At 35.9% G+C, this 123060-nt stretch overlaps 1 long non-coding RNA gene across 1 annotated transcript; it reads left to right on the top strand.

Annotated features, from left to right (window-relative positions):
* The first annotated feature begins 13594 nt into the window (after window positions 1-13594).
* On the top strand, window positions 13595-55135 carry LOC129420296 (uncharacterized). Its single transcript, XR_008636796.2, has 5 exons — window positions 13595-14144; window positions 14432-14554; window positions 38509-38721; window positions 52812-52997; window positions 54329-55135. It is a non-coding gene; the product is annotated as an uncharacterized lncRNA (long non-coding RNA).
* The last annotated feature ends 67925 nt before the right edge of the window (window positions 55136-123060 follow it).

The following is a 123060-nucleotide window of genomic DNA, read 5'->3' as shown; positions in this document are numbered from 1 at the left end:
CATTAATTTAAAAACTTCTACTTATAATTTAACACTTTTTGTAACATAATTAAAAAAAATTGTCCTAAAAAATCTCATTACTGCAACAGTCAGAAAACATCAACACTGACATATTTTCAAAATGACATGACACACCTGAAAGAACATAATTTGGAGATTCTGCACATGCATTTTAAATCAAAGTATTATGCTTCTATTAATTAAATTAACATTTAATAAGCATCTGTTGCGGTAATGATAATCAAAATGTCGTGTAAGCATTCTGACAAGACAATATTTCAAATTAACTGTAAAAAAAATGATCTTACCTGGTAGCCATCTTGAAGTAACTGGTCCATGTGCTTGGTCACTCAAAATCAAACTTTATTAAAATTCTGTATGTGTGCTTAAACTGTTCTCAAAAAGTGTTGCGGAGGATGAGAACATCAGGCATGGACACATCATTTTCCTAATTTTTCTTCATTATTATTATACATGAATATTCAGTAAATATTTTTTCTGTCATCTAAAGTAGTCTAGCAAAACATCCATTTATTTTTTTCCTTATTATTTTTGTGTTAATTTGATTAAATTACAACATAACGCATGTTCAAACACAGCCGGACACATTGCGGTAATGAGAATTTCAGCAGAAAAGAGATAAAATTTACAATTACAAATTCTTATGTTGAAATCACACATTGTGCAAGGTAGAACACAGTATTGTGTTAATTCTGATGCTTTTTAATGTTACTATATTACACATTTTAAAGCTAAAATCATTAGTGCCGTGGTGTTTCAATGGTTTCGTGAGAATCACCCATATAATGTAAATGACACGAACATGTAGTGAATCATAAGTTATCCAGAGATAGTGGGATAATGTTTTGTGTATGTTGCTTGCTCGTGAATGCCTCCTGCAGCTCAGGTTTACTTTGAAAGAATAGGTACACCTGATCTGTCTTTTATAAATCTGATAAACCTGAAGACTCTATGGATATATGAGGGATGTAATACTACCCTATAGGTACTTTTGAAGCATGTTAAAATTGCCACTTTGTAGGTGTGAGCAAAAATGTGCTGTTGGATGTGTCCTTTTTGAATGCAAATAAGCTGATCTATGCACTAAAGTACAGATTAAGGGGCGGTATTATCCCCTTCTGACATCACAAGGGGAGCTGGCAGAGAGTGGTTTACCAAAGCTAGGTTGCTGGGTTGATCTTTTTCACATTTTCTGGGTGGATACAGGGACTGGGGACCCAATTATAGCACTTAAACATGGAAAAAGATTTTAATGATATGTCCACTTTAATATATATACATTTTGTAGGATTGTTTTATATATATACAGTATAAAGCACAAAAACATGAGTTAAGATAGGTTTTCACAGGCAGGGTCATGATGAAATGAGTGGCAGGATTAATTTCAGAACCAAGTATAGAATAACTACAAGTAGAAACGTTCCCTCTCAATGTTTACAAAGTGTGAAAGCTGAGATAAACAGCTACTCAAGTGGAAACACGTTCCAATAAAAACCTCAAGATTTTATCTCAGCTTTCATGCGTTTCTCATCCAATTCAGTAAGCTATCGGTGTGAGATCTAAATACAAACCCACTAATAATCTGACAGGTGAATCGAAACGTTTGCAGTGTTTTCTGGCACACTCAGTGTTTTATATCGACTCTGTAGTTTTTCTTTCTCTCTCTGAAAGTTCACCTCTCTACTTGTGCTTTCAGAAAGTTGCAAGCCGCAGAGTCGAGAGTCCAGGCCGGAGTTTGAGTCTCAGGAGACGCGCGGTCCACACACTGTAACTGACGAACCAGCTTCAGTCTGTTGCGCTGGCTTCTTCTGAATCATTTTGACAGTCTTCAAAAGTGACTGAGGTGGGCTTTGGTAATGTGGGGTGAGACCGCTGGCTGTCAGATGTTGATTGAAGGGCGATTTTTTTTCTCCCTCGTTTCATCTTTAATTAGAGTCAGAATCTGTAATGGCCCCATCGCTCTACGCTTCACACTGATACTGTATGTGATTATTATGAGTTGACAGTTAACGGACTTGGACCAGTCTTATAAATAAGTAAAAATCTGTAATCATATTTCAATGTGGACATGAAATTCTTAGTCATGTTCTTCAAGTCTGAAAAACTGCATATCAAATTGCTTTTAAAATGGTTTTGTCTTCCATTGTTCAGCCAAACAGATATTGCAAAATGTTTTTCCAGAAAAAAAGGAAATTACAGAGGCTCTAAGGTGACATTGGAGTAAAAAAATCAAAAGTTTAGTTTCATGTGCTCACGCGAAACCTTCATGTGCAGATTTTTTATTTTTTTTTAAGTTTAGTATCGCGTGCTCACGTGAAACTATCGCACGCGAAACTAAATGCGATAGTTTCACGTGTGTATGCGAAACTAAACTTTATAAAATTTTTGCTCCATGTCCCCTTAGGGGCTCCGTAGGAAATAAAGTAACAAAGTAAATTTGTTGTTTTGTTTTGCGTATACTGAATAAAATTAGCATATACATGTTGCTAAAGATTTTTTGTTCACTAGACAAGTTTTATATTAAGCAATGGTTTTAAAAATTCCCATCCTGCAATGTGGTATGCTTATTTCGGTGGTTAATATATTATAAAATATTACACTTTTTGCGTTTGTTGGGTTTATTTGTTCTGTTGTTATACTCTGTTGTATATTACGGAGCCCCTAAAGGGACATGGAGCAAAAATTAAATAAAGTTTAGTTTCGCGTGCGCAGGGACTCGTTAGTATTTAGAGTTTTGGGATTCGGTTCAGGGACTCGGTAGTATTTAGTTTTTTTTTTTTTTTTAATAATATTTGACAATTGTCACCATGTGTAATTTGTCAACAGTTATTTGACCAATGTTTTGGTCTCTCTTAGTTTGAGGATATACACTGTAAAAGTGAAATGTTGGATCAACTTAAGAAAAATAGTTTAAATTAGTAAGTTTATTCGATTTAAAAATTTCACTTGGTGAATAAACTTAATTTTTTAGGTGTTACCAATCGAAGTAACTTTTTTAAGTTGACCCAACTTTTCACTTTTTACAGTGTATATTATCCAGTAACATAAAGTTTAGAAAAACATTAAAAACATTAAACCTTTTCTTATTTATTTTGTGTGTGTGTGTGCGTTGTCAATTTGATTGTCAGAATAAAGAAAACATCGTTGCATGAATGAACAAATTTAAGTCAACTAAATTAATAATAATACAGTAATAATAATAATACTTATTGACACAACTCAAAAATCTTACATTAAAAATATTTTACACTTAAATTTTTTACTTAAATCAACTACGATTTACAAGTCATTTCAACGATCTGGACAAGTGATGAGTTGCTGTAACTTATTAAAACAAGTTAAATTTGCTTTAGTTATGTCAACTTTATTTAAGGGGCAGTTTCCCAGACAGGGTTTAGATTAATCCAGGACTAGGTCTTTTTACAAGCAAACCAAATAAGCAATACTGGTGTGCATCTAAAGACAAAACATTGGCATTAATATATTTAAAAGATATGTCATTGCAACTTTTAAAATTAAGGCAGCTCAAACATACATTATTAGTCTCGGACTAGAATAAGCACACTCTAAAAATACTCCGCTGCCTTAAATGTTTGTTGAATCAACTCGGATTTACAAGTTATTTCAACTTACTATTATTTATCTTGACTAAAGATGAGTTGTTATAACTACAGGTGAGTTGTTATAACTTATAAAATTAAGTTGACTTTTCTCAACTATATTTTATAAGTTGTGACAACTCATCTCTGTTGACATGACTTGTAAATCATGAGTTGATTTAACAAAAAAAATTAAGTATTTTTTACAGGGCACTCTCTGGGAAACCACCCCTACAAGTTACAGCAACTCATCATTGGTCAATACAGTTTAAATGACTTGTAAATCCAAGTTGATAAAAACTAAAAAATGTAATTGCAAAAATATATTTTTTACAATTTTTTTTACGTTTTCTGTTCTACAAGTATTTATTTTTTTACAGTGTGCCCCCAATTTGCGTAATTTGTTGAGCCACTTTTGATGATAACACACAAATATTTTAATATCATTGCAAAGCCACATTGTAACACTTCAAGGAAATTACCCTAGTAATGTGTCTTTGCATTTTAATCTAGGATAGGAGAAAGTATTTTAACACCAAAACCTGACACACATCACCTTTACCTTTAACTTAAGCAGAAAAACCGTGATAGGTCAGAGTTAAAGTCTGCCCGGGTCTTTTCAACCTCTGGATCAACAATCGATGATCTCTGGCCACCGAGCGACGATCATGCATACAGTATGTGAGGTTGTGATTAGATCTCTGTGTTTGTATGTGAAGGTGAATAACAAAGTGTCCAGGGATCGGAGAGGGCGAGAACGCAGGTGATGAAGATGTATTTATATTTATATCTGTCCTCGTGTCATTTGCATCAAGCATTAGCTTAAACATATCAGAGCGGCGAGAACATTGGCGAGGAATCGCATTAGCTCAGTATGAGTGATGGTGCAAGCGGCTCGCTAGCTGGGTCCATGTCAAGCCCTTAAATGGCTTGCTGTTTCGACCTTCTTAAGTAGCCAAATCTTTATTGAGTGTTGTACCTCAGGGACATTTTAGCCTTTGAGAAGGTTGTTCTTGTTACTATAGCTTTAGTGGATAAAACCCACAAGGACGTTCTTTTAACTTGTTTGGACTCCAACTGTTGTGTTTCATTTGATTTGAGGTCGCCGGGGGAAAGGCTAATTTAAACAGCTCTGTGTTGCTTTTATTTTGGACTTTTTAACTTAAGAAAGGCAGGCAGGTGATCTTTACACGCTTCTGCCGCGGCTCGTACACGCAGACACTTTAGATTCGATCCAAACAAGCTTTTGCTCCAGCAAACACGTGACTTCAGACGCCGGTCTTCTCCAAGCCGTCCTCCCGAGGGCCGCACGGAGGAGAAAAACACAAACACACATCTGGCGAGAAAACAATTGAAAGTGAGAGAGTCAGAAAATGTTAGCTACAAGACGAGCACAAAGAAACTTTCAAACTGAAAAAAATAGAGAGTTTTTTTGTCCAATTTTCCAAAAGTTTAAAAATCTAAACAGAAATTAAGAGGTATGTGCATGATAAAAATAATGAAACAATAAAACAAATAAAATAATCAATTCGGTCTTAACAAAAGATGTTGTTTTAGTTAAAGATACGCTGTGCTGGTTATGATGTTGTTCATGTAATTGATCTGTTGTTTTATCAGAATCTGATGGATGAATTACTACACACAAAATTCACTTTTGTTCGTAAAAGACTGAAAATTTACTTTGGTTTGTGATTTGTTTATCAGTCTTTGGACAGGACATCGAATAAAGATTTAGTTAAACTTAATGAACTTTCTATATTACCTTATTTCAGCACCAATGCATGCACAATTATAAAAAAATACAGAAACATTAAAAAAATTAAAGCTACGGTTTATCTACGTTTAAAGATTTGTTTTGCATTACGTGAAACTCTTTCATCAGTGCACATCAGAAACTGTCAATAAGTAAAAGCAAACTTGCAATCTACTTTAAACTTAAAAAATCTAAGTTGCAATAACAGATTTGTCCACAGTGTGTCTATATTTAGCTGTGTTTAGTCTCTCTCTCTCTCTCTCTCTCTCTCTCTCTCTCTCTCTCTCTCTCTCTCAGAAAGCCAACACACAGGATTTGTTGAACAGCTTCACAATGATTATTGCCCTGGAAGTGGCCAAGAATAAATCTGGCACATGTTAAAACATAAATTCCATATGTTTATATGAATTTCTGATAGTGCTTTATGCAGTCACAGAGTGACGGGACAGTCGAGGTCCTTTCTGCACTCATTAACATTTCAAGCTCAGAAAAAACAACTTTGAAACTCACAAGTATTTCCTCTGTTGAAATGTGACGCAGCCGGAGTAAAAGTAAACCTGTTGGTGTGTATTAGAGGAGGCAGTAACAGGGTGAACGTGGGTTTCTGGGTTTCGAGTGCTGCTGGACAGGAGGGAAATGGGAGTCAATAACATCTTCCAGATCTTTCAGACAGAAGGTCAAGTACTCACTTAAACACTGACTTCACAGACAAAAACCATAAACCTCGCTCTATTTCACTCTCTCTCTTTCTCCCATCAGTAGCTTAGTTTTTCTCATTTTTCTCATAACATCTTTGACTGTGTTCTGTCACTTCTGTATTTTTGATGTATAGCAGCTTTTGAAAGTCCAAAGAAAGTACTCATGGTATGAACATTCATTTAAAAGTACATTTTGCAGACGCTTTCCAAAGCAGTGCATTACAGGGTAAAAAATACCTATTTTTTTATCAATACGTGTGTACAAACCTGTGACCTTTTTCACTTCCAATGCAATGCTCTATCACTGAGCTATACAGGTACATTGATTGTGCATTTTTGAATTGAAGTTTTATTGTTATAGTCTATATTTTTGTAATGCATCACTCCTGTTTGTTTTTTAATTAAATTGTATTTTTATGTGCATTTACCATACTGTTCATCCTATTTCATAATTTTCTTATGTTTCTACATGTTTGTTCTACAGTGTATTTTTTTGTAAAGCTGCTTTTTTCTGAAAAATGCTGAAGACATTAATCTGAATCTAATTAAATATTTTATACTAATATATAATTAAAACTAGGTTTTATACAAATAATATCTGTCTATGAATTTTTGCGAAGAGATGGGTGCAAAATTATGTAGACTCATTGCATTAAACAACAAAGTATTAAAATAATATAGGCGATTTTCAGCATTGATACATTTTAAATTACAAAACCTTATAATTATGAAAAAATATATAAAAAACGTTAAAATCATGACAAAAAGTAGTTGCCAACTGCTTTCTATGTGTTGTAAATGTGATTAACTCATTCCCCGCCAGCCATTTATTTTTTTTTTATTTGGCCACCAGCATGTTTTGTGATTTTTACAAAAGTTTCACAAAATGCTTTACAGGAAATTTTTCTTCTAAAAATATTTAAACGTACAACTATCAAATGAAAGAACAGATCATCTGCTTTCAAACAAACATGCAAACAAAACATGCAAAAAAAGTTTCATCATATCTATATTTTTTTCTCTGCTTTTAACTCTTTCCCCGCCAGCGTTTTTTAAAAAAAGTTGCCAGCCAGCGGCAGCATTTTTCATGATTTTCACAAAAGTTTAATGCCTTTCAGAAAATGTTCTTCTTTAAATATATAAACAAACATATATCATATATCAGATGAAAGAACTGACCCTCTGCTTTCAAAAAAAAAACGTTTCATCCTACCTTCATTAGTTCTCTTGTAATCACCTCTCAAACATGGGTAGGTTTCTTCAAAAACACCCAATTTTGAGCAAAAAGCTGAGATAATTCAATTTTTGTGAAGGACTTTTGATGGAGATCAGATGCAGAGCGATCTTTAAAACATACACGGAGTTCTTTCTTTTTCACTTGAGGCGCTACTTCCGGGTTGTATAATTTGCGGAAGTGGATAATAGCAGTATTGCGGAAAGACGGAAAATCTCGTCTTTGGCGGGGAAGTGTTTTCTCTTAATTGACGAGATATCTCGTCAATGGCGGCGAAAGAGTTAAACTCTTAAATATGGGTATTTTTCTTTAAAAATATTTTTTAGCAAAAAGCTGAAATAATTGCATTTTTGTGAATGACGTTTGTTATAGATTAGAATTAATTTAGTTTAAAATTAGTAAATAACGTTTTGCCTTCTATTTATTCATAAATTGGGTAAATCTAGTGGATAATCGCGGTATTGCAGGTTAACATAAAAATTCATGAGGAACGCGGTTTTTATGCACATTTTTTCTCTTAATTGACTAAATAACTCGTCAATGGCGGGCAAAGACTTAAGTATATTTGCCCGAACACTTGTTTGAGCTAATTGGACCAAATTTACCCCAATCACCTGAATCACAGTCAATGTCATTTTCTGGAAAGTTTAAATCACTTTGGGTACATTGTACTGTATACTCTAAAAAAATGCTGGGTTATCAACCCAGCATTGTGTCAAAAAGGGACGAGCCCAGTCCGCTGGGTTATAATTTAACCTGTGCTGGTTTCAACCCAAAATACTGGGTGGTTTTAACACAATGTTGGGTCAAATATAAACATTTTCTGGGTTGATTTCAACCCAACTGCTGGGCTCGTCCCCTTTTTGAAAATAACCCAGCATTTTTAAGAGCGTATATAACCATAAAGAAGACTTTTTTTGTATAATCATAGTTTTTTACAAAAAAAAAATGCTAGATTATTTTCAACAGTGTGGATAGACCCAGCTGGTATGTAAAATTAACCCAATTTTTTTTTAAATATTTGACCCAACCCAGCATTTTGGGTTGACACAACCAGATTAAATTGAACAAGTCAGGTTTGTCCCTTTTGATTGAAAATAACCCAGCATTTTCTTTTTGTGTAGTTTCCATCCTCCAGAATGTTATCCTTGTTATAAAACTGTGCTTTAATTTTCAGTTTCTTTTAAGTTTCTCTCTGAGGGTTACCTTACTAACTGCTTGCACAGATAGGATGACTTTTGTCTTTAGTGATCAAAGCGGTGCAGAAAGTGCTTGAAAGTACAAGTAAACGTGAAATATGGATGAAGCCGGCCTGGTTTGATGAGGACGGTGCTAAGTGTGCGAGTCAGGGGCGTTTTGGTAAAAAGGAAATGTGATTTGTTCATGACTGCCGTTCTTATTGGCTACCTAACTGTGTCCTCACCTCATCTACGCCTGAGGGTTTTTGCATATCTGTATCGTTATATGTTATATAACTGTTTGAAGGCCAATTATATAACTTCAGATTCAGAAATGGGTCTTACTAGGGGTGAAGTGCAGTGCAAAGTTCTCGGACGAATGCGTTTGTAGTCGTCACTCTGTAAACGGGGACAAACCAAAGTAAAAACCAGGCCATTGAAAAACAAAACAAAAGGAAGATAAATAAACAGAGAGAACTAAAGAAGAAGAAGTGTTAGAGATGGAGAGCAGCCTGTAGAGTCAATAAACCGGCTGATGTGCTAAAGATGTCCAAATTGTTCATCTCTCAGGTGGTGGCCCGTTGGGTTTCAGTGCTGAACTCTGTGGGGTCGTGTTGGGTTTGTTTCCCTCTCTTCAGTGGGGTGTCTGGGGTGGATGGCTTAAAAATGCGATTAAACTCATTAGATCTTCTGAGGGGAACCCAAAGGCCCTGTACCCGGAGTCTGTAGGGGCCTGAGCAACGTCTCCGGATCGTGACCGTCTCAGAGGAACCATCACTCTGGATCATCCTCCTCATCCTCCCGCTGTGAGCTCACCTCTGGGGGCAATGTTGTAGTCTGTCATGTCTTCAGAAAACATACATTTATGCATTTGGCAGACACTTTTATTCAAAGTATTTCACAGTGCATTACAAGGTAAACTGTACATTTCATCAGTAAATTTGTCACCTGGCGATTGAACCCATGACCTTTTGTGTTGCTAATATTTTATTAATATACTTTCTATTTGAAATAGTTACTTTTAAATACTTTAACTAGTAATTGTAAGTTGTACATTTTTGTCTAATTTGTAGTTTTATTTCTTGTGTATAGTTTCTGCCTCGTCTATAATGTTTTTTAGTAAAAGTTTATTGTACTACAGGTACAGTATGTACTGTGCACTGAGTACTCTGCATTCTTAATTATAATCTGTCTGTCTGTTTGTGTATCCGTCTGTCTACAGTATATGTCTGTCTGTCTCTATATTGTCTGTCTTTCAACAGTGTCTGTCTGTCTGTCTATCATCTGTCTGTCTCTATATTGTCAGTCTGTCTGTCTGTCTACAGTATCTGTCTATCTATCATCTGTCTGTCTCTATATTGTCTGTCTGTCTGTCTGTCTGTCTGTCTGTCTATCTATCATTGGTCTGCCTACAGTATCTGTCTGTCTGTCTGTCTGTCTGTCTGTCTGTCTGTCTGTCTGTCTGTCTGTCTGTCTGTCATTGGTCTGCCTACAGTATCTGTCTGTCTGTCTGTCTGTCTGTCTGTCTGTCTATCGACTAAATTGTCTGTCTGTCTGTCTGTCTGTCTGTCTGTCTGTCTGTCTGTCTGTCTGTCTGTCTGTCATTGGTCTGCCTACAGTGTCTGTCTGTCTGTCTGTCTGTCTGTCTGTCTGTCTGTCTGTCTGTCTGTCTGTCTGTCTGTCTCTATATTGTCTGTCTGTCTGTCTCTATATTGTCTGTCTGTCTGTCTCTATATTGTCTGTCTGTCTGTCTCTATATTGTCTGTCTGTCTGTCTCTATATTGTCTGTCTGTCTCTATACTGTCTGTCTACAGTATCTGTCTGTCTGTCTATCTACCATTGGTCTGTTTGTCTGTCTACAGTATCTATCTATCTATCATCTGTCTGTCTCTATATTGTCTGTCTGTCTGTCTGTCTGTCTACAGTATCTGTCTATTTATCTACAATGTCTGTCTGTATGTCTGTCTACAGTAACTGTCTGTCTGTTTGTCTACAGTATCTGTTTGTTTGTCTATCTATCATCTGTCTGGCTGTCTGTCTCTATTGTCTGTCTGTCTACAATATCTGTTCAATTCAATTTCAATTCAATTTTATTTATATAGCGCTTTTCACAAGTGTTAATTGTTGCAAAGCAGCTTTACATGAGAAGATGTAGAGGAGAACACAGAAAATCAATAGATAATATAAGAAGTAGAGAAAGCGGTTAAACCGTACAAGCGAGCATATTAATAAAGTAACGTATACTGTAAAGTGCTAAATTAAGCCAAAGTTGGCTGACTCTCCCTGGGATTAAAAACCCTCTAGGAAAAAAAACCCAATGGGAAAAAGTCCTAGAAGGACAAAAACCCTTGGGAGGAATTAATATATATTTATATATATATATATATAGAAACGGTAGGGATAGGAGGCGGGTAAGCGAATTAAACTGGTTTAGCCGGTGGTCGTTGGTCGGGCATCGGCTGGTCATCACGTTGAAGGACAGCCAGTAGATCAGTGATGCAATGATCTTCACAGCAACCGGAACTGGGTCTGTTTGTCTCATGGTCCTCGTGGTTGAGGACGAGACAGGGAGAGAAAAACAGAATTCTATTAGCGTAGGGGCCGTTCGCATGCAATGCAAGTGTCAAACATTATAGTGGTTCAAGTCGGCTCGGTTCCAGACAGGCTAACTATTGCGGCATAAGTATATTACCCATATGAGGTATGTGAGTGCTTTGTTCTGGACAAACTAACTACTGCGGGAAATGTACATTTACTGGACATTTTATGTGAATGCTTTGTTAAAGAAGAATGTCTTAAGTTTAGATTTAAATTGATCGACTGTGTCTGATACTCGAACATTGTTTGGTAAATCATTCCAGAGCTTAGGGGCTAAGTAGGAAAAGGATCTACCACCTTTAGACACTTTTGATATTCTAGGGATAATTAAGTGACCAGAATTTTGTGAGCGCAGTTTACGTGATGGATTGTATTCTGATAGTAGTTCTTTAATATACGAAGGCGCTAGGTCATTTAAGGCTTTGTAGGTGATTAGTAATATTTTAAATTGTATACGATATTTAACTGGTAGCCAGTGTAAAGATGCCAGAATTGGACTGATGTGGTCATACTTTTTAGATCGAGTAAGCACTCTTGCGGCGGCTTTTTGAACCAGCTGTAGCTTGTTTACCTGATTTGCATGGCATCCCCCGAGTAACGAGTTACAATAGTCTATTCTAGAGGTCATAAAAGCATGTATAAGCTTTTCTGCGTCTGATGCAGACAGCATATGGCGTATTTTTGAGATATTTCTAAGATGGAAGAATGCTGTGCGGCAGATGTTGGCGATATGACTATCAAAAGATAGATTGCTGTCGAACATTACGCCTAAATTCTTAACCGTGGAAGATGGCACCACCGTGCAGCCATCTATGGGCAACTTGTAATCTGACATATTATGTTTGTAGCGATTCGGTTCAATAATAAGTATCTCTGTTTTATTGGAGTTTAGCATAAGAAAGTTTTGTGCCATCCAGTCCCTAATATCACTAATGCAGTCTGTTAGCTTAGAAAACTGGTGGGTTTCGCTAGGATGCGACGAGATGTAAAGCTGGGTATCATCCGCATAGCAGTGAAAACTTATGTTATGTTTCCTGATAATGTCTCCTAGAGGTAACATATATAACGAGAATAGGATAGGGCCTAAAACTGATCCCTGAGGTATGCCGTATTTAACGGGGGAGTGATATGACTCTTCCTCATTTACATAAACAAAGTGATATCGATTGGTTAGATTTGATCTGAACCAGGCTAACGCCTGACCACTGATGCCAACATAGTTTTCTAGTCTATTGAGTAAGATTGTGTGATCTATCTGTCTATCTATCTACAATGTTTGTCTGGCTGGCTGTCTATCTATCACCAGTCTGTCTGTCTAACTATCTATAATTGGTCTGTCTATCTGTCTACAGTATCTGTCATTCTGTCTACAGTGTCTGTCTGTCTACAGTGTCTGTCTGTCTACAGTATCTGTTTGTTTGTCTATCTATCATCTGTCTGGCTGTCTGTCTTTATGTTGGCTGTCTGTCTGTCTGTCTACAGTATCTGTCTGTCTATCTATCTACAATGTCTGTCTGTGTACAATGTCTGTCTGTCTACAATAACTGTCTGCCTGTCTACAGTATCTGTTTGTCTATCATCTGTCTGTCTCTATCTTGTCTGTCTATCTATCATCGGTCGGTCTGTCTATCCATCTATCTATAATCGGTCTGTCTGTCTGTCTACAGTATCTGTCTATCTACATATCATGTCTGTCTCTATATTGTCTGTCTGTTTGTCTGTGTGTCTACATTATCTGTCCTTCTGTTTACAGTGTCTGTCTATCTACAGTATCTGTCTGTCTACAGTATCTGTATGTCTATCTTTCATCTGTCTGTTTGTCTCTATATTGTCTGTCTGTCTACAGTGTCTGTCTGTCTGTGTATCTATCATCTATCTGTCTGTCTGTCTGTATTGTCTGTCTACCTATACATTATCTATCTATCTATCTGTCCACCCGTCCGTCCGTCTGTCCACAGTATCTGTCTTTCTGTCTGTCTGTCTGTCTGTTTATCTGTCTTTCCACCTGTCAGTATATCTGTCAACCTACCTGTCTGTCTACCTTTCTGTCTATCCATCGTTTTTACAATATGTATGCCTGTCTATTTTCGATCTATTTACCTGTCTGTCTGTCTGTCATTCTATTTACATGTCTATGCTGTCTGTCTTTTTGTTTGTCTGTCTATCTATCTTATGCAGCTCTCAACTATGTCTACAATACAAACTTACTATAAGAGTGTGTAGGAGTGTTTACATCTGTACTTTGTCCACGTAATGAACATGAATTTATATTACAATCATTGTCTGCCAAGTAAAGCATATTTTTTTCTTTTTTCCAAAATGGTGTGAACATTGTGGTGATATCAAAGCTGATTTTGGGTAAGTAAATAATTTTCTTAATTATTCATTAATTTTATGTGAGCTAACCCGTCCTGATATGATGAATAAGAATATGTTATGTTTATGAATATGTTAAGCATGATCCCTGTAGATGTGACATCACTTCCTTTACTGTTACTGTCGGGACATGCAAAGCTCACCATCACAAATACATGTCACTCTTCCCCATGTGTGTCCTCTCTGAGTTTCTTCCTCCTGTCTCATCAGTATAATCACACTGATGCCTCTCTCAGCAGGCTCGTCTCGTTCTTTGATGGCGGCTGCAGATCTAGATCTGAAACCCGTGGTTACGGTCACCCCTACCGACAGCCCTGACTGTGACCATCAGAGACCGACCGCCGTCGAGAACCGCAGGGCGTCACCGCTCTCCCGCCCGGCCTGTTATCCCCCACGCTTGCCCCCTTCCAGGCCGCTCTCCGCCTTTCCAAACACCCTCTCGCCCGCTTTTGATCAACCCCGATCCCGTCTGCTCCCTCAGAACAGCGGGCTCGAGGCTGGGTAACAGCGCCGACCGGTTGCCAAGGCGTGTTGATATGGAGGGGGGTGTGATGGTCCACGTTTGGTCATTCGGACATCAAGGCTGGACGAACCACTGACTCTAAGCTTTAATTAGAGGCTGGCATGATCATCATTTGCTCGAGATGTCAAAAGGGCCCGTTGAGAGGTGGGGCCCGACCGGCCCATGTGAGTCCTGTTTAAAATGCCTTACATATAGATTTAGTAGACATGGAGATCTCTAACTGCTTTATATTTATGAAAATTCAGGATCATCTAAGCAACTAAAGCATAATCTACATTCAGACGGTGATTAAATCAAAATAAAACCCCAGTGCGAACCTGTGCCAAGACCACAAAGTGAAGCTTTAAAAAATAGTTTTTTTTTTTAAATAAATGCCAGGAACTTTTTTGTTCATGTTTTTATAATTTGTGATTATTTTGACAGTGTCTCACTGGTTTTTATGTGTTGACAGGTGATGTTTTCTGTGGTTAGCTGATGAAGAGCAGATGACGTGAGGAAGACTGCACACAAACAGAAAGTGTCCGTGTGCTTCCTGTGTTGTTCTTGCTGATGTGTGCTGTTAAAGAAGTTCAAGGTAAGCTCATTTGATTACTACATAGAATAATTGTCATCCAGTTTGTAAAAACAACCAAAAACCATGTTTATAGTAATGCATTTACATTATGGTCTATAACAAGGCAAGACAGAAAACACGTTAAAGTGCACATTGAAAGTACAGTGCAAAAAAATTATTGTCAAGAAAAAAATTCTTAGTATTTTTGTCTTGTTTTCAGTAAAAATATCTAAAAATTCTTAAATTAAGATGATTTTTCTTGATGAGCAAAACAACCCAAGAAAATAAATCTAGTTTTTAGACCAAAGATATTAAATTTAAGTGATTTTGTGCATAAAACAAGCCAAAAAATGGGGTAAGCTAATTTTTCTTGAATTTAGTGTTTAAGAAATGTTCAAGATTTTTTTTGCTTACCCCATTGGCAGATTTTTTGCTTGTTTTATGCACAAAATCAATTAAATTTGATATTTTTGGTCTAAAAATGTGACTTATTTTCTTGGGTCGTTTTGCTCATCAAGAAAAAACATCTTAATTTTTACTGAAAACAAGACAAAAATACTAAGAAAATGTTTTCTTGAAAATGACTTTCCAACTTAGTATTTTTGTCTTGTTTTCAGTATAAATATCTAAAAAGTCTTAAATTAAGATGCAAAATGACCTAGGAAAATAAGTCTAGTTTTTAGATTGAATGTATTTAAGAAGTGTTTAAGAAAAAAGAAATCTTATTTCAAGATTTTTTTCTCACCCCATTGGCAGATATTTTAGTTTTAAGCACAAATTCATTTAAATTGTATATTTTTGTCTAAAAACTAGACTTATTTTCTTAGGCCATTTTGCTAATCAAGAAAATACATCTTTATTTACGAATTTGTAGATATTTGTACTGAAAACAAAAGACCAAGACAAAAATGTTAAGTTAGAAAGTCATTTCTTTTTTGCAGTGTAACCACTGTGTTTTCTACATTATTTCAATGTTAAAAACACAATTCACTTATTAGGTTTAGATGTTGATGATTTGTTTCATTAAAAGGCACAATGATGGCGATCAGTGTTTGTTTTAGTTGGACTCTTGACCCTTAAGTTTTGCTTGGTAGTTTTTCCATGGTTGCATTACTTTGTGTGTATAAAACACATTTGTTATAGTAATGTGAAGATAAATAATGAACTTTTTACAATTATATTTGTCACCATGGAGATTTATACTCTGATTCTTAATGTTTGTATGTCTCAAATAAGCAGCGGCTAATTTTTGTCCAATGTTACTTAAACTCCTTAATCACAAATTGCTGCGAGAGTGCTGTATCTCATAGAGATTATTGACAGAAAAGAAACTTTTGATGAGTAAATCAATTAATTATATGATTATTTTTACCATTATATATCAAACACCACAGAATTGCACCACTAACTTCATATTACCATTAAAAATGTGTTTTATACACACACAGTTAAAGCAACCAGGGAAAAGCTAGCAAGCAAAAACTCAAGGGTCAAGAGTCCAACTAAAACAAACACTAATCACCATAATGGTGAAACAAAACATCAACAACTAATCCTAATAAGTGAATTGTGTTTTATACAGCAATATTTTTTACTGAATATTCAGAAATAATGTTCTATAACAGTTTGAAAATACTAAAATCATAAAAAAAACCACTTGTTTTAAACATTGTGTGAACATTGAAACATGACATGACGTCATGACGTTTGAAAATGATAGAATATAAAATTCCTCTAACGTTCAGACAACCCAAAAACGTTCTTAGAACATCAAGAAAACTGGACACGTTTTATGTTGGCAGATTGTTCTTAGGACTTCTCTTTGTTAGCTGCGATTATACTGTTGGTTAGTAGCCTTATTTGTCTGAGGTTTAACTTCACAGAATTTATAATAAATTAATGTGTAACACATTTGTGTCCATGAACAAGAATCAAGATTCAAATTTAATGACCATCTCACAAACTGTTGTAAGACTGGGTTGCAATAAAGTGCTTGGTTTTGGACTCAAAATTATTTGTCAACAAAAAATAAAGTCCACAGATATCATCCACAGAGCACAACAAGAACCCTAAATATTCTTAAAGAAATAGTTAAACAGGATTTTTGGTTTGCACAGTTTTCACTTCTTTGTTTGATTTTCTTATTGAATAAAAATGTGAATCACTTTATTGCAAAAAAGCAAGGGGTGTTAGAAAATCGTATTTGTTTCTCTCACTCGCTCTGTCTCTTCCTTTCAGTCTGGTTCAGATGGGGTCAGGGTAATATCTGTGCGCTGTAATGAAATATTGATAATCAATGATGTAGCTGACAAATACAGGACTACCAGGACGACCATGCAATGACACCGGCCGCTTGGCCCGAAAAGACTCTAACACAGCTCGGTTTTATCTGGACGCAGCCAATAAAAACATTGCTCTTAAAAGTGGCCTGCTAATGTAGGATTATCCCATCACAGGAGTGACAGAGATTAGAAATAATTACAGTCGTAATCCTAACAGCTCTGTTTTCAAGAGAGAGAGAAGATTGTATGTTTGTGTATGTGTGTTGTACGAAGAGGCAAGTCGTAGATCTCGAACAAGTCAAGGAACAGAAACTCAAACATGGACCGCTTGACCCTGGATAAAAACGAGAGAGATGATCCAGACTTGATGAAAGCCAGGAGCTAAGCAGCGATGCTCAGAGTTAAACCTTCAGCCAGTGAAGGTGATTGAAGACGAGTGTGACAGAGATAAGGAGCTAAACGCTCTCTCTCACTCTCTGTGTGTCCTCAGTAATAGCCCTGATAAGTGGATGTGCTCTGTGTCGGCTCTCTGGGGAGTAAACACACTCAGATATACATCCATTAAAGACACACAACAGTGTGACCAATGCTAGGACGATTGCTTCAATCTGAGAACATCACGTTTATTTCTTGTTTGAGGATCATCTGTATATTTTCTGAAGAAAGTGGCCAAACTTGTAGCAAAGTGCTAGGGTGCTACAAGGGGTTGCCCAGGTGTCACTATGTGATTTGCTGGATGTTAGGCCTGTTAACGCCATACGTGGTAATGTTAGAGATACTGTAACTTTAAGGATAACTGTGTTAGTGTCCACCACAATGGATGATAACTTTGTCTATTCTAGACTCAAGCACTGCAGTTTCACATTTACAGTTTTTCTCAGTCGCTCTCAAATCATTTTAAAATTTTCAAAATAATGCGTGCATGGCCGTAGCCAGGGTTTGAAAATTACTGAGGTGCAGGGTGGGGTGTTAAGAGTTAACAAATGCTTTCCCTAGTGAAAAAAGTACACATACATAAAATACACTTTTTAAGTACACTTAGTAAATGTGCTATTTTCGTGCACTCGTTTTGTGGCTTATATATAACAATACTTCTTAAAATTAAGTGAAGAACATCTAAGTTTTAAGACATCATTTATTTAAATAAAAATCTAGTTGGTATTCTTACTTTTTCAGGTAAACTGAAGTACTGCTCAAGTTGAACTTTACTTTTAATAAGTATATTTGTACATAGCATTGTACATATTTAAGTGGTTTAAGTAGATTGAAGCATACTTTATTTTTACCTGGGATCTAAAATATTCTCTGTCTTAACCTTTTTACACTTTGGGTATACTCTCTGTTTTGGGGGATGGACTGGGACTGCTAGATTATTTATTACTTTTTCATGCAACAATGTTTATTTTTGTAATCATTTTAATAAGCAATATTATATAACAAAAACGTTACAAGATTTTAAACAAGAACTTGTTTAGTGCTCTTATTGTTTTCCGCATGACTTTGTTAAAGGTTAACTTCTAAATTAAATTAAATAACATCATTCTTAATGCTTATGTTTTGTTGAGATTAGCTTTACCGTTTTACGCTACGCGTTTTAACATATTTGGCATATTTTATTTAAACCCAATTCTTCTACATCTTTGCAGCAGAGTTATTTTATGTTTTTCGATAGTTTTGATGATACGTTGATACTCTTACAGACACAATTATGATGATTACTGCTTTTATCTTACTGAATGTAGTATTAGCAATAACCTGCTCGCGCTGAATGATGCGTCTTATTTGATAACTTTCAGTTTCCATGTTGCCAGATATTAGTACAAAAAATAAGCAAAAATAATTGGCATAAAAACAAAGTTCGTCCCAACCTTGTATTTCAGAAATAAATCAGAGAAATCGCTAATACTAACCTGCACCTAACAATCACTTTATAGATAATGTCAAAGTGTCACATTAATTGCTAAAACACTACATCTAAAGAGGATTTTTAACAATGGGATCTGGCAACACTGCAAATTCTGTACCCGCGCCGGAGCAGCTTGGCCAAACTTCGTCATTTTACACTAAACTATACAGTAAACTGTCCAAACTTAATTATATATGCGGATTCGTTTTCAAAAACGAATTAGTCATTCAGAGAACTTCAAATTTAATTTTTTATATATGTGAACTTACACATTTCTACAGTTTTGATGATGATTGTAAATAAACATGGCTGCACTTTTCAATTTCAACAGTATGAAGTTACTCATACTCATTTGTGTCAAATGTTGATTGCAAGAGATTGGACAGAATTCACCTTTACACCTTTACTTTTTTGTAAGAAAGTTACACACATTGTGATATTAAATAAATCATATTTTACACAAAAAATAAAGTAGAAAAAAAAGAAGGTTGTTCGTTTTGCGTAGCCTTTTATGGAACGGCTGAAATTCCACAAGGGGGTGTATTTGTTCCTCAGACGTTGCACAATAAACGTAGCATCCGAATATATTCATTATAAATCGTGAATGAAAAGTAAGATTCTAACGAATGTCCGTTAGTGAACTAGTTGTATACAGTATTTATATCGTAAATCGATCAGAAACGTCAAGATTGTGAGATGAACAAATCGTTTTGTATTAAAAGGCTTGGATATTCCATTTCCTTGGACTTTTGGGGATTTATGAACAATTTGTTTTGGACAATTTCACCGAAGCGGATAAAGGGAAGATTTTGAAGGTAAGTAAATATCCTAAATCGGCGCCGCCCGGTTCAGGTAACTAACAACTAGATTACAGTTTTATGACTGCTAAAAATCATATTATGCTTTGTGTGTGCGCTTAATGGAATCCCGAAAGTCTAAGCTTTACAACGATGTGCCGCATGACTGTATATTTGGAATATTTAATGCTTCAAAGTTACAATGACGTAATGCAGCCTCACGTGCAATGGAGGGGGTGTACCGTGTACGGCACAGTGTTCCTTATCAGGTTAAAGGTATTGTGGGGGATTTTCTTTTTCTGGGTGGATCATCAAGACTATTGGTCTTCCTAGTTGTCAATCAGGAGTGTTGCGCAATTGCATTTTTTTTAAAAGTGGAGAAGGCGGTTCTTTTTTTAAATTCGAGAAAATCCTCCGCTACACCTTTAAGATATTTGCTTGGTTGCTTAGTTTACTTAAATAAGATGAATTATTTAATTTACTTAATTAATTGGTGTTTAGACAATCAATGATTTTTGTTGACTAACTGAAACTATGCAGAGGAATGAGTTCCCAGAATGCTTTGCTTTCATGACAAATGAAGAAAGTAATGGTAAAGTAACCTAAACTGTGTGTTTTTAAGCAAGATGAAAGTTACGGAGACATGGAAATAGGTGTCATAAGTAAGGAATACCATTTATTTATAAGAAAATTAGAAAATATTTTTGAATAATTCAAAGGACCGAAGTCAATTATACCATCATCCAACACTCACACGTTCATTCCCTTCAGCAATTTATCAATTCAGTTCACATTTACAAAAGTCTACAAAAAAACATGAAATAAAATAGAAAAATAGATTATGACAAAAAGGTCGACCATTCTGCATGCCATGACTTATGCGATAAACTAATTCCTAAATGTTTTGGGGTGTAAGACTATTCAACAGAAACCAGTATAATGTATTTTGATGAATATGACATATGTATGCAAACAGGAGACAATTATAATCAACGGCATGATTGTATTAAAGCATTTGCAATTTGTCCAAAACAATGAGAATTTGCTTTTATGTTTATTATGTTTACTGACTTGATAATGTGGAGGTTGAAAAAAGTGTTTTGAAAAATTCATTTCTGATCTAAGAAAAGCTACAAAGCGACTGAGAAAAACTGTAAATTTGAATGGATTTTAATTGGCTGTTAAAGTTTTATTGTTCTGCACCTTGAAAAAAATCGCAATAATATTGTTCTTCTGCATCGGTATTGCTCTAGCTCAACAATGGTGTCAACAATTTTTAAAACTTTATAATTATAGTTGTTATCGGGATGACCAGGCCTTTAGGATGTTGTTATGTTTTGGTTAAAGTCTTTTTGGTGTTTGTTGGGTAAATGTTGTTGAATTGTGGGCTCTTAATTTGTTGCAGCTAGAATAGTCGATTCACATACACGTGACCAACTTCAATCAAACAAAATATTATTGCATGATGTTGTGAAAAGTAAAGCGCTAAACTCTGCTTTCTGTTATGCTGTTGAATAGTTTAAAGTCTTGGCTCACCAAGCCGTTCCCGCTACTTTTTTTCATCCTTTGTTTTGAGGCATCTCTAATTTAATCAAAGTTTAATATTCACTATCTGACTGCCGCATTTATTTTTAACCGACGGCAATTCCCAAAAGTTTAACCGCAGTACCCGCTCACATTCACACTATTAATCTAATAGTCCCACGTAGACCTGTGTTTATCACAGCTGAAGAAAAGTTGTGCTTTAGACTTTTAACTCCTAAATATCCCACATTTCATAACGTTTCATATCTGCACAGATTTAATGTGACAGTTTTCAGGAAGCATTTTACTTCATGCTCAGTGTCCCAACACTTGTCCAGCAAAACACCAGAATTTGGTTCAGTTAAATTGAATTTACTTCAATTCCAGATCGAAATGTGCGAGGCCTGAGATGTAAATATGGTCAAAGTTCTCGCCAATCCCTTGGCCACCTCCCCAGAGAACAGAAAATTGTTTGAAAACGACTTAAAAAGAATATTAACTCAACAAGGACGTTTACCAGAAAAAGAAAAGGCGGTCCGAAGGTCAGTAAAGTGCTGAATGCTGTTTCGGAGTCTCACCGCATTCCCCGGGCGCCTGTGATGCGGACCGTTCCCATCTCGGCCCCCTCCTGTTCGGACTTGACTACATCTAAGAGTACTTTCAGAGAGAGCCTTCAGAAAATATACACGTCTGGCAAAGTGAGAGCATATTTCCCTGCTTATTCTCCTGGAGAACAGAGATGTCCAATATTTGATCAGGAGACCGGGCAGCGCACCGTCCCGCTCAAACGCTAAATGTTGTCAAATGAGACTGAGCGGAAAATCTGTGTCCCGGCGGTACTCTCCGCTCGCTCTTACATCTTATAGCAAACCAAATCAGAGTCCAGTAAATGCTGAACATGCTTACCTTTAAGTGATGTTTTGCAGCGTTTTTCCATTTTGAGGATTTTATTGGGAATCACCAGGAGAATACTCGCTTTGCTTTTTCATGATGGCTGTATCTCTCTCGTCTCTATTATAATGTTTTATCTTCTTTTTGCTGCTTTTGTGTGCAGAAATGGAAAGTTTATAGCCTTCTTTGGAAACTTTAAATTTTTTAGTTTAGTTAACACAGAAATGGTTTTAACTTTTTTCTTCTTTTATCACCATCTCTGTTTGAAACACAAACTTTTTAGGTTACTTTAGGGAGAGCAGGGCACAACCTAACACTTTTTGATTTTGGCTCAATCATTCAAAAAATATTTGAGTTTGATTAATTATATTTTTACACAAGCAACACACACATCTCTACTGCAAATGACCATTTGAAATTTGTTTCTAGTACTTACCATTCTTGGACAACTACACCAAACGTGACAGAAGTGCAAACGTTACAACTTACCCCACAGGTGGGGTTAATTGTAATGGGCAGGGGGTTAATTTTGTATATATACTTGAAGTGGATATTGTTTATATATCTGTCTATAATAGACTGGTATCTACACTATTCATCCCTCATCTAACCATAGTTCAATTAAAAATGGATACAAATGTCTAAATATGAGAAAACGCAGCACAATTATGACAAAAAATGTTTTTTTTTATATGTGACTCAGTCTGTAAAAACCATACTAAAGTCTCAAAATCAAATTCTGAGATAATAAGAATCAAAGTCTGATTTTAGCCATTCAATTCATTAAAATTTTAATATTTTATATGACCTTATTCAACCAAAATTAAAGATATGAACAAACATACATTTTGACACAATTTTTGATAAGACAGGCACATTTATTTTGTTGGCAGCCAGCAAACATTTGTGTGTAGCCTATTTAAAACAACGGCACGAATTATGTTAACATTAGTGTTTTTTTTTATATCATAAGTGCTGAGGGGTAACACAGCATTACAATTAACCCCATTGTGTGAAAATATTTTTAAGCCCACCAAAAAAAGTTGCTAAGAGCTGCAGACATATTTCAAAACGATGCTATGTTTTAGTCAATAAGACATTGATTAATATGACATAACATTGGTTTTGGTATATCTTACACACCCAACTCAGAAAAAAAAAAAAAACATATGATGAAAAATTTACTTACATGCCACCAAAACACTCGTTCATCAATAACTCTCTGGAAAAACATTATACATTTCCATAAATTTGCAACAATACGAGAAAATCAAATCGCTCAACAATGTAAACAGTCCGTGTTACAACTTACCCTGCGTTAGTTTTTGCCCTGCGCACCCCTATTATTACATGTGTTGAAGTCAAATTTACATTTATATTTTCAGTAATGCATTTGGCAGATGCTTTTATCCAAAGCGACTTACAGCATATTTAAACTATTGTTTTTTCCTTTTTAATAAGTATGTGTGATTTTTGGAAATCAAACCTGTCAACTTTGCGTTGCCAGTACAATGCACACATGGAACCCAGACATAAAACTGACATTTCAAATTAAAAATCATTATCAGAAACTTACAATTGTGAATTGGGTTAAAATTAATAAAAAAAAAAGAAAAAACGCTTTGAGCGCAATTTTATGTATTTGCTCAATAACTGATTTATTCATTATTTATTTTTAACCAAAAAAGGTACATATTGCAGCTTTAAGGTAACGTGCACATCAAAGAGTTTTCAATTGTTTCCAATGGAAGTGCAGCGCTTCTCAAAAAAGCCAGCAGCTGGCGGGTTTTGGGCATTTTTCCGCTCTCAGCTCTTTGTGCAGAGAGTTGAAAAATGTCACTTCTCACTTGGCCATCCAATCACAGTGGAGGAGGGGCGGGACAAATATCACAACAACCAACCGATGCATCGTTCAACGACTGAAAACCAAGCAGAAGTATCATAGCACCCAAAATGCTTAGCTGAAAAAAGCTATAGTTGGCGTCCACCTGCCGTTTTCAGCCCTGTTTAAACACTTTGGTATACACGCCCGTTACGGATTGTGGGGTAATTTATTGAACATATATTTCTGAATCTTATCTCCGGATTCGGTTTGACCACATAAAATCCATTGTAAAATGGCAATAAATGACTGTGTGTGATGTGTATATAATATTCTCGACATAAAAAAATGAAACCCGTTTACCGAGTTTTTAAAGGCACAATTGTTACAACATTGTGCTGGCAATGCAAAGTTCAAGGGTTGGATTCCCAGAGAACACACATACTGATAAAAAAGGAAAAATGTATAGCTTTAGATAATAGCATCTGACAAATGCATTAATGTAAGTATAATGTGGCTTAAACACACTTAACTCATTCCCCCCTCAGCCTTTTTTTTTAAAGTTGCCCCCCAGCATTTTTTTGTGATTTTCACAAAGTTTCACAAAATGTCTTCCAGGAAAATGTTCTTCTAAAAATATATAAACATAAAAATATATCAAATGAAAAAACAGACCCTCTGCTTTCAAACAAACAATAAACAAACAAACAAACAAAAAATGTTTCATCCTATCTAGCTCTTAAATATGGGTATTTGTCTTTAAAATACACTTTTTTGTAGCAGAAAGCTGAAATAATAGCAGTTTTGTGAAGGAATTTTGTTAGAGATCAGATTCAAAACGATTATCAAAACATTTAAAATTAGTAAATAACGTTTTGGCTTCAGTTTTTTCATAAATTGGGTAAGTGGATTTGTCTAGTGGATAACGTTTTTAATGCAAATGTTTTCCCTTAATTGACGCGATAACTCGTCAATGGTGGGGAAAGAGTTAATAAAGTTAATAAAGAGTTAATAATAAGTCTCTTTAAACCAGTATAAATTAAAAAAACTTCGGCATACGTTTTTCATTGCATCCAAACAAACACCATTATTGCTTGTTTACAATATAATTACTTATAATTTAATATTTAATTATAATACATTTTTTGTGGTTTTGCTATTTGTATTTAGATGTAAAGCTGCTTTGAAACAATGTAACATTGTAAAAAAGTGCTATAAATGAATTTTGATTGATTGATTGACTGATTACTGTATTTTTAAACTAAACGTTCAAGTTCATGGTCGCACTGGAAACAGGATTGTCTTCAAACGTACACTTTTATCATGCACCTCAATGGAGCGCTTGATTTGATTTGGAAAAAGTGATTTGTGCTGATTGTGAATTGTGTCAGTGTATGTGACAGTATTTACCTCGTTTCTAGTGTTAGGACTAATCTGACCAGCTCTAATCCGGTTTCCAGTGTGAAGATTTGTGATCACTTTGATGTAGTGAATCCTCTTTCCGATTGCCTTAAGCATTGGCACACACACTTCTCTGTGTGGTCCGTGAGTCTTTGAACTCAATATTTCATTATAAAGATCTCTTGAGACCGGAACCACTGCGCTTAGAAATCTATAGATCTAAATAAAACAATTAAAGTCTGAACGAGACCCACGCGGCTCCTGTTTGATTTCGGTGAATTTCAGAGGGTCTTTCATCAAGCGCCAGTCAAACAGAGGTGATATGATTTCAAAACGCTTTTAATAAGATCTTTAAATGAATTTGCCCTTATGACCCTGGGAAGATAACCTTGGCACTATGCTTATGAGTTTACTTTAGCTTTGATTTTTTATTATTATTTTGTGACATTTTTAACAAATGCAATTCAAATTTTGCAATAAAAAATTTAACCACATGTTCTTAATATTTCATAATTTTTATTTTGTCTCTGTCTGTACTTGTATGTATTTACAGTAAAGATACCTTGAAACAAAATAATAAAAGATGAAAGTGAATTTGTATGTTTATGTTGTAAGATGAACAAATACAGTCAACACTACAATCTTAAATCAAGAATTGAATATTTTTGAACAATACGTCCACATACCTAATGTCTACTACAGCTTTTCATCGAAAGTGCCCTTTCAGTTACCTCCTGACCTCTTCCAGGACAAAAGCAATTATTTCACAGTAACTTTATGAGTTATAGTCATCCGTACAAAGTGAAACTGAAGTTTTCACCCCAGTAATTCCCGAATGTAAGGGGGAAAAAGAAAAAATGTGTAATTTTTCTTCCTTATGAGTTTCAAAGTCATACCCACATGCATCAAATGAAATAGCTTTTCACTGGCACTCAATAATGGACACCGAATCCTTCTTGCAGCTACTGTGAACTCACACAGGGACGGATGTCTTTATGTGGCTTTGGATGAATATATCTACTGTATTGTTTCCCATATACTGTCACACGTCTGCATTCAATTCTCATTTATTTCCAATGTTTTTGTAAGTGTTTATGTCTTTTACTTGTTTTTATTTCATTTTTTTTTTCCAGTGCGGCTCATGTCTCTGGATGCATTTGATTGGTTTGGGACTTTGAGTCTGTGTTGTTGCTTGAACCCAGACCCTTGATTAGTGCTGTTCAGCTTTGCATGGCCCTGTGGTGTTTGTGTAATTTATGGAAAGTGAAATCCTGCCCTGTAATCCACTTTTTCCACTGCATTCACAAGCTACGCTGTTTTTTGGCAAATACCCCCCCGGTTTAAACTGGCCATAAGATGAGTGTAACTAGATACACTTTCTGCATTTGTAAACATGGAGAAGGTTTGAAACTCACTTTTACCTTTGCATAAATTACAGTATTAGTTCAGAGCTGGTGTTTGACTTTAATTGAAATCTTTAAAGGGACAGGCTTGTAAATTGGTTGTGACAGGAGAAACACACATTCAACAGTATATATGTAAAGACAAACAAATGGCACGCATACCGAGAAATGCGATGTACTATGAGTATATATAAAATCAGACAGTGTCTACAGTGTCCACTTCAGTGGCGGCTGGTGACTTCTTTTTTTGAAGCGCACGATGCGAAGTTCGCCACAACATGTATGTAGCTTGTCATGTGTGTGGTTCGTCATTTCAAAATATGTGTTCTGCGCTTTGAGAGATTGTGTGTGCATCACATGTCATGCCAAAATAAGTGCCTGCTGCCTTGAACTTGAACTTGAAAGGAGGCTCTTGCGTGTGCCAGATACTCGCACAATCTCATGCGTAATCAGAGTTTACTGTTAAGGGAGTGTCTTGCGTGTATTTAGGGAACGTGAGCGTTATCATAAACGGTTTTGACGCGTCTCCAGCAGGCACTTATTTTGACAGCACACAGGATCTCTCCACACGCATGACACATATTTTGGAAAAGGGAACCACACACGTGACAATCCGAACACTTATTTTGAATTAGCGCATCCTCGGAAGAGCAGTCACGATCCGCCACTGGTCCACTTAGATCCGAAAACCCGAGGTCCGACCCGCAACCCGAGCAGGTTCTGGTCTAAAAGTTTCAAGTTTGCCGATTGGATAATTTAAAAATGAATGTGTTTTGGGGCAAACAGATCCAAGAAGATTGCACGTGTGCAGCAAGTTTTTGGCAATCTCTCCTCTGTTTGTTAAGAGTTCTTGCAACCTCGTGTGGCTGGCTTTTGTTGAGACAGACCTGTCAATCAATTTGAAATGCACATTTTAGCGGTTACCATGGTGTTGTGGTCAGATAAGAAATGAAAATAAATGGAGCAGCGGACCAAAATGTTGGTCGCGTTTACGTGTGGGTCCAGTCTGGTTAAAAAAAATGACACTGGGCGGTGTTGGACTTGGGTCAAATTTTCTCAGATTTGTTTTGGTTCGGGTCTTCTTAAAAAGAAAAGAGATTTATGCACGTCAGGGTCTTTGGAACCGAGAAGATCTCTAACCTAAATGTCACAAACAGATATCTTTACTATTTAAATTTTTTAAATTTTGACTTTGAAGTTGCAGTGGTGGCCGAGACTTCTTTTTTGAGGGCGCAAGATGTGAAGCGCGTCACAACACGTAGTTTATTATGTGTGTGGTTCGTCATTTCAAAATATGTGTTTGGCGCGTCAAGTCAACTTATGTGTATCACGTGTCTGGTCAAAATAAGTGTCTGCTGTACATGCATTTAAAGGGTTTATGATAAAAGAGACGCTCGAATAAACTCATCCGTAATCATAGTTTACTGTTAAGGGAGTGTCTTGTAAATGTGACTCTTTTATCATAAACGGTTTCGACGCGTGTGCAGCAGGCACTTATTTTGACAAAACATGTGATGCACATGGTTCACATGACGCAACAAACACATATTTTGAAAACACGAGCAACACACATGACACTCATGAACACATCTTTTGAATTCGCGCCCTTCGAAAGAGCAGTCACAAGCCGCTACTGTTGAGTTGCAGTTACCATTGTAGGATTATTTTTTGCACTTTGTTGTCTTTATTTTTGCTGTTTTTGTTGTTACTTGAAGTGTGTGTTAAGGTTAAGTAGTTCAGTTCAACTACTGTATTAAAAGAAATGTAACTAAATTTATTGAAATTATCTGTACACTGCAAAAAAATATGTTCAAGAAAAAAATATTCTTAGTATTTCTGTCTTGTTTTCAGTAAAAATATCTAAAAATTCTTAAATTAAGATGCTTTTTCTTCATGAGCAAAACGACCCAAGAAAATAAGTCTAGTTTTTAGATAAAAAAAATCAAATTTAAGTGATTTTGTGCATAAAACAAGCAAAAAAAAATCTGCCAGTGGGGTAAGCAAAAAATCTTGAACATTTTTCTTAAACACTAAATTCAAGAAAAAAATCAAGAACAATTTGCTTACCCCATTGGCAGATTATTTTTGCTTGTTTTATGCACAAAATCACTTTAATTTGATATTTTTGGTATAAAAACTAGACTAATTTTCTTGGGTCATTTTGCCCATTAATAAAATGCATCTTCATTTGAGAATTGTTAGATATTTTTATTGAAAACAAGACAAGAATACTAAGAATTTTTTTTTCTTGAAAATCATTTTCTGCAGTGTATTGGTTCATGGAGTTATTTGGCATGTAAGGGAACTCAATAATCTAAATGCACTTCATATATTTTTTTAACATACGTTTTACCTTTTTATATTTTCTTTTTATAAAAGTGGCACAGTAATATGATTTTTATCCACGTTTAGAGGCTGTTAGAGTGAAATACGACATCCGCTTAAGATGTGGAAATATTCCCTTTCCACTCGGATGCTAATGTTCCTTTTTCCTGAAACAAAAAAGACAGACATTTAAAAAAAAAAGAAATAACAGGGGCAGAAAGAAAAACGAGGGGTGCAGCATATATTATATATATCCTTGTCTTTTTTTACCCCCTCCACCCCATTTCCACAAACCCCTCTTTTCACATTGCATTCCTGAAACATAACTTGCAGAAACTTTGTGCTTGCGTGGTGGATTTTCATTTCAGATGTTGCCAACTCAAGGGCATTTGGACCAATCGATATCTGTCTGTCTTCTGGCACACACAAAGTTGGCCATTAGAAGTGAGCTTCTTATAGCAGGCTCAGCCAATACCATTAGCTCTAGCCTCGGGGCAGTTCTATCCGAGAGACAGGCAAGGCACCTGCCCCCCTTCCCCGCCCCCACCATTAAGCGTCTCCCGCGGGACGTCATTTGGACATATCGGGCAAAGAGCAGTTCTTTATTCTTCCCCTCTTCAACACCCAGACTCTACCAAAAATCAATAAATCTGTTCTTTGCTTATTTTCAGAACTTTGCTTCAATATAAGCAGGACTTACCTTACAGCAACAAACTCGCACGCCAGCAGGTCATTTTTTCAATCCTCCCTCTTTCTTTTTCTTTCATTTTTGTTTTCGTGATTCCCTCAAAGCGCCAATTTGAAAGCAAATAAATGGAGAAACGCTTTGCTCTGCGTTTTGTTTCGCTGAGATTAAAAGGATGCCCTACTATAACTTGATGCTTTCGTCATTGGTGTCAGTAACGCTTCCCTCTCACATTTTAACTCGCGGGATTGTAACAATTTGACTCTTCTGCCTTGTGGGTCAGCGTGATGGGCTCTCGAAATGTATCCATTATTGATAGTCAATTTGCATGCTTTGACCTGAACAACTGGATTTTACAATGGGATGACTGGGATAAACAAATCTGTCTGTCCGCCCCTCTATCTGGGTTTTATATATTCCAGTAACACAGCTGTGATTTGCCACTCGCGGTCCATAGGGATCACACAACAACAGAGATCTACATCACCATATATTCTTCTGCATATGCGTGCATTGCGACGACACCATCTATCAGCGTTTGTGATCGAATTGCTTACATGTTATTAAAAATGACAAGGGCTTTTATTCACTGCTGTTCCATTATTTACAGGCCAGTATACTTAATATCTAAGTATTAAATCCATCTCATTATGCTTTTAAGAGGAGGAAATATCACTCAGTTTGATTATATTATCCAGAGTGACAAATGGACATTTAAGATTCTGTCCACATCATGCATATCTTTATAATTTCATCTCCCTCCTCCTCTCTCGCTCTCTCTCTAGAGATCCTCTAATGCACGAGGAAAGAGAGAAAGAGAGAGAGAGAATATGTGAATGTATTCAAAGTCAATGAGCTTCCATTCATCTCATTTTACCAATTGTGAATTTTACACTTGCTGCAAAGAAAAGAGTTGAATTGTCTGTCTGTCTCTGTGGGTCTGTCTTGTCATAACAAATACAAACAAATACACATAAAAAAGGTATCGAATTTATTTATGAGTCGGTGGTATTTTGGTTATTTCCCGGTCGTGGTTCTGTCCCACTTGTTGTCCTTTTCTCATGACCTTGCAGCCAGGTTTGAGCTTATTGAAGTCGGTCCTTTTGATGAATCTGGTTAAAGTCGTTGTCGTGGTTTCTCCAGTTTGTGCATGATGTTAAAAAGTGCATTTCTGTTTCTACTTCGTTTAGTGTGCAGTGTGGACACAGTCAGTCTTTTTTGGTAACCAGGTTTGGTCTCTATAGTAAGGTTATGATCACTGAGTCTGTACATGCTCAGGACTTTTTTAGTTTAGGATCTTTTACTGTCATCAGGTATTTTGCTAATTTTACTTAATTCTTTCATGTTGTGTTTACTTAAAAAAAATCTATTTTACAATTTGAACTTAATCTATTAAACAGTGTGTCTTGTCAGCTTTACTTAAAAATTATTTGTTCAGCCCACATAGCATTGTTGCATAAAAGTAACAGATTAATAAAACCAATACAGACTTGCATCTCATTGGCTGAGTATTTTGCAGTATATTATGGGTAATTGTTGTTCTGGCAGAATTGTTGTACCCTATTGGAGAAGTGTAGCACCATTAGATATGTATGTGAGTAATAAATGACCAGGAATAAGTAAATTAACTTGTTCTGATATATTTTAGAACAAAACAAACAAACAAACAAACGGTTTGGAATGTAACATTGCATTTCAAATATAATTGTGATGTGTTTGATAAACTATAATTAATATTGAATTTATATTGAGCAGCTGCACTCCGATTGATTAATTCTGTGTTATGGATTTTTTTTGTCAAACATTTCGTGTTCAATTAACTCAATTGTTGTTTGTTGACTCTACTAAGATTTGTTAAGTTTACTTAAACTTCTTTTGTAAAATGAATTATGTTGACATAATATTTTTAATTAATCCCAATATTTCATTTTTTGGAGTGTATTCTCTGTTTAGAGTCAGATATCATTCTAGTTTAGGCTACTTAGTTTACTCCAATATTTTAAGTCTTTTGTGTTTTTATAATTTGATTAATTTTAATTGCTTAAAATTTTAATGGCTTTTCACTGGGCTCAACTCTTGGTAGCTTTAGGCTTTATAGTGGAGAGTTTGTGTATCGCTGGTGTGAAATGTAATGGGTCTTTTTTGTATTTTAATTAATGGTGAGTACAGTCCTAATTCTGCTCTACATGCATTGTTTGAGGTTTTTCGCTGTACACATAAGACATTTTTATCTCTGGGTATCTGTCTAATATATCTATAACGATCTATATCTTCTCTATGTCTGTCTGTTTATCTCTGTGTGTCTGTATGTCTCTGTATCAGTCTGTCTCTATGTATATATATATCTGTCTCTGGGTATCTGTATAACTACAAATTATTATGTGTTATTAAAATAAATCTGTCTCAGTCTGTCTGTCTATCTTTGTGTATCTGTCTGTCTGTCTCTGTGTGTTCATCTGTCTCTGGGTATTTGTGTATATTACAAACAATGATTCGTTATTAAAATAAATCTGTCTCTGTGTCTGTCTGTCTATCTCTGTGTGTCTGTTTGTCTGTATGTCTATGTCTGTCTGTCTGTCTCTATGTATATATCTGTCTCTGGGTATCTGTCTAAATAACTACAAAATATTAGGTGTTATTAAAATAAATCTGTCTCAGTCTGTCTGTCTATCTCTGAGTATCTGTCTGTATCTGTGTATCTGTCTGTCTGTCTCTGTGTATATGTGTGTCTGTCTCTATGTGTCTGTCTGTCTCTGGGTATCTGTCTGTCTGTCTCTATGTGTCTGTCTGTCTCTGGGTATCTGTCTGTCTGTCTGTCTCTATGTGTCTGTCTGTCTCTGGGTATCTGTCTAAATAACTTTAAAATATTAGGTGTTATTAAAATGAATCTGTCTCAGTCTGTCTGTCTATCTCTGTGTATCTGTCTGTCTATCTCTGTGTATCTGTCTGTCTGTCTCTGTGTATCTGTCTGTCTGTCTGTCTCTATGTGTCTCTCTGTCTCTGGATATCTGTTAAAATAGCTACAAACAATGAGGTGTTATTAATACCAATCTGTCTGTGTGTCCCTATGTGTCTGTCTTTCTCTGGGTATCTGTCTAAATAACAAACAAGGTGTTATTAAAATAAACCTGTCTCAGTCTGTCTGTCTATCTTTTTGTATCTGTCTGTCTGTCTCTATGTGTCTGTCTGTCTCTGGGTATCTGTCTGTCTGTCTCTATGTGTCTGTCTGTCTCTGGGTATCTATCTAAATAACTACAAACAATGATGTGTTATTAAAATAAATCTGTCTCAGTCTGTCTGTCTATCTTTGTGTATCTGTCTGTCTGTCTCTATGTGTCTGTCTGTCTCTGGGTATCTGTCTGTCTGTCTGTCTGTCTCTATGTGTCTGTCTGTCTCTGGGTATCTGTCTGTCTGTCTCTATGTGTCTGTCTGTCTCTGGGTATCTGTCTAAATAACTACAAACAATGATGTGTTATTAAAATAAATCTGTCTCAGTCTGTCTGTCTATCTTTGTGTATCTGTCTGTCTGTCTCTATGTGTCTGTCTGTCTCTGGGTATCTGTCTGTCTGTCTGTCTGTCTCTATGTGTCTGTCTGTCTCTGGGTATCTGTCTGTCTGTCTCTATGTGTCTGTCTGTCTCTGGGTATCTGTCTAAATAACTACAAACAATGATGTGTTATTAAAATAAATCTGTCTCAGTCTGTCTGTCTATCTTTTTGTATCTGTCTGTCTGTCTCCATGTGTCTGTCTTTCTCTGGGTATCTGTCTGTCTGTCTGTCTGTCTGTCTCTATGTGTCTGTCTGTCTCTGAGTATCTGTCTGTCTGTCTGTCTGTCTGTCTGTCTCTATGTGTCTGTCTTTCTCTGGGTATCTGTCTGTCTGTCTGTCTGTCTGTCTCTATGTGTCTGTCTGTCTCTATGTGTCTGTCTGTCTCTGGGTATTTGTCTAAATAACTACAAACAATGATGTGTTATTAAAATAAATCTGTCTCAGTCTGTCTGTCTGTCTTTGTATCTGTCTATCTGTCTCTGTGTATCTATCTGTCTGTATCTGGGTATCTGTCAAAATAACTACAGTACAAACAATGATGTGTTATTAAAATAAATCTGTCTCAGTCGGTCTATCTATCTTTTTGTATCTGTCTTTCTGTCTCTATGTGTCTGTCTGTCTCTGGGTATCTGTCTAAATAACTACAAACAATGATGTGTTATTAAAATAAATCTGTCTCATTCGGTCTGTCTGTCTTTGTATCTATCTGTCTGTATCTGTGTGTCTGTCTGTATCTGGGTATTTGTCAAAATAACTACAAACAATGATGTGTTATTAAAATAAATCTCACTCAGTCTGTCAGTCTATTTCTGTGTCTGTCTGTCTGTCACTGCACTGCAAAAAATGACAAAATACAAATATTTGTGTCTTGTTTTCTTGTTAAGATTATTTTTTACAGTATATAAGCAACATGACCTAAGAAAATAAATCTAGTTTTAAGACAAAAAACAAACAAACAAACAAACAAACATTAAATTTAACTTTCTTCAATACTTAGTTCCAGAAAAAACTTTTTTATTTGCTCGTTTTAAGCACAAATTGCCTGTTTTATAAAGTATCTATATTTTTGGTCTAAAAACTAGACTTATTTTTGCTCATCAAGAAAATACATCTTAATGTAAGAATTATTAGATATTTGTACTGAAAACAAGACAAAAATACTAAGTAAGAAAGTAATTTTGTGCAGTGTGTGAGTCTGGGTACAGTTACTGTCTAAATAACTACAAACAATGAGATGTTATTAAAATAAATCTTTCTCAGTCTGTCTGTCATCTATCTGTGAAATGTGAGTGTGGGTAAATATATAAATTGAGAAAGAAAGAAGAGAAATAAGTGTGAACAAAGAAAATGCTTGTTTAAAGAATTGAGCAAGAACTGGAGAAGAATCTGTCTGACAGAGAGAAAGAGAGCGAGCGAGCGAGCAGAGAAAGACAAATAAAGATGGATAGTGAAGGTGCCATGTTTTGGAAGAAAGAGAGAATTTCTGCTGGCTAGAGGATGGGCAGCAGTGGCCTGTATTGATCAGTTGTAATGAGCTCCAGAGGAGAAGAGGCTAATGGTACAGCAGCTGTTGTGGACGGTGCAGAAGGGAGATTCAAGATCAGCCTCTGGGGTTCAGCTTCGCTCGCCCCGGTCTCAGCCCTTAGGGCACAGATGCACTTGAGACCGTATCACTGCATCAAATGAACTAGACTCGTGCTTCCTTCTGTCTCTCTACCCCCTTCATTTTTTTCTCTTTTGTCCTGTTTTTTATTCTTGAATTCAGAGCAAAAGGGCTTTTCATGTTGCTGCCGAGGTCGTGAGCCACCGTGGTCTGTAATTGCATTGGAGCACAGCAAAAATATATATAACACTGAATTCATCAAGAATTGTAATTCTTGGTAACACATTCACCTCACTTTGCTTCTGTAATGTGGTGTATTTCACAGTGAGCTTAGGATATTCAGTGAGGTTAATGTAGGGGTGGGGCTTGATTGAGTTCTTCAGAAGCTGATTGGATGGTGAAAAGTGGGCGGTCTGTACCAGAAAGGAGTCCGACCTGAACATGAGTTTGCTCAGACAGTGCAATTTAATTGCCTGTGCGACCTTGATTATTTTAGCCAGAAAGTAAAGTCTTTTGGGTAGGATCTTATTTTTGATAAAATGGTTTTAAAGACATTTTTGATCAATTCCTCACAATGCAATTAATGTGTATTTAGAAATTAAAGTGAATCAGGTAAATTTTAATTGTATTTTTATAAAAAAAAAATTGGCACTTTAATATTTGTTAACTTAAAGTTAAAAAAAAAATGCACAATGCATGACCAAATTGTTGTACAAATATGTAGCGTTTAATAGTCAGTGATTTTTATTTAATATAGTTAAAATGGACTACAGTAATGAATTGGGCACAAAAAGACTATACGAAACATTATTATTAAAATAATAGTTTTAGAAAAGATCAAGTCATAGAAATGTAAAAAAAATGTAGTAATGACGCTAAATCCCATAAAATAAAATGATATAAATAAGATAAAATGTATAAATGTATACCTTAAAGGTGCAGAGTGTAAATTTTAGCGGCATCTAGTGGTGAGGTTGCGAATTGCAACCAACGGCTTAGTCCACTGCTCACCCCTCGCTTTCGAAACACAAAAAAGCTATGGTAGCCGGCACCGGATAAACATGTAATTGTCGGAGACAACTTAGTAAAAAAATTTGTCCGTTAAGGGCTTTTGTAGAAAAATGGCGGCACAAAATGGCGACTTCCATGTAAGGGGACCCTCGGTGTATGTAGATAAAAACGTCTCATTCTAAGGTAATAAACACATAACGGTTCATTATGAAAGCTCTTTATACACCACTGATAATATAGTTTTTGCATTTCTGTCAAAAGATCCTTCTAAAAATTACACACTGCACCTTTAAAGTTGCTTTGGTTAAAAGCGTCTGCCAAATGCATACAAATAAATATAAATTATACATTTCCTGAGAAACATTTATTTCTGGCTGTGACATCACAATGCAAGCTCCGCCTCCACATTGCCACAATGTGCTTTCTATCACCTTGCAGTGTGAATGTCAGTCTCTCTGTATTAGAGGTGTATTATCTGTGTCTCTTGTTCCTGAGGACACTGTGTCCTTTATGCGCAGCGGGGGTGATGTGTCCGACGAGACAGCTGGTTCAAGACCTTTGCTCGTCCTCAACAAGTGTCTGGGGACCTGTCAGACCCTGGGAGAGAGATAGGGGTCCCTGCGACGGCCCCTGTGAGAGCTGGCCTTGAGTCCACCTTAATTAATAGATGATTATGCAGGACATACGTGTGAACTGGGAAGTGACCCGTGTCAAACAACACAGATTACTGTGGGAGAATTTAAGACAGAGCTATAATGTCCTGCGGTTAAACGCACTGTATGTAAAGCTTATATCAGAGTCAGTGCAGTGTCCTGTGCTACATCTTTCCCGTGGCGGGACAGATTTGAAAAAAAAGGACATCTATAATTCTCTAAATTTAGACATATTTTGATCTGATCTTTAGGTTTTATCATGTTTTTCCAAAAACGCACAATGTAGGATAAAAGGCACAGTAAGGAAAGCCTGTATTACCATTACAGTGTATTTAGTGTGTTTTTTATTGATCTATCTTACTGTTCATTAAATTATCTAACATATAAATTGTTGAGCAGGACATAACAGTATACATCATAACTTGTCATAAATCTGTCATAAACATGACATAGCAGAATATTTATCCAAACTTAAGAAACTACCAAGCTTTTTGAGTTAACATTACATTAAACTGTCATTTAAATGTCATTAAGCATTAAATATTCTATCCAATAGTTTTTATAACAGCATCATGAATATTTTTCTCGACCTCAACTACAGTCGAACAAGTTGAACAAGTTTCTTGACAGAAATGCAATATACTATACATAACTATAATATCAGGGGTGTATAAAGACATTTCATAATGAACCATTATGTTTTTATTACCTTAGAATGAGGTGTTTTTATACACATACACAAGGGTTCCCTTACGTGGAAGTCACCATTTTGTGCCGCCATGTTTCTACAGAAGCCCTTAATGGACAAACTTTTTTTACTAAGTTGTCTCTGACGATGACATGTTTGAACTTCATTAAGCTTGTCAATTTGTTTCAAAAGCGAGGAGTGAGACATGGACTAAGACGTTGGTTGCAATTCGCAACCTCACCACTAGTTGCCACTAGAATTTACACACTGCACCTTTAACTGTATGTATGTGCACAATTAAACAAAACATATTTAGTTATACAAAGTAGTGCTGTTGCCTTATTTTTTTTAGGTTTAATTACACAGAATTCATGAAAAGTTAATGTATTTTATAAAATGTCATAAAATTGGGGCCCCCTGGCACCAGCTCGCGGCCCCCCTGGGGGCCCCGGACCCCAGTTTGAGAACCCCATTATTGTACACTGAGAAAAAACGATTCATTCAATTTACTCAATTTTTTAAGATAAGTGGTTGTAATCAACTTGTTTAAGCTACATTCAAACAAAAAATATATATATTTTTGTAAACTTTCATGTGGCTTAAATAAATTGATTGCAACCACTTACCTTAAAAATATTTAGTAAATTGAATAAATATCTTTCAGTGTATGGTTTCATTAAATTCTAGGTGATTCAGTCTCCAAATGCATAAAAAATTAATTTTATCAATTTTAATTATTATTATTATTATTATTATTATTATAGGATGATTGATTTTTTTCTCAAACACCTGGAGGAAACTTAAAAAAACATTATGAACTAAAGAATATTCATGACGCTGTTCTAAAACTATTTGACAGATTATTAACACAATGACATTTTAATGACAAATTATATTTGTATCTTGTAAAAAGTAGTTAGTTATGTTGTCTTGGTAATGTCATGACAAGTTATGATGTATTGGTTAAAGTCAAGTTGTCATAACAAAGACATCTCAAACAATGTCATCTTTGCATTGAAAATGACATAATTCAACAAATGAGACTTAATGAAAGTTTATGTTCATGACACCTGTCATGTCATGATTATGAATGTGTCATGTCAGTCTTCAAATAAAGTGTTATCTATTGATGCAACGGAAATGTGAGTAATATAATAACAAACATCTTTTCTTTATGTGGCTGAGAATTGCATGGTTTTACTATATTCACTAGTGTCACGGCGAAGTAAAAAAGGCTGAAAATAGAGTTTATGCTCAGCGGAGAGAAACGGTGAGTGTGAATGGACAGCGGCAGTATTTGTTTCTCGCCGCTGTATCCACGCGTTTCCTCTGCTGTTCCTCTTCACTGGCCTGTATGTTATGTGTGCACGATGTGGTTTAAGGCCTTGCTTGTTACTTCTAATTGATTTCTTTTCATGCGCTCGTCTTTCTCACCAGGCCAGTGAAGTGTTAAACGGTCCCAGCAAGACTCATCCCCCACCCAACGTCCTCACCGCCAGCCAAACCAAATTGTACTTTAACTCCAGGAAAGATGAAATGCCGCCTCTCGTGAGGGTAGCTGTCTATCCTGAATCTCGCCGACATTTATAGAAGAAGAACTCGCCATTGCGTCGGTCTCCACACGACTGACAACTACTAAAAAACACAACGGTGAGTCTGTGTTTGGTTTACCTTGCGTCTGCGTGCCCGGCTGCAGAAAGAGAGATATTTCTCTCCTCGCCTCTGACTGGATGATGTTGACCAGGTAACGTCTCTGGTTGCATCTCATCGGTGAGGTCTGTTTTACATTTGCTGTGTAAATTTGCCAGTTGACCCAAAGGGTGACTTTTTGCTGTGTTCACCTTTGACCGCAGACTACTTTCGGGTTAACTGGGTCCCTCTGGAACCAGTCGGTTCAACACCTCCAGACACATGCCTCCAAACCTTTACCTTTGTTTGTTTTGTTTTTTTTATAAAAATCTTTTTTGTTTGTTAAAAACTAGCATCTGATATTCTGACTCTCTTTCTTTGTCTGTGTTTTCACTCGTATCTTTCTTTGGACAGATTTTACTACCTGACATGAGGTGAAAGTGTCCGTTCTCTTTTCTCAGGCTGTGTAAATGTATAAAGTGTTGAAAACTGTCTTTGTCAAACTGATTTAACTTCTGAAAGCCCAGCGGACACATGGTTTCTGAGTGATGGCTGGATGTTGACAATGTTCTCATCCATTGAATCATTTTTTTTAAGCAAAGTTTACAGGTTGAATAATAATGTTATGTTGTTACAAATCTGTTTGATTTATTTGTTGTTTTGCTAAACACAGGATCATATTTGTAATTAAGCAGGAAACCGAATCACCATTGACTTCCATTGTAGGAAAAATACTAATATGGAACTCAGAGGCGTCATGCCCATTGAAACTGAGGGGGCATGTGCCCCCTCGGTTTTTTGAGCCAAATGGATTTTGCATGCAACCTCAAAATAAAAGATGAGTCCATTAATCTGTTACTTTCTTTTAATCTGTGTAATATGCACAATATTATTAATTCTGTGCTGCATCCTTGCCACTTTTCAGAGATTTTTGCCATTTTGATAGTGTTTTGATCATGCTACATTACTTTATTCTGGCGATAGGCGCTGCAGTCAGTCGTCAGCATCTAAGCACTCACAAGCTCTTAAATGTATGGTTTAAAATGTAACCATCTCAACGTTATATTAGTAGAGATTTCTAGATTCATCTTCTTGGTACAAAGTTCGCCAGAGTTCACGGGGGCGTGGAATCACACATGCTCACATATGAGGTAAAATTGCTTGCAAAAATCCGTTCCTCTAATTTTATCTAAACATATTTTTTTAAATCATTATTGAACATTAAAATCAATCAAGTGGCTATAGCTTATGTAATTTTTGTTGTTTATATACTTAATGGATTTACATTAATTTCATAGAATAATGCAGTTGTTGTGCAAAATGCATTAATGACACAATTAATCAAGTCATTAAACAAAACGTAAATACACAAAACATGCCGTTTCAGATGTAAATATGATGCCAATATGTCTTTATTTCGATCGAATAGTATTTGATATAAAAGTTAGTCAACACTTTTATTTTGGAGGTTTTTGCATGAATGCAGGGGCGCTCAGATTGTTAGAAATGTAAGTGCCACGGAAAAGACTGAAAGCTTTATATATTTCATTTGATGTCTGTGTATGCACAAATTTTTGTGAGCTGTGCACACTGTGCCCCCTTAAAAAAAATTATGCATGACGCCCCTGATGGAAGTCAATGTTGCTCAAAAACAGTTTGGTTACAAAAAGATAATATTTATTTAATTTTTAACCATTGTTTAAATATTTTCTTGATGAGCAAAATGACCCAAGAAAATAAGTCTTGTTTTTAGACCCAAAATATCAAATTTAAGTGATTTTGTGCATGAAACAAGCAAAAAATTCTGCCAATGGAGCAAGCAAAAAATCATTTTTCTTAAACACTAAATTCAAGAAGAATTAAAAAAAAAAAATAGCTTACCCCATTGGAAGATTTTTTTGGCTTGTTTTATGTACAAAATCAATTATTTTTTTTACTGAAAACAAGACAAAAATACAAAGATTTTTTTTTCTTGAAAATCATTTTTTGCAGTGCAAATGTAATTTCCGGTAAATTCCCACAAAGAATCAATAACAACAGAGTCCTTTTAAAGTAATTTATTTCTGATAACAAGCAAAAGTAGATTACCTTAGTTCAAATCATAGCTAAAGCATATCAAAAACTTCACTGAGCTAATGTTACTGTGTAAAATGTGTATAATGTATACAATGTTAACAAACCTCTCTTTACATAGCTGTGATCCATTATCGTTGTCTCTCCTCGTCTTTAGGAAACCAAAACTGTTGATATTTTAATTGAGGTATTTGTTCCAGAGTTTAATTTAGTCACTAGCCAAACCATTAAACAAACACAGACCGGAAGTTAAGTTCCACCCAGACGTGTAACCATGACAACTCATGTGCGTCCGATGAAACCATCTATAGTAATGCAATTTCTGATAACTGGAAAAGGTATTGATTAACTTTATGGATTTAACTAATTAATGAAATCATGAGATTATAAAAAAATGATAGACTTAAGCAAAAGTCTAAATTTGCTCTACATAAACAATCGAGATCTTCATTAGATCTGATTTGTGATTATTCTTATTAAATAATCCATTTTCTCACTTCAGTTACATTTCCAGGCTGTTACATCATCCCATCAGACTCCCTTTTCGACACTCCTGTGTCTAAAAAAACTGAGCAGTGACTCACCCAAACAACAACAACACAATTCCTCACATTCCTTCTTTTTCTGTTTGTTTGCACTATTTAAAAGCTGTTTTATATAGTGTGGCTGGTTGTGGATCAGTTAATGGTTTGAGCAGACAGAAGAGTACAGCACCCTCTGAGCTGGATCCAGATTAACTTATCACTCGACTAAATATGCTGTCAGGGGGAGATGGCAGGGCCTGGCAGTGCAAATTCAAATGCATGTAAATTTCCCTGGTGGCTCACTGCAGACTATGGCTGCGCTGTCAGCAAGTGACAAGTCAAAAATGCATTAACACGGTTAAAAATATATCAGCACTGAAAATCTTGTGTTTTAATAACATTTGAGAGGACAAATTTGAAGTGGCTCCCACAAAAAGGGGCCCTGTTGCTATCTTAAGAAAGCAAAAAAGAACGGCGACAAAACTAGCGACTAGAAAGACGGGAATATCAGAAGGGTCGTATGCGATGCCGTTATTGTGCCAGGTTGTGCCTCCAACAATTAGCAATTATCTGTCAGCGCCACGGCGAAGCCCCCGGGGGCCCGACAGCCTCGCTGCAACTTAGAGAGGCAACGTTCCGATAGCCTGGTCTGCCAAATTCACTTCATTTCAAAAAACAAAGAGATTAAAAAACATCTCGGAGACATGATGCACCCTTCACTGCTGTAACTTTGGAGATCTAGTGGAGACGTTCAGAAAACTAATCTTCTAATGAACCGTCTGTGCTGTTAAAGTCTGTGTCATTATGGTATGTGAACACATCAAGGCTGTCATGTGCGGCCATGGTTACGTAGCTCCTTCAATCAGAACGCTTCTTTCGATGCTTTCGTGTGTTCGAGAGAGACTGTGTCTAATTGCTTTGTCGTTGTCCTCAATTTTTACTTTGCATTACTAATTGGTGTCAAGTTTGTGACATGTTTAAACGAAAAAAAAAAAATCTGGGGTTATGCAATCCCAGCATGCATTTCTTCATAACCTTTAATGTTGGAGACAAATATTTTACCAATACGAACTTGTGCAATGCGTAACTATTTTGCGAGGTGGCTAATTCGTAAAAACGCCATTTTTGTACAATCTGCTTTCACCGCAGTGATGTTGAGTTTAGGGGCGGGGCTTCGTTTCTAATAATTGTAGATTGTTGTATGATTCACACGAAGAGTACTTGTATATTCCCATGAGATCAGGCTAAATTTCACACTTACATACTGTTTGTTGTCCCTAACCTGTATGTTGTTATTTTTTGTGCTTGTGGGTATCAACTCTTCCGTTGATTCTCGATCACACCTCACATGGCATGTTCCTCTGTCAGGACTTTGTATGGTTGGACTGAAGACATGAGAGATGTAGTTTTGAGAAGCAAATGACATTTTCTTTACTGATTTATCTTTAAACTGTCACCCAGAAAAGGCAAAAAAAAAAAAAAAGAGAGAGTGAGGTTGATTCTCCTCCCTGTGGCATCGATGTCAAATGTGACACCGGGAAAGCTCAGCCCATGATGTGTCTCTAAAACAGATCTGTCATCTATTAATCATTCATAAACAGAAGAATGCAGAGGAGTCAGACGGCATCGATGGGGGGAGGGACGACACGGCGTGCCGCGGGCATGCATGTGGGGTACGACTTTGATGCTAAAATGAACACGACGAAGGGTAACGTTTCTTAGGCCTTCGCACCAACTCTGAGAGACCCTCAGTGGGAATTTAAGTCTTAAACTGTAAGGTTGTATTCCAAACCCTTGTACCTTGACCAAATGTCTATTAGTACCTTTGGCCAGGAGTGAGAGCTTATGATTTTTAATGTTTTATACACAACAGTTCCTTGGTTTCTTGTTTGCTTGCTTGTAGGCGTTATAGTTTAATTGACCTAGTTTGTACTTGGAACTAAATAAAACATTTACATTTATGCATTTGGGAGATGCTTTAATCTAAACTCCAGTAAATTCAAGGCAGTGTTGTAGTTGAGGTCAACCAGAGATCAAGTGTCGAGATAAAGCCGAATGTGGACTCGATCTTGACTCAGACTGGAGTTAGACTCGACTACAACACTGATTCAAGGTATACATTTAATCATTATGTGCGTTCACTGGGAATGCATTTTTGCAGTGTTGGGAAGGTAGTTTTGTATTAATATTCCTAAACATTAAGCATTGAACTTTGCAATAACTCAAAAAAGTAAAAACGTTTTACTGTTGATTCTTCTTCTACTAAAGCAAACTTTTAATCGTTGATTCTTCGTCTAAAGCGAACTTTTTATCATTGATTCGTCTTCTAAATATATTTTTTATCGTTGATTCTTCTTGTACTAAAACAAACTTTTAATCTTTGATTCTTTGTCTAAATTGAATTTTTTATTATTGATTTTTTTTTCTAAATCAAACTTTATATAGTTGATTCTTCTTCTAAAGCATTTTTTAAATTGTTGATTCTTCTTGTAAAGCGAACTTTTTCTCATTGATTCGTCTTCTAAATATATTTTTTATCGTTGATTCTTCTTGTACTAAAACAAACTTTTAATCTTTGATTCTTTGTCTAAATTGAATTTTTTATTATTGATTTTTTTTCTAAATCAAACTTTTTTATAGTTGATTCTTCTTCTAAAGCATTTTTTTTATTGTTGATTCTTAAGCTAACGCAAACTTTTTATTGTTGCTTCTTCTTCTAAAACAAACTTTTTATAGTTGATTCTTCTTCTAAACATATTTCTTTTATCATTAATTCTTAATCTAACGCAAACTTTTTATCGTTGATTCTTCTTCTACTAAAGCAAACTTTTAATAGTTGATTCGTCTTCTAACGCAAAATTTTTCATAGCCTCTTCTTCTAAAGCAAACTTTTTATCGTTGATTCTTCTTCTAAACATATTTTTTATCATTGATTCTTAATCTAACGCAAACTTTTTATCGTGGCTTCTTCTTCTAAAGCAAACTTTTTATCGTTGATTCTTCTTCTAAACATATTTTTTTATCATTGATTCTTAATCTAACGCAAACTTTTTATCGTGGCTTCTTCTTCAAAAACAAACTTTTTATTGTTGATTCTTCTTCTAAAACTCACCTTTTATCATTGATTCTTCATCTTCTAACATTTTTTTTTTATCGTTGATTCTTCTAAAGCAAACCTTTTATCGTGATTCTTCTTCTAAACATAGTTTTTGTATCATTGATTCTTATCCTAACTCACATTTTTATACTATAGTTGCTGCTTCTTCTAAAGCGAATATTTTATCGTTAACTCTTTCGCCGCCATTGACGAGTTATCTCGTCAATCAAGAGAAAACGCTTCCCTGCCAATGACGAGTATTTCCGGCTTTCCGCAATACCGCTATTATCCACCAGGTGGCACAACTTTTTTAACCCGGAAGTATAGTGTCCGTGTCTGTTTTAAAGATCGCTCTGAATGGGATCTCTATGAAAAGTCCGTCACAAAAATGGAATTATCTCAGCTTTTTGCTCAAAATGTGGTGTTTTTGCAGAAACCTACCCATATTCAAAAGCTGATTACAAAAGAACTACCGAATGTAGGATGAAACAGATTTTTTTGTTTGAAAGCAGAGGGTCTGTTCTTTAATTTGGTATATTGTATATTTATATATTTAAAGAAGAACATTTTCTGGAAGGCATTAAACTTTTGTGAAAATCATGAAAAACGCTGGCGCTGGCTGGCAACATAAAAAAAAAAAAAACGCTGGCGGCGAATTAATTATTCTTCTAACACATACTTTTTATTGTTGATTCTTCTTCTAAAACAAACTTTTTTATTGTTATTATTATACACAATTTTTTAACGTTGATTTTTCTTCTAAAGCAAAGTTTTTATCGCTGATCCTTCTTCTAAAGTGTTTTTTTTATCATAGATTCTTCTTTTTAATTGCATTTTCTTTACTTTTTACCTTTAACATTTTTACTTACTTTATCGTAATTGTATTTGTATTTGTTTGCTGCCCTGTTACGGCGCATTCACACGGGGCGTCAGCGTTAACGCTTCCCATTCACTTTTAATGGGTGACATCATGCGTTGCCGAACTGAATTGTGGATCCGTCGGCGCCGCGTCAGTGCTGTTGTTCGCGGCAGAAGTTGAACATTTCTCAACTTTTCAAGCGGCAACGCGTGCGTCAGCCAATCAGATCGCCTTATGCAAATAACCTAGGCAGAGCCAGCCAATTACGTTTATTTAAGAACGGAGCATGTGTAGCGGCCACTGTGATTGGCTGTTGGCCACGCTTCAGACAAGCCTTCCGTTAAGCGTTAACGCTTACGCCCAGTGTGAATCTGCTGTTAAAAGCAAAATAAGAATTTCATTGTGCCTAGGTTCACAAATAAACACCTTGAATCTTATAGTTTTATATAATCTAATTGAATGCTATTTATTGTAAATCTAAGTACTGTTTAAGAGTTTACTGATTTGTGATTGAGCTTTTGTGCGTCTGTCCAACTGTCTAAGCAGCTGTACATAGCAAACACATTGCATTATATTTTGAATTTCTCACAGACAACCAACTGGAAATGATAATGAAGTGCATGTCATACAAACCTCAGACCTAAACTTACCTCAAAGAATGCACTTTTCTTTTGCCACCTTTCCTTTAGACCATTTAAATCAAGTTTCTTATTAGACCTTCAAAAAAATGTTGTTGTATGTTTTTAAGCACATCCCTCTGTAGTAATCCAAAAGCCTTTGTACAACACATCTGAGATCTACCTGTCACTCACGACCCAGATCCTCAGTTCACGAGGACTTAAAATAAAGTTGCAATAATATCTTCAACGGCTGACCTCCAGGGTCGCCTCAATCTTCCGGCACACCAACAACGGCCTCCCAAATTACATTATGCATGACAGCGGAAAGTTAATTTCCACTATAATTCCCATCAACCTGTCAGGAGCCTGACAATTAAAAGAGGCTCGGCTTTAAACATTAATGAGACGCGCCATTGACAGCGTGCTGGAGGGGGAACCCAAAAGAACGAAGTCTCAGGACCAGACGCCACGTGAGCGTGGGACACGCTTGTCGTTTGTACCCAAATATCAATGCTAATCATAAGGTGGCGTATTTTTAAATACACAGAAGAATGATGTATAATTTACAGTTTCTTATGCCCTCAGAATGAATATTTGATGTCGGTTTTTCTCTTTTCTCCCCGAGAACGAAGGAGAAAACTGTGAATTCATTGTCTGGGGGTGGAACTCAGGTGTCTTTATGTGTGTTTGTTATTCTTTTGTCAGTCTTCCTTTGATGCGACTTTTGAAAGTTGGAAAAACTTTCCTGACAGAAGTGCAGAACAGAGAACATGATGGTGAATGTGTGGGATTAAGTGGAAGTAAAAAGTTTTTTTTTTGGAGCGAATGTGTTTGCAACAATGTGCATGTATGTGTGATCCTGTGTGTGTGTGACCGTGTGTGTTTGCGTGTGTCTGTGTGTGTGGTGTCTGTTGGTGAGCATGTGTGTTTCTCTGTGATTGTGTGTGTGTGTGTGTGTGTGTGTGTGTGGTCTGTTGATGCTGGATAAATGGCAGCTGTACTGTCAGGCTGTGAGGATGGATGCAGAGCAGAAAACTTGGTCTGGCCTGGTAAATGGAGGTTGATTGAAGAGATGCTTCAGTGGCTGCCTGACTGATAGTCTCTCTCTCTCTCTCTCTCTCTCTCTCTCTCTCTCTCTCTCTCTCTCTCTCTCTCTCTTTCTTTTCATCTTTTTGTCTGTCTGTCTTGTCTGCGGTCTTTGTCATGGCATTGCCACTCAGACTGATAGAGCTCTTGACCTCAGTCCTTCATGACCTCTGCATTCTGTCCGTCACACTGGTCAGATATCCATAAACACATCTGTACCCTGATTATTACATCATTAACCATCAGTTTTAATGAACATGATGGGTTTATGAATGTCTTGTTGATTTGGACTTGAAATAAAAAACTGATTATAATAAACTGTAGAAATTACAGTATTACGGGCAGCTGTTTGCCAATATCTTACTGTAGATTTAAATTGATGTTGGGAACAGTTTGATCAATGTTAAATGAACATTAAACATGAAGTCTTTATCTTTACAGAATAAAACTAAAAATAACAGCTTCATGCAAAGCATTCTGGGAACAAAAACTGGAGGAAAAAACAGAAAAAGGTTGATGAGGATTTCTGGTTCCCAAAATGCTTTGCATGAGGCTGTTATTTTATAGTTTTATTTTGTAAAGACAGAGAGGTAACACTTTACAATAAGGTTCATTAGTTAACATTAGTTAATGTATTAACTAACTTAAACAAACCATGAGCAATACATTTGTTACAGTATTTATTCATCTTTTTTAATGTTAGTTAATAAATTTAAGCTTTAATTGTTTGTTCATGTTAGTTCAGAGTCCATTAACTAATGTTAACAAGATTTTAATAAAGTATTAGTAATTGTTGAAAATAACATTAACAAACATTAATAAATGCTGTATAAGTGCAGTTCATTATTAGTTAATGTTAACTAATGTAGCTAATTAATGTTAACTAATGAACCTTATTGTAAAGTGTTACCGACAGAGACTTGTTAATTTTTAATGTTCATTTAACTTTGAACAAATTTAAACACTGCAAAAATGACTTTCTTACTTGGTATTTTTGTCTTGTTTTCAGTACAAATATCTAAAACTTCTTAAATCAGCATGTATTTTCTTGGTGAGCAAAATGACCTAAGAAAATAAGTCTCATTTTTGGACAAAAAAATAAAAAAATAAAATTTAAGTGAATTTGTGGTTAAAAACTTAATTTATGAAAAAAATTACGAAAAACGTTCTTACCCCGTTGGCAGATTATTTTCTGGATTTAAGCACATATTTATTTAAATTAAATTTTTTTGTCTAAAAACTAAATTTATTGTCTTTTCATTGAGAAAATACATCTTGACTTAAGATTTTTTACTGTACTGAAAACAAGACAAAAATATTGAGTGCGATTTTTTTTACAGTGAATCTACAGTAAGTTACTGGCAAACAGCTGCATAACAACAGCATTTTTTACAGTTTACTGTAATTTGGTTCAGTGTTTCAAATAAACATTTTTGTTTTAGTTGTATTTCACACTATTACAGTACACCCAATATTTAAATAATACTAAACTGTCAAAAGATTAATCGCGATTAATCACATACAAAATAAAAGTTTGTGTTTGCATAATATATTTGTTTGTGTATTGTGTATAATTATTATGTATATATAAATACACACACACGTACATGTATACATGTATAAATTTATATATATATATATTATAAAAAAGATATCAACATCGAAATAAATAAATAAATACACATGTAAATGTTTCTTAAATACATACATGCATGTGTGTGCATTAATACAGTATATACAAAATAATTACACACAGTGCACACACATATATTATGCAAAAACAAACTTTTATTTTGTATGTGATTTATCTTAAATAATAAGCCCTAAATAATAATTTTTTAAAATATTTTTAAACACTCCAGTGAATATTGTAGCTTTTTACAACAGTAAAGACTACTGATAATTGTAAGGCGAAGGGTTAAAACGTGTCATAAAAATATTAATGTATAATATTTTGGGGAAGGTTTACTCCAAAATGTATTTCATATTATTACATACATATCATTGATGTATTATTATATATACATTAGTAATGCTCAGGGCAGATACCGCTGGATAATGTAATGTTTATTGTGCCTAATCTCTCCAACATCTATTGTAGGTTGTACATGAAAGATTTTCTCGGATTGACGTGAAAGATTTTCTCATCAGTTTCTATGCAGTGTAGCAGAGATTCGTCTGAGCTCTCGATGTTACTGAGGTCGTCTAGTAATATCAGAGTGTTGAGAGGTCAATTAAAATAGATGGTGAGAGTGTGACCAGGTTAAAAATTGCTCTGCCCTTATGGAAGTAAAGGCGACAAGGCCATAAAATCCAATAAGATCACCCTGCCTACACACACACGCACACACACACACACACGCACGCACACACACATACAAACGCACACAGAGTGCTGTTCCACATGGTAAAGTCTGATTGTTTACCTCTGTTAGTTTGGCTGACGGCTGGCCTTGCTTATGGCTAAGAGTCAGTGACAGCAGGACCACAGGCCTGTCCGAACCCCCCATACACACAAAACACATACACAATTCACTGCCATTCAAAAGCACAGACCTGTAATTTAGTCACAGTACAAAACGTGGTATAAAAAACACAATACAAAGAATTGAGTGCAGCTGAACTGTGTGCATTAAATTTTTTGTTCACCCCTTTTATATTCACATGACATTTATCCAAAAGACTTCAAAACAGTGCATTCAATTAAACGTTTATTTATCAGTACATGTGTTTTTTGGGATCCGGTCCAATGAGCTTTGTGTTACTAATGCAATGCTGTAACCACTGAGCCCGAGCATTGATGCTGATAGATTTGATGGTGAAGAACTAGTAGCAGTATGGTTTGATTTTCTCTTTCTGGACTGGAGAGACAGTAGGGGCTCACACATTTTGTCTGTGCTGTTTTTAAATCAACCTGATCTCACAAAGTTCCGTGGGACAGCCACGGAATTTTTTGCGCATTTTTCCGTGGCATTCTCACGGATCTCCGCATTTTTCCGTGGCCCTGCTACGGACTGTCTTTTTCCGTGGCATTCTCACGGATTGGTTACTCAACTGCTTTTTCCTATTTTCAAACCATTTTCGCTTCGGTTTAGGGTTAGATTTGGCGTTTGCATTAGTATGTCACTTTAACTATTGGTTTATACTATTTTTTCTGCTTTATTCTTTTATATTTTCTAAACTTTAAACATTTGTTGCCTGGCGTTGGGGTTAGAGTTGGGTTTGGGTAGAGAGATATCATTTCATGTAAATCTAACCCTAAACCAAAGCGAAATGGTAAGAAAATAGGACAAAACAGTTGAGTAACCAATCCGTGAGAATGCCACGGAAAAAGACAGTCCGTAGCAGGGCCACGGAAAAATGCGGAGATCCGTGAGAATGCCACGGAAAAATGCGCAAAAAATTATTTGACTATCCCACGGAAATTCATGAGATCAGTCTGTTTTAAATAGTTGTACATGTTTGTTATAACATATCTGGATTTTAATGGAATATTTAGTGTCTTTAATTGACACAGATGTCATTGTTACAAAAACGTGTATTAAAACACCAGCATTTTTTCTAGATTTTTTCTTAAAGGGACACTCAATTTTTTTCTGTCGGTCTTAGTACATGATGTAACTACAGAAAAGTCAAGTTTTAAATAGGAAAAATATCCAAACTGTTTGGTTATTTTGAGACGCGATGCTAAAGGTCTAATCAAATTCAATGAATTATGCTAAGCTATGCTAAAAGTGGTACCGCCAGACCCGGATATCGGCTGAATGGATTCCAAAACGGTAAAAATCAAGTGTTTATCTCTAGGGAAGTTGGAAAATGAGTATATTTTCGAAAAAGTAGATTATCTCTTTAAGTCTTGCACTTGTATGGCCCTCAGCGTGGTGTTCATGTAGGAGATTCGGGTTGAATCCGGCCCATGTCTGGTTTCAGTCCTATTTCACCTTTTCATTAGCAATGCTAGAAATAGATCCGTAGTGTCCGATAGAAAGTGACACAAGGACCAAAAATAAACCTTAATAGTTGCTGTAGGGAGCATAGTTGACAAAAAGAGCAAAATCTATCCTGGACCTGCAAAATATTTTTTCTTCACCATTAATCAGCAGTTCTCGAAATAAATCAAAAGATCTTTACTTGACAAATGTGACATTTGGGGCGATGGTCTCTGAGCTGAGTTTGTACACAAGCTAATACACCAATCCAGATATGACATCAAGCTCTTCCTTAAGGTGACATGGACGTCAGGATAGACAACAATGTTCAAATAAGCAAACAAAAATGTTTCGAGAGTTTTCTGAGAGAAAGTCCCAGGTTGCTATAGATGGCTTTGGAGTGGAAATCCAGTCCTGAATACAGACTCCCGTTGGACCGAATCATCGTTCAGATTTATCTTCATTCACATACGATCAGAAATGCAGACATGAGCATGTCTGTGTTAGAAAGCGTCATGCGGGGGGAAATTTGCACACCGTCAGTGTCAGAAGGTTTGGCCAGGGACTATGAAAAACTATTTTTCTCTTACTGTTACCAACCTAAGTGTTCCCGAAGATTCCAATAGAGTCTGTCACGGAGGACCTGGCCGTCCCAATGCAAGATAAAACGCCTCATAAAAGCGCCGAGAAGTGAGCCCATTTGTGTCTATTAGAGAGAAAAGTTCCAGCAAGCCAGCCATTCCCGGCAACGTCGCTTGTCACTGCGGAGATTCCCGCGGGATTGCGCTCTCTCCACCTGCGGCTACCGCGTTATTATTTCTCCTCTTTCCTCCTCATCCTTCTCCATGAGCCCAGTCTTTTGAAGAAGAGAAATGTTTGTGTTTGTTGCTGTCTTTACAGATAAATTAATCCGTGGACTGTACAGTAAGTGTGGAAGTTCTTGTAACTACAGACAAATGCAACTATACGACTGATGTCTCTAACCGTTATTTTTATTTATCTTCACACTCTCTGTTACAAGACTTACTAACAGTTCATTGTGGTTCATTGTGTAGTACTGACAATACTGCAGAAAAAAGCATTATATACGGAACTGCTAATAGTTTACTTTGGGATTGGGATGGAGTGTGTTTGCGATTTGGTGACGCTATAGTGTTGCAGAAGTGACACACTTGGGGAAAACGATCTTATTATTTAAGTCTTGCAGATTTGCATTAAAAATTTTTATTGCAGAGTTCATTATTCGCATTTCCTGCACTGCAAAAAAATATTTTCAAGAATTTTTTTTTTTTTGTCTTGTTTTCAGTAAAAATATCTAAAATTCTTAAATTAAGATGCTTTTTCTGGATGAGCAAAGCGACCCAAGAAAATAAGTCTAGTTTTTAGACCAAAAATATCAAATTTAAGTGATTTAGTGCATAAAACAGGCAAAAAAAGCTGCCAATGGGGTAAGCAAAATTTTCTTGAATTTTTCATAAATCCGATTTTTTTGCTTACCCCATTGGCAGATTTTTTTGCTTGTTTTATGCACAAAATCACTTAAATTTGATATATTTGGTCTAAAAACTAGACTTATTTTCTTGGGTTGTTTTGCTGATCAAGAAAAAGCATCTTAATTTAAGAATTTTGATATGCATATTGCCATCTACACCTTTGCAGTATTTCTGTAATTTCAATATATTGTGCTGCCTTGTTAAGATTAAGAACTCCTTTCTAAAACATCTAAATCCTGGATGAATCTGTCAAAGCAGTACTGATGTGGTAAAACATGTATATCAGTTCACTGATTCATCTGATTCACAGTAGAGCATGTGAATCTGACAGCATGACTGTTGTAATATAGCTATCTCATCTGCAGATGAGTGACCCCTAAAACTGCTCATTTCCATGGACAATTTCAAAGATGTCTTTCTCTTCTATCAGGACACTACTCGGAGCAGCAAGCGGAGAGAGAGAAAAACTGAGGAATAGAAATGAAAGACAAACATCATTCACATCTGATGCCAGAGATCCATCAGGTTGCTGCACTTACAGAATCGGAAAAAAGAAGGAAAATCCTTTCAGACTCTGGTTCATATTGATGACAAAAAACATCCAGGCAGGAATGAGGTGTGTTTTCCAACTTTAGTTTCGGCATGTTCCTATTAGTGGGCCACACTCCTGCAGGAGCCGTGAGTCTCCGTGGATAGATGGTCTGTCATTCAGCCATACAATTATTCCTCTTCTGTCCTACAATGAGCAGTAATGGCCTGGAAGGTTGGGCTCAGACGAGAGAGAGAGAGAGAGAGAGAGAGAGAGAGAGAGAGAGAGAGAGAGAGAGAGAGAGAGAGAGACAGACTATAAGTACCATAAATCACTTTCTAATATTTTTCAACAGATTACTGCCATTAAACATGTCTTTTTTGGTCTGTGATGTAATCATGGAGCTCTGGATTGTTATTAATAATGTATTATTATAATTGTATTTATATATTAAAATGTATTAATATTAATTATTGTGTTTTTTTGTAAATTATTGTTTTCAGTTTTCAATTCATGTAAATTAATTAGTCTAACCTGTTCACAAATCAGTCTAAAATCTTTATCAGCTAATATTTTAACAATAATTTTAAAAATAATTTTTAAAAGTCGTTATCCAGCAATTAAAGAAGAAAAAAGTTTAACATTATTATTATTATTATTATTATTATTATTATTATTATTATTATATTGTTATTTTTATTGTGATTATTGTTATAATTTTCATTATTGTTATTATTACTATTATATTTTATTATTATTATTATTATTATTATTATTATTGTTATTATTATTATTATTATTATTATTATTATATTGTTATTGTGATTATTGTTATAATTTTCATTATTGTTATTATTACTATTATTATTTTATTATTATCATCATTATTATTATTATTATTATTATTATTATTATTATTATTATATTGTTATTGTTATTATTGTTATTATTACTATTATTATTTTATTGTTATTGTTATCGTTATTGTTATTATTATTATTATTATTATTATTATTATTATTATTATTATTATTATTATTAAAAAGGAGAAAGTTGCTGTAGTATTACATAATCTTGTAATACTAATGACACCCAAATGAGCGCTGACATCATCACCAGCTAAACTAAAACTGCCTAGATCTCTCCCACTTGCGAATACAAAACAAGTTTACCACTATAGAGATGAAGTCTCACTCATATACATTATTTCTTTCCTTCAGTATATGAACCAGGGCCGTGACCATTGTGGGGGATTGACTTAACATACGATTAACATCCCCTTGTTTATCCTATTTAGTATTTATCTGTAAAATAGCACGCATTCAGATGTCACATTAAGAAAGAAAATAACTTGGTGTCTGTTGTGAACACATGCATGTCTGTGATGGAAATAAAAAGCCCTCTCATTTATAATGCAGGTCCAGAAGCGGTGAAGAATATCATAGAGAGAGTGACATTGAGCGGCCAGGGTCTTCTTGGGCACGCTTGACTGATTCTTTAGGCCCTGTCCTTCGTCCACTTCACTTTCTGTCCCCTCCGCTGCAGGCCCCTGGGATCCCCGAGATCTCGAGGGACGGGGAGGGTGTCGGCCGCCCGTACCAAAGCTGATGGGGGGAGACAAGGAAAGGATGGCCAGTGTGTGTGCGTGCGAAGGGGACAAGTGTGAAAGTCTGCTTCTGAATCCGGAGCGGCTGGCACGCCGTGCAGTCTGCGTCGCATTCTGACAGAACAAGTGTTGCATGAGATGCCCAGAGGTGTCTCAGAGAGCCAGGAGCAGGTGTTGCTCATTGGCGACTGCACTGGAGCGAAGACCCTTGTGCATAAGAGCACCGCAGCCAAACGGCCGGGCCAGGACAGCTCACATACACACACGCATACACTAATGATAATGGATATGGGGTGAACAGGCAGCCAGATTCTAATAGATCAGAACACGCATGCACACAGGGACGCTTTCAGCTGTTGGTTGGGATAGAGGATGTTAAACTCTCATTAACATGTTGACATGCAAAGGCATTCGGGTAATGTGCATGATTATTTGCAGGTGGCCATTGAATATTACTTGTACAGTACGTTTGCACATTTAACCATCACATTTCCTGAAAATTTGATTATGTATTTCTGTCTATTTGGATTTGTAATATGCAATTCTGTCACAAATACGTTTCATATAATGACATGGATGAGAAAAAGCTTTACTTTGTAAACATTAAATAAAACTCTTTGAAAGGTTCTGGTCCAACTGTATGTTGGATGGTTCAGGGCTGCTCTGCCAATAGGACAACAGAGAAGCAATCCCAGCCAAAATAGGACACCGGACCAGAGCTAAGATCCAAAGCATCGCTCTTGACCCCTCTGTTGAGCTCCACACCGCAAAAAAATATTTTCAAGAAAAAAATGTCTTATTTTTGTCTTGTTTTCTGTAAAAATATAAAAAAAATCTTAAATTAAGATGCTTTTTCTTGATGAGCAAAACGACCCAACAAAATAAGTTTTAGACCAAAAATATGAAATTTAAGTGATTTTTTGCATAAAACAAGCAAAAAAAAAAAAAAAAAACAGCCAATGGGGTAAGCAAATTTTTCTTGAATTTAGTGTTTAAGAAAAATTTTCACGATTTAAATTTGATATTTTTGGTATAAAAACTAGACTTATTTTCTTAATCTTAATTTAAGAATTTTTAAGATATTTTTACTGAAAACAATACCGAGCCCCTAAGGTGACATTGGAGTAAAAAATCTAAAGTTTGGTTTCATGTGCTTTTTTTTAAAAAAGTTTAGTTTTGCGTGCTCATGCGAAACTTTCACCCGTGCGCGTAAAAGTTTTTAGCGCCATAGTTGCAAGTGTGCATGCAAAACTATCACGTGCGCACGCGAAACCACCGCATGCGGACGCGAAACTAAACTTTATTTAATTTTTGCTCCATGTCCCCCTAGGGGCTCCGTAAAACAAGACAAACATATTAAATTTTTTTTTTCTTGAAAATATCCCCTTGCAGTGCAGCTAAAAAAAATGTCTGCAGGTATTTATTGTTTTATTACTGTTTCTTTGTCTAGCTTTTTTCATAGCTGACTTTTTAATATAATTTAACATGTTTAATGATTCATTGAAACCCTCTCACTGCGGTGGTACCCTTAATGGGTCATTTTTGTACCTTTCCGAGTATTAGGGGAACAACACATTTAACTGTACCTTTAAATGCACACACAAGGTTATTTAAGGTACAGTAATGTACCCAAAAAAGTACAACATTGTATTATGTTTAGCTTACCTGAATTAGGTGCAAAACAGCCCCATTCCATGGTACCACCCCAGCGACAGAAAAGGCACAGTTTTGTACTTTTTTTTAAGTGTAAGAACAAATGAATAATGAATACTGATCTCGCTTTTCCATTGTTGTGTAACCGTTCTAAAAGTGGTAAGGAATGGATCCGTTTCCAGTTGAGCCTGATTCGGGATGGGACGATTACAAAACGTGCTTGGCATAACTGTAATTATTCCTTACCATTTTAATAGAATGGTAAACGATGAAAAAGCACTACGAGATCTTTTAAAAGTATTTTCGTATTTATAAAAATTTTACTGTGTGTACTTAATTTTGAGAAATGAACACACGTTAACTTCCCAATTCGACAGTGTCTCTTATTATTTACTTTCTGTTCTTTTCCTAATTATTTTGGCCTACAAAAGAACATATTTTTAGACCCATCATCATTTTCTACATGCTTTTAATGCTTTTGCAAATAATTACACTACTTGAAAAATAAGTTGAAGTGCCTAAAGGTTTTGCGACTAATACTGAATCAGCCAATTATAATAACTGCAATGAAAGTCTTAAAAGATTTTTCACTGACCTTTATCGAATTTATTGGCTCGGTTCTGCCGAGAGGTAAATTGGGGAGAGGCTTTGCCACCTCCATAAAAAACGTTGACTCATTAAAACAAGGAGAAGAGTTTCTCATCTACCTTTTTTCCGTTAGCCAATAATTGAAGTTAAAATAAAGTACGGTGCTGAAAATATGCCTGTTTATCTTCTTAGAACAATAGCAGGGCCCGATCTGGCCGTCGTACAGTGGCAAATTTCCTAATTAGGTTATATCGCCCGCGGTCACATTTTTCGTGAGTCCTTTCTATGTTCAGCGGAAGACCAATTAGCGCTCGTAGCCTCTAAGCACATACCTCGACTGTGCAATAAGGAGCTTATTTCTCCTCTTCTTTCTGCTCAAGCCAGCTGGCTCTGACACGCCATAAAACTGGAGGACGAGGAGGAGCGGAGCAAGACAAAACAGGCTTTAACAGGACAAGCTGTTCATGTACCAGCATATCTGCGTGTGCCATAAGATGCCCGTTTGCAAAACAACAACTGCTGACGCTGGAAGTGGTAAGAGGAAGAGAGGGGGTGAAACAAAAACGGGCCTTGAGCTTTTCTTGTCCAGATTTAACATGAATAGGCTTGAATTTAGGGGATTACTGAGGATGGCGACTTGATTTGTTTATTTATTTCTTTGGGTGCTAACAGAGTTTGGCATGCGGCGACTGAAGGCGACTGCCAGCAGCGCGTACAGGGGGCGACGACTGAAACGCACAAACGTTCGGTTCTTCTTATCACATGCTCAATGTTCTGCCCATTAGTTATGCGGTTTTAGTAACGATTTCACCCAATCGCTGTCCATGTCCTCATCGCGTTCTGGTCTTCAGCAGCTGTCTGTCCGCCAAAGCTGGAAAGAGACTTACAATTTGGATTTGAAGTGCAAGATTATAGAAAACTGCTCTGGATTTCTGACCTTTTGAGTGTGCTGTAAATGAATGATGAAAGAGTTTTCAAGTGTTAGCATAAAGAAAGAAGAGTTTTTGACAACTTTTTCTGAGGTTAGTAATGTGAGAATAGTACTTTTTTTTAGATTTCCATCTTCCTTTGTGTGTGTTTTATTTATTTATTTAAAGGGACAGTGGGCATTAATAAACATGAATAAAATTTTGTTCAAAATTGGCCACCAGGCTGTTTTTCATCTTTACTAAACAGAATGTTAAGAAGCCATCATAAAAAACAAATCATCATATATTAAAGTAAATAACATTTATTTATAATTTAAACATCCCAGATGAAAAGTGCACTTACTTGCACACTTTATACACTTTAGTACACTTAAATGTACTTTTTTTCATGAACTTATTTTGTACTTAATATACAAAAGATGAGTATTTAGTACTTATAGGAACATCTTAACTGTGCTATATTAATTAATTATATTAATTTACTTCAATAAACTTAAAATAAATTTTTAACTATTACTCATATTTCATAAACTTCTTTTTTTTCAAGTGCACTTAATAACTTTTAATTAGTATGTGTGTAACTAAAAATGTAATACAAATGTACTTTCTGGTATTTAAGTATATTTATTACACGTCTTTTGGAATGCTTGATTCTGATTGGCCAGTCGCGACATTTGCAGGTTTGTTATACCCAGATAACAACCGTTCAAAACGAACACCACGCGGTAACACGGATACTGCAAATAATTTTGACACGTACAGTTTAATATTACACAAAAAATAAATATAAATATGTCTTTTAACTCTTTCCCCGCCATTGACGAGTTATCTCTTAATTGACGAGTTATCTCATAATTACGCTTCACTGGCGAGTTTTTACAGTAATCTATAATTCCACTATTATCCACCAGGTTGCGCTCTTACCCAATTTATAAAAAAACTAAAGCATCAGCTAATTCAAAAACATTGTAAACTCTGTGTATGTTTTGATCTTCATTCTGAATCTGATCTCTAACAGAAGTCCTTTAAAATAATACAATTATTTTAGTTATTTTGCTCAAAATTTCATATTTTTGAAAAAATACTACTTATATTTTTTTCTGTTTTGTTTGATTGTTTAAATGCAGAGGGTCTGTTCTTTAATTTTAAATATATTGTATGTTTATATATTTATAGAAGAAATATACATTTTGTGAAACTTTTGTGAAAATCACAAAAAAATGGTGGTGGGCAACTTTAAAAAAAAGCTGGTGGGGAAAAAGTTAATAATATATATGACATTATACTTAGGATTTATTAAACCAAAACTTGTAATACATTTAAGTATACTTTATTATTACCTTAAAGAGAATATAAATAGAGAGTCGTTGATTAAATTAAAAGGTCCTTAACGTGTCTACAGTATTATGAAATGTATCATGTTTGTTAACAGGTTGAACGAAACAGTGACATTTTCCAGATATGTACATTTTACCCTTCCTGTTATAATATCTAGGTATTTATATAATTTCCAGTGGCAGTTTTGGCGTGAGCAATGTTTCATTTCAGATCCTGGTGGTTTTTAGATGGATACAAAACCTCAAGTCCAACCTCAAGTCTCTGTGATATTGTGATCCCTAAATTTGACTGAGGTGGTCTCTCCTTGATTTCAAAGCCATGGGATTTTCTCTGGCAAAATCCGCGAGTCTGCTGACTTAGAAAAGTAACAGCACACCTCTCTTAACAGAGCCACATTTGGGAAAGAATTCACAGACACTGACTTACGTACAAGTTTAATATTAATGAACAATATTAATAGTAATGATTATAATAAATTGAATATGTTTAGTGTTCCTATAGCTCAATTGGTAGATTTTGCATTGGGAGTGCAAAGGTCATGGGTTTGATCCCCCAGGGAACACATGAAGAGTTCAGATGCAAAAGCCGCTAAACGTCAAAAATGAGATGATGATATTAACCAAATGCTCTCGACACGTACTATATGCTTATCAAATATTTTGCGTCAAATAAGCTTAATCCCACCCTCAGGCCATTCAGAAATACAGTTTTTTAGGCACAATCCATCAAGATCCTGATTAAAAATTCGAATGAACAAGAAATATGCTAGACGGACTTAGCGGGTTTTGTATCTAAACTCTTCACATACTGACCTTGAATGCACTGTAAATCATTTTGGATTAAAGCATGTGTAAAATGCATATGTTAATAAATATACAGCAGTCACACAATTTTACGTTACCAATTTATAATCGATTTTTAAACGGTGTAGTAGAGCATGCTATATTCTCTATGGACCAATGGTTGGGCTAATGTCCTCTTGATCTGTTTCCTTTGCTGATCAGAGATATGATGGCTCCTCCGTCCCTTTAGACCCACATTAAAGAGAAGGTGGCCTGAGGTTCTCGCTCTTTTTTCTCTCTTCATCTGTCTATCAGCCTGTAAGCCAGACGTAGAGATGAAACGCAGAACACACTCGTCTTTATGGGCCTCTATAAGCAGCCAGTAAGATCTGCAGAAAAAACGACCCCAACCACCACAACAACAACAGTGGCAACGCTTCACCCTCAGGATATCAAGACTTTATAACCTCATGAAGGGACTCTGATCATCCGGCAAGATCTTTATGATTCAGACACAGAGAGAGAGAAACCAAAGAATAGAAGAAGGTTCCTATGAGAGATGCTGAGGTTATAAATGTTTGTCTCGTATCTCCTACACACGCCGGCTGCTTGTGTCCCCACATGTGCTGTCGATGATGAAGATGAAGAAGATGATGTGCAGAGATGTACTGGAAACTGATTATAAAGGATTTGATTGGACGATTGCTTTGTTGTACACTGCTGTTTTTTAATTATTTGTAATTTCTCAACACAGTCTTGTGGCAATTCATATGTATTTTACGAGGTGCCTAATTCATATTACTTCATACGACCACATTGGTACGTTTTTGTACAATTTGCTTTCGCCCCTGTGGCATTGGAACAGGGTTGGGGGGAGTTTAATATTGTTTTATTTCTTGTAATCGTATGTTTTGCACGATTCCATTCAAATTAGCCAACTCATAAAACATGTAAGAATACCAGTGAGACCAGGCTGAATTTTATTGTTCTGACTATAAGAAATTTAAGACGTATTAAATGTCTTATATACGTTGACATATACAGTAACTATCTGAAGTTCATATATTATGTACATAGACTAACATTCAAGAGTTCAGTATTACTTGACCAGTGTTCGAATTATGTCAAAGATTATGGGGGGGGGGTTTCTCTAGCTACTGTAACCCCCTCGTCATGAAATCACAAAGTAAGATGTGATCCTAGATCAACATTTTAATCAAAGAAACCTCAAATTACCCTTTACTCAAACCCTAACCTAATCCTAAATCTAACAATCTGTCAATTCCTCCAGAAAACAATGTAAGGCGCACTTGAGAGTTATTTATTTTAGACAGAAATTTTGGATTGGTTTATTGCAAAATTGGGACAAATAATGGACAGTATCACTTTGTGGCAGCTCAGCACGAGAATTTCAAATTCATGTAGTATTTTAATTTTAATAAAAACCAGGGGATCCCCCTAATTTATATTTTTGTGCTTTATAGGGGATCAATGCTTATACCTGTAGGACAGGGGTCTCCAACGTGGTGCCCAGTTATCTCGTCTATTAAGAGAAAAAGTTTGCATGAAAAAACGTGTTCCTGGTGAGTTTTTATGTCAATCTTTAATACTGCGATTCTCCACTAGATGGCACAATTACACAATTTATTAAAAAACTGAAGCAAACAATTATGTACTAATTTTAAACTTTGTGTATTTTTTGATAATCGTTCACAATTTTGTAAATTCCTTTACAATAATGCAACTATTTCAGCTTTTGCTAAATTTTTTTTACGATTTTGTAATCTATATTATAAAATATTATATTATATTATATTTAGAGTTTATAAACAGGGAAAAAATATAGATAGGATGAAACGTTTTTTTTTCCCCCCATTTTGTTTGCTTGTTTGTTTTTGTTTGTTTGAAAGCAGATGGTCTGTTCTTTTATTTGGTATATTTGTATGTTTATATATTTTTAGAAGATAATTTTCCTGGAAGGCATTTAACGAAACTTTTGTGAAACTTTTGTTACTTTTTTGAAACTTTTTTGAAACATTTGTGCAACTTTTGTGAAACTTTTGTGTTGCTGGCGGGCAACTTTTCAACAACAACAAAATAAAAAGGCTGGAGTGTAATGACTTAATAGTCTCAATTGTAATATTTATTTATTACATATTTTTTATATTAGCTTGGCTTGGTTTACATAATGTTAACTTTTAAAACAAGTAAAACTAGAATAAAATCAACAAGTAAAACAAAAAAAGTTTGAGTAGACTATATGAAAAAGTAGCCCTCCAGTTTTATCCATTGTGGTAGCCCTTGCTCACAAAAAGGTTGGAGACCCCTGTTATAGGAGGTCCGGGACCACCCCAACAACCCCCCCCCCCTTAATTTGAACACTGCACTTGACTGAAAATGTTTTTTAAAACACTTGATCTAAAGGCATATGTACCGAGCCACTAAGGTGACAAAAAAATCTAAAGTTTAGTTTGATGTGCTCACATGAAACTTTCATGTGCTCACGCGAAACCTTCATGTGCAGATTTTTTTTTAAGTTTAGTTTCGCATGCTCGCGAAACTAAACTTTATTTAATTTTTGCTCTATGTCCCCTTAGGGGCTCCGTATATATATGTCACTCAAAGCTTCATATTATTTATTTGGATAAAAATATAATTGTTGCAACATATACGTTTCTTACATTGCTAAACAAAAAAATATTTAAAAAATGTGAGTCGAGTCCATAATTCAAATTTTCAAGTTATTCCATAGTATTGATTAGTTTGATATTATTCAGAAATGTGGGAAATATTAAAATGAATCAGCAAGTAACCCTAAACTTATTTATTCAAAAATCTTAATATACGATGGTTAAGTTAATACATTGATACTTTCCATAATGAACAAAGCTTGTTCTGCTTTGTAAATTTGCCTGGTTAAATGGTCAGGTGATTATGTTAAAGCATGTATGTAATGAAGTGGTTTAGGCATCTGTCTGGTGATATATATCTGCTTCCTGTATTTCCACATCACTGATTACAACAGTCAAGAGCGCTGGGAATTTCCCATCGGCCTGTCAGACTTCTGTCAGTGGACTTTTCTCCTTATTACCTGTAATATCAACCCCCCTTTAACCCTTTTAACATGAGCACCTCGATCTGCTTTTTAAGGACGCTTGTGCCTTCTACAGGAAATCCCATAATTCTCTCCAGACCGCTTGCCGGAGCTCGTTGGTTTTGGCGGTGCGATCGTACTGAGTCTTTTTCAGTTCACATCATGAAGCGATCAGGCCATTGAGCTTGAAGAGAGATGACAGGTTCACATACAGTACGGCCAAACTCGAACCGTTCATGCTTCAGCGTCTTTCGACATCTGCTCATTACAGGCGGCCTTCAAACTCAAACGACACATTTTCAAACTTCGTACCAACTAAACATCCTTCACACCTTAATTGGCTCTTGAGTGCGCTCGTCTTTTTCGTCTGCTTGTAACGATGTTAGCGTGAGACGGCTGAGAGATATAAAAATCAATCTTTGTGATATTTTTCCTGCCATGTAAGTCCGTCGAAACGGTCATGGCGTCGCGGTCTTACTCTTCAAAACCGCATCGGTCAGAATTGGCTAAATTGAAGAGCTGGTAGAAAAAAAGCTATTTCTTAGCCTGAGGGAAACCCACGGGAGCCGCTCGCTTTAAACCTTAAGAAACAACATCCATATCAACATCTGGGGCATCTTCTCTTCCCTGTGCGGACAACAATCTCGTATCCATAAAACACTCACACGTACCCCAATGATATAAACTTCCAGTGAGCGAATCGCTTCGGATAAAAAATTCATGAGCTGGACGTATCAAAACATTCCTGTAGAAATACCTCTCTGTCTTTTTATTATTTATTATTCCCTTTTTTCATTCAGACGTCTATCAGCACAATATTTGCCACACATTGGAAACTGGCTGTTAATATGCAACCTAAAACCGGAAAATGACTTTGCACATTTGAGGTCTAAAATGTAGACGAGGCCTCTGTGGAATATTGAGTATCCACCAAACTTGAGTCTGAGGTATAAGTGTCAACTCTTACCCACACCCTCGAACCTTTTTCTCTCTGTACCCTTGTCAACACCCTCACATCAAAACCTCAAAACGGTTTTCCCAGGAAAAGCCGTCTGGTTCTTGGAGGTGACCTTTCTAGACTGGCGTTAACCTCTTACGGGTACTAGATCCTCCCCTTCCTGCTCCTGACCTGGGGCAATGAGTGCCAATGACTTCTGAACCCCAAATCTGAGAGGTAAAGAGATGCCAATGGACCCAGAACCTCGGTCCAAAGCAGACAGTTTTGTGGACGGCAGGCTGGTGTGAACAGATCGTGTTTCTCTGTCTGGCTCGGCGGAAGAGCTTTTGATAAACTCGTACATTCGTGCTTGACAATATAAATCTTGAAGAAGAGAGACATTTTAATGCACAATTAAAGGAAGTGACTTTATATACAGGAATTCAGTAAGAATAAAGATCCGTGGCATGAAAAAACCACGAGACTTTGAGTCACAGACTGGCGAGGTATATGGGTGGTTAATTTTCTTATTTATATGGAAAGCTTTGGTTGACAATCTTTTGTTTGTAAGTCCAGTCACTGAACGCAGAGCTCATCGCCTCATGTTTCTCTGGACAACTTAAGTGATGTGTTGCTTTGATCATTCTTTGTATCTATGGTTGCATCAGACTCAAAAAACATTTAATAAATATAACTGTGATTGCAGGATTTACAGAATATCAAACGAGACCCTTTTATTTTAAAGAAAGATACACTCTTAGAAAGGATGTGTTCATGTAGTATAATATGGCATTAAAGTCGATACATGTACTGTATACACACACACACACACACACACACACACACACACACACACACACACACACACTTTCTGGTTTCCATGTTTTGTGGGGACATTCCATAGGCGTAATGCATTTTATTCTTTACAAACTGTATATTCTATTCCCCTAACCTACCCCATTCCCTAACCCCAACCATCACAGAAACCCTTCTGATACTTTACATTTTCAAAAAACATCATTCCGTTTGATTTATAAGCTTGTTTCCTCATGGGGACATCAAAATGTCCCCACAAGGTCACTAAAACACTGGTATTCCTATCTTTGTGGGGACAATTGGTCCCCACAACGTGATAATTACCAGTTACACACACACACACACACACACACACACACACACACACACACACACACACACACACACACACACACACACACACACACACACACACACACACACACACACACACACACACACACACACAAAAAAATACAGCTAAATAGCACAATAAAACACAACAAAAACATGATAACATAATGATAATTTTTTGGCAATATCTCATTTTGGAACCAAACTCTTCATATATATTTATATATGGTAACACTTTAAGGGATGTTACCCCTTATAAGACTGGCATGGCACGTGCTATGAAAATGAAGAAGATTTTATGCACGTTTATGAAATTTGTCATTAAGTGTCATTTGTTCAATTATGTCATTTTTAATGCAAATATGACATTATTTGAGATCTTTGAGAGTCTTTATTAATGGCAACTTGACCACTTTTTACCAGTGATACAAATTGAATTTGTCATTAAAATGTCATTAAGCTTTAATACTCTGTCAAATCGTTTTATAACAGCATCATGAATATCTATCTTGACCTCATCTATAGTTTTATAACAACATAAATAACTGAATATTCAGTTCATAATGTTTTTTTTAAGTATTCTCCATGTGTTTACCAAATAAAATCAATCATTAATAATAATAATTAAAATTGATAAAATTTTATTTTATTGCATTTGGAGACCGATTCACCTAAAATTCACTGAAAAAAATGATTCATTGAATTTAATCAATTTTTTAAGGTAAGTGGTTGCAATCAATTTATTTAATCTACATTTAAACAAAAGTTTTATATTTTATTTTACTTTACTAATCTTTTTTGTTTAAATGTAGCTTAAATAAATTGATTGCAACCACTTACCTTAAAAAAATTGATTAAATTCAATGAATCTTTTTTTTCAGTGTACAGTAGTGGGTTAAGTCATGCAGCATTGGGTCCATATTGCTGCAAAAACAGTTAATTAAAATAAATTGATTTAATATTTTGTTAATTTTTTTGTTCAACAAGTTCTGTTAGTTCTCTTTTATGCATTGTGCGCCTAAATAAAGTTAAGAATAATATTTGTACGTGTCTGTTGCATTTTGTAAAGGTATTTAAAATTATTTGACATAGTATTAACACTTAATGACCTTTTAATGACAGTTTAATGATATGTTAACCCATAAAGTTGGGTAGTTTCTTAATTTTGATAATTATTCTGCTATGTCATGTTTATGACATATTTATGACAAGTTATGATATATTGGCTTATTTCAAGTTGTCAAAACAAAGACATCTCAAACAATGTCATCTTTGCATTAAAAATGACATAACTGAAGAAATGACACTTAATGATGCATAAAATTTCCTTCATGTTCATGACCGCCTGTCATGATTATGAACACCCCTTTTAGTAAAGTGTTACCGAATAAATGAAAGATAAGAATTTAAAATAGCAATATAAAGGAAATATAAACAAAATAAATGTTCTGTGCAATACAGTAATTTATTGTACTGTAATGCAATGCTGTAAAAATATTAAATATATAACAGGCTTCATTTATATTGTATGTACAGATATTGTTGTTTTCTTTTCTTTTTAGGAGTGACCTGTGTGACCTGAACATGCCTCATATGGTACATAAAAATATCCTACACAGTATGTCCATTACTGCTGATTTACTCCATCGTTATTTAAATTTTTTTTTTGCAAAACATAACACACACAACACAACACTGCAGATGAATGATTGTGAAAACAACAAGGTCATAGAGTGTACTGTACAAACAGACGTCCCCCCCTCCGATCACCGTGGCTCTGTGTGTAAGGTGCACCTGGACAGCTTCATCACCCCCCGGTGACCATATGGATGGGCCAAAGGACGCATACATAAACACAAACATGCACCTGGACACTCTCTCTCTCTCTCTCTCTCTCTCTCTCTCTCTCTCTCTCTCTCTCTTTCTTACACACACACACACACACACACACACACACACACACACACACACACACACACACAAACAAACACACACACCTGACATGTTCTCACTCATAAACACACACACACACACACACACACACACACACACACACACACACACACACACACACAGTGGAGAGAGTGAGCACCTGTGCTTTAACCCCAATCCCATGAGTTACCTGAACATGATGGAGATTAAAATGAACAGAGAGACAGTTTGTAGCATTTTCAGCAAATTGTCTGCACAACTAAATATTTACACTGGGAAGTTTTTTTTAAGAAGTGAGTTTATAAGAAGTTTTTTCTAAAGTATATAGGGCCGCTTGCTTTAAATTGCACTGTTTTGTTATACGAAAGCATGTGTCTTATTATCTATGGTTAGCTTTTGTCAAATCAATATTAATATGCATTGCTGTTTAGCAGGCAACACTAGAATTCACATCTCCATACACTTTAAAAACAAACGGTGCTATATAGCACCAAAAGTGGTTCTTTGCTCGTAATCATAGAAGAACCATTTTTAGTGCTATATAGCACCGGTGAAGCACCTGTGTAGAACCATTTAGGGGCCATATAGCACCACATATGGTTCTACATAGCACAATATGGTTCTACACGGGTGCTTCACTGGTGCTATATGGCACTAAAAATGGTTCTTCTATGATTACGAGCAAAGAGACACTTTTGGTGCTATATAGCACCGTTTGTTTTTAGAGTGATCTTCCCGATATTCATATATTCAATATTTGATTATGCTTCTAGCTACCGATAAGACCATTTAACACTTTTGATGTTGTTTAAATACATTCTGGAGATTTAATCGTGATGTTTTCTTTATACATTTTAATGCCTTTTTTGTTGGGTTTGAAAACTGACATCTTAAACCTTTAACCCCACAGGAGCAACACAACTCCTACAATACGTGTCACTTACACATATATAGTAGTTTCGTGGCTCAAATTAACCAAGACACTTATTTAACCTGTTTTTGTTTAAATTGTATTATATTTTTTTTGCATTCAGTGCCGTGTCCGGTCTCTCCTCTGGATGGTACTTGCGATGTTCATAACAATCTCATTAAGAACTTAATAAGAGTCCCCGTCATTATCTCTTCATCTGCAGGTGGGTCTGATGGTTTTCCGAGCTTTTAATGGTGTCATATCTCTCTTTTGTTTGACGGCCCGTGCCTCTTAAGAGGAAGCGTGTAGGACTGCGGTGTGCCATTGAGCGTGCTCAAATATCTGTCGTGAGTTTTGTTTGATGAGTTTCATCTTTAATATTTTTACGCTGTGGTCTTTATCGCACGGGCACGCAGACGGATGCCTTCCTGCAAGGCGATTATTGCGAAGGGCTCATTCCTACACCAACACCTGTTCCTGTTCCAATTTACCTGTTTACTGACAAGTTACCAATGTGATAATTTAGTCGAGACCGCACGGCGTTCCCTGTCTGTACACCTACTGTTCTGAGATGCTGCACAGCAGATGTGTGTAAAAGAGAGAGAGAGAGAGTAAAAAGACAAACAAGTTTGGGAGAGATGCATTTGTTACCATGTTTCTCTAATTCACTATTTCTGTGATCTGTTTACATGTAGTTACATATATTTGTGCATTTATCAGTGCATTTGTGGCATGCACAATGGCCTTAGAAAATATTTGCACACTTACTCTAAAAAAATAAGTTTGAAATAAGAAAATAGGACCAATAGCCTCATAAACTATTCACTTTTAAGAAAAAAAAATATTCTGACTTTTGTGAAAATTTTGAGAGTGCATATCAGTATCTCATACCTAATGTATACCTTTGTGTACCTAAATGGTACATATCAGGACCTTTTAAACGGTACAGCCTAACAGAAAGCTTGGCACATTTTTTGGCCATTACTGACAGAGTAATGATAACAAATGCAACCTCATTGTAAAGCGTTTCAGAAAATATATATGCAATTTGATGCAATCAGTCCTCCAGAAATAATTCGCTTTATCCTAACATAAATTACACTTGACTAAATATTTTTATTTAGTCTGGCTTATGTATCCAAATATTTTGGGCTATTATGTCATCAGTACTTCACAGACTCTTCCTGCAACTGCTCTGCTAACTAATGTATGATTTACAGCCATTAACTTTTGCTGATTAAAGTGATTATTTCGAGTGGGGCACACTCGGGCCCAAATGATGTTTTCTTCCAGTGTGACGGACCATCATGCCAGCAGCTTTGGAGTTCCATCAGGGGTCCCCGCTGAACCTCCGCCAGTCCGGCTAATCTGTAATCATTCATGGCTGACTTATACAAACTGTTCGGCCTGGTGCTCATTTCTGGCACTTGATAGCAACCGGCGACCGCATTCTCCGTGTCCCTGCAGTAAACAAACGGCGCGTTGAAAGGTTACCCGCTCGTGTGAACATCCACAGCTTCGAAGGAAACGGGATATTAAGCATTCCAGAGCTTTTCGTGTCCAAAAAGGTGATTTGGGTTTTCAAAGTGGATGACTTTTGTTTCACTTGTTTGCATTTTCGAAGCTCCGACTGCTCCACAGGAGACACATCGGCTTTCTGCCGACCTCTTTATATGCTCGGTAATACGGTCCCCTGAAGTGAAGCCCCTGATGTTTCATCTAGAGGTGTTTATCGGTGGTTAATGTGTCTTCTGTTCTGTTTAGGACATTAGCGAGGAGGGAGTTATTCGGAGCAGACCGCAGAAGTGAAGCGAGAGTTGTAATGTTGTGAGAGTTTCTTCAACCAACTCATTCAAATGACTCGACTTTCATTAGGTGTGTATAATGATCTTCAAGCACATAAGTATGAAGACAACACATTAAAAATGAAAGTTAATGAGGATGCACGGTGTTGAGGATGACAAACATGTTCTTTTAGAGGAAAAGATCCAAAAGTCTGTAAATGTTGCTATTTTGCTATTTATATTCACTAAAATTATATATTACGATATATATTACTATTATATATTAATAGTGGGTTTGCATAATAAACTAACATTCATTAGAGTGTAAATATAAATACAAAACAGGGATTCCAAAAGTAAGCCGCGGCAGATAAAAAATAAAAGTACATTTACAAAGTACAAAGTTTATCCCAGACTTAATCTACTTATAAACTAATTATGATTGAAATATAATTATACTGCTTGCAAAAATGCCGAGGGTTAAATCAAACCGGCAAAGTGAGACTTTGTCAGCATTCAGGTGAAACCGTGCAGCCGTTCTTCTGAGTTCCCAAAGGTTCGGGGTTATCGTCACTTCTGGTATTAATCTAATAAGTGAAGTTTAGGTGCTAATGGAGGGCCAGGTGCATGCCTGTGTGGCGGTCCGGCCTTTGGGACTCTGATCTGAGAGTGTGTGTATGTGTGCATCAGGTGGGCCTTGAACTGGCTCATTTGACTCAGACAGCATGCGCTCTGGACGTGTCCTAACCTGAGCGGCAGGCGGCATCTGCCTAATGATGAAAAACTAGATCCTGCCACACACACACATCCCATCATCCTCTGAAGACATAGCCAGACGTCCTTTAATCATAAACATTGCTGCTTTTACTGTGATATGAACAGTTTGCATCATATAACTTTTATTTTAATGCTAAGTATGTCATGCAGAAAAGTAATGTGACTTAGCATGGGCCGGTTACCGGTTTCAATGTATACTGAAGTTTTAAACAGTCAAGGTTTTAAAACCACTAAAATGTTGGTACCGTCTCCAAGGTATGAGCTGTGTTTATACAACATTAATTAAATCATTAAGTCATGTGATTGAATTGATGTTTACATTTAATATACATTATAAAAATATTATATATATTTTTAAAAGCATTTTATAATTCAAAGGCTATATTTTTACCTGGCATTTGAAAATAACACATTTTAGTTTTGCAATGGCAATACCGCAACACCGTGAAACTGTGGTATTTTTGCTAAAGGTTATCATACCGCCAAAATCTTATACCGGCCCATGCCTAATTGTGACACAGTTTGGATGTAAAAGTAAACCAAACCGAAACAATAAAAACATGGTAATGCACAGGTAACGCAACAAGTAACAAGTAATACTTCAAAATTTTAAGGAAAATTAAAAAGTTTTTATTTTATTGCCCCCTCTGGTTAGGATAAACCATAAGTTGCATTATACAAAATGAATAAAACACTAAAGTTTTAAGGTATTTATTGAACAGAATAAATTGGCAAAAAGGCAACCCAAAGTATAATATTAGGAAATATGAGATTTTTAATAGATACAAAAATGCATTTAATAACAAAAGTAAGAAAAAAAACTTTGCATGTGTGTTGTGTGTATTTTTGCCAAAATAGATAAAACACTAAGATATTTATTGAACAGAATAAATTGGCAAATAGGCAACCCACAATATAATATTAGGAAATATGAGTTTTTTATAGATACAAAAATGCATTTAATAACAATAAACTTGTGTTGTGTGTATTTTTTGCCAAGACTTTTTAAAAGCTGAGCTTTAGATTAAACTAGATAGACAGACATTATAATACATTGAATTTGACTCAAATCATTATAATTGCATTATATTATCATATTATATTATATACAGTGTCATATTTTTTTCAGCAATACCAAAATAAAGGTGTATTTAATCATATGCATTTTAATGTACTGCATGTACTGAATAACTTGATTAAAACATTGTTAGAACTAAAATCATACAAAAATGTACTACTTTTTGCATACTCTATATCTATTTTGCATATATATCTTATTAGTTTTTTCTTTGATATTGGGGTGAAATGTTAAGATGTTTCTGTGCAGTTTTATTAGCAGTTAAAGAAATTGTTAACATGCAGGTTACAAGGTTAGTTTGACCCTTCTGTATAATCTGACACCCCAAAATATATATAAAAGAGGTTGAAACATTGACACAAAACCCTTAGTAGTAGACATGCCGCACAGAGAGGACCTGGCCGCTAGCTGGCACGCTGGGCCGAAATTTTTGGCAAGGGCCAGATCCCTCACCCACCCGGAGAAATAATAAATAATGACTCCATTTTGTTCTCGACTGTGGCCCACAGCCCACACCATTAGACATTAGAGGCAATTTGTAGTCAACTCTCAGACCTGCTTTATCTAAAATATTATCAATGAGCCTGTCAGCTTTGGCTCTAACCTTCTTTTGTTATTTTCGGCTGTTCTCTCAGTAGGACGTGTGACTCGTAGCCTGGTTCCCCCTGCAGACTAGCAACAGGATGTCATACACCTGTTTTGCTTAAGGCGGGGACTCCGTGCCCCCACCCTCCCGCTCTCGCTCTCTCCCGGCCCGGCTCTGGCGAGCGGACCCGCCCCGCTGGACGTATATGTCAGGATGTGAGATGAAGGCTGCTGAAGGTGCAGCTGTTGCATAAGAAAAGTGCCAGGGGCGCGAGCTTCCCACAGTGAGCTTTAATTTGCTCTTGCTTTGCGTCGCCCCGCTCTCACCTTCATCGGGCGGCTACAGATGCGGAGGGCCCAACACCCTCACCCAGATGGGTCCTCGCCCACGGCACTGTGTGTGTGTGTGTGTTTGTTATTGTGTGCGTAAGCGATTGTTTGTGCATACGTGTGCTACAGGGGGCAGCATCACCGGTTCCCATGGAAATGCATCATCTCTAATGTCAATCAGTTTTGGATAGAAATTAACAATTACAGGAGGTGATCATGTGATTGGTTCAATTATAATATTTTACATGGATACACAGTACACAAGTATATAGAAAGTTAGTTTTTAAGGGGTAATAAATGTTTAATATGTTAGTGAGAAAGAATGAATTTTGATCACTGCATTCGTATCAAGTTTTCCTTCATTCATAAAGACATTCTTCACATCGATAGACAGATGCTGGTGTTTGCCCTGTTACTGGGGAGCATTTAATAAAGCAAGAAAGGTGGTATATTTTGTGCTGTATTTCTATGGAAGGTCTCAACAGGAGGCTCTTTTGTGGAGATGTCTTCCTTTTAGCCGATCAATAGCTTTTGTTGTGATCCCAGCGTGCGGCGGGAATGCCTGTGTGTGCTGATGCTTAACAGTGGGAAATGTTTTGGATGCAGACACACACACTCCAATTATGCCAAGCATACAGTATATTCATCTGGACAGAAGCAACGAGTTTCAACTACCATATTCTGTGGGGGTTCCTATAGCTCAATTGGTTATTGCATTGCAGAAACCTACAGATTAAAAAGAGGTTAACACTTTATTTTACAGTGACTTTGTTACAAATGTTACATCTAATTACTATAGTAATAACAAAAATGTATGCATAATTACATGTAACTAAACCAAACCCTGACCCTGTAGTATCTTGTTATTTATAAGACCTCATTGTGTATATTCAGCCTGGTCTCACTGTTAATACATAGTATAACTTTCAAAAACACACAACATGCTTTTTGTATGTTTAAATAGATGCTGAAGCTAACATGTAGACGTATTTGCAACATTTAATTGTAGCATAATAAAGTTTTTATTAACAAAAGTAAAACATTTACAAATCTTTCATATTACATTACAAGATTGCTGTATAATTTTCCTTTAACCATTTTATCGATAATCTTACCACTCTAACCGTACACCAAACCTTACCCTAAACCCAAACCCGTTTTATACAAAAAATGTAAAACACATAATGTATTTTTTTTACATTATGCAATGTAACAGACAGAAAATTTTAGTAACAATAGCATTTAAAAGATATTTTAAGACACTAATGCAGTCCTACTACTAAATCTACCCAAAACAGTTTATTAAAATCATGTACTGTTAGAAACAAAAAGCATAACAGACAACAAGTGTCATCTTGTAATCAAAAGAATTTTTTTATTGCAACATTTCAAAAGCAGTACCAAAAGTATTTAAAATGACGATGAGCTGCAGCTGTGGTCCTCAGAGAAATATTAAAGTTATTAATCCACAAAAACATTAATCCAGCTTCTCTCTGTCAAGGAATTTCACATTTTAAAAGTACATTGACTGAAAGACGGCAATGTCGCAAATCTGTGACAGCAAAAGCCAATGAGGTTTGCTATCACTGCCGTAAAGCAATGGTTCAATATTTGAATTTATAACAAACGCGAGATTTGACGTTTATGGTCACGGATGAGAACTGGAATCAAGATTGCAGAATAAAGAGCTGAATCTGTTCCTCCAAATCATATAAATAGTAAAGATTTAGATTACAGCGAATGAATAAAATTAGCATCTTTTGTTAATTTATGCTGTTGTGTTTTGGTGTTATTATTATTGCATGGGAGAAGACTGCATAGGAGAAAATGCATTTTTGTCTCTCATGGCTTCCACACTTTATGTAAAAAACCTACCCAGTCTCACAAAGTGTCTTGATATAGTCACATATTTTTTATTATTTTTTCGTGCTACTATCACGAAAGTTTGCGTTCTTTCGTGATCGCATAACGAACTCCTGCCCTCGTGTGACTACCACGTATTGGCCACTCAACTGCCCTTTCCCACTTTTAAACCATTGTCGCTTCGGTTATTTTTTTATATGTCGCCTGGCGTTAGGGTTAGAGTTGGGATTGGTTAGGGATGTCATTTTATGTAAATCTAACCCTAAACCGAAGCGACAATGGTAAGAAAATAGGACAAAACAGTTGAGTAACCACTACGTGATAATCACACGAAAACAGGAATTCGTTTATGATCACGAAAAAACACGAAATTTTGTGATAATAGCACAAAAAATAATGAAAAAATATGTGACTATATAACGAAATTTCGTGAGACACGTGCATATTCTCATAAAATAGCGTCGGTATATTAACATTTTAGCAATAACAATAAAAAGTAACCAAAAAGAGTATACATTGCACTATTCTGTAAGTTTTATAAAAGTGTCTGCCAAATGCATAATTGTTGAAGGGATACGGGATAGTGGAATATTGCCAAAATATTTCAGATTATTATGTCAACACTTGGATGGAAACAAGTGGTACATAATTCTGAATCTGACAGGGAATTGCCAAATGATTTGCATCTGAATTAGAAATATCCAGACATCGATTAAGAACACTATTAATAAATAAACTTTTTCAGAAATCTTTTTAGAAGCTATTTTTGAGTGCATTTAAAAAAATAATATTTGGATATTTAGGTTTGATAAAACATGTTATTAAAGAAAGTTTGCCATATGGTTACACATGTACACATTGTTGCCCTGTTACAATATATATAACTTGTTTAAAATCTTCAAACTTTTTTTCTTGTTTTAAATATTGACCCATTTGTTACTTTTTATCCCCAGGTAAATATTTGCCTTCATCCAAGGAGCTGAAAATCTTCTCCAGGTTTGCTGTCAGTATTGGTCGCTGTGAGATGATCTGTATTCACATCATTATCGAGCTTCTTTTACAAACACGTTTTACTGTATAACTTCAATTCTCTTCTGGATTTGACGTCTGCTTGGGAAGTGTTTGCAAGGCGGCGTTGTTTATGAAGAAAAACCCTCGTCTCAGATTCTCACTATCACACGCAACTGTCACATTACGGCCTTCTTTTCATGCTGCTATTTACCCAAGAGCAGGCGAGTCAAATGAAGTCTATTCTCACGGCGCGTTGACACGCCACGCAAGCAAAGAGATTCAATTGTCACCTTTCAGGATGTCTGGTTCTCCGGCGCCCGTGTCGCTCTCCACGGCCCTTACACGGGTACCTTTGATGTTAGCGACTAATACACGTGGTATGAAAATGCATTACTGAGATATGCTGACAGATAAAACACTGAGCGCTGCCATTTTGCTCTCTCTCTGTATAATGAGGGGTCCAGAAAGCAGAAAAGACATCAGCCCAGTCAAATTACCTCTGTGCTCCTGAGTTGTGTGTGTTTCCTGACAGCTTTCCAGGCAGCAAAACACATTTCCATACGAGTCTCACTGTGAAGTGCTGACACCAAATAAAAAAGAGGGAACAGAAAAGCCTTTGATGAACATGTTAGTGGGAACCCCTCTTCTCTCTCTCTCTCTCTGTCTTTAGGTCTCTTTCAATGTCTCTCACCCCTGCCGCTCGGTTACCGGCAGCAACAGTCCTAAAGCAGTGGGGAATGATGTTGAATCAGACTAAAGCTCAAAGCACGCAAATCTCTCTGTGTTTACAGGACGTCATCTTGGAAATGGATCGCCTGACAGTAGGATTGACATGCTTTACATATCGTTGTTGTAACATTCAGGTATGCTACAGTATCTATGCATGGCTATTTTTTTATCTACAAACTGTAGCTTCCCCACCTATAAGCTACTTAGAATTAAAAAAAATGCTCATCATTGTATCTTATAAACTCTAAAAAAAAATAGTCACAAAAATAGCAAATTGCATTGAAATGTAATTTTTCGTGTTATAGTCACAAAATATTTTGCTCATTTATCCATGCCACTTTTACGGATTTCCAAATTTTTTCGTGTCCGTACCACAGACTTTCTTTTCCGTGTCAGTTTCACGTATTGGTTGCTCAAAAGTTTTTCCTATTTTCTTACCATTGTCGCTTGGGTTTGGGGTTAGAACAACATTCTGTTACATAAAATTACAACTCTTACCCTTACGTCAGGCGACAATTGTTTAAAAAAATAAATAAAAATAGTATAAACCAATAGTTAAAGTGACATCCTAACCCAAACCCCAAATCTAACCCCAAACCAAAGCAAAAATGATTTAAAAATTGGAAAAACAATTGAGTAACCAATACGTGAAACTGACACGGAAAAGAAAGTCAGTGGTACAGACACTGAAAATGTGGAGATCCGTGACAATGACACGGATAAATGAGCAAAATATTCCGTGACTACAACCACAAAAATTTGTGAGATCAGGTTGTTTTTTTATATTTTATATCATGGAAATTTTGTGGCTAATTCATATTCATTCGTACAACCACACTTGTATGTTTTGTACGATTTGCTTTCGCCCCTGTGACATTTGGGGTTAGAGGTGGGGTAACACTGTTTTTTTTTTTGTATGATGCAATTCATACGAATTAGCCAACTTTCAAAAAACATACAAATTCCCATGAGATCATACTGGAAATGCTGTTTAAGTTCATAGATTGATTTTCTCAAAGTTGAAATTGCTTTATTTCAGCATCAAGACCAGCCCCACATCCCAACAATTGCTCAGCCAATAGCATGAGTTTGGGGCGGGGTTAAATGTTGGTCTGACCAGGTGGATGGACTGGACCCACTGGTGTAAGTTTGGGGTGGAGCAGGGTGTGGCTTTGGAGTCCTGTATGAAAACAGTAATTGTTTCGGTAACACTTTACTTTAAGGGGTCTTCATAAGACTGACATGACACATTCATAATCTTGACATGAAGGAGACTTTATGCACGTTTATGATGACACCTGTCATTTAGTGTTATTCGTTCAGTTATGTAATTTTTAATGCAAAGATGATTTGTTTGAGATGTCCTTGTTATGCTACCCGTTCTCACCAAGATGCGTACAAATGACACGCAGTGTGATTATCGTGCAATGGATGCGCCGGATTCCGATTTTGCGTGCGTGTGATGCGCCGGTCCTTCCCATTCACTTATATAGCGAATCGTTTCGTGACGTTTTATTTATTGTTTTCTCATTTGTTTCCTGTTTTTTAAACCATTTTTGCTAGGGTTTAGGGTTAGATTTCAGATTTGTTTAAGCAGGTTATTTACTATACAGGTTTCTCTATGTTTTTGTCTATATTTAAGCCATGGTAGCTTGGAGTTGGGGTTAGAGTTGGGGTTTGGGTTGTCATTTATATAAAGTTGTTCTAACCCTAAACCCAAGCGAAAATGGTAAAAAAAAATGAAAACATTAACCAATACATCATAACTTGTCATAACAACTTGACATTACCAAGACAACATAACTGAACACTTTTTAACAGTTATAAAACTTGTATTTGTCATTAAAATGTCATTAAGTGTTAAAACTCTGTCAAATAGTTTTATAACAGCATCATGAATATTTTTCTTGACCTCAACTACAGTGGTACAAATATAATTTGTCATTAAAATGTCATTAAGTGTTAATACTCTGTCAAATAGTTGTATAACAGCATCATGAATATTTTTCTTGACCTCAACTACAGTGGTACAAATATAATTTGTCATTAAAATGTCATTAAGTGTTAATACTCTGTGATATAGGTCTATAACAGCATCATGAATATTTTTCTTGACCTCAACTACAGTGGGACAAATATAATTTGTCATTAAAATGTCATTACGTGTTAATACTCTGTGATATAGGTCTATAACAGCATCATGAATATTTTTCTTGACCTCAACTACAGTGGTACAAATATAATTTGTCATTAAAATGTCATTAAGTGTTAATACTATGTCATATAGTTGTATAACAGCATCATGAATATTCTTCAGTTCATAATGGGTTTTTTTAGTTTCCTTCATGTGTTTAACAAATAAAATCAATCATTTAATAATAATAATAATAATAATAATAATAATAATAATAATAATAATAATAATAATAATAATAATAATAATTATTATTATTATTATTATTATTATTATTATTATATTAATTATTATTATTATTATTATTATTATTATTATTATTGAAATTGATAAAATAATACTTTATTGCATTTTGAGACCGATTCACCTAAATTTTAAATGAAAACAGTATAATAATGGGTTAAGCCATGCAGCATTAGGTCCATATTCCTGCAAAGTTAATTACAATAAATGAAACTGATTAAATGTAGTTTTTTTCTTCTGCCACAACATTTCAGAAACCCTCTGTGGGGTTCTGTTAGTTGTTTTTTATGCATTGTGCACATACATAAAGTTAAGTACAATATTTTGACGTGTTTTTTGCATTTTGTTAAGAGATTTAAAATTATTTGACATAGTATTAACACTTATTGACACTTAAATGACAGTTTAATGTAATGTTAACCCATTAAGCTAGGTAGTTTCTTAAGTTTAATAATTATTCTGCTATGTCATGTTTTTGACAAGTTATGATGTTTTGGTTTATGTCAAGTTGTCATAACAAAGACAATGTCATCTTTGCATTTAAATGTTATAATTGACACTTAATAGCAGCTGTCATTAATGTGCATAACAATTTCTTTATGTTCATGACACGTGTTATGTCATGATTATGAAGGTGTCATGTCAGTCTTATGAACACCCCTTTAAGTAAAGTGTTACTATTATTTCTTTGAATCTCTGTTTCTTTCTTTTTTCTTACTTTCTTTCTGAGTCTTGGCATTGCAAGCACTACTCACTTTTTTCCAGAAAGTTAATTTTGCTGTTCTGTTTGGTGACACTTGAGTAAACTTTTTAAATAGATGCCATTTTATATAATCAGAGCAATATTTATCTGAAACAGAAATCATGAGGGCGATGGCAGGCAAATGTATGCTAAACACAAAGATAGTCATAGTAACGATCATTGTGACAAGCATCAGCATTTAAGATGCAAGACCTAACAGTTCACATTTAGTGAGTTACTGCCCAACAATTTGCAGAAGAAACGGGTGTTTACATCGTCTTACAGATCTGTCTGCCTTATGATGTGCCAGCGAGTAAATATATAACGACTCCTTTGCGTTTTGTACATTTAAAAGCTATAAAAGCCAGCAGCTGTGTGCACGAGCCCCTCTCTCCGCTGCCCGGGGTACAGTTGCGTCTGGATGCTGACACCACGACTTGACGACAGGCAAAACAGAAAAAGCGTTATTGCCCCCTGGATAGGTCATTTGGTGGTGTTGGCCAAAAGCTAAACTGAAAGAGAGGTTTTAAAGAAGGGAACAGGTGCGAGTCACTGCGGGGGCTGGATGAGGCACAAACGCCGAAGCCCAATCGTCATTCGCGAACATTTTCTCGCTACCTCGTAATTAGGCCACGGCTTCAATAGAAGCTAACTCAGGCCATATGGGCTAATGTAGCCGAGATGAAGACCCCCCACACAGGTAGCAGTCTGTCAGCGCCGCGGACATCGCCCGTTCAGCCACATAACTCACCGCGCCGCGCCGGGCAAGAGAGCTGAGAGAAAAACTCAATGCAGCTCCAAGGTTTGATTGAGCTTGAAGGTCAGGCCGATCGTATGTTGGGGAGGAAAACATCTCCCAGAATTCCTAAAGCAAAGTTTTACATCTATAATTTTAACTTTAGAGGCAATAATAGAAAATGTCTAAACCTGGCATGTTTTGCTCTGGGTGATAATGGTTTCAGTGCTAACATTTGACAATAAGTATTGTTTGTTAACATTAGTTAATTCATTAGCTAACATGAACTAACAATAAACAATACTTTTATTAATCTTAATTTATGTTAATTTCAGTGTTTACTGGTATATTTTTTATTAAAAGTTGTAACTTTTTATCTTACACTTTTAAAAATGTATGTAGAAATTACAGTATTGCTGGCAGCTGTTTGCCAGTAACTTACTGTAGATTTAAATGTATGCTATTTTCTGTTTCTTCAAAGTTAAATGAACCCAAAAGGTAATACTTTACAATAAGGTTCGTTAGTTAACATTAGTTAATGTATTAACTAACATGAACAAACCATGGACAATACATTTGTTACAGTATTTATTAATCTTTGTTAATGTTAGTTAATAGAAATAAAACTGTTCATTGTTTGTTCATGATAGTTCACAGCGCATTAACTAATGTTAACAAGATTTTAATAAAGTATTAGTAATGGCTGAAATGAACATAAACAAAGATTAATAAATGCTGTATAAGTTCAGTTCATTATTAGTTCATGTTAAGTAGTTAACTAATGAAACTTATTGTAAAGTGTTACGACATAAAAGATTGACAAGTCTTTGTCTTTACAGAATAAAACTAAACTAACAGCCTCATGCAAAGCATTCTGGGAACCAAAATCTGAAGGAAAATAACTGAAAAAGGTTGATGAGGATATCTGGTTCCCATACTTTGCACGAGGCTGATATTTAATAGTTTTATTCTTTAAAGATAAAGACTTGTTAATGTTTATTTAAAAAAAAAAAAAACTATTGTCAGTAAATAACATACATTTACATATACAGTAAGTTACTGGCAACCAGCTGCATGACTACAGCAAATTCTTGTTAATGCACAATGAGCAATTGTATTAGCATTAGATAACATTTACAAAGATTAAAAATGCTGAAAAACTATATTGCTAAATGTTAGTTAATGTTAATGAATGTGTTTACTAATGTTGCCAAATCTAACTTTATTGTAAATTGTTACATATACTTTCTAGTTAGCATGATTTTAGCATCACTGTAAAAAATTTGCTGTAATTATGCAGCTGGTTGCCTATAACTTACTGTAGAAGATAAAGACTGAATATGTTTCATGTTCATTTAACTTTGAACAAACTGTTGCCAGTAAATAACATAAATGTAAAATCTACAATAAGTTACTGGCAACCAGCTGCCAGTAATACTGTAATTTCTACAGACATTTTTACAGTGTACTTACAGGCATTTAGAGCTTAAGTTTGCATGCTTTATTGGTGTTGCCTGGTCAGACACAAACCAATACCTCAAAGTTTCTGCCAATCCTATGCTAAAGTTTCAAGTGTTTCAGCGTATATGGCCTAATTTAAAGAATCACAGCTAAGGTAATGCTTAAAAAAAATAACACACAGATATACTTAATTGCAGTTTGTGGACAAAAAGATAAAACAAGCACAAATCAAGTCATTTAGTCGACAGGCCTAAAACATCGACAGGCAGAATCAATCCAAAAAGCTATCCCATCTTTGTAGTTTGTTTGCATTTCACCACATAAAACAAGACTTTAAGGCCTTTATCATCTAAAAACGCTCATCAAAATTATATCGACGAGCTTTGAAAGCCAAGCGAGTGGGGCGTAAACAAAAGCGATCTTATCCCGTCTGTCTGCACTGGAAGACATTAGAGCTTATGGGAGCCAACATCTGTTACAGCGTGAACGCAAAACAACAGGACCAAATGATGTGTGTGGGGCCGTGCTAATGTGCGAGTACAGGTCCAGGCAAGCTGCCTCGCACGATGTGAGCTGAGAAATACGTCGTGTTTGTTTCACAGTTTGTGGAGATCATGTCAATAAATGCTTCGGATTAAAAAAAGGAAAGAAAAAACTCCTCGGAAATGCGCTAATTGATTCGGTGTGAAACAGTTAGTGCGTGTTGATAATTACGGATGGGAAAAACACACAGCTTTGGAATATTTATCAGGAGTCTCGGCTGCTGTTGCGGTGCGGTATAATGAATCTATCACGAGGCGGCATCCAGCCGTCGGAAATGAGCTAACAAGGCCTGCCATCCCGAAGAGCTTCATTCGGAGCGAACGGAGTGAAGTTCATATTTCATTCCCTCGCAGACTGCCTAATAAAAACATAACAAGCGCCAGCCAGCAAATAGCAGATGAATGATGATTGTTTTACAGTTGCCTGATTCACGAAATACTTTAAATTCAAGTTGTATAATGAGCGAGCGTTTAACAGCTGTCATAAGACTGCATGCTATCTTTCTCTCAGGCTAACAAACTATGACAAAATCTCTATTTTAATAATAAAAACTTACAGCTAGGAAAATTAGCTTTCATGATGGGAACATAAAGAGGTTCCAGTTTCTGATGTTAACCAAACGGCCAAAGTATTTTACTATAGGAGAAAATAGGGCTGGGCAAAAAAAATAATTTTCGATTAATCTTTTTTTTTACGTGGTTGATTCAAAATCGATTCTCAAAGGCCACAAATCGATTTTTTTTTTAAATGAAAAACCTGATCCTGTTTGATCAAGGAATGTGACTGTTCTGACTTTTTCAGCATACATTTTTCATCTTGCTTCAAAATTGTATTGTATTTAACAAAATTGTATGCATTTGAAAATTAGAGATGGGTTCTGTTTTAATGTACCTAAAATTAAAGAGTTTAATATACAGGTTTGTGGCCCTTAATTTCTTTTTATTAATCTACTTCCTTGTAAACTTATGTTCACTGTTCATTTTTATAAATATGGTATTTGTATTAAATCTATATTCATTGAGCCGTATCGAGAATCGAGCATAAAATCGTTCCGAAATCGGAATCGAAAGGAGAATCGATTTGATACTTGTGAATCGAAACCGAATCGATCTGGTGGGTTTCCCAAAAGCATCGTTAGCCAACGAACATCGTAAGTTCCATCGCTACTAACATCATTCAACGATTTGGTGTTTCCCAAAACCATCTTTCAAATGAACATTCGCAGTGTAGTTGGAACGACAGCTCTTCACCTGTCGTTAGAAGCATCGTTCCTTGTTATTATCATATGTAGACTTACGTTGATCATGCTTTTGAACAAAATAAGCAAAAGACATGTAGTACAGTCTATATCCATCATTCTAAATATATTACAATTTTATTTTACGTCTTTAAATTTGTAAACAGAATTAAAGCGCTGCATTTGAAATCTGCGCATGTGCGCAGTTACGAGCTTTAAGACCCTGGGGAATCCCTGGGAGGAGTGACGTAAGAGGGAACTTGGGCGTGAATTAAATATCTTGAAAATAAACAACAGATAATTAACAAAATCAGTCTTCCAATGCAATATATGTTATTTACAGCAATAATCTGACATTAAATTGATTTGCACAGTTTAATTAGTACTTCACCTCCCACGTGACATCATCAACTATGTTGTTAAACCAACATACTTTAAACGACGAATGTGCGACAAAGTAACTATTCTTTCGGGAAACAGTCGTGAAAAGGTAGTTTGTTTCTCCAACGATGCATCATACTATGGTCGTTCAGCAACGAGTTATGTCGTTGTTTGGAAAACGCACCCCTGAAACATTTTAATCGATACCCAGCCCTAGGAGAAAATGTGAAAACCCTGCTAAAGTCATTTTTTTGTGATTTACAGTGTTTACATAAAATTTACAAAAATCTACATAAAATCATCCTACATAATGTAAAAAACATTCTGTGAAAATATATTCTTGATATTTTTAATATTGACACATTTTGATCAATATTTGACTAATTATTGTGAAATCAGTGATTGAAATCAAACTTTGATGCTCCTAATCTCATCACTACGTTCAGGGTCACAAATGTACAGTAAGGGGTCACAATGTTTACTGGTCCAATACAATGATATTCTGGTCTTTAGATATCAATCATATCCATGTACATCTGTTCATCGTAGGAAAGTAACCGTGCATTTCTTGTCATAAATCTGGGTATTGATTTGTTGTTTTTAACCAGTTAATCGTCATCCCCTCATTTGAAACCCCCCCAAAAAGTCATACCCAGATACAGTTTATGAAGCCTTTGCACCAAAACCATAAGTTTGGTTTCATTTCAAAGCAGACAATTGGAAGTTTATTGTAAAGACTGGATTTTTGTGATAATAAAAACACTAGTTATGAAAGGCTAACAATACATTTCTAAACATTTTACAAAATACATTTGATACATCTTTATCAAAACCTAATTAAAACCTTAATCTAGAAATGCACTGCAGCTAAAGCCACAGGTCTGACCTTGTTGTGTTTCAAATCTGAGGATGATATCTTTAAAACTTTAAAACGTTACTAGAAGCATAAATAAATCTAAACTTTAATAAAAAAATGTAACTGAACAAGCAGAACTTACTTATATGATATACTTAAACATGCATGAAAAAACAATGCATCTGTCAAAAATATGATTAAAGTTTTACATTTTTTATCTCTGCTTTTTTTACATCTCCGCCTTCTGTAATTTACAAGGAAATGTTCTGCAGCTTCCCCGCTGTCAACACATAATGAATAAACATATCGTTCACGAGATGTCACTTAGCGTCAGAATAAAATTAAAACAAAACTGCAAAAGTGCTGCTAGATATCATTAAGGTGGATGTTAAATAAATTTTTGTCACCACCTGTCACTTAAGAGTTTGACTAAAGTGATTTTCATTGATATACGGTAAAGTCAGAAGATATTCATTTCATCATCTGCTGTCAATGGCTGTACGCTCGGAGCTTGCAACGTTTGAATTTTTCCTCTCTGGCTGTTTCTTCCTCTTCTCTATCTGTATTTTTTTCTGAGACCTGCTGTTTTCACTCCTCAGTGGGGCGGAAAGCTGAGGCCTACGGTTGCCCTCCAAACATTTTTATTCCAATAACAAGAAATGCCACTTCGGTCAAAAAACATTCATGTTTCTGCAGAGGTTGACAGTTACATTGGTTTCCACAAAGCAATGCCTCCCTCTCTGTATAATTCATCACTGCTTTGTCACCATGTAGCTGTCGGCACTCACATATATACACACACATAGAGAAAGAGAAAGAGAGACTCACTCCAGACATACACAAGCTTGTATCTAACCAGTGTCAGTCACTTACATGTCTCACAGTCAATGCTGGAGGTGGTTTCATATATCTAAGACCTTGTCTTCTTCTCTTGTTCATTCATTTCTTCTCTAAGACATTAAAACTTCTCTTCACAGCTACATTTCCTTCCTTCCTTCCTCTCTCTTTCTCTCTCTCTTTCTCACATTTCCTTTCTTCTCCAGATGCCAAAAGAATGACTGATGCAAAGTAGAGTCTGTCAAGCCAATGAGGAAGGACTCTGGGAACAAAGACGCAAGAGTACTGAAATAAATGTGAGAGTTTTCGCAGGTGGTTTTAAATTCTGATGCTTTTACCTTCAAGGTTCAAGTAGTCTTAGATTTGTGGGCTCATTAGATAGTACAATAGTTTAAGCTTTTGCAGAGGAACTGTGAGGTATTGCATTGTATTGCTAAGCCTGGATTATAGTTTTTACGTGTACGCGAGCGTAGCGTAGTTTATTTGACTCGTACGTGTACACTGACTTTCGGCGCATGCGCATTGCGACTAAATGCAATACCTCTCCCGGCCTACATACCGTATTTTACGGACTATAAGTATATACTATACTCCGAAGTATAAGTCGCATCAGTCAAAAATGCGATTTGAAAAGGAAAAAACATTTATAAGTCGCAATGGTCGCTTTTCTTTAGAAAGTGATTTCACACAATCCAAGCCGAAGAACAGACATTTTTAATCTGGAAAGGCAAGTTAAACAATAGCACAAAACAGCACGCTGAACAGGTGTCCGTACATGTTAAAGTAACATAAACAGTCATTTACACGATACACAATAGCATACAGAACATACCTGGGAGGCTGAATTGGCAAAATTAACACGACAAGCCAAATCAAGATCAAAAAACGTCCCGAAGTCATTCCACATCACTGAATCCATTAAATTACATAAATACAGGAGCAGCATAGAGCGGACTCTCGCAGCTGTAGACGGTAATGGTTTCTCTTGGTTCATATGAAATTATTTTTGATTTATAAGTCGCACCTAACTATAAGTCCCAGTACCCGCCAAACTATGAAAAAAGTGCTACTTGTAGTCTGGAAAATGTGGTACTACATTCTCCTGTACGCCTACAGTATGTGCGACCCACGCATACAAAGTACCAAACCAATCTTAAGGCGTTTCGTGGTACAGTATAGTCATGAAATGTTTAGTTTATTTGTTTGTGTCCATTGAGCACAAATGTCTTTTTCGGGTCACTCAGCACGAATTTCTAGAAATAGTTTTTCGTGTCCGTAGCACGACTTTCTTTTTCGTGTAATTTTATGATTCTTTTTTTAAATGTTTATTTTTACCATTGTCGCTTGGGGTTAGAATGACTTTTTGTTGCATTTCAGACATCCTTACCCAAACCCCTACTCTAACCCCAAGCGAAAATAGTTAAAAAATCGGAAGAAAAACATGTAGAAACCCATACATAAAATCACACCCAAACCCCAAATCTAATCACAAGCAACAATGATTTAAAAATAGGAAAAAACAATACATTAAATGACACAAAAAAGACAGTCAAGCTAGGTACACACACAATAAAAAAAACACCTATGTGCGACACACGCATACAAAGTACCATTTACCGTTGTCACTTAGGGTTGGGGTTAGAATTACTTTCTGTTACATTTCAGACATCCTAACCTGAACGCCAAGCTAATATAGAATTAAAAATTGGAAGAAAAACATGTAACCCATACATAAACCTACACACTAACCCCAAATCTAACCCTAAGCGACAATGACTTAAAAATAGAGGGAAAAGTACATAAAATGACACGAAAAAGAAATTCGTGCTGGGTGACACTAAAAAAAGTGAAAAGTTGTCTCCATGAACACGAATAAATGTATTCGAGTATTTTGTGACTGTGCCACGAAATGCCTTGAGGTCGGGTTGAAAGTAAACATGGCTACAAAAGTCTGGAGGTGTGCATAATATTCGGACAAATTTTGTATCATTAAGCGTCAGATAATGTCTGAGGTGTATTGCTGAGGTTTTTTATTAACTTTCAATTTAAAATGCCAAAAATCGCATTAAGCCACAAACATCAGGATTTGTTTGACCTTGTGTTTTTTTTATTCTCTCACATACAATGTTAGTTGTGTTTTCCAGCCCGTCTTTAAATTTACCCCAAAACACAATCTTTTTCAAAGTCTAGAGAGATGTTAGAGATATACAGAGCTAAAGTTCTTCTTTGAAGTACTTTAAAGTACTTTAGGCTTATCAAAAAACACATTTTTATCAAGCACCATTTTTCGCTATATAAGGTTTTCACAGCTGGTCATATGATACTTTGGAGATACTTTGGAAAGTTACTTAAAGTTTGTTGTGGAATTGGTTGTCCTGTTAAGCCATTATTATTTTTAATTGTGACCTTACAGAAATAGTGAGGAATAGTAATTCAGCCTTTATCGACTTACAATATAGATTTTTTTTTTTTTTTGACTAAAATGTTAACTTAAAATCATTTGCAGCTCCATATAATCAAGCCTCACTGTGATTGGTCAAAAATAAGTGCTTTTGTATCACTCAAGGTCATGGGTTCGAACTCAGGGAACACACACACACTGTCAGTCGCTTTTAGTTTTTTTTTTTTTGGGGGGGGAATGTTCCTGTTTAACAATGGCATGCCAAAATAGCTTCATATTTATAGACACACCTTCTCCTTTCCCCCACACGTGTTAAACAGGTATCTTGGGTCCATCTGGAGGAACTGCTGGCTTAGACATCATTCTGATGGGTTAAAGATGAGATTTGTTTGTCTGATTGAGCTCAAGTGGAGATCAGCGTCCTGCTGTGGTGAAGTCCCTCAACCTTCAGGCCATCACAACTCAAGAGAAACTGAGAAAGAGAAAATATACACAGTCAACAGTAAGTAAAAATACTCACTACTTCTTACCCATTACAAATCATTTACCTATTGCAATTTCATCTATGAACTTTCCAATATATTCTTGGAAAGCTTTTAGGAATATCAATAAATGACTATATGTTTGTATGAAAAAGATCCTGAATACCCTCCATAATACATTTATGTTCAAAGTCCACACATATGTCTCATACTAAATAAACCCGTCTTGTTTCTCTGTCATTTACTCGCACATTCACACTAGTGCACACTTGTTTGGTGCATCAGATCGTTCTGAGCATGCTCCAACATGCCTGTCTCGGTCCGGCGGGAATTACATCAACCGTGAAGCAAATAGCAACAAACACGCACTGTAAACAAGCTAGCAGGCAGCTCGCTGTGCAACACACCTTTCTAGCTATCATCCAGCCCCTTTCTGCCACTACACGTTTGCCGCATCTTTAAAACATCAATACGTAATTGCCAGCGAACCTTCGCGGCAAAGATTTGCATCTTTTTGCGCGAGACACCCCCACCACACACCTCATTTGATCCCCATTGCTCACCAGCTGCTTCCAGTACATCTCCAGTTCAACCAGTTCACTATCCACACTTAATTGGTTCCCAAGGCAAGAATTAAATATTTACTTTAAAGCCCTTTAAAATTCAATTGATTTTTATCTGACAGCTGTGATGGTCTCGAGTGAGATGATTGCAGGCGGTCTCCACGAGGTCCCACGAGCGATAGGGAAGTGCACAACACAGGCTGACAAGAATCTTCCTCCTCACACACCCACACACGTGCACACACACTTTCTCTCTTCTTTGGCCTCTTGGTGAAGACCTGGCATGGGCACTGACTTCATTTCACACCCAGCTGTTGTGTGGTGACGTCAGCTTCAAAACATTTACTTGTCACACATCAATTAAAGGTGGAGTTAACAAACAATAAAGCCCACAACATGGAAACAAGGATGTGCCGTTTTCTTTAACCACATTTCCCGCCTCAACGTACGTTTGTGAGGCAATTGGGTCCAACCAGGATCAAAAAATTAACACATGGCAAGTGCCAAATGTTAGTACAGAATAAACAATGCAGTCTCATGGCAATTTGTATGTATTTTACAAAGAGGCTAATTTGTATTAATTCATACGATTAAATGTTTGCTTTCGTGTCTGTGATGTTGGGGTTAGGGGTCAGGTTTCATTTTTTTATGATAATTGTATGTTTTTTGATTCACTTTATAAGAATTGGCAACAAATTTACGAATTTGTGTGATATCAGACTGGAATAAACAGAAATAAAACATTTTCTTCTCTTAACTCTTTCGCCGCGATTGACGAAGAGAAAACGCTTCCCCGCCAATGACGAGTGTTTCCGTCTTTCCGCAATACCGCTATTATCCACCAGGTGGCAACTTTTTAAACCCGGAAGTATTGCCCTATGGCAAGCAGCTGCATGTCCGTGTCTGTTTTAAAGATCGCTCTGAATGGGATCTCTATGAAAAGTCTGTCACAAAAATGGAATTATCTCTGCTTTTTGCTCAAAATGTGGTGTTTTTGCAGAAACCTACCCATATTCAAAAGCTGATTACTAAAGAACTACTGAAGGTAGGATGAAAGTTTTTTTTTTTTTTTTGAAAGCAGAGGGTCTGTTCTTTTATTTGATATATTGTATGTTTATATATTTAAAGAAGAACATTTTCTGAAAGGCATTAAACTTTTGTGAAAATCATGAAAAACGCTGGCTGGCAATTTTTTTTAAAACGCTGGCGGTGAAAGAGTTAAAGACTCTTAAATGATTTTTGCATTAACACTAAGAGTTGCGAAGATGGACGTAACCATGAAATAAAAACTTTAAAAACTGACACAAACTTATTGCAATTCATATCTTTTTACGGGATAGCTAATTCATTAATTCGTACAACTAAATTTTTTTTTGTACATTTTGCTTTTGTGTCTGTGACGTTGGGGTCAGGATTCATTATTGTTTTTAATGATAATTGTATGTTTTTATTGTGCGATTAACTTTATACGAATTGGCCACTCCCAAAAAAATTTACAAATATCAGACTGGAAAAAAACAGAAATAAAACATTTTCTTCTCTTAAAGACTCTAAAATGATTTTTGCATTAACACTAACAGTTGCGAAGATGGACGTAAACACGAAATAAAAACTTTAAATACCGACACAAACTCATTGCAATTCATATCTTTTTAAGGGATAGCTAATTCATTCATTCATTCATTCGTACAACTATTTTTTTTGTACATTTTGCTTTCGTGTCTGTGACGTTGGGGTTAGGGGTCAGGATTCATTATTGTTTTAATGATAATTGTATGTTTTTGTATGATTAACTTTATACGAATTGGCCACTCACAAAATATTTACAAACATCAGACTGGTATAAACAGAAATAAAAAAAATCTTCTCTTAAAGACTCTTAAATGATTTTTGCATTAACACTAAGAGTTGCGAAGATTGACGTAAACATGAATAAAAACTTTAAATACCAACACAAACTCATTGCAATTCATATCTTTTTAAGGGATAGCTAATTCATTCATTCATTCATTCGTACAACTAATTTTTTTGTACATTTTGCTTTCATGTCTGTGACGTTGGGGTTAGGGGTCAGGATTCATTATTGTTTTTAATGATAATTGTATGTTTTTATTGTGCGATTAACGTTTGATTCTGTGTGGGCCTTTTTATCGGTCAAATACAAAAATATTAAAGGAATGACTGGCATTTGCTAACATTAGCCAGAGTCAGTCATGGTCGCCGGTGCCTTAGAGTCAGTCTGAATGATTCAGTCTGCCAGACCCTGAGTTAATAAGTTATGAATAAGTTACAGCGTTAGCATGAGGAACGAAGAACAGACAGAATCTCGAGAGCTCCACCACAGTCTGTCATTCCCAAAGCGTTGTGCCAGCATTTCCCGAAAACCTTAGGAGAGTTGTTAGCGCCTGAGGGGGAATCAATCACTGCGGACTTACTGAGCGTACATTAAAATGTTATGTGGTTAATACTGCGGTGAGCTCTGCGTTTCAAATGCATTATATGTGCACCTATGATGAGCTGTCTGTGCATACAGTCGGAATCTGATCTGACATCAGTCTCTGCTGTGGATCAGAAACACAGCACTGGAAAGCAGGCCGCAAATAAATTGTCATGAGAAAACTCGGGAACGTTTAGTGCGTATGAGTTGAATGATAACCAGCGGCTTTGTAAACCAACGACAAAAGATATTGAGCATCAAATGTTGGAAATCTAACGCATCACCAAAACAGTTTATTGGAAAAAAATCTATTGGAAACAATCCTTAAAATTATACAGATGCATAATCAGATTACCACCATTACTCACATAAGCCCAACAACACAAATACTTATTGACATGACATGAATCAATGTTGTTTTATGTTGCATTGTTTGATTTCTAAATGTTTTGTTTTACAAATTTTATGATTTTATACTAATCTGCCTCCAATGCAAGGAATGTGTAGATTATCTCGTCAATTAAGAGAAAACATTTGGATGAAAAAACATGTTCACTGAAAAAAACGATTCATTCAATTTACTCAGTTTTTTTAAGGTAAGTGGTCAGATTCATTTTATTTAAGCTACATTTAAAACAAACAAAATAGAAAAACAAAACAAAAAACTTTTGTTTAAATGTACCTTAAATAAATTAACTGCGACCACTTACCTTAAAAAAAAATGAGTAAATTGAATGAACCATTTGTTTCAGTGTTCCTGATGAGATTTTATGGTTATCTGTCATACCGCGATTATGGACTAGACTAGTCGCAGTTACCCATTTTTATAAAAAACTGAAGCCAAACATTATTTAGTAATTTTACAATCCGTGTATGTTTTGATAATCATTCTGAATCTGATCTCTAACAAGATTCCTTCACAAAAATGCAATTATTTCAGCTTCTGTTCTTTTTTTAATTACACATTATTTTATAAGTTTATAAGCAGAGAAAAATATAGATAAGATGAAACCTTTTTTTTTTCGTTTTGTTTGTTTATTGTTTGTTTGAAAGTATTCTGTTCTTTCATTTGATATATTTGTGTGCATATATTTTCAGAAAGAACTTAAAGGTGCAGTGTGTAAATTTGAGCGGCATCTAGTGATGAGGTTGCGAATTGCAACCAACGGATTAGTCCACGGCTTACACCTTGCTTTTGAAGCAAATAGAGAAGCAACGGTAGCCGCCACCGGACAAACATGTCATTGTCAGTGACAACTTAGTAAAAAAATTTCCTTTAAGGGCTTCTGTAAAAAAATGGCAGCACAAAATGGCGGCTTCCATGTATGGGGACCCTCTGTATATAAAAAGGTCTCGTTCTAAGGTAATAAACACATAACGGTTCATTATGAAAGGTCTTAATACACCCCTGATAATATAGTTTTGTATATTATTTTGCATTTCTGTCAAAAGATCCTTCTAAAAATTACACACTGCACCTTTAAAAAAATGGCTGGCGATAAATGAGTTAACAGCTTTCAGGCCAAATGGACACCGTCTACAGTAAATAAAAATATTGTCGAGAAAGTTTTGTTAATATTCCCCCATCACGTCTGAGCATTATGATTATAACCTGTAGAGCTGTGTGAGACATTTCTGCTCGGCTCTCGCTCATTTAATTTGACTAATAGTCTTTAAATTGCTCCATTCATCTCCTTTTGACTCCTGCTTTTTCTTTATAAATGAGGAATTAATTACGTCTCCATTAACTGTCATGAATATGGCTGCGGTGTCACATATGGGATGTGACCTGGGTTAATATAGGTTAAATTCTGTAATCTGTATGATTTACAGATTTATGAGCAACATTTCATGTTGTGATGGACATTTAAAATTAGGACTAAGGGAAATAAGGTATTTTCATTAGAAGGGTTTATATTTAGGATCTCGCTCTCTCTATGAAATCCCTTGGGTGCAGGCAGATTGACCAGGTTAATATCATGTGCTTTCAGGCTCTAATGGACAGACGATTTGGACATTAGTGCAGTTTGTATGACTGGTCCCTGTAGATTAATGGAGAAAAAATATATAGATGCAGATCTGTAACAACTCAAGTGTTTTATGGATTGTCTATTTAAAGTGTAAAAGGTGCTCTGATAGCGCGACTATCTCGTCCGGTTAAGCCTTTATCTCTCCCAAAGCTCTTTGCGTCTTTCTCTTTTTTGTTGTGTGTGTGCGAGAGACTGGCAAGCTCTGTCTCCCCGTTCATTAGCACTTCAATTAAATAAAAAAGGGATATAGCAGTGTCTGAATCCTCAGCCAATTTGGCAACGGGCCTGGACGCAGAGCAGACGAGAGCCTCTTTCCACCCGTAATTCGGCCCCTAAGCAAAAGTGACAGGATCTGTCAGCGCGGGCCAACGGTCCGGGGATTCACCTGAGCATCTAAGTTATATAACACAAGTCAGATTATAATTAGTGTCAGTTTTAATCTGCTCTTAAACGCCGCGGCATCTGTGGGCTGTTGTGCGGAGAGACAGCGAGATGTCAGCGGGCGTTGATAGCCTTGCGTTCACCTCGCCATCTCTAACCTGTGCATGAATTTTTCAAGGGGATTTGGAGGACAGCAGAAAAGATTTAATTATTTCAAATTAGGGAGCACCGGGTGATTTCGCCTTAATAGCCATGCGTTCTGTCGAAAAGGTTCCCACCTCACTTTGGGAATAAAACAATGCAAGCCTATGCAAAAACAGCTCTGGTTGGACCAGACAGGAATTTTGATGCTACGAATCTTCTGCTTCATACACTTACACATTACGGCTGTGCAAAAATATTGATGTAGCTAACTATCGTTATAAATTTTCCACGATAGTTTATCGATATTTCAATATCTATTATCGATATATTTTAGAATCAAATCCCTTTGTGTGCATCAAACGACCTCCTCCACCGCTGCTAGTTGTCGCTGTCTAGTTATCTGTCATATACGGCCATGCGACCAATGTCTCAGAAGTTAGTGGGAGTGAGAAAATGGCAGAAAATAAAAAAATGCTTGCAGCTTTCAAAGCCAACGTGGCTTTAAAAAAAGTAAAAAGAAAATCAGCTCTATTTTTTAACATTTTTGATTATCGCAATGCAAAATATTACCCCACCGAATCATACCGTATCGTGATCCATTGTATTGTGGCACATATATTGTGGACATTTATCATTTGATTATATTTTTTCAACATGCATAGCAAAACATACATTTTACACCTAACAATAACCGATTAGGTTCAATCAAAAACCTCAGGTGTGAATGCACCTGACCTATATGGTAGACACAAAATAATAGATTTGTAACATGGCTTGATTTAACATTTCCTTGTATTTCTTGACATGTAAACAAACAGATCACACAGTTTAATAATGCATCTTCAGATGGGAATTCCCATGGGATTTCCGTTCCCTATTATCCCTGTATTCAATATGAGGAGTCTACAGGGCAAACACGCTACATAATCTCTGCACGGCCTTATAAATGTAAATAAAGTCATATGTCGACTTCTCTCGCACAGTATGTCACAGCGGATCATCGGCTTCATTCATGCTTATGTAAACATTCAGATTCGGCATAATAAAAGAGAGATTACAACCCGTAATAAAAAAAACAATACGTACGGTCGTATTCCATATATTGCTGCCTATATCGAATTGATGTTAATTACTTTTAAATAAAACAGGACTCATTTTGAATTGTTGGTGTGCGTATGAAAGTAACTCTTAAGCTCTTCTACCTGTCAGTACTTGAACATCACACACTAATGCTTTATTAAGACAGGGTCTGTTGGGAGCTCCTGATCTCGTTTTAGTACATCGGGCCGAATGTAAGACTAATTAAAAAGTGTATTTTTACATTATTAATTTCTGAGTTTCACACTTAATGAATGTGAAATGACAGGCCTCCTATTTTTATATGTACACGCTCAGGACCAGACGGCCGGGGGAATACAGATACGCAGGTTCGAGGAAGGGGGAGCGTTGTTGAAAACATTTATTTCTCCTCCAGGGTCCAGCTGGCGGGAAGGGAACTGAACAAAACAAGCAAACATTTAAGAAACAAAACACATTGGCGCTTTTATCAGAATTAAACGGTAAAATTATGTGACCTCGGAGTCCTTGGTTTTGCTCGGCGACTTTTAAAAGAGTTTTACAATTCAGGAATGCACAGCAGGAAATCTGATGTTATACATGAGTTTGCTATAAGTCTAAATGATTTTGTAAATGTCTAGAGTCAAATTTTAAGATATCCGAGCTGTTCAATTGGGCTACCACTGAAAAACGATTTTTGAGCGAGCTAGAGAGAGAGAGAGAGAGAGAGAGAGAGAGAGAGAGAGAGAGAGAGAGAGAGAGAGAGAGAGAGAGAGACTCTCTGTAGAATAAATGTAATCAAGTGTGCAGAGATCGTTTTGCCAAAACACTGCATCTCCAAACACACATTTTCCATCTTCACTACTGAAAGGTTTTGTTCAGCGGATGCAGAGAATTGATTCAAAATTCGGAAATCCCAAAGCTGAAGTAAGAACCGATTGACAACAGTAACAATGTGCACTTATATTTTAAAATAATTTGTCTTCAAAATCTTGTATTTTCTTTAGTAAGCACTCAAGGGATCATACTAAAGATTTAGTTTTGTTTAAACATAATAATTAAACATAAATGCATGCAATTGATTTCTTAATAAAATATTTTGGCGAGAGGTAAATGAGCGATCTGTATATCGGAGATGTTGGATTTTCCACATGCCTGTTTTGATTCTAAATCCCTTGGCTTGTTTCTCCACCGCTGTATTTTTTTGGTGACCTCTGACCCTTCAGCACACCCAGCGTTGGGCGTTTGTCGGTAAGGGCTTCGTCTCGTGTAAATATTAGCCGAGAGCTTGGGCTCTAAACTGCGGCGTCTCTGTGCAGGATGACTGGAGTCCCTCCAAGACAAATGCAGCGCTGCAGCTACGACTGCATGTCAAACACGCCTGACGTTTATTTTCCTACACTGTTAATTTGTCAACAGTCCTTCGCAGATCGCTGAAATGCTTCCCTGTTTTCGCTCGAAGATATTTACAGGCAAATTACGTACGTTGTCACTGTAATTATTATTGCCGCTTGCCAGGGGTTTATTGGAGAACCGTTATTAGTGTCAGTAAAACGCATGTCTTCAACCTGTCATCGCTGCCCGCATCTTTTATTTTCCTCCGCGCTGTAGCTGTCACGCCGTGGAAATGTTTTGATGGATGCAAAGGAATTTCACGTATCAATATTCTGCTTGTCAAACAGTCCATTATGTTTGTAGCTGCCTGTCTGCGGCAGAGAAATCTATCAGAATGGTCCGAGGGCAATAAACGCTTTCTAACAGTCCATTGCTTTGCACAAATAAGCCCTGAGATGCAAACGGCCGTCGATTTATTAAATCGCCCTCGAAGGAGATTGCTCTTTGCTTCTGGATTTTTCTCGTGGAGTGCAACTCTGCAATATATGGCATGCATGCGTGCACGTAGTTGCAGGGGGGACGGCCGCTGGTTTTTGGACCCCGGCTTATTAAAATAGATTCGGCAGCTTCAATGGTGCTGTAGCCCTGTGTGTGTGTGCTTATCACTTCTCATTAGCAGATCATTGGGAGCTCCGTCCGCTGCCAAGCGTTAATCAATGTGTTTTGTGGCTCTGTTAGGGCAGCTGTACAGAGATTTTGTGCCCCTCAGGTTAATACAGTGAAACCCAGGATATAAAACACTACGGCCGTGTCCTCTACATGAGGCTTGGTATTATCTTTAAATGAGCTGGGACGGGACCACATACATATGGATTTCCACTTGCATATATTTCGATTGATGTCGTGGCAAAGCTTTTTTAAGGTAGTTACTGTGAAGGCAGTGTGCTGTCCACACTCGGTGTTTCTTCCTTTTTTTGTCTGAATTGTTGTAAATTATGCAGACAGACAGACACAGTGAGGAAGGGATTATTTCTGAATAAGTTCAAACACACTGATTTTTTTCCTTTTCTGTGCAAATGTAGAAACACAGTGAAAGAGAAAAAAATAGATAATGATAATAATTTATAATATAGTATTTATTTTAGATTTTTTTATTTTGTATCATAATAATTAATAATTATAGTAAAAAAAATATATAAAGCATTAAAAGGGCATTCCTAATACATTTCAATAATTTGTACTGCCTTATAAAAAACCTTTATAATATGTTGTATCCTACCCAGTCTCACAAAATTATGTACCTATAGTCACGTAATTTTTTAAAATTCTTTTTCGTGATACTGTCACGAATTTCCGAATTTTTTTTTGTGATCTTATCACGAATTTCTGTGTCATTGTCACGTATTGGTTTCTCAACTGCTTTTTCCTATTTTCAAACCTTTTCGCTTCGGTTTAGGGTTAGATTTGGTGTTTGCATTAGGATGTCACTTTAAGTATTGGTTTATACTATTGTTTTCTGATTTATTTTTTATATTTTCTAAATTTTAAAACATTAAAGGCGTTAGGGTTAGATTTGGGTTTGGGTAAGGATGTCATTTTATGTAAATCTAGCCCTAAACCGAAGCGAAAATGGTAAAAAAAATGGACAAAACAGTTGAGTAACCAATACGCGACAATGACACATAAACAAAAATTTGTGATACGATCACGAAAAACGTGGAAATTTGTGACAGTATCACGAAAAGAATTAAACAATTATGTGACTAATATTTCATGTGACTGGGCTGATTGTATCATATGATAAGTAATTGTATAAACAGTTAGAATACTTTATAATACTTACCTATTTGTGTTTATAGCTTTTTGATGATTTCTAACATATATACGAGTATTATGAATTATAAACATTAATAGTTATAATGGATTTGTAACTATAGTCTCATATCTTAACATCGTATTGCATCGGAGTAGTCATTAATTGAAGTAAAATGAAAATGCAAAGTATTAAGTGTATCATATTAATAAATAATATAAAAAATATATAAATGCATGTAAAACTAGCCCTAGTATGCATAGCGGTACTATACTTAAACTAATGTTGAAGCAAACGCTTTAAAAACGATTTCTCCCATTCAGGAAACACTCCTGGCAGCAGGAATTTCCTGAGAGTGGATACCCGGGAATGACTGCGGCGTACACGACCCGAAGCGCTCTACAGGAAGTGTCTGTAAGGCTCCAGAGACAGAGGTCAAGGCCAGGGGTCAGCGTGTGGCGAGGTTCAGGAGGCAGTTCCCGACTCTCGTCCGTTTCCCGGGGAAATTAGCCGTAAACTGGACGTTTTCATCTTTCAAGGTTTCGTCATCTTTGGTTTGAAAATGAAGAAATGGCAATGATATAAAAAACAACAATAGGCCTTAACATTTTACTGTACTCCTTTTATCTCAAGTTAACCTCTCCGCCCGAGGTTTCCGACGTGGACCACCCCATTGTTTAAAGGTAAAAAAAGGAAAAAGTTTCACATTTCCTCAAATGTGCCGGGTTGCTCTCTAAGGTCCATTTCATTTTAACCAAATGGGGGGGAAGCTTGTCTTTACCGCGGTGAGCAGATGGAACTATAAATCAAGGCAGCCGTTGCCACTCTGCGGAGGGCCGGCCGCAGCTGCCACTCTCTGCGTTCGGCTGACATCTTTTCAGGTCCATCGTCAAGCAATCTGGGCTTTTTCGCCACACCTCCCCTCTCCGTACAGTTATATCCATCAAAACGACGCGCGCCCATCAACCTACCGCCGCGATCGATTGGCATGCTTATTTCTGCGTGTAGCCAACGCCGCTCTGGAGGTGCTCCCCGCGACAGGCCCCTCATTTTGGCTCTTTAGCCCCCAGCAACCGCTGTGGCTTCGACACCGGCAGGCCAGGCCTTCTCCATTAAAGTTGCATTATGATGGATATGGTGGCACCCCAGCCCTGAGTGTTTTAAACGAGAGGTGACAAGAAACCGAGCACCGGCTATTGTTTTCACTCGGTTTTTAACAGCTCCCTTCCCCCAAACATCCTATCAGGATGGCGGTCTGTGATTTTAACATATTGGTTGTTTTGATAAGTAAATAGACTCAATAATCTGTGTGTAACCTACAGCAGAAAGCAGGACGGTGGGGATGCTGTGGCCAGATGGTGGTGCTCTAATGCCACAGATTTCATCAGGCAGCATCGCTTATGTGTGTGTTTAGAGTTTAAGACAAAGAGCACACAACATTCAGATCAACTTTAAGTAAATGTATACTTTTATCTGATATGTTTTCTCTCACACATTATAGGAAAATATGACTGAGACTTTACAAGTTAAACTGCTTTGTCACATACAGGGTAAACACTAACAAATTAGGTTAAAGTCCAGCTACTCTGAAGTTAATGGCTGATAACACATTATCTGGTTAAAGGGTAATCTTATCACATGACTTCTTTTATTTAAGATTATTACCCAAAAGCAGAGGTGAATTATAAAGATTAATGCATACATTTGTTTGTGATTCACATAGTTGCATTTTTATGTCTTTTAATGTAAAGCTTTTGCACAAACTTTTGCATATTGTAATTCAGTCAGCATGCCTTATTTGAGTATATCTTACTATATTATTATTATTATTATTATCAACAATATCAAAAACTTAGTTATAAAACAAATACTAAACATTCATTCAGTCTTAAAATTTAGTTTGACTCTGTCCTGGATGTTTGGATGTTTGTAAAGAAAATAGATTTTGCTTTGATTCCTCATATTTTTTAAGGTCTTTAATATTTATTATAAGTACTTCTGTCTTATTTCACAACATTTCTTAACTCCATAATCTTTCATTTCTTTGCACATCGCATGAAGTGTTGTTTAATCCAAACATAGTTAAATGGCACAGGAAAGCAAATGAACATTAGTGATTGTTGAATCGAAGTTTTTCTTCTTGAAGCAGGAAGAGTCAGACTCGTGGATGCTGGAATATGATTTCTTCATGAGATGGGACATCGGCGGTCATTCATTATCCAAAGAGAAAAAGAAAAAAGGAGAAAAAACGGACGTCTTCGCACATTTCAAAAGATGTAAGATTCAGTCATTTAAAAGAGGGACAGACGATTCAAAGTATAGTTGTGTTTATTTAGCACAGTGTCTTAACAGAATCTCATTTCATTCATTACAAACAATCTGAGCAAACAAGAACAGCAGATGATTAATATTCTGACTACTTCCAGCAGTAACTAGTATCTCTAGTGATAAACTAGTTGCTTGCAGATGTTTCACTGTTTTCTTAGTTTCTCACTTTAATGTTCTTTGTGTTTTCTGATCACTAAAACTTAATGTAAACATTTAACTATAAACTGTAACATTAGTGATCCTGTCTTCAGGAGTTCATATGTTAGCACACATTACCAAGATGTTAACAGGTGTTACTAAATAAAGTTAAAGTATTTACAAGTAATGCAGGAAATTCTGTAGTATACAGTACAGCATCATATTATCATTATTTGCAAACAATGTAAACAGTCAAAATTATAATATATAAACAATACAAATTATGTCACAGATAATGAAGTAATAAATGCAATGCAAAAAAATGAACCAAAATATAAATCTTAATAAGGAAAGTTGTATACAAGTAAATAAAATATATATATATATATATAAAACATTTATTTAACGTACCTGATACAGATATTCATATGAAATAATTAGGTAATTTTCAAGAACATTGTTATGGATATGGCTCTATAGATTGATACAAAGAAATGAATACAAATATATATTTTAAATAAATCAATAAACAAATCTTGAAATTGCATGTGCAATCACATATCTTTAAATATCATATACAGTACTGTGCAAAAGTTTAAGACCACCATGCCAACAGTAGATTTGTTATTTTTGCAATGATATAGTGATCATATAATTATTTCTCAGACTCCTTATAAAAAATCAACCAAAAAATACAGAAAATGTGTATGTAGTATTAAAACAGTATACAAGTATAAGATGAAATAAACTCCCCTTCCGCTTCAGCAACTGTGGGATCTCTTAAACCTAAATGAAATTAAATCCTATTTCTAATCATTTTATTTCAGTCTTCTCAAAAAAATCTCACGATGTGTTTAGTCCCAAAAGCGGTCACACTAAATACTGAGTGATGCCTTAGTTCTAAAAATTGTTTAAAGTGCATACATATTTTTTGTATTTTCTGTTTGAATCTTAATAAAAAGAGTGAAAAATAAATATGGATGAACATTAAAACTTTGCTTAACCAACAAAGCTGCCTAAGACTTTTGCACAGTACTGAATCTGAGATGAAAAAACACATTCAGAGACAAGAATAAGCCAGAATTCTTTGTGTTGAGATGATACTTTATGAGTCGCTTAAATTGATGGGAAACAAAGAAGCAGCTGAATGCTTCAGTAAGCTGTTCCCTACCAGTATGAGTCCAGAGCTTGTAAATGCACATAAAACCCTTGTGAAAGAAAACAGAACAGCCACTATCGACAGAGACATCGGCCTCTCCGGACTCCTGCACCTCAAACCATCAAAGTTTTCGTCTCTGGAACGGCAGAGAAACTCTGAGCGAAACACGAAGCTTGTCAGCTGTACAGGTGACACTACTGAGTTTCCCACAAACAAGAAAATCAACCCGGGAAGTGTTGCATTTTATTTCCGACAACAATGTGACGGATCGGTGTGTAACAATACAAAAAATGGAGAGAGAGAGAGAGAGAGAGAGAGAGAGAGAGAGAGAGAGAGAGAGAGAGAGAGAGAGAAAGGAAAGACATGACAGTTTGTAAGATATCAAAAGATTCCTCGACTGCTCTTGGGATTGAGCCATGAAGCAGGAAGGTCACTATCTTTGTTTTCTCTCGCTCTTATTCTAGCTCTGCCAGTTTCTTCTGTTTATGTGTGTGTGTGTGTGTTTAGAGCCGCAGGGATGGTGAGGAAAATGTTGTCCCTGACTTTTGAAGCGTTTGGCAGGGAGGGTGAAACTGATCCCAACACTGACAGCCGTGACCTCTGAGATCATAGGTTATGACCCTGGTAACACAAAAGTAAAATTACCTATTCATGTGTCATGTGTTCTGGTGTGGTCACTGGGCAGAACCGCAGCCTGTCAATCTGATGGCCATTGTCAAGTTTAGCTTCTTAAAAAATTGACATAAATCGTTATGCAGGAAAAATCAAATCAGAGGCCTAATTTATAAAACGTGCGCAGATTTGATCGTAAAGTGTGTGTGCGCAAAAATCCACAGCAATGTCCATATTTATATATATAATCAGTCAATTCAATTCAATTTTATTTATAAAGCACTTTTTACAATTGTTAATTGTTTCAAAGCAGCTTTACATTATTAGACGTAGGAAAAGCATAGAAAAGTGAGCATAGTAATAATGTAACGTATACAGTAAAGTAGTAAGTTAAGCCAAAGGTGGGGGACTCCCCCCTAGGAGAAAAACCCTCCTGGGTATTCCAGGGGGAAAACTCCTGGGAGGGGAAAAAACCCTTAAATTGGAAAAAAAAGTAACCCTCTTTGACTTGAAAAAGTGCTTAGCGCCACTTAAAGGTCTGAGCAGACATAAGCACCTTTGCTTGTCCGATTGCTGCAGTTTCTTGTCATAGACTGTAAAAAAATGGACGTAGTGTCCGTGATGTCACCCATAGATTTCTGAAGATCGTTTTTGAAGCTTAAAGTAGCCGTTGCCTGCCGTCGCCATCTTGGCCGTGTGTTATCGCACATCACTCGCGGATATCTGAAAATGGGTAAAGAGGTGGGACGTGGGTAAAGCTGAGGTGACTGGTTGCTGAAACTACGCCCGCCTAGCTTGACTCTAGTGATGGCAGTGGCCACGCCCTTAATTTTGCAGAACTTTAAGGCTTAATATCATTAAATGGATGAGTTACAAAAAAATTCCCCCACTCACAGTTGTCATGAGGGGTAAAATTGGCTAAACAGACCAAAAACACTTTTTGTACCAGGCTGTAAACATATTATTTTCTACTGTAAAGTTGGCCATTTTAACATGGAGGTCTATGGGAAATGACTTCATAAGAGAGATCGGAAGGTTGCCCCTCGGTTTTTGGATAATATGAACCATTCTTGCTGCTCGAAAAGGATTTAAACATTGACAGATGCTCTTTTATATGTCAATGACATTAATTAGGCATCGTTTAAAGGCGAAAATCTGCAATTGTTTAGATGCGCACAGTTTCAAGCTAATTTGCGATTTGTAGATGTCACGTCTGAAAGTTTTCTATGCGTGCATTCGTTTTATGAATCACGCGTACATGTAGGCACTTTTGAGAAATGATCGTAAGATCAAATTTAGGACATTTTTTACGCAGCATTTTATAAATGATGCCCCAGATCCGTGCCAAAGTCGGCAGTTCCGGTGTAGATTTGGTGCGCATCCGGCCCTGCATCGTTGTTTATCCAATATTATAAAACGGTTAGTTCCAATCCTTGATTCTGATTGGTCAATAGGTGTGCTTTATGATAAAACACTGCTATGACCGCTTCACCCAACAGTTCTATTTAATATCACTGCGCCCTTAGCAACACCCTCAGCAACACATAAACATATAATGAGACAAAGTTTGAGAACAGTTTGTTGTTTTTATTTGAGCTTTCATGTTATTGTTCGCAGTCAGGGACTATTTTTTCTAGCGGAAGGAATGCTTTTATTGATTTAACTTCATGAAAGTTGCAGTAATATTTTTTTTTACTTTAATATTGTGTAGTAACCGTTTTATAAAAGCAATAAGGTACTCGAGGCAAGCGCTGCATCGCGAACAAGCAACGGCCGAAGGGGTTGCAGGCACTCCGCTTCGCGTCGTGCCTAACAACGCCCTTCAGCCACCACTCACTCACGATACAGCACCGCCTCTCGTACCTTATTGCTTACATATCTCATCTCGTCTCCTCTCATCTTATCTCTTATCCTCAGTGTTGGGGGTAACGCTAGTGATGGGCGATTTCAAAGCACGCTTCATGAGGCTTCGAAACTTTTAAGAATCTTTTGTTTCGATTCATTGGTTCGGAGCTTGTTTCAAACTGGCCAAAGTCACGTGCTTTTATCAAACGAGGCTTGATTACGTCATAACTGTTTCGAAACATTTTGAAAATCCGACGATTCACCACTAGGGGGAGTTGATCACAAATGACCAGTGTAGGTGAACTCGGGTCAGTTTTATTAGTTAAGTTCATAACACATTAGACCTAATAACACTACCATTTTGTCTACTTTTTTGTTTGTAGACAGATTTAATGACAAAGATGTGCATCATTTAAAAGGGAGTTCGTTTTAGTTTGCCATAAATAAAACTAAAAACACAGAATAAACTTTAAATTATGTCTTAATTAAATTAAATAATTTATTTTTCTTAAAAACATATTTTTAGAACAATCTTGCTCTTATTTTGTAAAAAGTGTAAAATGTTTGGACAGATCTTGCTGCTTTTAAACTGTTTTGACCGACAGGTGTCGCCAGCGTGTATGGTGTTTTGAACGCTTCGAAAAACTGAATCAATTTCCCATCACTAGGTAATGCATTACAAGTAACATGCATTACGTAATAATATTACTTTTCTGAAGTAACAAGTAAAGTACCGCATTTTTGTGTGAAATATGCAAGTTCTGAATGCTGAATTTTTCAGTCATAAAAAACACCTGCAAGGCCTGAAAGAGATCAAGCCTCAGGCAAGAAAAAGTAACGCAATAGTAACTAAAAATAACGTAACTATTACTTTCCATGAAAAGTAACTAAGTAACGCAATTAGTTACTTTTTTTGGAGTAACTTAATGTTGTAATGCATTACTTTTAAAAGTAACTTTCCCCAACACTGCTTATTCTCACCACGAGTTAATTTTGTTAGTTATGTGGTCTCTGCTCTCCATAACTTTGGCTGCATCACAGTAAACACATTCACTTCATTAGCCCACAGCAGAGGCAGTTTGACCGGCGAGTAAAGCGTCTCCTCACAACATGATGGAGTCACGCAGTGCTTGTGAACATTAGCAAGCGGGAAGCGATTGCATGGTGGGAAGGAAGACGACACCTTCATCCTCTCACATCTACCCTCTCTGCATGATTCACTGACCCATCCCAAAATTCACAAACTGTCACTGCGAGTCGTCAGTCTTGTGGATCTTCTCTGTCTCGGGATGGAGAGGGGAAGAAAACTTTTTTGTGATATCAAACTTACCTTGACAGGTATGCTGCACGGGGACGTCTGTGACAAACTGTGTGTGACGGACTCTCACTGGCATTGAGTTTTATAAAGGCTTGAGTTGCTCTTCAACATCGACATCGTATGTCAACATGAGTGTTGGTAACCTATTTTATGTTTGCAGCGTATTCTGAGTGAAACTTAATATTCAACAAGAACATAAAGTAGAAAAAAATATGAAAAATATGAAGTTTAATTGACCTGTTGGTCACCAAAGAGAGTCTGAAACTAAGTGTCACAATAAAACCAAATTTGCTGCATATATTTAAATATGAGAAAAGTAGTCAACACAATTACGCTTCAAAAATCCACTTGATTTTAAATGCATGTTGGCATGGCTTCATCCATCCCAAATGGGTTTAGCCCATAATCTTCAAAAACAATAGTCTTTCCATCTATTGTGTTACAGCTATGGACATGCATGTTGGTATGAAAGGAATGGCGTGCGATTTAAGTATGTTTCTGGCACAACATTAGCTCCAGAAAGCATCAATAGATGATCCCGGTCTGACTGATGGACGGCTCCATGTGTCCCATACAAACACAACTGGAATTATTCTTTATCAGGAATCGCATGCAGCACCAGTGGGCCGGCTTCACCTCTCGAGTCAACCACGTCGGGCTCGGGATTAAAGTCGGACATGCAGCCTCTCCACGCTCCAGCGGCCTGAAATCCATAACCGGATTGGAAGTGTTGCGCCATTAGAGTTAAACCGGCATCAAAGGCCTAAAGCTGGAGAGAGACAAGATGCTCACTGTCCAAACCTGCTTAATCAAGACCCTTACAGAAAACACAGAGGGGATGATGGGTGGATGGTGTTTGAGTTGAACTGGGTTTGGTTCAGGTATTGGATGGAGTGAGATGCTTTCAGCCACTTAAACCCAGAGCTGGAATGCCAAACACATTTGCAGAGGATTGCGGGGAATCCGTCTGAAAGGATTGCTTGTAAAAAAAGAAACTAGAGGAATCAACTCATACCAACAATTTGTGAATTAAAGATCACTCTTTTTAACTTGTCATGTTAATTTAGTTGTATTAATTTATTTGCAATGAATGCAAATTAAGGCCCTGTTTACACAAGAACGCTTGAGTGTGAAAACGTAAAAATATTTTATTGGATGTGCCTTTCGTCTACACGGCGACGTTGTTTTTGGGGCTTAAAAACGCAAAAAAGTGAAACCACCCTTCAGATTGGAAATCTTAAAAACTCTCCATCTAAAGTGTAAAAATGCTAAATTCTGCTCACGCTGGATCTGGACGCGCACGTGTTTATGTCACAGGCATTTGCTAGTTCAGGGAAATAACAACATACATGTCGGATTATTTCCATATGTCGGACCTTCAAGTTGCAATAGCAGCTCTGATAAATATAAAAGAGTGTTTTTCAAGGAGTTGTACGAAATATTCACAGCTAGTATTACTAATCAGAGAAGGCGCATTAATTACCTCTATCAAATTGTTGATGTGCCAATTCATCAGAAGCAAACCAGACGGCTTTGGACGAGAACAAGGAAGAAGGTTGTACGCAGGTGCATAGATATGTATATAAAGGCTAGATGGCTCGTCCGCGCTGCTGGCCAATTGAGTGCAACGTCCGCATTTTGGCGGCCATCTTACGACAGGGCGCTCGCTCACTCGTAGCATTGAGTTTTAATGATGCAAGTACTTTTAAATGACCATAATTGCTTAATTTTTTACCGATTTTCAAACGGTTTGGTTTGTTATAAACGTCAAAGATGTACCTATGACACTGCATACCTATACTAAAAATAAAAAATAAATTCATGAAACATGTTAAAGCATCCAGAATTATAGCCACGTTAATAACGTTTGTAAAAACCCAAACCGTTTGAAAACCGGTAGAAAATTGAGCAAGTTATGGTCATTTAAAAGTACCTGCACCATTAAACTCAATGCTACGAGTGAGCGAGCGCCCTGTCGTAAGATGGCCGCCAGGTGATGCCGTTAGGGACTCCGCCTTGAGCCATCTAGCCTTTATATACATATCTATGCGCAGGTGCGTGGACTTGGTGTTGTTGTGTGTCAGTGCTTCACATTGCCACCTAGCTGCCTGGAGTGCATGCTAAATCGAATGTCAAACACTTTTGCGTACCATATGCACGTAGATTTCCCCCCTAAAACGGTTGTAAAACGCGGAATAAAACGTGATAATGCAACGCCACTTTTGCATTGCAATTAAAACATAAACAGAGACCTCGCTTAGGTATTTATTTAAGGGAATAAATATCTGAGATATTAATATGGTTAAAAACATATTTTTTTAGTTTAAAGGGCATTTGCATGGAATTGCTCTCTTGAATTTATGTATGTAATAACTTGCTTATTATTTCACGGCTTGTTGGAATGCTCGATTCTGATTGGACAGTCGGGACATTGTAGGTTTGTTATTCCCAGATAACAATCACTCAAAACTAATAACACACGGTAACCCAGATGCTGCAAATCATTTTCACAGATACAGTTTAATATAACAAAAAAAATATATATATAAATATGTATTTTAATAACATACATGACATTTTATTTAAAATTATTAAATGTTCGTTACATTTGAACATCTTATTTTAAAACCGAAATAAACTGGTTTTCCTCAGAGAAGGTCTGCATTCATTCAAAATGAGCAAATCAAATATTAAAAAAAAAAATTATATTCCCTACCTTACTTATGAGGTAAATAGCCGTGTAATAAACAGGATAATGTATAGGCAGACAGTTGTTATCGCGAAATAAGCCCCTTCGGTGTGATACAAAACACTTTGCGTCGGGCATTCTGCCTGCCTATACATTATTCCTTACTTATAACATACAATGCATGACTGTAAACCGCTCCGAACACTGTTTTTATAGGTGCTATATAAAAGTTTTGTGTTCAATAAAGTGTGTGTTGTGATATTTTGGTGTCTGTATAATCACTGCATCCATCCTTATTTTTTATTCAGAGGTGAATGCCAGCACGCCTCTAACAGTAGGTGATGTTAATGAATTAATGGCGTAACCTGTCGGATGATACCGCGGTGAAATGTTTACAGGAAGAGTGCTGATGTACGATGACAGTAATTTGAATAAAAATGAATTCATCACCGTCGTCTCATTTGCGGGACATTTTAACATCTTTTGAGCGCAACTGGCACAGTGTGAATCCTGGCGTCTGTGTGGATGTTCACGCACACAGAGAGACGCATATGTTGTCATCATCGTCAACATAATAACTTACGAAAAACTTAACGTATAAAAGCAACAACGTGGAAATACACAGAAGGAGGGAGGGATTTATACATCCCTCCTCACTGATGTAGATAAAGGACAGATGTGGTGTCAACCTCACTTGTTTAATTAACCCAAGCCGGAGGTGCAGATTGAAATTCAGACACTACGCCGTATGAAAATGTATTTACACTTGGCAAATTAGCAAGTGGCCAACAATAAAAATGTGTGAGAGACGCAGATTTAGGAAAGAGCTTATCAAGCTAAATTTGCAGCTTTGTTTGTATGCGACTAGCAGATGTGAATTAACACTTCAGTTTGGGGTAAATATTCTGTGAATGTTTCGTGCGGCTAACGTAATGATCACAGATGTTTGACAAGATTTGTCATATATAAAAAAAATTTACATGACAAATTCGGACACAGTGTACTGTAGTGAGGTCCAAATGTTTGAGACTTTAAAAAGTTGGGTAAAACTTTCAACATTGAAATAATTCAAAATTTTAAGGCAACCATTTACCTTTTTAAGTTGAACCAACTTTTTTTAACAGCATATGATTTGTTTTCTACGGAACCCCTAAGGGGACATGGAACAAAAATTAAAGTTTAGTTTCGTGTGTGCACGTGAAACTATCGCGTGTGCAAGTGAATACATCGCATGTGCCCGCGAAAGTTTCATGTGAGCACGCAAAACTAAACTTAAAAAAAACTGCACATGAAGATTTCGCGTGAGCACATAAGTTTTACATGAGCACATGAATCTAAACTTTAGATTTTTTTACTCCAATGTCACCTTAGGGACTCGGTAGTTTTCACTTTAAACAGTTTTAGGATTTTGAGAAATGTAAAATAAAAAATGTATTTGTTAACTTCAAATGTGAGTAATTGTTTTTTAACACTGAGAATGCAAACTTTATTCTCAAATCATGTCATATTAGGTTTTGCAAAAACTTAAATAAAAAATAAAAAATGCTAAATAAAATAACTCATGTTTTTTACTCAATCACTCAAATAATAAAATGTTTTGTATTAAATGGTAAAAACAAATATCATTTTCACTTGTCTCAGACTTGTAAAATCCAATAAATAATATTGCAATAAATAAAAATGGTAATTTCAATAGATAAATTCATATTCATAGCATTTTAAACTGCTCTCACAGTTAACAGAAATTGTGTCCGGCTTAGTTAAAGTGGCATATTAGTTTGGGAAATTGCAAAACAGGCGAGCTGTATTGAAAATGGGACATGAATGCTACATGCATAATGGAAGGAGAGGATTTTTGTCATATGAAATTAGATGTAAGGTTGCATTCGGCAAATGGAAACAGAAAGCATATTGGATTCATTTGTTCCGACAAATTGGTAATTTGAAGAGAAAAAAATGAGATTGCATTTCAGGCTTTTAATCAGAGAGGCATTAGTTAATTTATCAAGCACTGTATAATTTGTCTTTGAGTGTTCTTGCATTTCTCGCAGTAATAGCGAATTCAGTCTGACTCTCTTGGGTCGTTCTCGGCTAATTAATGTGTGGCTGAATCCTATTGCATTATCACAATTGAACCTGCAGTACACAACACTGCAATAACAATGCAGAGGAAAACACGTGAATGCACACAGCAGCTAAAGTAATTCGAGGAAACTTCAAGAAAAAAAATTACCAAACTATTTCATAGCACACCTGTACTTTAAAACACTACGATTAAACGTCAGTATTTTAACCATTTCACTTCAATATAACATAACCTTATAATAAAATCTGGCACCAGCCTGCTCGCAGCTCAGAAACGATGCAATTAATCAGGACTTGAGAACCAACAGTTTGCATTTTCCATTCAAATAAAACAATTCGTACATTTCGAATTGATCACGACATCGATTAACCCGTCAGCCCCGGTTCAGTGGAGAATGTTAAAACGGTCTGAGGGTTTCCCTTCTACGGGAACCACGCGGATCTGATTGGATCGTTCAGCACCTCTCAGGAGGCTGATAAATATTCAAAGATCCAAACTGTTAAAGGAGCAACCAATAGATGGCAAGTAACACTACTACATACTCGGGGAAGGTGCATTTATCAAGAGCAGATGCAGAAGGTCACTGTCTGTACTGTAAATGCAAACCACAGATACATCTATACGCCATCCATACGTTCTGTGCTCATAAATTATAATGCAAGCCTTTAAAAAAAAACATTGCTGCAAAATTGCAACTCGAAGGTCAATTATTGACAATTTATCATGCATTCTCAAGCAATACTTTTTTAAAGTCCGTTATAACAGAATGGATGTCAGAATGAGGGCATTTTTAGCATACGATTAACTATTACATGAGCCTTCTTTTGCAAAGTAGCACAGCCTAATTGTGAAGTGTTAACTGCTCGTGCCAAGCAAACAAAGTGAGAGAGAGATATTAGATGAATGACCGTGGCACCATCTGTGGCCAGAAAGTGATGAGGCGAAACTTGGCGAGGACGTGATGGGTGTCAGTCCCTCGCTGTGTTTCTAAACGCAGCTTAACTGTTTTAGCTTCTCTCATTGCTGGTGTTTCTGGAGCCACTGTATGTTGTCTTTGTATGAAAGCAAAAATCAAGCACTAAAAATGCATTTTCTGAACAATCAATTTACATGGTATAGAGTATTTAAGTTAGTTATAGTTCATTGGAGATGTTAAAACAGTTCTTCATGTTGCATTATGAAGACTTGGGGTCAGATTTACTAACAATTTGTGGCAGCAAACCATCACCTGGTTTAAAAAATACTTTCAAATTTACTAAAGGCAGTGAAAAAATAGTGCTGAAAAGGCATGTTATTTTATTTCATTTAATGCTGGTGTTTGTAGAGGAGAGGCTGAAAAGCAAGATTTGTGATGACTCTGAAAGAAAAGAGCTTCAGAGATAGATGAAGTTAAAGTAAAAAAAAATAAAAATAAATCACATGCTCCTATAAATAATTATAAAATTAAATAAGGTCAATTTTCATTTAATGTTGACAAATGTAAATGGTTTCTACAGAACAATAGAATTAAACATAACTAAAGATTATCTGTGACATCAAAACCTTTTTGGATCCACTTGGGTGCTTTATTTTTAAGTGCGTTTGGTATCTTTACAAAAACCAAAATGCTTGAAATGATTTTATTGGCTGTTCACCACACTTCCATACGGTGTTTGAGCCCCAGTGTCTATCTGTCTGTCTTCAGCGAGTGAAAACAACAGGTGCTGTAGATCCAGCAGAAGATCGTCTCTGGTGAGAGTGGGCCGTGGAGGACTCATCTGGATGGGGGGAGATGATGATGACGATGATGATGAGAGTTGAAAATCTCTCGCCTTGCTTTGTAATTTTAATATGGTGAACTTCTCCCAAAACATTTTTACACCTTTGTTTTTTATTCCAGAGAGCACTTTTTTGCATGTTGTGTTGACTGCCCATAAATACATTTTAAACACTTGAAATATACACAAATGCATTGTAGAAAAAAATGATTTTCAAGAAAATATTTTCTTAGTTATTTTGTCTTGTTTTTAGTAAAAATATATAAAAATTCTTAAATTAAGATGCTTTTTCTTGATGAGCAAATAGCCCCAAGAAAATAAGTCTAGTTTTATACCAAAAATATAAAATGTAAGTGATTTTGTGTTTAAAACAAGCAAAAACATCTGCCAAACATTTTTAAACACTAAATTCAAGAAAAAAATCAAGAAAAATTTGCTTAACCCATTGGCAGATTTATTATAATTGTTTTTGCTTGTTTTATGCACAAAATCACTTAAATGTGACATTTTTGGCCTAAAAACTACACTGTAAAGAATACTTTGCTGCCATAAGATTTTTGTTAAATCAACTCAGATTTAAAAGTCATGTCAACAGAGATGAGTTGTCACAACTAAAAAAAAATGTAGTTGAGAAAAGTCAACTTAATTTTATAAGTAATAACAACTCACCTCTAGTCAAGATAAAGAATAGTAAGTTGAAATGACTTGTAAATCCGAGTTGAAATTTTAAGGCAGCAAAGTATTTTTTAAAGTGTTGACTTATTTTCTTGGGTCGTTTTGCTCATCAAGAAAAAGCATCTTAATTTAGGGATATTTAGATATTTTTACTGAAAACAAGACAAAAATACTAAGAATAAAAATAATGAAAATAATTTTTCGCACACTGTAAAAAAAACTTTGCTGCCTTAAAAGTTTTGTTAAATCAACTAAGATTTACAAGTCATGTCAACAAAGATGAGTTGTCATAACTTATAAAATATAGTTGAGAAAAGTCAACTTAATTTGATAAGTTATAACAACTCACCTGTAGTTATAACAACTCATCTCTAGTCAAGATAAATAATAGCAAGTTAAAAAATGACTTGTAAATCCGAGTTGTTTCAACAAAAAATTTTAAGGCAGCAAATTTTTTTTTTACAGTGCAGTGTAAATCATTCACAAATAGATTGAAAACCTTGATGTTACATTGATCTTGCTCAAGGTCAATGGGTCTCCTTTACTAAACATGCGTATGCACAAATTTGTTCGTAAAATGTGTGTATGGACATTTAATTTACAAATCATGATTCAACAAAAACTTTAACACGTCGGTGTATGAATGTGTGTGTGAATGGGTGAATGTGAGGCTAATTGTAAAGCGCTTTGAATGGCCATCGGTCTGTTAAAAGCGCTATATAAATGCAGTCCATTTACCATTTAATACGTTACATTCACGTGCGCAATAATCATGAACAAGGAAAATAACCCTATAATATATATATGTGTTATATATTTTATAAATTTATAAATTATTATTGTGTGCGTGTGATCTGAGTTGTTCTTACGTTTTTGCATAAATTTAAAATAAATTTTAGAATGAAAGTTTTTGTTGAATCATAATTTGTAAGTTAAAACATCCATACACATCAAATTTGTGCGCAAGCATGCTTATTGAATGAGACCCATTGTTTCCTTCAAGGTTGCGTTATTAATTTTGTATTATTTTTAGTAAGACATATCAATATATTGAAATGACAGAGAAAAGAACAATCACATGCACATTGCAATGGGTTGCAATCACTACATTTTAAATGACTTCAAAGTTAAATGTAGTTAAAGTTTTAGGTCAGTGCAGATAGCAGAGAGAGTTACATGTGAAAAGTGCATATTTGGAAGATCAGTAAAAATGTGACACATGTAGGTCATACAATTATTGGTTTTAAAATATATATTTATCTAGTTCAAATGTATTTTACAAACTAAAACCATCACCATATCACACCGAATAAGCATATTGAATATTGCAATAACTGGAAAGATCAGTGGTATGGCATACCACGTTTTTCGTCAATATTGTGCTGTCGTTTTTCATTTGCTTTAGTAGTCCATTTTAGGTTTTGTGGTACAATAAATTCATTTTTAAGTAACCAATGTAGTTTTATAATTAATATAAGGCCATAAAAGCATGTAAAAAAAGAAAACTCAAAAGTAAAAGAGGCCAAAATTTGAGAAAAAGGTTATTTACTTTACATGTGTCATACTCTTGGATCTACAGGTTCAGTGTGTATCTCGACCCATCATCTGATGATTTGAACGTGACCATCACAGCGGTGGGATTTCGGGGCCCTTCCTGTCCCTCCTCCACCTCCCTGATGAATATTCACGACTCTTGAGCCTTTTCACGGCAATAATAGACCAGCCTGCCTTTGGGGGAAAGACTTTGTGAGTAGCAGATTATTTCAACCTGCCCATAACAGAGCCTTGGTCTTTCTTAAGCTTCCAAAGGACGAAATCTTACTTGCAAAACTCGCACTGCCGCCCGGGCATGCATGGGCCCCGAAGCAGCGACGCAGACAGAGGCGGCTCACGGCTTACAGGTGGCCCCCGTGTTTAGAGGTGGCACAACCAAACCCCTACGGCCCTTCGTCATCACCATCATCCTCAATTCCCAAATTGTCCCGGAAAGGAGGGACGAGCTGGATGCGTCTCGGGCTGTTTTGTCCAAACTGGCGGCGCAGATGGGATAATGACTTTTACAAACAGCATTCTGATGAGAGGAGGGGAAAAGGAACGGTATGTAAAATGCACAAAGACTTCAACGAGCACATCGGGCTCTGCATCTGGAACAAACTAAAAAGATGTTTAATAATTTAGAAGCAAGCAGGCAGGCCTGCTGCAGCTGTTGTGTGCAGACGAGCATGAAAAGCAGAAATGTAGCAGCTGGCTCGTGCCTCTCCCCTGGTTTCGGTGTGGTGAGAAGATGGCAGATTTGGGATTAGCCAATCCCTGATACTTCTGCCCATCTGCCACCAAGACCCCTGTGCTGACTCGCTCCTGCGAAAGAGAGAGAGACACTCATAAACAAAATTATAAAATTAAATTATATATTCTGGACACTGATTGGTCAATGCATGCTAAATAAATACTGTTAACAGCTATGACCCAAAATTTAGCCATGATTTTATTCACCTGTGCCGTTTACCTGTGCCCATCAAAAACACACAAACCTCTCAGAAATCAAATTCACATATTCATGCTTGAACACACGTATTCCTTAAAACGCCCGGATCAGCCCCTTCACCCCGTGTGTGTTTTGTTGACATGTGGTCGCGGCCGGGGCACTATCATACTGTCGCTCCAGGGCATGTTTTGCACTCCACACATTTTCACGAATACAAAATGTCGCTGGCCACAAACAATTCTCAGGCCTAATTGGTCGAATTAACCAAGTCTTGTCTCTCGCCGCCATACTGATTAGCAAAGCTCAGCTGGGACGGATGGAGGGGGGAGTTTGTGGGATTTGTGATGATGGGTATAGGAAGGAGGGGGCAGGTGAAGTTGCGTTTGCCTATGAAAGCCATGTGATCCTGGGTAAAGTCCCAGCTGGACCCCAGCCTCAGAGTGCCAGGAGGACCACGGTCAGATGTGGAGGGGGATTTGTTGCACTTTGTGACCCCCCTCACAATGCCTCTGTTGTTTTGTATTCAACACATCTCACAGATGAAGCCAATCGGCACACAGAAAAAATATAGTTTAAACACTACTGTTCAAAAATTTGGGTACACACCACAAGATATTCAATATATTGTAGATATTATAAATATTCAACATGTTCAACGATACCCAATCAGAAAGCGAGCAGATAAAAGATAAAACCATAACAACTACATGGTGCAGCATGTACAGTCCAAAGTGAGATGGACATCAGAGATGTAAAAAAAACACTCCATTGTATTATTAACATTTCTTTATGCCTATTGTTTGCCATGTTTGTTTACTGTGAAGTCAAGTTTGGAAGCATTGCGAGATATTCACAAGATTTCCTGTTCTCAGCTGAGATTCACATTGTTTGTGAAGTTAATCTGATGGTGTGCGGTGTGCTGTCATGACCACATAGCGCCAGTCTACACACTATAGGAACAAACGTGTTAAATCATCAATTAATTTTCATCATGTTTGTGGTTTCTTACATTTTGAAAATCTTTAGGTTCACTCGAGTAAAAAAATTTCTACGCAAATTGTAGTTCACTAAAGAAACGCTCCAACTTGTTTACCAGAAGATCATTCAGGTTTACAAATAGGTTCAAAAGAACCAAATCACTTCAATTATTTGTTCTTGAAATCATCGCTCAAACACGATAAATAATTAAATTATAAAATGACTTTTTTATATTTACATTTATTAATTAGATGAAAATGACTTTTATTTTATTATATTTACATTTATTAACTAGACGAAAATGATTTTATTTCTTATACTTTCATTTATTAACTAGATGAAAATGACTTTTATTTTTTATATTAACATTTATCGACTAGACGAAAAATACTTTTATTTTTATATTTACATTTATCGACTAGATGAAAATGACTTTTATTTTTATATTTACATTGATCGAATAGACAAAAATCACTATTATTTTTTATATTTACATGTATTAACTAGACGAAAAAGAATTTTATTTTTTAGATTAACATTAATTAACTAGACGAAAATTACTTTTATTTTTTATATATTTACATTGATCGAATAGACAAAAATTAACTTTATTTTTTAGATTTACATTTATCGACTAGACGAAAATGACTTTTATTTTTTATATTTATATTTATCGACTAGACGAAAATGACTTTTATTTTTTAGATTTACATTTATCGACTAGACGAAAATGGCTTTTTATTTTTTTAGATTTACACTTATTGACTAGACGAAAATGACTTTTATTTTTTATATATTTACATTGATCGAATAGACAAAAATTACTTTTATTTTTTAGATTTACATTTATCGACTAGACGAAAATGACTTTTATATTTTATATTTACATTGATCGGATAGACAAAAATTACTTTTATTTTTTATATTTACATTTTTAACTAGACGAAAATTACTTTTATTTTTTAGATTTACATTTATTAACTAGACGAAAATGACCTTAATGTTTGTATATTTACATTGATCGAATAGACAAAAGTGACTTTTATTTAATATATATTACATTGATCGACTAGACAAAATTGACTTTTGTTTTTTATATTTACATTTATCGACTAGACGAAAATGACTTTTTTAATATTTACATTTATCAACTAGACGAAAATGACTTTTTTATATATATTTACATTTAGCGATTAGACAAAAATATATTTTTTATATTTACATTTATCGACTAGACAAAAATGACTTTTATTTTTATATTTACATTTATCGACTAGATGAAAATGACTTTTATTTTTATATTTACATTTATCGACTAGACGAAAATGACTTTTATTTTTTAGATTTACATTTATCGACTAGACGAAAATGACTTTTATTTTTTTAGATTTACATTTATCGACTAGACGAAAATGACTTTTATTTTTTATATATTTACATTAATCGAATAGACAAAAATTACTTTTATTTTTTAGATTTACATTTATCGACTAGACGAAAATGACTTTTATATTTTATATTTACATTGATCGAATAGACAAAAATTACTTTTATTTTTTATATTTACATTTTTAACCAGACGAAAATTACTTTTATTTTTTAGATTTACATTTATTAACTAGACGAAAATGACTTTAATGTTTGTATATTTACATTGATCGAATAGACAAAAGTGACTTTTATTTAATATATTTACATTGATCGACTAGACAAAATTGACTTTTGTTTTTTATATTTACATTTATCGACTAGACGAAAATGACTTTTGTTTTTTATATTTACATTTATTAACTAGACAAAAATGACTTTTATATTTACATTGATCGAATAGACAAAAATGACTTTTATTTTTTTATATTTACATTTTTAACTAGACGAAAATGACTTTTATTTTTTAGGTTTACATTTATTAACTAGACAAAAATGACTTTTATTTTTTTATATTTACATTGATCGAATAGAGAAAAGTGACTTTTATTTTTTATATTTACATTTATCGACTAGACGAAAATGACTTTTATTTTTTATATTTACATTTATCAGCTAGACAAAAATGACTTTTATTTTTTTATATTTACATTTACAGTATTAACTTGATTAAAATGGCTTTTACTTTTTAAATTTACATGAATTAACTAGACTAAAATTACTTTTATTTTTCATATTTAAATCAGAATAAATTTTATTTATTTTTTACATTTATTAACTACTAGGCTGTAATATTCTAGTATTTTGAAAAAAATTGTATACTTGAAAAATTTTGATTATTTACTTTTATGATGTACTTTATAAGATAGCTTTGACTGAATGAATAAGTTTACTTCTTATAGTTTCAATACTTCAACTGGACTTTGTCAGGGTTTATAAACCTAACCAGAAGCAAACTCTTGCGATTTTCCTTAAGTCTTTGGACTTTTATTTGGATTAGACCTACTGTAGACCTGGCTTTGAAAGTGTTTAAACTTGACTCCATTTCAACATGTTTTCACACACATTTTTGTCTTTTCGTAAGTCTATCCAAGCTCAAATTGCTCAACGTCGAAATTATATTCTTAGGCATTATATTTTATATATTATATTTTTACACCTAGCAAAGTTTTTAAAGTTTGAAAATCACCACCTGACTCTTCTGGATCATTTGCGTAACTGAGGCGTAAAATCACAGCTTAAAGTGCAAATTACCTAAAATATTTTCTTTTTTTTTGTGGATGTGGGATATTTACCACTATTGTTCACAAAAAAATAATAATTTCCAAATGTATCAAAATGTGAATGATACTTGATGTGAATGACACTTTTTATTTATAGTAACAATTTCAAAAGTCTTTCAAGGTCAATAAATCAACAATAAACCACTTAAAAGTGATCTGTAAGGTTCATCTCTATGTAGTTTTTTTCCTTTTATTTTTTTGCTGGTCATTTGGTGTATTTTGGGAAGGCTTTTAACCTGGCAGCTCTCCTAGGAGATATTAAAAAATGAGTCTCTAGTACTGGCTAGAAGATTAAACCTCGAGTCCAACGAAAAGAAGAATAGAGAACAAACCTTTCCGTCTGTAATTTTTCCCAGGTGACTTAACCAGGGGAATATGTGTTCAAGGTTGTGGGACAAGGTCCTGATAGTGACAAAGCACAGAGAGAGGAGTTTATTTTCCTCAATATGGTCTGTGATCTCTGAGGAGATTCCCCAGCTGTCCAATAGCCAGCCGTTGACTCCTTTACCTGAGTCCCATGCTGCTTTCCGAAGATCAATCTCGGAATCTCTTCCTCTTTTAAAGAGTGACTACAGCCAACAGTCGGAAGCACATTAAGTATTTCCTCTCAATCCAGCTCCCATAAGGCCGCAAACAACAAATTCCCAGAGTCGTGCAGAGTGGGAATAGGCTGATATTCCTGCTGTACTCCGGTGCCGGTATTTAAATCTTGACTCGCCCTGAGCCATACGACTACCCTGCGTATGACGCTCCTGATGTACTTTCTCACGATTAAAACACATTTCTGATACAGTTAAGTTTTAGATGGCTGTCATTAATTATATTTAACTTAATTCCCAAGCCTTATCTCTCTGCTCTCTTTCATTTCTACTCTTTCCTTAACCCGTCTTGTGTTTTGGGAGCGTCCGACGATGTCCTACTTAGCTTTTCTTTGTCTTTTGTGTGATCTTCAAATGTGAGGCATCACTGCTGATCAATCGTCCATGTTTCTTATAGCATCTCTGTTTAAACCCAGTTTTAAACACCGTTTTAAATGGTAAGAGAAGTCATTAATGTGTGTGATCAGGGCTCTGTTGTAAGATCTTTTGGTAGGAACTGATGGTCCATTGATCTACTCCTGGTCTTTGAAGTTTACCTGTGTTTTGTTTTGGTTGCACAAATAGATGCAGTGTAATTCATTTTTACTTTATCGTAACTTTTGTTTAAAAAAAAAAAAATGCTAAACACATTTGCCAGCTATAGATTAGAGGCATTTCTCAGCAATTGTGCAGAAATTTGAGTAAATTAATATTTTCATTCATAATTCTCAACATCCAGCCAAAAATGTCAAAGAGACCAAAAAAGGTCTATCGAAAATATAACGTGGGATGAAGCATCTGCTCTTGTTTTTTTTTGTCTTTGTCCTTGGCTCCCATACATGCACCAAAAATAAAACTGCAATCTTTTCATATTGTTACTTCCCATCCATACCCCTAAAACGCCATCTGGGGTTGTAACAAATTTGGGGGCTCGTCTGGGATCTGAGAAGACAGACAGCGGAGAAAAGAGAGAGAGAGAACAAAAAAAAAAACAGAAAACCAACAAACAACAGAGCACATAACAAAGACACTTATTTTTTTACTTCTTCATCTTGCGAATGTAAAATAAAATATTTTGATAGACTTTTTTGGTTTCTGCATGTTTTCAGTATGCAGAAAACGTTTGCTATTTTGTTGACATTACCTATACCTTTTTGCTCTATGCACCTGACTGTGGGTTCACACCAGACGCGAGTTTAACGATTTTGTGTGTGTAGATTACACACAAAGTCAATGCAAATACGCGGTCAAATGCGTCCTCGCGTGAGACGATGTGAATGACGCGAAATGGGCGGAGCGTTTGTTGCGAAAACATGCGCTATTCCCCTCAAAATAGCGTCTTCGCTCGAGAATTATTATTTTTTTTGATGTATTGACTATACGGAAATGACTTTTATTTTTTATATTTATATTTATTTACTAGACAAAAGTGACTTTTATTTTTTACATTTACATTTATTAACTAGACGAAAAAGACTTTTATTTTTTATATTTACATTTACAGTATTAACTAGATTAAAGTTGCTTTTATTTTTATATTTACATTTATTAACTAGACGAAAATGACTTTTATTTTTTATATTTACATTCATTGGCTAGACAAAAAAATACTTTTATTTTTCATATTTATATTTACAGTATTAACTAGAATAAAAGGGCTTTTACTTTTTATATTTACATGTATTAACTAGACTAAAATGAATATAATTTTGTTGACATTACCTATAACTTTTTTCTCTATGCACCTGACTGTGTGTTCACACCAGACGTGAGTTTAATGATTTGTGCGTGTAGATTACACGAGTAGATTACACACAAAGTCAATGCAAAGACACAGTCAGACGTCCTCGCCTGGGGTGATGTGAATGACTCGAAATAGGTGGGGCGTTTGCTGTGGCCGCGTTTGCAGCGAAAACACGAGCTAAATTTCCATAACACGAAGTAAAAGTAATTTAGAGCGAGTAATGCGATGCCCCACATTTGGTGTGTACAAAGCATGAGAATTAAATGGCTTTTCTTTTTTTCTGAGCGCATACTATTGCTTTTAATTTATAATGCTTTCGAAAATGTACCTGTGGCAACAAAACTTGACCAGCTCAGAGACTTTTAATGTCCCCCCACTTTTTAGGAAATAATTCAAGAACTCTGGCCAGTGTGCAAATAAAACCAAAGAGGGTCTCCGATCTCTTCAACAGGGTCTTCATAAGTAATAAGCAACCACAGTTACTGTCCATTTGTTATATCATTAAAGGAACAGTTTGTCGGATTGTGGCCAAAACTTATATTGCAATCACAAAACTTGTGGCTAAAACTGGTACTGCAATCACACAACTGGTGGCCAATACACAACATGACAACATAAACATCAGTTGAGGGCTGCAACTCCACTTTTTAAATTACAATATTCTGGCCGGACCACTGTTGTAAGTGATATAAGTATTTGAAATGAAAATTATTTCATAATGTCTAGTGACATATCAGGGCCATTTTATGATTAATTGGTATACATTTCTTAAATACTGCTCCTTTAAAATATGTATTTTAAAGATATGCAAAAAAAATTAACACATGGATTGCTTTCTGTTGCAGCCATTTCTGTCTGAAAAAGGCAATATAGGCTACAGTTCACCCTAACTTTTTTTTTTTTTTTTTTGAGTTATCATTTCTTCATTCAAGAAACAAGATACAAATTTACAGTAACAAACCGTAAAAAGTAGCAGCAGTAAAACGAATATGTTTTTTTGAAATTCTCTGTGATATTTCAATTTTGGTTTTTAAACAGAACAAATGCAAAGTTTAACTCGTTCACTTCTTGTACCTTATCATAACTTCACAAATGTAGTTTTTTTGTAAAATGCAATATTAAAAACATGTTTCTATATCATTATTCCTTGAGGGCCATCTCACCTCTGTCTTTCTCTCTGGCTCTCTTTCTCTCCCTTGCATACACACCTCTTGTGCCCCGAAGCCTCTTGGTCTGACTAAAGTGACACGGGGGGCTGCAGTGTTGCCGCGGGATACGCAGGGCTCAAGGTGACCAGTGAGTTCTTTCATCAGCATCACAGATCGATACGGATTCGAACAGAGAGCCGTTCTGTGTCCCTGAGGACAGGTCTGCAGCGTCCAGCTGGGGGCGAGCCTTGAGCCAGGCAGTAGGCAAGGGCTTATACTGGAATCATACCTCCCTCCCTGACAGATATAGAGAGGATAATCAGACACAATCTGCCACTGAGTTTGATCAACCATATATCTCACCACCATCTCAATTAAAGCAATGCACCCCTAAAAATTAAGGTGTTACAAAGTGCCATAAAATACAATTTTGGGGCTGAAATAAAAAAAGGTAATAAATAAAAGATATAAAAATTATGTCATTTCAGATGCACCCATGTTCCTTCACAACCATATGCTGTTATTTATAAAAAAAATATAAGCCGTATTACCATTGGGCACTATTGTATGGCTTTAGAAAACTTTGGAGTAAACCAAATTCCTTTAAGGTTTACATTTTGCCATTGTTCACTTTCTCATCACAATAACAGGTATGCCACAGCGCAGTAGCAAAGACATTCTTATTTTTGGTGTCCCATAAGGGCAGACACCAGGACGTTTCTATAAAAGATTTCCAGCTGTGCGCGATGATCATACATTTCCGAATGCAGATCCTAATTAGCGACGGCTTGCCATCCGAGCTAAAGATGTTGCTGTTAAGAGCAATAGAGTTTTTCCTTAAATTGATCACTTGAGGAAATCGCGCTCTGCACTCTCCTCTATGTCACCCGCACGCCGTCGCCCCCCTGAATCCCACCCTTTCGCTTTCTGACTGCATACGAGGCAATTACGG

This window comes from Misgurnus anguillicaudatus, chromosome 4 (genome assembly GCF_027580225.2).
Source record: "Misgurnus anguillicaudatus chromosome 4, ASM2758022v2, whole genome shotgun sequence".
NCBI lineage: Eukaryota > Metazoa > Chordata > Actinopteri > Cypriniformes > Cobitidae > Misgurnus > Misgurnus anguillicaudatus.
This window is presented reverse-complemented; position numbering and strand designations above follow the sequence as displayed.